Raw genomic sequence first — 125,878 nt, forward strand, 5'->3', positions numbered from 1 at the left:
TATAAAGCTTAAAAAAGTCATGCTAACCAAACGAGATATCATGCTTAAAAAAAAAACATTAGAAGCAACACAGTACTAAATATAAGTATATTAGACTCAAAATACATCAAATTGCAAGATTATGAAAACTCCACTTGCAATGTTTACAACATGACATACAATAAACATAAGACATATTTACTACTTTAGACAATCTCAAGAGATTGCAATTTATTCACAACAACTCCACAAAAGAAAACTTAAAACATTACAGCTAATAAGCTTAACACATTACTAAACATATCCATCAAACAAAACACACTGTCCTCAAACTTTGAAATTAAAAAACATTCTTCTTTGATGCTTGATGACCTTCATGTTTGGCACGATCAATTGAGTGAGACTCTGACCCAATATTCTTCCTTGACTCATCTACTACTTCATCATCCTCACCAACAACAATGACTTTAGTTGTATGTGCAATTTCAGCTATGGTTTCACCAATAGCATCCAAAACACCGCCACCACCTTGTCCCTCTTGAGTAAGATTAACTTTACTATTATCTGTTGCTTTAACCATGTTATTTCCAATATCACTCACAGTTTCAGTCACAGCTCCCAATACATCACTTCCTCCTAATGGTTTATCACTTCCTCCTTGTACTTGACCTGAACTTGTCATGTTTTCAAATGGTTTCTTCATTTTCTCACCAACATTTGTCATAGTCTCACCAACTTTCTCACCAACATTTCCCACAGTTTCACCAATGCTTGACATCACATTGCTTCCCCTCCCCTTCTCTTGATAATTAGTACCTTGTGCTTGAGTTATTCCTCCACTTGGCATCACATTTTGTGTATAGCTGCTCACATTATTGCCTGATGGCCTGTTTTGATAATTAGTACCTTGTGCTTGAGTTCTTCCCCCAGTTGGCATCATTTTTTGAGAATAGTTGCTCACATTTTCGCCGATACCCCCTGATGATGGCATGAACTCTTCACCTTCCTAAAATCAAACCAAAATTTTCAGTGTAATGTTAACAAGACAATTTTCAGTGTATTCAATCATTTATACCAGTTGAATCAAACTTAATTAAACATAATAAGAAGTTAACAATTTGATTAAGAAAAGTAAACATGAAGATAAGAAAGAAAGAGTCTAATAAAAATGTATAGAACAGAACCTGAAGTTGACCAGAAGCCCTTTTGGCCTCATATTCACGCCATGATTCATCTTTCTTCTTAGCAGTAAACTCCTTAGCAGTCTCACCAGCAGAAGCAGCCAAACCTTTCACAACATCCACCGACTTCGCCGCAAGCTCAGCAGCCTTAGGTACAACATATCCAGCAGCTCCTTCAACAGCATTTGCAGCAGCCTTAGTTCCATCCACAGTCAACTTCGTCGAATAATGTGCCGCAGTCCACCCTGCCACGGTAGCCTTGTCCTTCAAATCAACCGCAACTTTGCTTGCAACTTCAGCAGCAGTCTTCCCCGTCTCCACAGTAACATCCTTAGCCTGAACAGCCGCGGACTTGGCTTTCTCAGCTGCAGTGGAAGAGTAATCCGCCGCAGTTTTTGCAGCACTAGAAACCGTGTCTTTTGTTGCTTCATAACCTTGTTGTGTTTTCTCAAGAGTTGCATCTTTGGCTTGTGCTGCTTTCTCCATTGCTTGTGCTGTTTTCTCCCGTGTTGTTTGTGCTGTGTTGCTTAGTGTTTCATTTGTTGCTTGCTTTGCTTTTTCATACCTCTCTTGTGCTGCTGAGATTGCGTCCATTTCATTTTGTTGTGCTTGGTTTCTATACTTCCCTATCTCTTCCAAAGACCTTTTCTCTTCTTCTTCTCTTGCTCTCTCTCTTTGTTCAGCAGCACTTTTTCCCAACATTGCACCTTCATTTCCAGCACCCGCTCTTCCTCTTTGCTCAGCAACACTCTTTCCCAAGATTACACCTTCATTTTCAGCACCAACTTTTCTTCCCCTTGTTTCTTCTAATTTCTCTCTTGCTCTCTCTTCTTCCATCTCTCTAGCTCTTCCTTTCTGTTCATCAGCAGTTCTTCCCCACATTGAATCTACATTTCCAGCACCAAGTACTCTTCCTTCCCTTCCAAACTTTCCTTCACCTCTTGTTCCTAAATCCTCTGTTTTTCTTCCTTTCTCTGCCACAACTTGTCCTGTTCCCATTCCTCTGTTCATTTCTTTCACATGTGGTGTTCCAGAAACCACTTTGGTTCGGCTATCAAGTTTCTCTCTATCATCTGTTAAACCTTTTGATTCCATTTGAAACTTTCCCACATCACGAACACCACCAAAATCTTCTTTTTCACCTACTCTGTTTCCTTCTACATTTGCACTATCACGAACATGTGCACGATCAAGGTAACTTTGATTCTCGTTACGATCAGGGAGAGACTGAACGTTTGAACCAAGTTCACCTTGTCTGTGTCCAACTACATTCGTAGCAGCAGCACGATGATCCCTCTGACTCTGTTTCACATTTTGATCAGAGAGGGACTGAAAGTTTGAACCAAGTTCATGGCTCTCTCTTACTCTTCCTGTTCCACCAATATCTCCAAAACCTTGACCTCTTTCTTTCATGCCTTCTGCACCTTGTCTGTGTCCAATTACATTTGTAGCAGAAGCATGATGACGATCCCTCTCGCTCTGTTTCACATTTTGATCAGAGAGAGACTGAAAATTTGAACCGAGTTCATGAGTCTCTCTTGCTCTTCCTCTTCCACCAATATCTCCAATGGCTTTTCCAGCATGATCTTTGTTCATTTCACCACCTTGTAATGCTTCAATGCTACCATGTGGTGGTTCCTTGTCCATCACTGTAAGTTGTTCAAAATGGGTTGTCATCTTTGGGACTCTGTCTTTCTCAACATGAATATCTCTCTCGTTTGTGGTGTTTTCTCTGCGAGACAATTGCTCAGATGCCATTGTTGATGAATTTGTTTGTGTGTGTTTTTGGTATAAAAAAAAAGAACAAGAACAAAAGGTGTTACGTACGGTTTTTCTTTGCTTTTGATGTGTTTTTGTGTAGTTTAAAAGATAGATGTTTGTTGAAGTACTTGTGATGTTTTTTTTTTTTGTATGTGCATGGAAATGTTGAATGGATTTAAAAGGAGAAAGGTATTGGCGGTTTGAAGAGGTTTGTGGTGGATATGTTATGCATGGGGAATGACATGTGGAACAAGAAACAGTGAATAATGACACGTGTGAATGGATATTGTGACTCAGCTTATAATATATAATAATGAAAATGAAAATATAGATTAGGATGATTGGATGGATGAATTGAGGCTGGTTTTTCGTGTTTAGTGACACGTGGATGATTGAAGGAGTGCCTCGTATGGGTTTGTGCTTGGTAGATAGAGGTACAATACAGATCAATGGAAGACACCTGGTCTTAATGAGGAACAGTTTATTGGTGATTCAAGAATATTCAATTCGGTCTTCGTTTTGTTGTGGGTTATCTTTGAAGAATTATGATCATTTCGAGTGTGATTCATTCAAATCTCAAGTTTGAAACTTTTTTTTATTTGCCTTTGATTAGACTCCGATTTAACCCATCATCATCACGTTGGATTTGAGTTTCAACAATTGATAAAAATTAGTCACAACTTCTTAAAAAAAAAAATCAGTCACAAATTTATCTAGAAGTGAAATAAAAGTTTATAGGACTAACAAAAATTACTCGATGAATGAATCTTGAACTGCCCTTGAAGAATTAATGATAACTTATCCCTTGTGATGCTACATTTGTTGCTCAAATTAAATACTTACGGAAACAATATCTCAAAATATTAACAAGTATCCATAAGATATTCTTTACGTATATTAAATACTCCCTCCATCCCTATATGTATGCACCATTTTATTAGAGGTAAATGGTGCTTACATATAGGGACGGAAGGAGTAATAAGATTTTATAAAAATTTGTTTGTTCAATATATTAGAAATTAAAATTTTTGACTTTTCAAAGAATAACTTTTTAATTTGGGCAACAAGTTCACTCAAAATCAAACCAAACTGTTCCACAAACATATATGTAAGTGTAAATTAGTTATACTTTAGTTAATTTTGTATTAAGAGTATATCTTGAAGTTCGCTTTGATTCGAGCAATAGATTAAGGGTGCGTTTGTTTCAGCTTTAAAAAAAATAGACTTTGAGTTAAAAGAATCTAGAGATTTTTTTTTAGAGATTTTTAAAAAAATCCAAAGCTATTTCTGTTTGTCTAATATCATAAAAATCATTTTTTTTGAGATTTGAAACACTTACACTTGAGTTCCTTGCATTAAGAAAAAAATAGATTTTGGAAAAGCTACTTGAAATAGATTTTCATTTTGAAGCTAAAAATGATTTTTTTAGCAAAATGGATTTTTTAAAAATCTCAAACAAACACAACAAAAACTAAAAAAGTGATTTTTTACTCAAAAAAATAGATTTTTTTCAAAAAAAATCCAAAACAAACAGGCCCTAACTACTCAGTCAAATTCTTGAAGATTTAATAACAAGTTCGATTCAACTTATTTTGAACTATACTTTTCAGTTTCAGTAAATGTGGGCAAGCAGGACCGTCTTAAACATTTTAAATATCTTATTTCAATCTTATAAATTAGGATGAAAAGATTGTGTTGTTAGGTCCTATAAAATATTTCAAAATATTGTATTTTTTTACCAAATGAAGCACAATAAATTCGAAATTTGAGACCCTGTGTCGTTGGACCATTGCGCAACCCATTAGCTGGCTTTGTGGACGAGTAGGATAAGAGAGGGTTAGGAGAAGTTGGAGGAAGGGGTTTGAAATATTAAAAAAGAAAATGAAGGGAGAGAGGTGAATGAAATTAGGAGGTGTAAGTAGCCCCCGTACTTTATAGTTTATTGGAGGCCATTAGGCCCATTTCTCTAATCCGGGGTTATGAGAAAGATGCAGCAATGTTGTATGTAAATTGCTGTTTACACTCTGCAGAAGACACCATAAAATGACAAATTCAACCACAATTTTCGTTCGGTAGTTAACTACCGATGAGGTTAATTTGGTATTTTTGTGGTGTTTCCTAGCATCCTTTGATATGGGAACAACATTATTCATGTCGTATCTGTACTTCCCAAAACGCAATATTGTCAAGCGCATGTGAATGTTGTTGCTACGTAGTGTTGGCCTAAGGGCCAAGCAACCCAAACAAGCGCTTTAGGCCTCAAAATTTTGGGGGGTAAAAAGGCCTCTAAAAAATTAATTTGGTTATAAGTATATTATATGATAGATAAATTACACACATTTGCATAGCTTAACTGATTACCAAAAATGCCTCAATTACTCGAGGTCATGAATTCAAATTTTGGTCTCCACAAAATTGATTTCATATGAATATTCTGTTAAAAAAATAATAATTTTAAAGGCCACATTAAAAATTTTGCTTTAAGCCACTTAAATCTGTTGGGCCGGCCCTGCTACGTAACTTTCTGATTACTTATCAATTATGCATTTTTCCAATTCTATAGTAATCCATTCTTATGGTGTTGCTCCATATTTATTGCTCCATATTTTATTATTTCTTTAGCAATAATAAAATATAGCAATCCATTCTTATTTATTGCTCCATATTTTATTATTTCTTTATTTCAAACGCTCCAACGTAGAACCGAAAAGATTGCAATTTGATATGGACTCAAATTCTGCACAATTGAGAATACAACTTCTGCAATGGAATTGACATTATTTATATACGGTTAAATAACATGTCACAAACCCATTCTCATCCAAACCTGCTTAATATTGGTGCAATTCGTCTTTTTGATTGACTCGTAATCTTGTTGGTAAAAAATTTCTACAAGAAAATCACTTCTTGAGTAGTAACTAGCTTTCTCAAGTGAGTTGATCACTTAAAAGTTAAAAGGAGTCTAAAATCTTTAAATATTTATTTTGGTAACAATTATAATTGAAAGAAAAAAAACTGAAGACAATAAATACACACACTTTCTCCTAGGAATCTTCTAGCTGAAATAAAAAGGTTATAAGAAATTAATGATCAACAAAACATTAGGTTAAACGTTTTGTTGAAAATAGGAATCTTCTAAGCTTGAGCAGCCAATATGATAAAGCCTTGTTCGATCCTAAAGAGGATAAATGATGCTTAAATTGCTCTAGTTTGCAAAGTGGGATAATATTCTGTACTTTTTTATTCTATTATATTGCTTTCTAGAAAAGAAATTCACTGTCACAACGATCCATCACCACGTTATATTCCAAAGGAAGGTTCTTTGCATTGCAAGTACTTTTCAATATTCCAAAGAGTGTATTTGGTACAATCAAGGCAGGTTTCTGCCAAAATAATATGAAAATTTACAAAATATGTAAGCATTGTAGCATCAACCAATTTTATTATCCAATTACAATAATAACTCAAAATGCCAAGTTAAATAATTCCTATGGTAGAAAACAATGGGTTTTCCTGGACTAATTAAGAAACATATAGTTTCCACTTTCCAATTCACTACTTCAACCAAAGAGAGCTGCATGAAGAAGAACATTCCAAGTATCAGGAAGTCCTGGAAGACACCAATGACTACAATCTGTTGGCATAACACTACTATACCCTTCTGGATGTGCATCTTTTCTGTACTGTGACAATGTTGTCACATCTAGAAAATACACTGGCTTCTTTAATCTGCTCAATACTTTATTCACTATTACCCAAGCCATTGGTGTTCCTGCTGGGTACTTCAAACCAAAGAATGGTTGTGTTTCTCTCATGCATGATTTTGCTGGTTGATTCCAATCTCTCCCCCTAATTTACCAAATATCATACACCATTATAAATATAGTTGATAAAACTTAGTCTAGTAATTGGCACACAATTTAGTAACAAAAAGAATAACTTTTTTTTATCACTTTTACGAAAATTACTTTTGACATAAGCAAGTTTAGTGAATGTTTTGTACTATGGTGGTTTTGCAAAAACTACACTCTAAATTTTACAAATTCGTGGTGGCACACATAGATTTTGGCATACTGGCTGCGATACCAAACATTCTAATGATTTCTTTTGTAAAACCTCACACATACTTTGCGCAAGTTTGAAGTCATAACAAGTGTAACAAAAGTAAAGTGACCCTGATTCTACTGAAATTTAAAATCACGATAGTACACCGTAATTCTGTAAAAAAACATTGTGAATTCAAACACGCACTAAATAATAGATTAAATTGAAGTAGATAGAACAACTTACTCGTAATGCACAGGAGAAATTCCTAAAAAGAAGACCTTGGTTTGAGCTGGATTTACATTGATGTTAACCCATCTAGCCCAAGTTGTCAAACCTTTGTAGAACGCAATGAAACGGTTCATGTCTTTGTACACCTTGCCACCCTCTTGAATATAATCCCATCTGCATTCAAATGTCAAAAAAACAACAACTAATTAATCACCTCCTTAATAACAGAATTGATTATGATCATGGTGTTAAATATAGATCCTACGGTTGTGCATTTCCAGTGTGGGTCCACCAATGCCATGTGTTGAAAACCAATACATCCATTCCTCTCCATGCATTACCACTCTTTATTGAGTCCAACTTTAGAACACGCCCAATGTTCTCACGGTCAAGGTCTACCAAATATGGCGTGCGGAATAGAAATAATTGGAGACCATAATCCTGAAAATAATTCAAATAATAATTATTAAGCTTAGTTTTCATACACTACATTGTTGACACTGGCACACCACAAATCACAATCAATCGTGTTGGTCGTTTTAGAAGTGATTATGATAAAAGTCAAACTTTTATAAATCATTTGACGGTTAAAATTGATTGTTAGTGTAAAAACTCCTTACATATAATAATTGTACATAATTTTCATCTAATTTTCTATTTAAATAACTTTCTACCAAAGTACTACACTACTTGAGAAATTTCCTCACTCAACTCCTTTCAGTGATGTCTATTTTCTGCCTCTAGTTTCAATGAAAATGAAAAGTGCCATGGAATATAAATTACTAGAAGAAAGGAAAATTCCTTCTTTTATCACACAATGTGGCCCAATATTTTGTGACACTTTTGTAGTTTACTGACTTTATGTAGGAAAAGTCATGAAAGCAGAGGAGTGCATCTGAATTAGGCCACCAGTGTCATGTGGTCCATTTTGAAGGGATTATCTTTTTTGGTACAAACATTGAAAGACAGCAAATGCAAGAGATTAATGAAGAAATTACTAATTTTATGCAGTATTAATATTATTTTCAAAAAGGAATGTCATCAAGCCTATAATGAATAAATATATAGTATATACTACTGTTAGTACTACAATTTAATTCATATGGCCCACTTCAAATTTTATTTTTTGTTCTATTGAGAACAAGGAACACATTTTTTACTCCTATTTTTTTAATGTGAATAGCTTGATTGATGCTTATATCAAGGGAAAACATAATAAAGCATGTATTCAATCAGATATTTCTTGAAGTTAGAAAAACTAGATATCAAATTATTGATCATTACAGTTTAAAAAGGGGACGTGCAAAGAAGAAAAGGTTGGCTGAGTAACGTTGTGTTCATAATTTAGTTACTACTAATGATGATTGTTGGAGTGCTAGAAAACTTAGATGCCAAAACACTAATTATTGCTAATTAAGAAATTTGTTCCTAAAGTTTCTATATAAAGGGAAAAGGTATTGACAATTTGGATCATGAATATAATTTTATTGGAGCATTTCCTATGCAAAGAAAGAAAAAGGCACTATATATTAGGATCAATAGTTTTTTTTTTGTTGTGAAACCGGAATAGAGCTTAATCGCTTAAGGTGACATATAAATGACGAAACTCTCGTTCAAGACTTCAACCACTAGTTTGTATCTTTTTTTACCATACTAATATTGTATTATTCTTTTCCACTAACATATAATTTATTTACTGCATTTCAATTATCTATAATTATTTTACTAATTATAATTAATAAGAATGTTTGGTAAATGACACATATTTATCATTTAAATCAACACTATTAATCATTCTTTCTAGCGGATTGTGGGCTGATGTCAGGCTATGGTTAGGTATATTTGCGGTTTTTCCAGGTGACATTCGCCTCCATTTGCAACAGTTTACTAAAATGGCGGGTTTGCCTCGGTGCTCATATGTGTTTCTCACTATAATTTGGTTTGCTACTGTCTGGGTTCTCTGGAAGGAGAGGAACAACCGCGTGTTCCAAAATACGGTTGCTACTCCCTTTACTCTTATTGAGAAAGTTAAGCTAAATTCTTTCCTTTGGTTGAAAGCATCACGTGTTTCCTTCAGTTACAGTTATCATGATTGGTGGAAACGACCACTTTCTTGTATGGGCATTTACGTGTAATTTACCTTGCTGATTTTTGATTGTGCTTTTTTTGTGGCACTATGACTTTGTAAATATCTGCAGTTGTTTCTCCTACTGCACGCCTTGTGTGGGGTGATTCACTGCTGTTTATATATATATCATTTTGATTTTTTCAAAAAAACTATTAATCATTCTTTCAATACAAATTTCATTTTTGGTACATTCTTAATGCAAACTTAAATAGAACACCAAATATAAGACGGATGGAGCGTATGCATCTATTCCATAGTCTGAGAAACACGTGTTTTCTTTTTCGGTCTAGCTGGTTAAAGAAATTAAACTTTTAAAATATTTATTAAAAATTACATTGAAATTAAACTTTTAAAATATATCGAATATTTGTATAAAAAAAATATTTTAAAATTTATATACTTTGATAAAAGTTTGAAGAATACTAACAAGCATCTATTAAATAATCATAACAACCAAAAAAAGATAAATTAAATATGCCAGTTTTGATCAGGAAAAGAAATAATGTCTACGTTCCAAAGAAGAGGGAAAGTACAATCATATGAAAATGTTAATATATTTATATTTCCCCCCAATAAATGTATTTTTTAAATATTATTGTTTTTAAATCCTTTGTAAGAGGAAAATATGTTAATAGAAAACATGAATTACTATCTATTATTACCATGGCATTTTTTATGAAAAAACTATTACCATGGCAATGGTAAATGATAGTAATAACCATGGAAGATTCACATTTATTATTCTTTAAAAATGTCCCCGGCAAAAGGAAAAGCCTCCACCAAACCCGTTTCATACTTTATTGCTCACGCTCCATTGTTTCACACCAACATGGAAAATAATAAAAATAAATAATAATTTGACCACAAAATTCGCCGCTAGTAACTACAAAATGGATCGTAGATTTGAAGAAAAACAAAACATGGGTTCACACAAGGCAATTACTCAATAAAGTTTCCAATTAGGTGAAAGACAGAAAGGCAAAGAACACATCACTTGCATGGACACAATTACACACCAAAACATAACCAACATAATTTCACTACCATTAAATTCAAAAGTATCAAAAAATCGAAATTAAAGAAAAAAAAAACATAGAAATACAAAAACTAACCTGAAATGTTATTGTGGAGATAGCACTTTGCTTTGAGAAGGAATACCTTGTTTTTGGCACCCAAGAATGAATCATACATGCTAGTGAATTGAACTGGTTTAAGCTCAAAGAATCACCAACAAACATAATCTTTTTTCCCCTATACTTTGCTAGAAAATCCAATGCATTGAACCTAAAAAAATACCAAACACATTTTCATTTTCTAACTTACATTTATCACACTTAAAACTATTAGAAATAAATAAAAATTAGTTATACAATATAAGTAGCTAGTATAATGTTTGGTATCAGAGTAAATCTATCAGAATCACGGTGACCTACTTTGAGTTGAGTCACCTTAATTCTGGCGAATTCACTCTGATACCAAACCTACACTAAATCTAACAGAAGCTATGATAGAAATGGAGAAGGAGATATATACCTTGGTATAGAACAAGTGAAAGGTTGCCATCTATATTTCTGATACTGAGTATCAGGTCTGCCATACTTTTGACAATTGAATTGTGGATCTATGAAGGGACAAGAAGAAGGATCATAGAGAGGATACGAAGGGTCATAGACCCATTTGCCACGAAACCAGTTACATCTTCCAGCGAGTTTTCTCTCATTACTACTACTGGAAATGGTAGTTGTTGCTGTTGTGTTGGAGTTAAATTCAAGAGCTTTTGTTTGGTGTGAAGAAAACAGAAGAAGTAAAAACAGAGTCGGTAACAGAAAACCCATTTTCTTGGGTTTCGATCCTCTCTGTTGAAGGAAAAGGACCAAGAGTGCAGAAAAAGTTGTCTGAAACAAACCTTTTTATAATGTTTTTGTTGTAGCGTGTCTGTGACTAAGAGAGAGTGAAGAATGTGAAAATAGAATTACTTTTTTATTTTTCACATTTTTTATTTTTTTAATGATTTATTTATGTTAGTAAATTATGCTTGCAGTCAGAAACATGGAAACTTTGTATGGATTTCTTTTAACTGTGGCATGTGGTATGGTGTGGGGTTGGATCTGATCTTGATCCCTTGCATTCAAAATTCTTGAGATTAATATTATTTTGACTCAAGTCATGCCACATTCCAAATTGAAATTACCTTATTACTCCCTCCGTCCCATATTACTTGACTTATTTAGAATATTTGCACTATCCATGTAACATGCTTTGACTCTATTTTTCTACTAATATATAAAAACAAAATATAGCATATAAGATGTTGTTAGATTCGTCTCGATTAATATTTTCAAAATATCAAATTTTCGTAATTTTTTCTACTAGATTATTAAAGAAATTTAAGTTTAAAATTGTGCATTGGCATACGTGACAGAGTCAACTAGGTCAAGTAATATGGAACGGAGGGAGTATAACATTAAAGTCTTTTGGACATTTCTGTCTCGGTCACTTCAGAAAAGATCGATCAATTTCATTGATCAAATTAAGGTTAATTTTTAAATAATAAAAAAATCATTTAAGATGTGGTGTCCTTTTTCATGGTTATCAAAGTATTCACCAAAATTATTGCAATATATATATATATATATATATATATATATATATATATATATATATATATATATACATATCAAGTGAGAGGACCTTTTAAAATGAGAGATGAGAGGGCTAAATCTCAACCCTTGATCAAAAGATTAGCATGGTGTTTAATTATTACAACCGCAGGAGATCAATTAACTCTATTCACCTTCATCCCTTACTGTCGTCCAGTCCAGTTACATTCTAATGTTTATCTTTTATAATTTTTATTGGGATAATAGTTTTTTTTTTAACATTGTTCATCTTTTAACCATGAAATTCATCGCAAAAACAATGTAAATCAATTAAATTATCCATCCGAAAATGAAACAAATGCAGCAATAGTGAGATCTGAGTTAGTCAATTCTAATTGAAATTAAAAATTTCCAATACCCAATTTGTCATCCTCACGGTTTACGATTAACACCATTTAGAAAGGGAAAAAAACATTGTTCTCATTTTTCTCTCTAATAATATTGAGTTCCTTGCATAAAGTCAAATAACAACAGAAAGTCTCACACGACTGAGGAAAATGGAAGGTCGCACAAGCTGCAGAGTTTGCGACACACACGAAGGACGACAAAAATTTTAAAACCCATTACCATGGCGGCGATGGCCTCAGATCTACTCCTCTCTCTTTTTAATTCGTATCAACAAAATTTTGAGATTGTTAGTATATGTGAATTGAAGAGATGCATATTAATTTGTATATCTGGATGAAGGATTCATATCAAAATAGAAAATAGGGACAAAATTTTCCATATTTGAATTAAGCAGAGAGGTTATGAAAGGGAGGCACGTAAAATAAGAGAGAAGAAGTACAATTTTTTTAAATAAAATTAATCGAAACCGTTTATGCAATTGAATGGTGAAACAATTGAGTGAATCATCAACAAACTTGACACCAAACCTCATCCTGCAAAAGTAAGGGAATTAGAAGCGGTGGAAATAGGATGCTCACTTGGAGAAAGAAGAGAAGGGCACATGGTAAGTCATTTTAACAAATAAACTTCATCCGACCGTTAATATAGATCTAAGAGCTATTATTAAACCCTCTCATCTCTCATTATAAAAGCTCTCTCATTTGATACACCCTCTATATATATATCGAATATTTTTTATTTAATTTGGATTAAAACAAACTCTTCAGATCGTATTTTTTATTTAATTTGGATATATCCCTTCCAATCCTCACCCACGCGCAACCTGTCTCTTTTTCTTATTTCTTCCTTCAGTGTCATCTTCTCATCTATTTTAACATCCTCTTCTCTTCAAGAATCATCCATCAAATAATTGGTTAGGTTCTTCAAATAAAAAAATGTTAAAGGTCATTTTTTTAATATTAAAATTTGGAAAATCAGTCAGGGTGTTTTGCAGATCGGTCAAGGATGAGATGACGATGAAAGTTTCAAGTTTTTCAGAATAATTTTCCAGAATAAATTTATATTTTCCTTTTTTAGTTCTGCATAAATTGGAAGAAATAAACAAAGCGAAATACAATATCACTTCAAATCTTCAATCAAAGATTAACTGTTTTGCTAATATAATTTTCAGTTTCAATTCAAGAAATAAAATGAACACCAACCAGTCAATTGCAAGAGGTTCTAAAATTTTTTTTTTTTTTTTTTTTGAAGAAACTAAAATGAAATATATTAACACCACCAAAAAGCCTTCTTAGCACTAGGAGTGCTAAGAAGTTCTAAAATTAAAGGGAGCTTGTAAATCAAAGTCAATTTATAATAGTATTTAACTTTTTTTTGTGTGTTTTGAATTTTAATTGTTTAGTTTCAAGCATGAAAATGAATTTATAGCAAATGTTGAGATGCAAGCACGTCAAACCACGGTTACTAATTTATCTACAAAGGAGAGAACAAGTAAGAAAGGACTTACTGACTAAGAAGAAGAAAAAGGGATAAAATATGTGAGTTGAAACTATAGTCATGGTTTGCAAAGGGTCATGAGAAGAATAAAAAATGAGAAGAGAAAGGAGGAGTTACAGAGTGAGAAAGAGGAGAGAGAAGGTGGTAATCAAAATGAGAAGGGAGAAAGTAATTGCTGGAGCATACGCTAGTTACACGCGCGCGTGATTTTGGAAAAAGCGCGCGTGATTTTGGAAAAAGAGACAAAATTTGCAATTTCAAGCCAACACAAGATCTGGACCGTTAGTTTTAATCAAATGGTTAATATTTAATGCTCTCACCTCTCATTTTAAAACTCCTCTCACTTGATACACCCTCTATATATATATATATATATATAATATACACACACACTTCAAAGCTAGTATTTTGATACTAGAAATGATATTTGTATAATCATTTCGTGACAATTTTCTCTCTTATACTCACATTTTATTTTTATTTTCCCCTTCGATTGTTTTGATTTCTGTATCAATATCTATTTTTCTGTATAAATATTATAATATCATTACATTTAGTATAATCATAATTGTATATTATTAGCATCCAATTATAGACATTGACTTACTTGTATATTATGGCAAAATCATATCAATGAAAATCAAGGGATTCATTTACAAGTAAGTCAATAATAATATACAATTATGACTTATATTTGGATGCTAATAATATACAATTATGACTTATATTTGGATGTGTGAAACTCATTTGTGGTGGATCTGGAACAACTCTTGAGTTAATTCCTATGTTCCGTGGGGTGCTTTGATCCGCCATGATATTGGTGATTGAAGCGTATCATGGCGGAAATTTGGGCAACTCATCGAATTGAAGTGTTGAACTTATTGTTAGAAGAGGTTTTAATAAATGGAGAATGCTAAACGGTGCCTTTAGAGCATTGGTTTTATGGAAGTTTGATTGAATCTAATTTTATTGCACAAGTCAATTTAATTTTGATTGAGTGTAGTGCTAACTATTAATCAGTCTAGTTATGCTATGGTCTAACAAATTAGGGAGCAAGTGTGTGGTCTTTTCTTTTGTAGTTTAGGTATATGTTTGATTCTACTTTTAGAAGAGATAAAATTAATTTTAAAAGTGCAAAATTAAATTTGATATGTTTTGTTGCTCTAAATTAGAATTGTTTTTCTTTTTATAATTGATTATAACTTGAGCTAGATTGTGAAGCTTTTGAATCTATAATTCAAAATCAATTTTTAAAGGCACAAAACAAAATATAATCAAATTGCATGCAGATATGTTTTGCAAAATTTGGTCTATCTTGCTTGATTGATGTAGTTTGATTTTTTTATGTTTGTCGAGTTTTTTTCCTAATGCCGTGTTTGCCCAGATTTGAGATGTGTTTCTTTCCTAGGAGGAGATTTTAGTTTTTCCTTTTCTTTTGGGGCATGCGGCTTGCCCCTTGTTTTCCACCAAAAATAACATCACTCCATATTAAACTCTATTTTCTTTATATAATTTTTTCATCATTTAGAATTAATTAGCTCTTGCAGTATTATTACTTCATTTAGGAAAATAATCAATATCAATTCAATATAGTATTGTCTCCGGAGCTATTAGCAAAAGAATGAAGATACGTACAAAACCGCATTAGTCTAAATATATTAGTAAGTCTAGATAACAATAACAACCATTCCCTCAAAAACAAAACAAAAAACAATAACAAACATAACAATAACAACCATTCCCTCAACAACAACAAAAAACAATAACAAACATAATTCGTGTGATTAATTTTGTTCTTTTAATCGCAAAGAAATTAGAGACAACTGTCTTGATTGAGACGTAATTAGATGGGGATAGTAGAGCATGCATCTCATGCATAGATATGTATAGGTCTTTTTTTTGTTACTTAGATATGTATAGGTCTCAAACAAAAAATAATTAAAATTAAAAGGACCATGACGCTTGGCACAATTATATAATTACACATATCTCAACTTCAAGTCACAAGTGTAAATGTCACTTTTATCTTTTAGCAACATCAATTAGGGCTGGAAATGGCCCTGTCTACCGTGCGCGAGTGGAATAGGTCTCGCACCCGTGCGAGATGTTGAGAGGAGTAATTGCAGCTGTTGGATATATTGTAAATTAATCAATGGTTGTGATTGAAATGAAATGCTACCTGCTAAATTGATTTATATGTACTCTAATTTCCAATAACACTGTTATAAAGGTTACTTTTGGAACTGATGCAAAAATTTATCTAGAACCCACCACCGCCAAACCACCTCTAATCACATGAGTTTATTTACATCGTTAAATATTCATTCAATTTGTGAAGAAATGTATTGTATTAACTTCCAATTGAGGCATCTTAATGTTGGAACTTTGTTTAATTGATTTAATTAAGGACCCATTTTCATGTCTATAGAGATACAATTCATCATCATGTCATGGGTATAAAACTGAAAAACCCAGAAGCACAGCATTACTGTGTTCATCTCTTCACCGTGTTCATCAATCATCTCCATCCACCATTATTGTGTTCTGTAAATTCAGATTTTTTTTCATATCAACTTATCGTGTTCTTTATCATCATATCATCTCTAAATCATAGTTCAACATATTAATCACCACCGCCACCATCAAAACCACTAGTTGATTCCCTTTCTCTATCTCAACCTCTTAATCATTATCTATTTCTGGGTTTGTTTTCTATGGACAAATTATTGAAAAATAGATACAGCCAACACAAATTTAAAACATCATTAAAATAAAAAAATGAAGAAATTGAGCTACAGGGAAGAAATTTTTGATTTTCATGGTATTTATGATGATGGGTAGCATTAATTATTATTCTATTGTCTTTGGAGTGTTATTGAAATGAGCTCTGGTGGTGGTGGTGGTGGTGGTGGTGGGCGAGTAGTAAGCAGAAACATGGAGGGGAAGAGAGAATGATGAGTGTGAAAATAATCTAGTGTTAAAGAGAGTATTATAATACCATGGTCTTCAAAAAAATTCAATTACATCCAATGGTTAATATCTATTTTGCAACAAAAAAAGAAAAAAAAATCAAGTCTCTTACGGTAGGAGACCTAAAGAGGTCTCCCACCGTAGCCTTTGCCGCTGGAAATAGGCTAAGCTAGACTGAACTTTGTAATGTCAGAGTTTGGTGTACTTCAAAAATTATAGGGTTGAGTCTGACCTATTATCCGTTAAAGACTCGTTTTTAAAGTTTGAATCGACCATTTTAAAAGCTCGATGAAGCCTGAAAACCTGAAAACTTATAAGTCTACTACTAAATATGTCTAATCTTACGAATGCCTAAAGAACGCGAACATGTCTACTACTAAATAACGAAATCCTATGAAGGTCTAATCACACTAATATACTAAATCATACGAAGACTTGATTTTATAAAAATAACAACCATATTAATAATGAAATAGATTACCTCAAAAAATTTATAATAAAATAGATATTATACATAAAAAGCTTTAAGCTTAATATTTTTTTAAAACTTTAATCTAATCTATTTAATTAAATATGTCTTGTAAAAAGTTTGAGTCTAGCCTTATTATCAAACGAGCTAGCCTTATTATGTTCCCCCCCTTAATATCCATCATGAAATAAGAAGTCAAAGGTGGATGACTATCGATAATCATTTACAAGAATTAATTTCCCCCAAATTTTGTTCTTTTTTTTTCACTATAATAAAGACATTAAAAGTCATAATGCCGTGTTTGAAAATTCGATAATTGAAAAGGAAATGTGATAAAAAAAAAATTAACAAATTAAGAAGGGGCCTGGTTGTCAATGTCAATACCCAATGAAGCACTTATCTTGTTAAGCTGAAAGTAGTTCAACACCAAACTGAACTCAAACAAGAACTGGTAGCTAGTCATCACACGACAAAAAGTTTGCAACCCAAACAATGCGTTGTCAATCACCAATTCACCATGCATGTGCTATATTTTTCAAATCACATTTTTTCCTGATAAAAAAGAGAAAAGAAAATAAAAATTATTCGATTTCAACAGAATCAATAATTGAAGGATAAGTTAATCATTAATTAGATCCTTATAGTCGAATACATGCATTTTCTATAACTATATCCTTAATTAAAATTTATTCGATTACAACGGAATGAATAATTGAAGGATAAATGATATATATTTGCATGAAATTATATATAATATTTATGCTAATGTGTACATGCGACTAAGTGCTGATCCACTTATGTAGCAATTCCTGTCAATGAATAACAATATATATTTGGTCAAAAAAAAAAAACAATATATAATATTTTTGAGTCAATTAATAACAATATATATTATAGAATCATTATTATAACAACTTGATCCATCGTTATATCGATCACTGGTGAGGTCATGGAAGAATTTAATATTTGACGTGTTTAAAAATCATTAGTATAAAATTAGTAGTAGACAGAACTACGTAGTATACTCGTCTGATCTCACATGCAGAAGAATATAACATAATCGGTAGTGTAGGTGAGGAACCACGAACGATCCAATGATGGCGTGATTTAAACTCCAGCATATGATTAATTCATTGAATAGAAATGACTAAGAATCCGACAAAATAATAAAAATGATATAAGAAGGACAGGGCCGGCTAAGGCCATCACCTTAGACTTTTAAAAATGTAAATATTTTACCAAAAAAAATGTCTTATATTCTACTATTTTAAAACTAAGTGATTCAAAAGTGTACACGAGTCTTTTCTAGTTTAACCTTAACTAAGGTATTGAGTTCGAATTCAGTCTTGGACATGCAGCCGCGTTAAAACTCGTAAGGAGAGTTTACTGTCCATTTGGGTACCACAAGACTCGAAAGGTTAGTCTCCGGTGTTAAACACGTGGAGGATACTTGACTTAGAAAAAAAAAAAAAACTAAGTTAACTCCATAATCTCAACAATAGATTAAACGAATTGACTTATTATGTCAAATTAGGAGTACTTGGTTTTTGGCCAGGCCAAATAAAGTTTTTGGAACTTATCCAAGCTTTTTGTTGCTTTGTTTGAATTGTAAATTGTATATCGAGAAAAACTTACACGTGATTTGATTTGAATGGACAATTTAGAAAGCGCGGAATGTTAAGATCTTCCAACTAAAGAAGATTGGTGGTGTCTTAAAACTAATCTTAAGGGTTTCAAGATTGAGTTACATCATTGATGAACAAATCCTCTTTAGTGTTGAGTCTTTGGTATGAAAGTTATACTTTGGTTGTTTTATTGGTTGATTGAATATCCCTTAGTGTGAAACCATTTTGTATATGAGTGCAACTTTTTGCTTTGAAACTATTTTGTAATTATACTTTTTTTTTTCCTTGACACCCCTCGTGAGGCTCGTCTCAAACATTAGGTCAGTAAAGTCTTTGCTTTAGGCCTCAGATTTTTTTATTTTTTTAACTAATATATATGTATTTATTATTATCACTAGTAATGAGATAGTAGAATTTTTTATAATATATGTGCTGAGAAAGTCGTATTGAAAAACCTTTAAGATTTCAAACTTCACAAGCAAGAGATGTTTTATTCAAATTAGGTCAACTTAAAGATGAACCTAAAATAAAAAGTGACTAGTTTTTCCAGTGACTAGTATTTTTTTTTAAACGGATTTTTCTTGAGTGTTGTTGTTTTTTGTGGATACTTACAAATGGTTCAATTGGTAATAATTTAATTAAAGGTGATAATGCACACAAATTATTAAAATATTGCACCTGAAATTAAGAATCGAATTCTAAAAATGCTACTTTTGTTAATAATTTTTATTATTATTTCAATTGTACCTTTTTAAAAACTGAGATAAAAAAATTCCAAAATATAGCCAAATAGCAATTTTAGAATTTGATTCTTCATTAATCCTATTGCAATTTTTTAAGAAATAATAACTTATTAGTCTCTGTATAATAGATTTCTTTCCCAATGTGACCTGGATAATTATTGACTTTATTTTCCTTTAGACCAATCTTAGAATTATCAAGATTATTTCCCTTTAAAACGAAGGAATAATTTTTATTTATGTTGTTCATTTTGCATAGCCACTATCCTCCACTACCTTCTTGTAGGTCCTTCTCCTTTTCCATCTATCGTACTCTTCTTTTATGCAAAGTAGCATACAATCCAAAGCAATTTATAAGAGTTGTTGATATGGATGTAATAATCAAAAGAAACAACTACTTAATTTGCACTACTTACTTGTTCTGTTGCATACCATTAAGGCGGGAAAGAGAATGTGGACTCTATCTTGTTCAAGAAAAAGCTACTTAGGTTGAGCAATGTGGGCCGTGTCCAACAAAAGATCCTGGCCCATCATAATGGAATTCTGATACAAGTTGCTTGTTAAATGAGTAAAATTGGAGATACTTCCCTTCTTCTTTTTCCTTAACTAATATCCCGCTATGTACAACTGTATAGACTAATCTCTTGAGTCAAGTAGAATTGCAACAAATGGAAAATCTCTGCCTCAAGTTATTTGACGTTGTTGCATTTTCATGACTAAGTTCGAATTCAAAACCTTTGGTTAAAATGGAAGACATTTAATCATCTCATTTAAATGTTCTAGGGTAGAGATACTTTATATTTTAGTGAACGTGTTTTTGTTTCTATTTGTTCTTGCCCTTTCAATCAAATTGGTCAATAATGGCATGCATTATTTTCCTGGGAGAAATCAAATGTGCATTGATGAACTTGAATTTCTATTTAAAGAAAACTTGATATATCTGCTATGTATAATTGCATAGACTAATATCTTGAGTCAAGTAGAATTACAATGAATGGAAAAATCTCTACCTCAAATTATTTAACGTTGTTGCATTTTTATGATTGAGTTCGAATTCAAAACCTCTGATTAAAGTGAAAGAGATTGAATCATCTCATTTAAATGTTCTAATTCTAGTGTATAGATATTTTCCATTTTAGTGAACATGTTTTTGTTTCTATTTTTTCTTGTCCTTTCAATCAAATTGGTCAATAATGGTAGGCATTATTTTCCCCGGAGAAATCAAATGTGCATTGATGAACTTAACTTTGTATTTAAAGAAAACTTGTGTGCTTTATGGCTGGAACGTAGTATTTAAGAACTAATGGTAGGTGGTAAAGTAATCCGCACGTTACATTGGATTTTAATGCAAAGGAAGCATATATTGGCTGGCTGATTATAAAACCTCGACTTTCTTTACCTAACTACCACTTCAAGATATTCTCATTACCACTCGAGGGGTTTTTCGATTATTTATTTAACAAGAAATTAAAAGTGATACCATAGTTACGATGGCACGAAGTAATACCCCAAAAGGGATTATCTTTTTATTATGTATCAACTTTGTAATATTGTTAATGATATTATCAATGAATTTGCCAATATGATTCTCATAAAAACTACACTTAGGAATTTTAATGTAATTACAGTGTTTTTTTTTTATAGAAGATAATCAAACTCCCATTCCCTAAAAAAATTGAATCAAACTCAAACTTAAAATACATGTTCCCTCACTTCACAGTCGGTAGCCGTATGATATGATGAATCTATAAAAGTAAAAAATGTAGAACATATGTTGTTTGGTCGCAAAACACATTCCGTTCAATTCAACCCACAATTGTACAATAAATATTGCTTCGTGTGGAAGCTGATTTGGGAGTTAAAGCCGAGCTAGTGAAGAGCAGCTTCATTCATGTCTGAATTATTGTGAACAAACATATTTTGATTGGGTATACTTTCTGTTTCTAGTAATCAATGAGAGAGAGGAAGAAAAAAAAAAGGAAAGCAAAATAGAAATAAATAAATTTTTTTGCGAGGAACTTTTCGCACGGTTTAAGATCATTTCACATGGAAATAGGCTAGGCCAAGTTAGGCATTGCAAGACATAAGTATGGTCTGCCATATTTTTTTAAAGCCTAAGCCTGGTCTGCGGCCTGTCATAGGCCTACTTTTTAAGCCTGAGTCTGGCCTTCTAAAAGTCTGATACGGCCTGCTAGTCTGTTTAAATGTTTATATCTTATGAACATCTTTAAATAAGCAATGTGATCTAAGTTTAAATGGACTAGCGAACTAATAGTTCAATTAGATTAAACTCTCTTTTGATAATCAACACAAGGCTTTAGGAAATTTGACTATATATATTTATATTCTAGTTTATAATAATACATTTATATATGCAAAAAATTAATGTATACTAATAAAGCTTAAATTATTGAAAAAGTTTACAAATTTATATGTTAATTCAAAGTACAAAACATAATATAATAATAAATATTATTATTTATATTACTCCATCCGTTTCAAAATGAGTGTCACTTTAGCAATTCAAAATGAATGTCAATTTACATTTCCAATACATCTTTAATTTTGTTCTTCCAACTTTACCCTCAATAAATACCCAAACTTTTCTCTCACACAATTTTCAATGCAACTTTAAGTTTGTCTTTTTCTTATAAAGTAAAGGACAATTTAGTAAAAATGTTATATCTAATGATTATTTCATTTCATTTCTTAATATGTGTGCCAAAACCTTAAACGACGCTCATTTTGAAACAGAGGGAATACTTAAATAGGCCGGCCTAATAAGCTTAAGATGTTTTTTGAGAGGTCTGTGACCTGACCTTTTAAGTTAAACATGCTTAAAAAAAAAAGCTTAGACCTTCTTTATTTAAGAAAAAAGTATGGCCTGCCGTAGGCTAGGTCGTAGGCCCCTGTAGCTCAGCTGACATATTCCCATCCCTAATTTCACATATTCGAAATATTATACTACATTTTTTGTGCTGTTCATTGGTACTAGATATATCTTGTGGCCCGTGAACAATTAAAACAACCGCATTGGAGCAATTTTGGTTTTCATAGCGTAGCCTTGCGGTATTTATTGTTCTTCAATGGCCTTCCCTAAACCCAAAACCCAACAAAACGAGAGCGCACAGCGTCATCCTAGATTTTAATTTTGTACAAACAATGTGAGATACAACACAGAATTTTCTGAATCCCCTGCAACTAACTAAACTAATTGAGATAATTGATAACTTAGATCAATTTTGTACTATACCTTGATTTAAATTCACATAGAGATTTAGGTGTTTGACTTGCAAACATTTTCCTATCTTAGATAAAAGCAGCTACTAGTTAATTTGGCTTTGAAAACGTGGCCTACAAGCTTTCGCATCAATAGTTGTCACATAATAATTTGAACACTAGAGAAACTAAATAGGGATACAAACTTAGCTTTAAATTAAATCATTTATTTTCAATAATAATCAAAAGGAAAAAAAAAAATATCAAATCAAGGCACTTCTTATCCATGATAAAGCATTTTCAAAGATAAATATACAGACAGTATGTAAACTTAGAAATCAAACAGAAAGTACATTGTCAATTGAGAAAATGTGAGCAAGCCTTTTATAATAGGTCCAAGCTACACTAGCAACTCTATTTAGAGGTTCTAAGTTAAGTGGATTATTAAGGCTTTGTTTCCATCAACAACAAAAAAAAAATAGTAGATAGATTGTGTGGAACATTGAATGTAATAAGGCATCTCAATATCCTGCATAAGGACTAAGAAGTTAATGTAAAATCTGTACCGTTGTACAAGTTGTAACGGTGTGTCACTAATTAGAACTGTTGGATATATATTATTTAATGAACAATTTAGATTTTAATACATCCAAGGGCCATTATCTTTGGTGCACCGACACTATTTGTGCACGCTAGTCTCCACCTACAACATGATCACCGTGGTATACAGAGAAGTTCCCATTCGGGTTCAGAGACATCATCCTGCGAAGTTGGACATAAACTCTCCACGCAATCACCATTTCCATTTTCATTGTTCCCATGCAATAATGCAAGCTCTTCATACTCTTGCTTCCTTGTAGATTTCTTATACAAAGAAAAGGGTTGCAGCCACTTTTTCTTCAAACGAGAAATAAAGAAAAAATTACTTCAAGTTTAACAACGTGCATAAAAAATAGAAAAGGGGAATGAGTGTTTACCTCTCTCTTCTTTGTATTAACCGTTGCCTTGGGAACTAACTGAAGTTCGTCTCTGGTAACCATGACACAAACTTCCTCGAGCTTCAAGTCGTTGTCTTGTCTCGTGGTTTTATCATCTTGGTCTATAGAAGCATCAATATTTGCTATAACATTCCAATCAGGGTTAAAATGAATATTGTTATGTGTATTGAGACAATTTTAGGGGCATGAATAAACTAAAGTTTATATCTGCATATTATACTAAAAACAGTTTAGTTGTTTAACAAAAAAACAGATTCCACTTCGTCTAATTAAGAACATGGCAGTACAGAAAACATTTTCTCCAAATTCTAAGCAAGAACTTCTAAATGGTGAGTTATAATACTTAAATTGAGAAAGCACTTCATATTGATTTGAAAAATGTTACCTAAATTCAATTAGTACTTCAGCATGATTTGAATTAATACCTGGATGAGACACAGCGATTGTACTATGAGAACAATCTTCAGGCTGCATAGCTTTGACCATAGAAAACCCTACAAGAAAAGTTATGCAACGATTATCAGAAACAAAAAATTACCAACAATAAACCATGAGGTAATAATGAAACCATATGTCCAAGAGACACAAAGATACAAACCATGTGCATCTTCAAGTATGTCACTTGAGATAGAACTCATATTTTTCTCTTCAGCTGAATCAACCAATACGGGAATACCGCGGTTTTGTTCAGTACTTGCTTTTTCAGTTTCATTGCAACAATCTGCTACAGCTGCAAAGGTTGTTACTTCTGCAGAAGCAGTCTTTGAAACAGTAGCCTCATGATTTTCATTTACATTGGAGAGTTCACATGATTGTGATGAACCGCATCCATCTGTTTTTGATCGAGCGACTTCACTGGCTGTCTTCGGTGCAGGAATCTTCGTATTTTGTAGATTTTCATCACTGCTAATATTCAATTTAATATCTGCACTCCGAACATGTTGTTTTGCACGCCAAATAAAAGTATTCTTTTTGATAGAATTGCCAGAATCATGATTCATACTTGAGTGCTCGGTTGATCGCTTGGTATTAGCCTTTACCATTCTTTTCTTGGAACGTTGAAATGACTTCTTAGGGATAGCAGCAGCATTAGCATATTGACCTATAGGCAATACAGGGGTAGCACATGAAGATGGAGGAAGTAAATCTTCCATGACTTCTGAGTAGAACTTTCCAACACTTTCTCCGACAATCTGCATTTGATTCTCTAGATATTGAGCCGTTTCCTATCCTCGAAAAAACAAAAGAAAACGATTATAACAGAATGTTAATGTAAATCGAAAACAAGTTTATCAGTTCTAATGAGAGTTTTTACACAACTGGTTTCATAAAGGTCATACTTGTCGTAGGGGGTTGGATAGTTAAACTGATTCGAGCTAAGGCTTAAAGGAGTTAACAGACCAGGGTTCAAACTCTGGTGAATGAGGAAATACCAAAATAAATACCAAGACAAGTACAAGTGAAGAGTTGTATTTATGATTACACTCTCGTTGTAATAATACAGCAACAAGCAATACAAACAAGAGCTATAGATAGGATGCTTAGGACATATATAAGGCAATGATAAATAGTTGCAGCTCTACTATTAATAGTGAAAGAATTAACATTGTAATCTTAGGCTTTCTACGACTGTCTGACATGTTTGACATTTATAACAACTTAACCAGCATTCGAATGTTCATCATGCAATAAATGCTTAATTAGGTAGTTTAACCTTAAAGTAGTGTTATCAATCGCAGAAATTAGAGGTTTGTTCCAATTCTGCCACGATGCAGTGCTATATCACCGCTATAGTTGCTACTTGACAACACTTTGTACTAAACAACTTATCGCAGAAAAATAGCAGTTTGTTCAAATTCCGCTTTGCTATAGGCTATAGCGCTATACTGCCGCTATTTGAAAACACTACTTTAAAGAAGCATAGGATAGGATAAGTATATATAACTGAGGACAAAGACACACCTCAAACATTGTGTCGTCCACCTCCAGGATCATATTCTCAAACTTCTGGTATATATTACCAAGCCAAGGCATCATAACACACTTGCTAGAGTTTTAATTAGAGCAGTCCAGTACCTGTATGTCAGGTCGAAGGTTGTTCTAGCCGATTATCTGGAAACAAATCATGGGGGGAAAACTCAACCAATATGCATAATTAATGGTTGTTACTTCTATAGGTCTAAAAGTACATTGATCAGGCAGTGTTATAACAAAGACATAAAATAAATTGATCATGCCTGGTAGAATATTTCTACATTTATATAGAACAATCAACTAAACTGGTTTGTACCTAATAATGCCCTACTACCCTCATATAAAAATCAGGAAAACCCCATTATGATGTCTTCAAAACTAGACAACAGACTTCAAGTAATTTCTCTACAAAATCGACAAACTTATACTTCTAACTCCTAACATATTTTGTATTAAGCCTATGTTTGCTTTAGTAGTGCGTATATCAATTCCGCGGTGAAAAACCACATTGCCGCAGAAGCTTGGTTTCAGAGCTTCTGTAAATCGCAGTGAAAGCAGCCATGGACACACATTTGGCCACGGAAACACATAACCAAACAAGTATTGAGTGTATGTTTGGTTCTACGATGACTAAAATTGACTTTGGATCTATGAAGCACGAATACGGAATACGGACACAAACACTGACACGTCGACACCGCTAATAATTTGACAAAATTACATAATTCGGTGTAATTACAAGTACACGTGTCAGACACCTGGACACGCCTAATCCGAGGAGTGTCCGTGCTTCATAGCTTTGGATGAATTGATTTTGTAAAATTTATACTATCTAAAAGTGAGTTAGAATCAATTCTTGAGGAAATCAACCCCCATGGAAGACATGCAAACATATCAAAATCAATTATATACTCACCCTACCTCCTCTTCAAAGAGTGGAACAAAACATACACTAAAAGCATGCAAACTCCAAGTTTAATAAAAAACAGCATGCAAACTCCAAGTTTAATAAAAAAATTACCAAAGAAACAGCTGAAAATAAAATATAACCGAGAGAGAATCTCAATAACAAAATATAGTCACGTATAAATATATACAAAAACAAAAACAAAACCCATGTAAAACATACTGTGATATAATTCAAAGGCTAGAAACAAATCAAAACAAATAATTGCAGCACAGAAGAGAGTTAACATGTTAAAAGACAAACATGAGAGAAGAGAACACTGGTCAAGTACAAAGTGAGAGGTGATGCTTGCTTACGTTAGACATGTGGGAATCGAAGTACTAAGTTTTACCTTTTGATGTTTCAATCAATGAATGTTGTTACTGTTGTGTAGGTCCCATGATACATGCCATCAATTTTTCACCTGCTGTTGCTGTTGCCTTTTTGTACTCTTCTCTTTATTTACTTGTTAATTTAAGTTTGTTACAGATTATCCTCTCTAAAGTTTGTTACAAATTAATTGAATTGCACCGAAATTCCAGTAACAAATTATTTGGATTTGGCCGAAATTTCTGGTTTCACTTCAACTTTTTCTTTTTTAATTGATGATTCTTTTCATTTTTTTAACTAGATATCATGGACATGCATGACTAATATGTTGAGTATCCAAACATTGCGGCGGGATCTAAATAAACGGTAAACTCTTTGAAAGTTTTAACATTATTAAATATCAAAACTTGAGTTCAAACCCAAGATACTAGTTAAGTTCAAAGAAACTTATGTCGACTTATCTAAATGCTCTGGATGGTTTTTATTTTTCTTGAATAATATATTGCTTGTTGTTACCGATTGATTCTGTTTTCAAAAATGTAATTAGTTATATTTTTATTAATTAAAGTCCAAATAATTTCGTACCATGACGTATCTTTTTTTTTTGAAGGATACCATGACGTATCTAAAATAATAGTTTTTAATGAAACAAAAAAATGTACAAACTATCAAAGTAATTCTATCTCCAAATATATTACACTCCTTCGTACCTTTTTAAGTGTCGTTTTAGGGTGAATTTTTTGTTTCTATTTAACTGTCGTTTTGGTATTTTAAGGGTATGATTTGTCAAATTTACCCTTTGTCAATTACTCTTATATTTTTCAATAAAACTGATTAATGTTATATATTTGGAAAACTAAAGTTTGTTTGTTTTGTTTTAAAACAAAATTTGTTTCTTGTTATCTTCAAATTTAAACAAAATTTTGTTACCTATGGTAATAGTACCACCATTGATGCTCTCTTATGTCTCCTCTTCTAAGTTATCTTGACTCCTCAAAATCAAATATAGCTTGGTTTGTTAATGATACTTCAACATCAATATTTGGATCTGGTAAAGGAGTAATCTTAACTTTCAATTCTATGTCACACGGTGTGAATCTAACATTGGTTAAGGCCATAGTTGAAGCCTTAATTTTTATTAAAGGAGTTGGAGGAAAATTAATTTTTTCTTAGCTTTTGATTCATGTGAAGTTGGAATAATTTTGATATAGACTTGGAATAATTAAAGATATATGCACATTATTTAGAAAATTGAAAATTGTTTGTTATGAAGAAAAAAAAAAGATAAAGCGCACAAATAAATAGAAGTTTGTTGGAGAAAGAGAGTAGTAACTAACAATTGTTTGTTACATATTAAATTTATTGAAAAGATAAAGTGTGTGCAAAAAAATAGGAAATTATTAGTGAATTAAAATGAGGGTATAATAGGAAGGAAAAAAATGTGCAAAAATACACTTTGCTATTTTTGTGTTAAAATTCTAAAACGACACTTAAAAAGGAACGGAGGGAGTAGTAAGAACAAGTAGTAAAAATATTTAAATATATAAAAATTATAAGGAAAATGCTAACATGTCATATGTTAATTTAATCTCAAAAGTCGCATAGTCAATTTGTTAAAAGAACAAAAAAAAATGTTATTTTCAAAGAAAAAACTTTTGGAATTTTTATTGGTCAAAAATATAAAAATATCCCCTAAAAAAATTATAAAAATATAAAAAAAAATGTAAATACATCATTCATGAATCATATCATTATAACAATATTGGTGGAACCAAGTTGTCTAAAAATGTAGGAAGCACCTAGTAGTGGCATTAGTGCCCATTTGTTGGTATGCCATGAGGTTGACCTTCGGTAGGTATTTTTTGTTTTTATAAGGAAGTTACTTTGTTTTTTGGTGGAATAATAAGGAAGTTACTTTATTTCATTCAAAATAAAAAAAAATGGAAAATAACGATAATTCACGACACAAGTCAACTATGAGCAACCCTGTTTTTTATCTCCTAAAAAACCTTACACAAAATTAGGTTATAAAATCTTTTGTTATTAATTAATTAACTCATTGCCGACTTAGTCTTTCAAAAACTAAACTTATAACCAACTTATCGGTTGATCCACTTAATAGGAAATCAATTCAAATACCACTAGGATTTAAGTTTAAATCATATTGTGGATGTGAAGATCTTGTTAGTGGAAATATGTAAAAAAATAACTGATATGTTACATTTTTTTTTTGTTGAAAGGAACTGATATGTTACATATCCACTTCTCTTTGTTAAATAGAGTCTTCAATTTCTTTGTAGCTCAAGGAATTGGTCACTAGAACACTTCGAGTCACCCAATAACAAAATAGAATGGCAGAGAAAATGGGAGAACAAAAAACCTCCTTTCAATTGTACAAAAATACAAAGTTAATTTCTGTATTAGCAACCACTATCCTTTCCTTTAACAACAACCATCATCTTTATTTTAATTCCTTTATGTTTGTTATTTTGTTTGAAAAATTTGCGGATTGAAAGGCCTTCAGCAAATCCTGAACCAAGAGTCTGAACCCTCTTGCATCAGATTTCACTCATCAGCTCGAATCCTCTACAGTTGATGAAAAACTCAACAGCCTCTAGAACCGCTGGATCTCGGGAGTGAAACTTTCTCTCTAGATTTAACAATTCTAGAGGCTGCTACACCGTGCTACTGTCTAATGAGGATCCAATTTGAACCATAAATGGGAACAAATAAACAAAGTACATAACCACTGAATCTGGTTCATTGAGCATAACAGAATTCATGTTATCAACAAAGCTATGACCCCTTGATCAGCACCAAATGACTATTGAGATGCGCCAAGAAATGAAAACAAAGCATAAAACTAAAATAAAGTGACTCAAGAGAGAGGAAAAGTTCTCTCACGCTACTAGCCCGCAACTAAGATAACCACCAACCAATTAACAAACAGATATGTTGATTCTAAATAATATTTTGTTGGCTATGGACATAATTAAATCTCCAAACTGAACACCAGATGAACAAGGTATCCACAATCATTCATAATAGATGGGTAGTAGTTACCCAGCTGCTTGAAAATCGCCAAAATCATCATCTACTACATCCTGTGTGCTTTGATTTTCAGGAGATTTTTCATGTTCTGTTTCTTTAACAATTTTAGAGGTCTCAACTTCAGCGCTTTTCTCAAGGCTTAATTTTGTAGGTGAGTCTGTTGGAGACTTCTGCGGGGTAACAGGTGAACCTGGTGATGGGGGAGGTGGTGGTAACTTAATACATGGTAAAGATTCTTTTCTCTCACTCTTTTCTTCCAAGGAGTTGTTTGCACCCTGCTCAAAAAACTTGGACTTCACATTGCCGCCGCTTCTCTGCATACAATAAATAGGATAGGATAGAGATCGTGATGCGGGGAAAAAGAAAAGAAAAAGTCTCATGCACAACAGAAAATGCAGATTTGCATACATTGTTCTTGATTTGCAGCACAAGAGTCTCCCCTTCTTTCAAACTGTAATCAACTGAGGAGCTTTGCTGGTAATGTTGTTCCATCTCTTCTGCAGTTTTCTTTTTGTCCAGGTATCTTCAAAACAATTTAGGAAAAACATGATTTCCGTTTGGAAAAAATAAAAAGAAACAGTATAATGAGATAGATAGTAAAAAATTTGTAAATCCAAAATATGCTAGATGGATGCGTACTTCATATGATCGTGCAAGGCAGCTTGGAAGTCATAAGCCTCTGTTCTTTCTCGGAATCCTATGCCAATAAAAGCGTGTCGAAGGCGACCACCTGCATCATTATCCAGCAACAAAGACCAAACTTCATAATTAATAAGAAATAGAGTGCAGAAAAATGACAAATATTACTATTTAATATGGGATCAAAATTCAACAATCTTTCCAACTTAAAATGTCCAAACTTCCTCATGCTAAAAATAGGTAACGCTGATGCTGCATGATAGCAAAACTAAAGCCACACTCGGCATTAAAGCAACAACGAATCAATTTACCATGTACCAATGTAGATTACCCTAATATGATATTTGGTTCCATAAAGTGTAAACTCAGTGGTAAGAGGTTGACATTGTAACCTCAAGGGACGAAGTTCAAATCCCCTCGGAGACAGTTGCAAAATGGTATTTTGGGTCACTTTAATTAATTAATTAATTAACAATTATTTCCTCTTTCCCCGATTTTTTTTTTAATTTTGGATCACTTTAATTAATTAATTAATATTTCCTCTTTCCCCGATTTTTTTTTTAAAATATCGGCATGATCATATTCCATCAGTGTTCATTGCTATTTTGACACAATTTGCTCAAAAACATAAAGATCATGATGTTATTAATTTCTATGTTTGTTAAAGATCACAATTTGTCTCAAGTCTCGATCAAAGAATGATTTTGATATTAGATGTGTCCTGAAATTTTTGTTCATGTTTATTCACACATTCAGAATGTGACTAAAACACAGGATTTCCTATATCGATCTCAAACAAATAATCATTTTGATAATGTGTCCTTCTAGTATTTTTGTTCTCATCTAGTGTTAGTTTCAAAAATTCAAGGATTACTAAAATATGAAATATCACATAAATCAGATATATGATTGAAAGTGGGATTCTAAAGCATTTACACACAAGCTAAATTATTGATGATGACCATAATAAACACTCAATGCATTTTGTAGAGGCTTCAAACCGGCTAAATTCCATTATATTTTGTTCAAGGTGGAACGGAAACTAATTTAAGAAAAATGCTCACGGCATTGTGGGGGATTTTTGGAACTAAACCAAACAGGTTGTAGTTGTTTTATCACATCCCTTAGACCCTTACCCTGCTAACTTATACATGGGTATTGAGTAATAAGATGATCAAGAGAAAAAGAGAACTAGTATGAATAATGTAGATAAAACATCTCACCTATGTTTTCTTCTATGCGAAGAACAAAATATCTGCAGAATACAAGTAAAATTATTTAAGCATCCTAAGTACAAAAAGGAATAATAACAACTAAAATCTACCAACAGTTATGGAAAATAACCTGCTGCTGTCAATAACAGCTTCCACGGGATGTGGCTCTCCATTTCTTAAAAATGCTCGAGCATATAATTCACCTAGTTAAAAATACTTCATTTAAGTAATAAAATTTAAAAAACAATTAACTGTATAATCTAATTAATGCAGATTCATTATGATTTTTACCTGTGTTCTTATCTTCTAGTTTTATGATACATTCTTCTCCCTTGCTAACAACTTTCAATATCCCTTCCCATGCCCATTTGTTGACATCCCATTCATCAGCCCTGAAATGAACTTCACATATATAAATGCTGAGCAATTACATGCATAGCAGAAACAGCAAGTAAAAAAAAACACAAGTTCATAAACTGGAAGAAGTCGAAAATCAATCCCATTACAAAGAACACAGTTCCACAAAGCTTGTGAAGAACGCAAAATAATCAAAAGTATCGAAAATGCATTAAAAGTAAAGAGGACACACACTGTCAGTGTAAACTAGTTTTACACTGAAAACCAATAAGAATTGAGCATTTAGTAGTTATTTTAAAGAAGTGGTTATAAAATAGGCATACATAGCAATATGGTGGTCTCTTATAGGATGGTGGCGTAAAACTATTTTACACCGTCAACGCATATTCATTAAAATCATGCATTGAACATAACACACTTCCATCATGAACATTAATAACATCAACACCAAGCTTAAGATGAACAAACAAGATCATAAGCTATAATTTGCATTTGATCACAAACCTGTAAGAAGCTGCACTCATTCTTGGAGGTATCTGCATAGAACAGTAGAATCCCATTAGCTTGACACCAAAAAAAAAATCAAATTCAAACCCCATCTAATCACTAACATTAAATTCAAATTTTTAATTTTTAGGTGCACAATAATTTTTGGGCAAGATTAAATTTTCATTTTGGGCACTACCATTGTCAATTGAATTAATCAAAATCAAAATTTGAATTTCCATTTTTCTATCACATACTATTGTCAAGATCAAATTTTGAAACAAACCCATGAACAAAAACTCGCAAGACTTACTATGTAGACGTAACACTCGGGAACTTGAAAAAGAACGAGTTCTATGGGTTCAGTATCTTCAATTTCGTTCCCAATTTTCTGAATGTCGGGTTTGTTATCCTCCTTCTCCATGATCCGGAAACAGAGAAAGATTTCGAATTTGATGGAAGGGAATTGAAATGAAGAACAAAAGCGATCTGGGTCTTCTGAAGATATGAATTTGGGGAAGAAATTTGACAGTGAGGAATCGAATTTCGGAGATTAGGGTTTGGTAGATTTTGGTGGAAGAGAGACGGAAGCTGCACCGAAGCGATTCTGGATCAAAACAATAACCACCGTCTGATTTGAACACCTTTGGGATCTGACGGTCTGAAATTGAAGGTTCGGTTCATAGATTGGGACAGTGAGTGGAGTGATTGCTTTGGTTTCAAGTTAGTCAAACATACCCCTACCTAAAATAACAAAACAAAGAAAAACATGATAATCTATAGTAATAGGGCTTAGATAAGAGGGAATATGCTCTATAAAATTTGGAGTTACATATTTTTTATTTTTTAACAAATAGTTTAGATGAGTCGGGTTTTGGAGATTCATAAGGATTGGGGTCAGAACAGGTTTCAATATTAAACGATCACCTTAATCATTTACATATAAATTAGGATTACTCACTAAAGAGATCATCGTACTTACAGTGAGAGTTGATCTCGTGATCTTGCAAATGAATGAACTTCATACGAATTAAGTCAACCTTCATTGGCATTTGAAGTTCCATCTTTTGGTATAATTTGAAGTTCCATATGATACAAGGAAACTCTCACCAAAAATAAAGTGATAAGTAAAATTCTGTTTGGTAAAAATATTTTGCATTTCTTAAAACTTGCTAAAAAAAGAGCATTTTTTTTTTTACAATATGCTCTTTATTATCGAGGAATATTATGTGAAAAATATTTACATCATACTTTCACTAAAATATGTTTTTCTAAACACACTATAAAAGATTTTAATGGCATGGATTACATTTATTTAAGATTGAAATAAAAGAGATTATGAAATAAAATTATTTCAAAATTATTTTCAAAAAATTATATGAAGTAAAAGTTGACTTGTATTTTTTTTATAATAGCTTCTTATTTTAATTGGGTAAAAAAAACTATTTTTATTAGGTTTTGACTAATATAGAAAGATTAAACAAACTTGGTCAAAATCATTAAAAATTCTTTTCAATAAAAAAAGTATTCAATTATCTATTAAATAATTTGTAACAAATGTCATCCATGTAATCCACTTTTTTATCTCTCATTTCCTTACATTTATCTATCTGTTTTTTCTTCTATTGTATCACCCCACGTTCCTCTCTTCCATAGAGCTCTCACACATACCTCTATTAAATTTATACCTTCTTAAAGCTTGTTAGATGGTTAAGATAATAGATACATGATATAATAAGCTCCTTTAAAAAAAAATACATGATATAATAACCTATTATATATGTTTCAATCAAGTGTTTGATAGTTCAGTAGAATATTTATCTATTATATTCAACTTCTCTGGTTCAAATCTGCAAAAATAAAAATAGAGTTCCAATGTGTCCATAAAATAAGAAAATAGGTCAATTTAAGCTTCACAATTATATTTGTCACATGCTCACTAAAGAATACATTAGGCTATTAATACTCAAGGGAATAGAAGTTATGTCAGCAGAAATTTATCTTCAAACAAAGAAAAGCATCCTAGAATGAGTTCATTCATTGTATGTTTAATCAAAAGATTGAAGCATGCTTTAGATCAGTTATCAACCTAACTATCTACAAAAGTTCCCAACAAATGTACAACCCAAGATTCACATTACATGTGAATATATAAAAATAAAAGTTTTTATAAGAAATCACCTAAAGATGAAGAACTGAATATAGAAATCCTCCTTCTCTTTCTAGTTTCTAAGATATCTTGTGAAACAGAAAATCTATCAAGTACAGATCTAAGAGCTTGATGAACCGATCCAGCAAGAAACTGTCGATACTCGGCATCTTCAAAATTCTGTTCTTTGCAGCTAATTATGACAAAGACATTCTTCATTCTACCTCCCAAAGTTGCAATCTCTGCCCTTATTATCATAAGATGAAGTGCATCAAGTGCTTTTCTTATATCAGACAATAAACCGGGTTTGTATTCACAACATAATGATGCTCTAATTGAATAAGGGTAACCATTTAATCCACCTTCTTGTGATTCAACTCTTATCTCATCACTGTCTTTTGGAATAATGAACCCTTCACTTGCTTGTGCTGCATTTGTTTTCAGCTCTTTCAAATGTGTAATAACTTCAGCTAGTAAGGATGCTTTGTCCAACTAAGTTCAAAAAGTACACAAAAACGTTAGATTCTGAAAGATTAACATATATATCATGTTTGTATGTTTGTGTAGACATGAATTTCATGATTCCAAGTATAAGCATAACTATGTTGGACAGTTAATATTAACATCTTTTTTTAATACCATCAAACTCATTGAGCTCTTGCTACTCCAAAATTAAATTATTCTATTCCCTTCTTTTAGGAAAGAAAATTGAACTTGGTCCATTGAAAACTAAAAGCTACATTATACAAAAAAGAAGAATCAAGACTTCAAAAGTAAGCAAAATGGCTTTACTCACATATATGGATCCCAAAATTTTGCCATTCACTGTCTCAATTTAACTTCAATTGTTTCAACATCCAAAAATACTCACTACATTTTGAAATGCATTCATAGCTCAAGACTTATAGTTAAAACTTAAAACTTGAGTGTAAATGCACATTCATATATAGTAAAAGCTATTATTTCATTCAAATGACCATAAAAGAGGGTCGTCCTTATATTCCCTATTAAAGTGTGAGTCTTCACAGGCACGATACTAACACTTTTATTTATATAATTTATATACAATTACTTGTACTATTTTTTTTCTTCAAATTATTACTGATGTCTAGTTTTTGTACTTCGTAGGTCAATAATAATAATCATAAGTTATTCAATACAAATTACATGTAAATTTTACATTAATTAAACATAAAAAATAATTCTTTCCCTTCAAATATTTGGAGTTAATCATTACAGAAATTGTTCTCAACATGAGCAAAACCAGTACTAACTAGTAATTCAAAATAAACAACAAAAAAAGTAAAAATAAATAAATGAATAAAATTGAACTAACCTTATTAGCACCTGGGATAACACTACGAAGTGTATCAAGATGTGAATTAATTCTTGCTCTTCTCCTCCTCTCTGCTTCACTATGATTCTTCAAAGCTTCAATACTTCTCTCGGGCGACACACCTTTGCGTTCCAATTTCACAGCTGCCTCCACAAGCTCTCCTTTTTCTCTATCCAAAACCAGTGAAGAAGATGAACCATATCCATTTCCATTTACACCTTGAAAACAACCATCATTCATTCTACTTGAAGCAAAATCATCCATTTCCATTGAAAAACAACACAGTTCCCAAGAGGGTGTTCAGAATATGGTTTTAGAGACAAGACACAAAGAAAGACAACGTTGGAAGAAGAAGAAGGATGAGGAGACAAAGACTGTTATATTTGTGTGTTTGGAATGGAACAAATCAAATTAAATAAAATTGAATGATGAAAAGAAAAAGGGTTGTTGTTAATTTGTCATGTTGTGGTTGGAGTGTATTTGGAAAGTGAAGTGTGTGTCAGATATGATGATGATAGTGAGTTTGGTGAGATCCAGAGGCAGAGGCAGAGAGAGTAGTGCTTTTGCTGTTGCTGCTTCTTCTGGTAAAGATTACTTCTTATAGTGGGGGACTACATCCACACACTTTCTTATATAGCAGACCTTCTTGTTTCCTTCTTTTTCACATTTATATTAAGCCAAGTACATTTACATTATATTACATTACATTGGTTTGAGTGGAACTCGACAATAATTTTTTAAGTAAAGTCTTGAGTTCGAATTTCTTAAGTGGAAAAGGTCGAGTTTGAGTGACTGCTTTAAAAAGATGGTCATAGTTCCCTGACATAGATTAATCATCGGTTAAATCTAATGATAGTTCACGCCAATAACATGGGACCAAAAATAAAATAAATCAAGTTTATGATATGTTGTTCAAGGTGCATCATTAATTTGAATTTAAAGAAAATTGCTTCAATATTAATATTAATGATGCCCAAAGTTTTGTACAAATTATAACTCAAGTTTGTCTGTTAAAAATTGAAAATGAATCTAAATTCTGTTTTAATATAATCTTTCTTTTTCATACTCAACCTCACAGTTTTTCTCTCTTTATTATGTATAGTACCAACCTTTGATGGATCGAAACGAAATAAAACTTTGTTTGTTTGTCAATACAAAATTTATTCTATTTAGTCAAACTTTGATTAATATTTTCATCAGTTTTAATTCATTTTTATACATTATTTTGTTGCTGAAAGTTTTAATACACGTTTTATATCTATGACTTTTTGTAAATGAAATATTCTAAGTAGAGATTTATTTTGCCATTATTCTAAGGAGAGATTTCATTGTCATATAATCAGTATAATGTCAATAAACTTTTTGTTTGTTTGTAGCTGGCCAATATATATATGATTAATATTAGCTAACTGTTTTTATTCAGATTATTATGTTGGATTAGATTGGTTGATAAAAAAATGTTGTATACATATTTTGTAAACATTATGGTTTAGACAATTTTCATATGTTTTCCCGATAATCCTTGTGCATGTTTTAGATTTGATTTACTATGTTCCAAAACTTTACCCTTCGGTAAACTAACACATGGTGAAACTATATCAAACAGAAACTAAAATCATTCTTCAATACAAATATCTTGAGTGCAGAGTGCTGAAGATTTACTGTTTAATTATTTTGTCGTAATTAATATCACCAAATCAACCTTTTTGAACTGGACAATACTTGGCCATACACATAAAAAAGAACCCTCACGAGTGGTGATTCATTTATGATGCTGAATAATGACAAGTGCATTTTTTTTGGCACATTTTGAGAGGAGCATTGCTATTTATCTAGAGAGTTTTTATCAAGAATTTATTAAGAAAATGTCTCAACCAATTAAATTTGTTATTTGGCGGAAATCAAGGGAGGTAATGGTGTGTAATTAATGAAAGGTGTTAGCAAATACTTTGTCTTGAAATTTTCTTGATAAATTTTGTCACTATATCTATCATTTCCCTTTTGAGAGAATCTTATGCATGAATCCAAAGTCTTTGAGGGATATAATTTGAGTAACTGTTTACCAATCAATGGTTTTAGGTTTACGTTAGCATTTTTTTTTTAACAAGCCAAAATGAAATTTAGTGACGGTAACTGGGATTCTTACTATTTAACTGGGATTCCGCGTCTCTAACTCATACCCCCTCCGTCCCGGAATAACTGACCCATTTTCTAAAAAAAAGTGTCCCAAAATAACTGACTCATTTCAATTTTCAATACAACTTTCATCATTCCCAATACAATATAACACTAAATAATACTACTTTTATCATTCCCAATACAATATATTCCACTTTCCCCTTTATTTATACACTTTTCTTAATCTGTGTGAAAAACCAAAGTAGGTCAATTATACCGGGACGGAGGTAGTATTAGACTTGGATTTTTTTTGTTTGGATTCATATATAGTGACTTGTGGGGGAACGTGTTTAGGTTTTTCATATCATTTTTAATGATAATAATATACTCCCTCAGTTTCAAAATGAGTGTCGCTTTAGCCAAAAAAATTTGTTTCAAAATGAGTGTCGCTTTCAGTTTCCAATGCAATAATAACTTTTTCTTTTCAATTGTACCCTTCAATTAATATTATGTTACACTACTTCCAAAGTATTACTTTTAAAACCAACCAATAGTTAATAAGGATAATTTGGTAAAATAATCATTCTGTTTCTCTTAATCATTGCATTTCTTAATATGTGTGTAAACACCTAAAACGACACTCATTTTGAAACGGAGGGAGTATTTATTTAAGTTAGGCAAAAGCCAATTTTGAGTGGCACCCTTAAGGCTAAAGAGTCACCTAATCACTTTTTTAATAAACTAAATTACCCTATGCCCAATCATTTTCCTTTGACAATAGAATAGTAATCCATTATCCACGTCAATGATGGTGACCCAAAACGCAGTTTTATTTGAATAAAAGCCACTTAGATTCACACAACACAACTTTTATTTTTTACAATAATAATAGCACGAAGGTATCCTTTTTCTTGCTTATCTTGATCCTTCTAGTGGTGGTCCTCACAACTTTCCACCAAAAGACAAAAAAGAATTTCAAGGTTGATAACTTGGTTCATTGTCCACGTTTTTTAAAATTTTCATTTCATACAATTTTGCCGGTGAATTGAATTAAATTATCATAATAATAGTATAAAATATATTTTGTTATGTGTAAAGTTTAACAAAGTAGTTTTTTTTTTTTGAAGGAAAAGTAGTTTTTTTTTTTTGAAGGAAAAGTAGTTTTTTTTTTATTCTGCTGATAACAGTAGAACTTAATTTAGCCTATATAATTGTTTGAATTTGCCATTTTTTTAATAAAAAAGATAAATATTACTTTAAGAGATAAAAGAAACCCATTAGTCTAATTCGATCGAAGAAAACTGCTTTTTAGGCACCCTATTTTGGTGTCAGCAACTCGGACCGACTATCTTACGTTCAACGGCAACTAGACCGTCGACCCGTGCTCCGCACGGGTCCTACCGACTAAAATATGTACGAATAAGTTATATCATAATAAAAAAAGAAATATGAAATATTCACATGATAAAAATGTATTACATTAATCATATCATCTTGACATTAATATAGTTTGAAAACCGTACATTTTACATTAGTTATCATACATTACGAAATACTATAAAAACGACATTTAAAGTGACATTAGTATTTTCACATTCATCACCGGTTATCATCAACCCAATTTGCAAGATAGAAGCTGACATGGTGAGCAAGAATGGAAGACCAAATATCTTTGTGTTACTTAGACATTAAAAAACTATTACGGAAATAAAAAGATAAATTAAATTCATCTTAGCAATAAAAAAAAAGGTATTGTTTTTTTTTTAAACCTTATCTTTGCAATTTATACAACTCTTATATCTTGTTTTGAATTCTTCTCCACTTCATTTACTTAGACATCTTTGAGTATATCAGACACAACCCCTAGCTTATTAGCATCCTCAACAACACTCGAAAAATATCTTCATGATCACCCAAAAATGTATTCATGAAAGAATGAAAAAAAAAATTAGTCAACAGAACCATGATAAGAATCTCTATGCTCTAATTCTCCATAAATAAAGCATAATGGGAATCTCAAAAAAAATCTACACTGCCTTATACATTTCAAAGCAATGCGTGAGTGAATGATGAGTGGAATTGTCTTAAGCTATTAAAAGTTCTTTCCAAAAACTCATCCTAATTTGTAAAGGCTAATTGCACACCTATTGATTCAGTTTACTAATATATATTCAAATAAAAATCCAACCATCATACAGAAAGAGAAAAAAATTAAAATAAAAAAACCAACCATGATATAGAAAGAGAAAAATCTTGTCAAAAAAAAAAAAACAAAGAAAGAAAAATATCGAGAACTATGATTATGCCTTTTTTTTGAAAAAAATACTATGAACCTTAATGTTAGTAACAATTCTTTCAAATTTTGATTGATACCTATATATAGGCCTTAAGTTATTTTACTGTCTATGTTATCTATTTGCAACCTTTCAAAAAATTGTTTGCACGATTTTGAATTTTCAAGTGGTTGATTGCTTTGGTACAATTAGTGTACATTGTTTAGTGTGAAAATAAATCGCATAAAATTTTCCATATCACTCTAAACGATGTTAATGTAATCTATGTATATGAATCTTTAAAAAAAATGCTTGAAAGGAAATTTTTAAGAGATACCAATTCTATACTATATATACTTGAGGATCGATCTTGGGTAATTTTTTTGCTGTAATATATGTCAACAATATAAATGGTTAAAATAGTAGCGTTGTTTCCTAAAATAAAAAAAAATAGTAGTGTTGTTTGTTTCAATCTAGTATTGCAAGCATAGCCCTTCTGAAAATGCAGTATATTTCTTATTGCATTTATGGCTGATTTGATTATCAGGCAAACAACAATTACAGTATTAACATGACAGCAAATAGGGTAATAATAGGAAGTCAACCATAGGATCAAGCGTGCAAAGTAAAAATTTAACTTAGTTTAAATTTTGTATTTGCCAAACCGGTTTTTTGAGATTCACACTTCATTTTTATTCATTTACATGTATGGTTAAAGAGAATTGATAGGGCTTAATTCTAAGTAATTAGGTTGTATGCCACGCTTAATTTTTTATGTTGACTAATTACCATTTCTTTTTTGGCAAGTTACACATTGATTTGTATTTAATACCAATGTAAATGCACCTATCTGTTGTTATTTAGTAACTATAGGGGAGCCAATTCATTTATGGCTGATTCGAGTATCAAGCAAAAGATTAGGGGGGTGCAAAATAGCATTATCTGCTAGCTTACTCATTATGCATGTGTGCCAGCATAATGGAAGTACCAAATGCTCAAATATAAACCAAGAGACAACTCTTAACACGCAGTTATCAAGATATTGATCCATATCAACCTAAAAATCTGAATGTGTGGTCTAGAGTGCATACATATGTTGCTTGTGTTATATTTTAAATTAAATTGAAGGACCAATAAATACAGTTACGACCATAAACCGTAAATAAGATATCATCTAACAAATACACAATACATAAAATAGGTGAAGAAACTACAATAGTTTTGTAGTAGCAGTAAAAGAAACAAAAGGAAATAAGACGGAGAACAAAAGAAGCCAGCCAAACGAAAACAAACCAAACCCAACAATCCTAAAGGGCCAACCACACCCACCTAAACTGAAAAAACAGAATGTGTGCTATTCCAAAGCACTTGCAGACCAAAGCAAAGAGCAGAATGAAACCCACTATGATGCACACGAATAGTATAAATGCGTCTATGTTGCCACTGCAGCAGTCCATAGGCCAAACACCCGAGAAAACACAGCAGATTTTTTATTTTTTTTTAAAAAAACAGCTCCGAATTATGTAGAAAATTACCTCGTCATGCAGTTGAAATGTCCAATCATAACGTATTTGAAGCAAATCTTCCAAGAAAACATCATTACACTAACATTCTCTACAACATACTCAGTAGAAAGAACATTATTATGAAATCTCCAATTTGAAAAATCCAAAAATCAGAAATTGAAAAAGAAACAATTTCAAGGCCTATTCAAACTTGAATGGTTATGTGTAGACAATATCTATGAACGAAATTTGACCTTTTCTTTAACCTATGAAAAGTTCCAAGAAACACTATAGCAACACTAAACTGAAAATGGTGTTATAAAAAAACTGAGATAAGCAACACTAAAATTGCTCATTGACAAAAAAACAAAACAAACCAAACCTTAATTTGTTATAGAAATCTAAAAACAACAATTCAAGAATGCATATCATTGTGAAATTGAAAGTGTGAACAAAATTCAGAAATCAAAAGCTCATGACATAACGTCGTAAATGTGAACATATAACATTCTTTCAAAAATCTTTTCTTAATGGACAACAAAAATCAATAGCAGCAAAATAATCACTGAGATTTTACAGATAATTTTATAAACCCTAAAAACACAATGATATATTTTTATCATTCCTTATAAACATTAGAACTCAAAGGGAATTTCAAAAACAGATGAAAATCTAAAAGAAGGTGTTAAAGAAACAATTAGGTTAGCTGATATAGAATGTAACAAAAAAAAATTGAAAATCCATAAACACTACGCGAAAATGGAAAAGCATCATAGAATTTCAATTAAGAAAAAAAACGCGAAAATGGAAAAGCATCATAGAATTTCAATTAGGAAAAAAAATTGTGAAATATAAAAAATATCAAAACTCTAGATGTCAAACTATTAGAATCGGAAGGTCCGCATATGAAGGTTCCAGAATATAACCATCTCTTGTCATCTGAATACATACCAAAATTGAACAAATTAATGGAAAAAATTGAAGAAAATTTAAAAGAAAGAGCAGAAAAATAAGACAATTCTTCTTTCAATTTGATAACCTAAATCAGAAATAAGGAAATATATATTTGAGATGAAGAAACCAATTAATGATATTATAAGTTACATGTAGAAGAACCAAAGTGGAAGAGGTTGTGAAGGGAAAGTGAGTGAGAGGCTGGGTTGGAGACATAGGCAACATCTATAACTTTAATGATCGTGATATATTAATTTTAGCGATCAAGAGCAGTTTGAGATGCAGATTGTCCATGGAATTGAGAAGAAAGGTAAAAATGATGAATTGAATTTGAATCAACAGATGAAAGGGTGTAGACTAAAGAGATTTAAGTGAGGAAATGAAAGAGAAGGTACTCGCTAAATTTGTTTCTTTGGAAAATGAAGAAAAATTTGAGCATGTGAGACAAAGTCATAAAGTCTGCAGAATTTGTCTACCAGAAATAGGCGTGAGTTAGTTTGATTGTGGGGTCCCATGTGGAGTTAATTGAGGAGTTTGGAGAAATTAGTGGAGTAGTGATAGGGTTGAGTAGTTAAACCGCATTAATTATGGCAATTTGGGAAATGACAATTCAAATTTTTGCAAGAGATTAGCTTCTTGTGTAAGCTTGGATAGATAGCTAAGGAGGGAAAACTCATAAGCAATTAGGGTTTAACATTTGCATGACCTAATTAGCTTTTAGAATAAGTATGATTAATTGTCATTTCAGACATCATATATCAGGCATGGTTCATTTGTACTGCAGTGAATACTCACCAATCACCACCCTTCTACCACATCATACTTATTTCTAATATGAATAATATTGCTAACAATTTGTGCCAACCCTAATTCCCAATGATTTTGGCTCCAATGTATGGTGGCCTTTGATTTCAATCTATGTTAATCTCAACCGTTAATTTGGGGCGCCAAACCTTTTGTATTATCTTGGTTCATTTCATTGGATTCACCTCATTATTGCACGCACAAGTCACAACACATAGCTGCAGATTCAAATACAATATAATCAAATTTGAAATCAGATAGTAGAAATTAAATTTCAAAGGAAGAGATAGAAATTTATTGGGAATACACGTAGAGTACAATTTTGAAGGGCTCAAGGGAGAATTTAATTTTTGTTCAATTTCCTATAAACGCTTCAATCTCACTCTCTTTCTCAAAGGCCTTTCAATCTCTAACAAACACAATCTGACGAAAATTAAACTTCATCTTTTTTCTCAACAAAAACCCTCAAAACTCATATCCTCACTTCCACCTTGATCTATCGAATCCAACCATTTCTTTAGAAAAGGTGTTTGGCTTCATCCCAAACTCATTGACGGACACCACCGCAATGGCGTCGAAGCTTCCGTTGTTGGAAATCGCAGCTAACCAAAAGGTTAAGATCATGTGAGTTAATATTGATTCTCCTCCTTTTCCTTCCTTCCTATTTGGTACTACTCTCTCTTTCACTAAATCAACAAGAGATTTATTTTGCAAGGTCTTCGAAAAAGAGGAACTTGCTGTTTATTTGCAATGTTTCAGATTTGTTAGATTGTCGGGATGCATTACCAATCATGTGTTTTAGTGAATATTTGGAGACCATAATTATCCACACTCTTCAGCCTCTTTTGATTACAGAGAGATGTTATGGTGGATTAAAGTGGTAATTAGACCTAAAAGGTATGGATTTCACTATTTACAATTGGTTTTTGTTCATGTTTTCCTTCAACTTGATATATTATGATGGCATTTTCTGTTTCTTTCCTTTGGAATGACTCTGGCATAAGATGTTTAATCTCTAAAATAACAAAACACAAGTTTATGTTGTTGCGTTTTTCTTCATATGATTAATCCTTTATTCTGGCTGTGACTTTTGAAATTGTTGTTATAGCTCCGGAAAAATAGAAGGTTCATGTGTTCCTTTGAGAGTTTCTTTTTCTGCATTATGGTTTTTGTAATTCTTATTATGAAATAATCAAATGAAGAACCAACTTTTTGTTTTGCTTTCATGTGATTTAACATCCAAGTCTTTAATATCTTCAAATAATGTGTTACCTTCAAGTTATAAATAACTCCAATGCAGCCTTTGTGTGGATATATGGAGTTTTGGATACACAGTTTAGAAATGGCTACAACGGAGCCTCAATGGTCTTAGTATGAAGAGGTTGGGATCCCAAAAATGGTATGAAGATTGCTGTCGTGCGCAGATAAAATGGTATGAATCAATATTTTTATTGGTGAAAGCATTTTGAGTTTTGGAAAAAATCAATATATCATGAAAATTTGATTGTTTAGAATTTAAATATGAGCATATGACAATTAGTTTTCAAAGGTTTTTGGATGTTGGTTATTTTAAAAAATCAGCTGAATTTGATTGACATATCATATATTACAAAAAATTGATTGTAATTCTAATAGTTGCTTTGCTGCATTGTTCCTGAGAAATGTAATTTTCATTCATTAGTTGTTGATTAATATTAGTTGTTGATTTGCACCTTTGATTGGAAATCATGTACATCTCTATCGTTATTTTTTGAATTTCCAATTAAGAATATCATCTGCTTTGCACTCTTCTATTCATCTTTCATATGTAAGCTTGCTGTTGGTTAGTGGATGAATATTGTCTCACATGAGCCTTACATGATTTGGTTTTGATGTGTGTCATGCTGATAGAATAATTTTATGTTACTTTCACTGGATTTGTTTTCTGTCATCCAACAATATTAACACTACTTATCTTAATTTTTTTATAACATCATTTTGTGTCATTCCACGGTCAAAGTCATGGTTGTATGTTTTGCATATGAAATCTAAGAATATAAGCATTAATAAATTAAATAATAAATGTACACATTACTTGAACATGCAGGTCGGGGAATCACTAGAGCAACTTGAGGCACTTATAATTTAGCAAGACTATTTGTGTGTCTTCTACCAGGGAATAAGAGCAACGAAATATTTAGTGAGGGTAAGTATCTGAGAGAACGAAGGAAAATGAATTTTGAGAATACAATATTTTACTTCGAGGAGATGAGACTTCGAAAATAGAAGAGTATAAAATAACAGCAGCAGTTTTATAGCAAACCATGACCAACATTTTCTACAGGTTTTCATTTCCAAAATCTCAATGTCCCTTCATCTTTTGTGTTGCAGAGAGTTGTGCCTTCATTTTTTTTGTTCATTTCGATGACTCATTGCCTCCAAATATTTGATTTTATCCATTTCATTGAACCATGGTTGTTGATTGTAAGTTACTTTCAAATAAGATATTATGTACCATTGGTTGAAGTTCCTTTTTTTAAATATGTGTTGTGTTTTTATCAACATTGTTTATATGCATCTAAGCTTAGCAATTTGCAGGGAATTGAGAGGTTTTTGATTGTAAATTTTGTCCATTTGTTGTGTATATATATATTGTATGGAACTGGTGTTTATTTTATGCTATTTTTTTGTTCAGTGACATCAACTTAAAGGAGCTGAAGTAGAGCCTGAAATCCACTTGCCGTGAATACGTGATCTGATGCTCTACTTTCCTGTACGTGTATACTTGCTAGCATTTGCTACATCTTCTTTCACCAATTATCTTTTATTTGGATTGTATTGAATGATCTCCTTAATTTTTTTTCTTTCCAATCTGTTTATTTGTCTTTCAACTATAAACGAGAAGAAATGATATTGTTGTCAACTAATTATGTCATTCTACAAGTGGCTTGATGGCATAAGTACTATTCATTGAATTGCCTTTTGATTTAATCTAAAGTCAAATGTTGTATATGTGATACACGGATACTTAACTACTACCTCCGTCCCAATTTAATTGACCTACTTTGGTTTTTCACATAGATTAAGAAAAGTGTATAAATAAAGGGGAAAGTGGAATATATTGTATTGGGAATGATAAAAGTAGTATTATTTAGTGTTATATTGTATTGGGAATGATGAAAGTTGTATTGAAAATTGAAATGGGTCAGTTATTTTGGGACACTTTTTTTTAGAAAATGGGTCAGTTATTCCGGGACGGGGGGAGTACATTTTTTGGCATCTTTGTAGATTTCCTTTGTAAAAGCAAGGATGTTATATGATCAAATCAAATGAACGCAAGGAGAAAATTGTTGGACCATGGTTTGTGCTTAATAAGTTCATGCATTGTGTGGGTTGCAGATGTAAGATTCATTAGCTTCTCAAATGATTTCTCTATATGGATTTGTTATTAATTGATCAATTTTTCAAACAACTTTTATCATTTTCAACTGTTTTGGGGGGCTAAGTATGTAAATGTGACAATGAGATAGTGTTTTTCCTGGTTTATAAGTTATATGTTACTTAGTTTTTATGCTATGCTGTGACTGTTCTGTTTTGACAAGCAGTGTACTCTTTGTACATTGTATTTGAATTTTGGCTGTTCCAAAAAAATTAATTTGTAGCATCTTTTTTAACAATGAATTTCTTTTAAACACGATTAAGACTACTATTTTTTTTATAAATGAAGAAAAAAATTGTAGCAATCTTGATGTTAGTACTTGGAAAAAATGTACATAACTAATCTATTTTATGTTCCGATATCATGTTGGATAATGGCTGCCATACATGAACTATTTATTAACATGTACATATATTGTGTGTTATATTCTACTATATTTTAATCCACACTATAAATGCCCGTGCGTCAGCACGGGGAGGGGGTCTAGTTCTATCCATGCCAAATACTTAATTGGGTACAAGGGTTTGAACACTAAGTTTGAGCACACATACATAATTGAAAAATGTAGAGAGAAAATAATTAAATAATATTTATTTTTTAAATGATTAAATGAAATATACTTTTGTGTGTGGGTGCTTAAATGTTGTGTTTAAAAACATGTGTCCAAGCAAGTCTTTCTCTCTATCCAAATCCAAAAAAGTTCTTTTTTTTTTTCAAAAAATATGTATCTAGTCATCAAATAAAGATCGATACAAGGTTTCTACATCAATTGACGTTAAAAAATAGGCATTGCAACTTTTAACATGTTTACATTGTTCCATTTTTCTGTCATTTTTTTTGTATTCTAACATGACGTACAAACAGTAATTAAAAACCGGTCGTACAAACAGTAATTAACCTTCCCCCCAGGAGATAATATTGAAATCCTCTAAACAAACTCACATAAGGGATGTTTTGAAAGTCAATGGTTACCTTTGTATCCTTAGAGCATTTACAATGGTAGTTTTCTACCAAGGACTCCTTAAATGGACCTCGCGTGATACATCACTTATTTACAATTTTTTAATAAAAGTACCTATTAAGGATTCAATGACTCCAATGACAATACACTAATAAGGACTTCAATAAAAAATACTTAAATATGTCTCACTATCTTTACATATTAAACAAAAATAATTTATCTATTATTCATTTTTACAATTGGGACCAAGTAGTACACATTTTATTACTCCTTTATGCAAGTGGGACCAAGTAGTACACATTTTATTACTTTTTTAAACGTGGAACCCGTTAGTTACTCAGGAGAGAGAGGGTCCTTATATAGTTACTCGTTCCTTAACGGGAACTCATTTTTTCTTCCTCCAATGGAGGGTCCTTAACGGGGAGTGGTCCTTGTTAAGTAAGGACCCCCCATTGGAGATGCTCTTATAGTTTGGTAAAGGAACATAAATGGATACAAGGGTAACCATTGACTTTCCTAAAAATTTACCCATTTGCCCTTATATCGCATCCTTTACATTAAGAAAAGAGACGGAAATATTCAACCATATAAAGGTGACCCAATATATGTCTTGTATTCAATATAATTATAAGGGTAATTATACACATGATCATTATCACAAATATGTTTCGTCAGATCACATGACATTTTTGTCACTTAGGTAGCAACGACATATTGTTAGATGTCAATCATCGTTTATGATATTAAATACTACCTATGTTCCTAATTATAAGGCCCTTTTGAAAAATAACAAGAATTAAAAAAATTGAAAGTGGTAATAAATTTGTTTGTAATTGCTATTGTTTTTACATTTTTATCCTTTAAGAGAGAGGGTTAGTGTATGTTTTCAAAATAGTATTTAATGTTGATTAACGAAAAAGATATAAAATAAATACATGTGTGTTGGTAAAGAATTAATTAATGTACTTGAAAATACCAAAATGATCCTATAAAAAAGGACAAAAAATTTCTCTCAGAAGGGTCTTATATTTATGGATGGAGATAGTATTTTATAATTAATATTAATTAATATGTATTATATGATTTAATATTATTGTCGATGTCATGAGAACCTACATGTCCACACTCACAGGACAACTAAATGAGAGAAATAAATATGAAAGTAAGACTTATTTATAAAATAATAATCGACATTTATTCCTAACTACATTAATAAAGGACAACTAGATGAGCAAAAAAATAAAAAGTAAGACTTATTTATAAAATAATGATCGACATTTATTCCTAATTACATTAATAAGTATGATTTATTGTTTAATTTACGAATATAGAGAAACATGGTCCACCATAAGCGATTGTGTGTTTAAGTAAAACACAACACACCATAAGATATGATACACATAAACGAGTCTGTGAATAGACTAATTAAAACGTTGAACAAAATAAACACTTCGCAAGGTTCAGAAAGCCACAATCACACTCAAACCTTAGTCTCTCAAAAGCTCAGTTCAATTTGGTTAGCACCAGTCATCTGATAAATTATGTTTATGTAGATTAGTAGAGACATCGCTTATCTTCCTTTTTTGGCGATCATAAATGATTCAACACCAAAGGTTATGCACTTTCGAGAGGTAAAAAAACTATAATCAATTCATAATAATTCATATTGATCGAAAGAAGAGAAAAAAATTGAAATTTTGTTGTGTTTATCTATGTTACTCCCTCAAATCCTGTTGCAAGAGAAAGTTCATGTCTTAGATTCATTCAATAAATGATGTATCTAACTCTTAATATACAGTACATCATTTATTGAAGGCTTAATAGCAGTTTTCGCCCCCTAACTTTATCAAAGTTCCGATTTTGGCCCCCTAAGAAAAAAAAACTATAAAACCGCCCCCTAAGTTTTGCCCCTGTGGCAGTTTTGGCCCCCTAACTGAGTCAAAATTGGCCTACGGGGCCAAAACTGCCACATCGGCAAAACTTAGGGGGCGGTTTTGTAGTTTTTTTTAGGAGGCTATCGCAACTTCTTGAAACTTAGGCAGCTAAAACTGCTATCAAGCCTTTATTGAATGAATCCAAGAAGTAATTTTTATTTTTTTTTTATAATAGAGACCGAAGTAGTGTGATTCACAGGTTCCCTTTAAGATTGTGTTTCTCTTGTAACAATGTTGTGTTCAAAACTCAGAAAACACGAATGAGGTTAAGGAGACACGTGTTAGAGGAAAGGAAAAAAAGATCAAGCGCATAATGTATGAGTAACGATAATAACACATATTTTGACACACTTTTCAATACATTTTCTTTGATGAGTTAAAATTCACATGGTCCCACCAAATTTATATGTGACTGTTTACCGGTGTTTTTGGTAAACAATACGAGATGGTTTTGATTATTACGAGCATGATCAAACCAGAGATCCTAGGATATGTTATGCATTTTGTTTTTGTGCGTTCATCGAGTTCGTAGGTTGCTTAACGAACGGGACTAGACCGTGTGGCGTCTTTTGACAGGAAAAGGGTTTTAAAAGCAAAGTAAATGCATTAAGTTTAAATTGCAGAAACTTAAAGGAAATGTAAAATACAATGCATTAAAAATAAAGGTGGTCCGACAAATTCTTTACATACATTCTTTATGACTATTTTCTCTCGTGCTGGTTGTAACGTCCACTTTGATATTTAATTATTTTTATTAAGTTAGAGTATATTTATGTGATTTATTTTAAATATGTGAGGTGTTGGTATTTCATTAAGTGGCTTTATTCTATTATTTATTAGAATATGAGAATTATTAGAGAAAGTAGATTTGAGGGTTAGAATAGAAAGAAGAAAGAGTTATTGGGCCTAAACAGATTTAGGAAGAGTATTTAGTATTATAAATAAGGAAGCTTAGGTTAGAAAGAGTTTTTACGTTAAACCGCTTTTTGGAAAAGAGGAGAACAAGGAGAGAAGAGAAGAGAAGACAAATAGAAGAGAGAAGAGGTTGCATCGATTGTTAAGGTAAGGGTGAGACTAACATTCAATCTTATTATGTGTATGATTCTAACGATTAGATTTAACGAGTTGTAGGAAGAGACTTTGAGAGATCGAGAATTAGGGTTTAAGTGAAGAATTGAGAGTTAATGGTTGTTGTTGTTTGATTTTGATGATTAGAGAAATTAGGTTTCACTCAAAATTGATGAAATATAATGTTGTTGTTGATGAATTCATGGCTGCTTGTTGCTGTTATTGTTATGATATGTTTTTGTTAATGATTGATGCAATGGGTAATCATAATCATAGAACTTGAAGTGAATTTATGTTGTTCTTGAAGGTTTTCATGAAAAATGGGTCAAATGGTGATTTTTGTTGAAAGGGTGTTTTAGTTCAAGTTTTTTTATGGATTTGGGTGTCTTTTCATGTTTAGAAACGTTTAAACAAACTTTGGGACCAAATTTGGGTTTAGGGGATTCAAAATTGGGATTTTGGGATGAAAGATGGAGTTTTCCAGAGAGCTATCTATGTTTCATGTTTTTGCATCTTTTTCACACATTTAAGTTTTGACTTGGTTTTAGGTGTAAACACGAAAGTTGTAGGTATGGATGTTAGCTTTCTAATGCCATTGGTTTGACTTCAAAAGAATTTATAGAACTTGAGTTATGGTCAAATTACTGCACGTAGGTCACAGTGAATTTTTATGGACTTTCTGCACAACTTTTCCTAATTTTAAACGAAAACTGGTATTGATCGGTACAGAATTGACCTTTGCTGTACACATGAAAGTTTTAGATAATTTTGTTAGTGTTCCAGTGACTTTGGTTTGACGTGAAAATGACTTTTAGTTTCTGAGTTATGATGAAAATACTCCAAGGAGGTCTTAGCAAAATTGTACGGTGACATCATTCTCTGTTTCATGTTTTTGCGTCTGTTTCACATGTTTCTGTTCTGAATTAGTCTTTGGTATAAACATGAAAGTTGTTGATAATTGTGATATCTTTCCAGTAGCTTTGGTTTAGCATGAAAATATGTTGTTAATAATTTATTATGTTTTTACAAAGATGCATGATGAATTGTTGATATTTGATATGATGTTATATGATGTTGTTTATGATTGATGAACATGAGATTATGATGCGAAGTTGTTGTCGTTGTCGTCACCACTGTTGCCGTCAATGTCGTTAAAGTTGTAAGTTGTTTTTCGATGTCGTTAAAGTTGTAAGTTGTTTGTCGATGTCGTCGAAGTCGTTGGTCGTCAAGTATTGTTGTTGAGTCCATGCATCATCATTGTCAGAGAAGAGGGCTCATGCCCTGGAATGTTAGTCATTCACCCCTAAAGACGAGGGCTTATGCCCTGGACCTTATGCTCAATAGCGACGAGGTCTCAAGCCCTGTAGCCTTGTGCTCAATGGCGACGAGGGCTCATGCCCTAGGAGTATATTTATGCTCAATAGCGACGAGGGCTTATGCCCTAGAATGGTACCACATGCATTTGCATTGTCAAGACGTTTTAAGATGAAAGAGTTGCATAGTCGAGTCAAGATGATTTAAGACGAAAAAGTTGCATAGTCGAGTCAAGATGATTTAAGACGAAAGAGTTGCATAGTCGAGTCAAGTCGTTAAGTTGTGATGTTTGATGAAGTATCTAATGATGAATTATGATTAAGATGATATATGATGTTATGATTATGATGATATATGATGTTATGATTATGATGATATATGATGTTATGATTAAGATGATATGTGATGTTTATGATTATTATGATGATGATAGCTTATGACTAATGTTTGATGATATATAAAGATGTTCATGATTATTATGTCGATGATATGTGATGATGTTTGTGATATTATTGATGACATGTGATGATGTTTATGACTAATGTAGGGAGAGTAATGATACTAGTTAATGAAGTTTAAGATGTTAGATATAATTGTTGAATTATATGCTTAATATTATTGTTTTGTGAATCTCACCCCTTCTGCTTGAAAATGTTGCTCTTCGTATGGGTAACTTGCAATAATCAAGATTAGGCGTGGTCGTGAGTGGACTCCTCACAAGTGTGTCTTTAGATGCTCTGATACGTAACGAGATGGGAGTTTTAACATTGTTTTCTATTCCTTACGTATTGTTTTATGAGATTTTTAATGAAGTTGTTGGATTGAACTGATTACGATGTTTTAGACTATTTATGAGACTTTTATGATGAGGCTTTATGTGCCAGAGACTATTTTTGGATGTTGAATAATTTCGCTGCAAGATATTAAGTACTTTGTTGATTGAATTTTTGAAGGATAAATTATTATTTATTCATTTATGATTTTTATGAAATGTGACATTCCGTTTACGATGAATTGCTATGATTTTATTAAGAAATTTTTATGTTGGGAAAACGGGGTGTTACACTGGTACTTTGAGTGTTTTTGAATTTTGTATAGGTGATTTGCGACCCGTTTTTCCTATGGAAAACTACTATTTATACATAGAAAATAACTTGGAAAGAAACTAATCCCACGATTGTAACACCCCGTTTTCCCAACATAAAAATTTCATAAATAAATCAGAGATTCAATCATGAACGGAATGCTACACTTCTTAAAAATCGTAAAATAGAATGGATAACAATTTATCCTTCAAAATTATTCAACTAAATCTTTAAAACTACGCAGCGGAATTAGTTTAACATCATAAAAGTCTTTGGCACGCAGGCCTCATCATAAAAATCTCATAAAGTCTTTGTTTATCATTTATTTCATGAAAATTCAAGCAATACGTAAGGAACAGAAAACTGTAGCATAATTCCCATCCCGTTACGTATCAGAGCACCTAAAGACACATAGTGAGGAGTCCACTCACGACCACGCCTATTCTTGATTACCTGCAAGTTACCCATACGAAGGGCAACATTTTCAAGCAGAATGGGTGAGATTTCATAAACAATAATATTAAGCATATATTTCATCAATTACATTTAGCAACTTAAGCTTTATCAATATATCATAATAACAATTATGTAAAATCATTGCATCATAATCATTCATCAACATAAGCATATAGCATCTTATCATCACCATAGACAACTTCTTAATCGGCATCAACATCAACTTCATAAGACAACTTAACTTTTGACTCGACAAATGCAACTCGACTCGACTATGCAACTCGTATCATTTTAGATCATCTTGAATATGCAAATGCATGTGGTACCATTCAGGGCATCAAGCCCCCAACATATATGAGCGTAAATAGGCTCTTCAACAAGTGAGCAAAAGCTGCCGGGCCTCAAGCCCCCAACGTAGTTTGAGCATAAGCTGCCGGGCCTCAAGCCCCCATCTTTAATGAGTATGCAATGGACTCAATCTTCATACAACTTAGACAACATCATGAACATCTCTTATAGTTCCATTAACATGGACAACTTCTTAAATAATTACAACTTGGGCATAAAAACTTGAATGGCATAAGCAACATGACATTATACAACATACAATAATCACATATTATATTCCAACCTATTAACAACAATAGCAACATATACATCAATCAATTACTTACTTATCAAACCAAGTTAGATTCATCACAAAATAGATTAAATACTTATCAACACCTTAATTACACTCATAGTACTCAAGCTTTGAAGTTTGGAGACAATCTATAAGTTTTGGGTTGGTTTTCATAAAATTTCACTAAGACCTTCTTAGAGTATTTTTATCATATCTCAAAAACTAAGACACATTTTCACGTCAAACCAAAGCCACTAGAAAGCTAACTCAATTATCTACAACTCTCATGTTTACACCAAAAGCCAGTTCAAAACAGAAACGGGTGAAAAAGACGCAAGAACGCAAAAACATGGGATGCTGTCACTATTACATCATACTACGATGGAATGCATCGTACTACGATGGAATGTGCTGAAAAAGTCATTTTTGCTACTGGAAAAATCGTAGTACGATTTCCCAGCATCGTACTACGATGGAACGTGAACAGCTCTACGGGAACAGACCAGTTTTCACTCCAAAAACCCCAATTTCATCAACCCAAACCCCAAATTTGATAGGGAACATTGCCTATGATAAATCTAAGACCTGAACATCAATTTAACATAACTCCAATGAATTTTCTACTCTATTAACAACCAAACACATCTTCCAAACCTAATTTCTCAAACAACCAAAACTATGAACATCAACATAAGATTAACCCTAATCCCCAAAACTCGCAACCTGCAACCTTTGTCAAATTCAATTTCAGAAAACATACTTAAGATTAGAGAATATGAATCCCACCCTTACCTTATAACAGATGAACCAGAAGCCTCCAGGTCTTCTCTCTCTTAGGTTCTTCTCTTCTCTTTTCTCCAAAAGCGTTTTTTGCGTAAAAACGTTTCTAACTTACGTTGTTATATTTATTTCCCCTTATTACTCTACTCACCTCTAAACTTACTCATCTCACATCACAGCCCCACTTCTAATATTTTTATTTTATTTTCATATCTTATTTTATTTAATAATAAAATAAGTCACACCATCATTATAACCTCACAAAAATCATATACTTCACCGAAATCTTAAAATCACATAATTCATCTATAAATCATGTAAATCACTTAAATTCATAAATCATATAAATCACACATATAAATCATATAATTATATGCTAAAACTCATTAAAATAATTAAATAATTAAGACGGGCGTTACAACGATCAACACTCCTTTCATGTAGACAACCGTCTGTCTCTCACATTATCCTTTAAGGAAACCGCACTCTCTTTTGAAATTCGAGTCTTCCCACTTCAAAGGCAGTTGTTTGACTTCGACGATTTTGCTTCTTAACTCCTATCTTGTCGAACTTTAAGGCTTCGAGACTTTTTCATGCTAAGTCGAACATCTCGTCGAAACTCCTTTAACTCAAGAGAAGACTTTGATTCCTGCAAGAGTAAAAGTCAACTAATGTTGACCACATTAAATGAAGCTAGTGAAAATACCAGCTAACAGTGACCCACATGATTTAGTGTGACTCATGTGAATTTTAAACTATAAAAAGAATGTTAAAATGTGTATTGTTAGCGTAATTCATCATAATAATGTGTCGATAGATGAATCTAATAGGGAGAAATTTTGGTTTAACTTGGACCAATACTTTCGTGGGGTGCAAACTAAATGGATCCCTCTAATCAATATTGGAACTTTTGCCTTACCCATGCCCTTGGAGCATCTCCAATGGGGGATCCTTACTTATCAAGGACCAATCCCCGTTAAAACCCCCATTGGAGGAAGAAAAAATGAGTCCCTGTTAAGCAACAAACAACTATATAAAGACTTTCTCTCCTGAGCAACTAACGGGTCACACATGTAAAATAAGTAATAAAATATGTACTGGTTGGTCCCACTTGCAAAAGATTGTATAATGATGTAAAGTTAGTGGGATCTATTTAAGTATTATTTTTTTTTGGAATCCCTATTAGTGTATTGTCATTGAAGTCATTGAGTCGTTAATAAATACTTTCATTAAAAAATTATAAATAAATGATGTGAACACGTGTAGTCCATTTAAGGAGTCCCTATTAAAGAATTTCGATTGTGGATGCTCTAATCAGAGAAGCTCCGACTCCTCAATGGTTGTTCTTTACAAGCCATGCAAGTTAGTGGTTCGGTGGTTCCCCTCCACCATAGTTTTTTATTCATTTTTTTATATAACCTAAAATTTTTTGGCTAAATATTTGAAGGAAAATGCTAACCGGTGCCCCATTGACACTGGTTAAGCATAATAAAAAGAAAATTATATAGTAGTTAATACATTGAAATTGCGTAATTAATTTATAAAAAGTCAAAATCAACTTTCTTTTATGGTAATAATCTTCCTTTTTGGTATGCTTAACCAGTGTCCCGAAGGCATCGATTAACATAACCCATATTTGAATGCTATATATAATATAACAAGTTTTTTTTTTTTTTTTTTTTAAGTTCAAACTAAGTTTTTATCTTTCATTATGAATGATGTTATACAGTAAATTAGTATATTCTTTATATTGACATTTTCTAAATATAATAATTTTTCATTTTCTTATTACTTTTTTGTTTGTCATTTTCCTCGTCAAAAATCAAATTGAGATTGTTTGAAACAATTTATAGTATTTTTGGGGAAGGAAACAGTTACGTTACGTAGTGTCGAAATCCAAAAACAGAGTATAATGGTGGCCGGGGTTTCAACTCAAACCTTACATATATTATGCATTATTGAGCTAAGCTCAGGAGGACACGTAGGCCTTGTTTGTTTCAAATGAAAGATTGTGATAAGGAAAGAAAGAGGATGGAAAGAAAGACTTTCAGCTGTTTGGAACACTACAGAAAGATGAAGGAAAGAAAGAATATAGGTGGGACCCACGTTGGAAAACTTTCCCCACCCATGGGAACGGAAAGGTTGAGCAAACAAGAGAAATGCACCATCTTCATGGGAAAATGTCCAAAATAGCCTTGATGTAACATATTATTTGCATTGTGCCATTTTTCTAAACACCAAAACTTTTCAAGGATGTAATTGTCCTTTTACAAATATATACATCACTCTTTCCTTTCACTTTCTATTCCACTTTCTTTTATACCAAACAACCAAAACAATCCTCTCACTTTCTATTCTTTTTCTTTCCTCATATAATCCTTTCTCACTCTTTCTTTTCTTTCACTTTCTTTGATCATCCAAACAGACCCATAGTGTCGAAATCCAAAAACAGAGTATAGTTTCGTTCTCACCTAACCAAGCGCACGTTAGCACACTCACTCACTCTTTCATTTCCCAACAGCTACTTTCTTTCGTCTTCATCCTCCAACAATGGCGGCTAAGACGTCGTTTTCTCCATCTATCTCCTCCACTTCTCAAATTCTTCAACCCAAAACCTTCATCACCTCCAACAACCTCACACTCCAATCTTCTTCTTCTTCCAAACTCTTCAAAACCTTAACTCTTCACCGTCGCACTGGCATCGTCGCCTCATCCCTCGCCGCGCGTATGGTATCTTCGCCGCCGGCTACTAAACTCCCCGCCTCACTCGATTTTGATACGTCGCTTTTTAAAAAGGAAAAAGTCAACCTCGCCGGACACGAAGAGGTTCTCTCTCCCTCCCTCTCTCTACTTTGAAGTTTCTTTGCTGATTTTTAATGTTTGAACTTGTTTTGATTATTGTTTGGATGATAAAAAAATTGCAGTTTATAGTAAGAGGTGGCAGGGATTTGTTCCATTTGTTGCCAGATGCTTTCAAAGGAATTAAGCAGATTGGTGTTATCGGTTGGGGATCACAGGTAGGTCAATCACTGTTCTAAATGCTTAATATTTGAGTTTATAGCTTATACCAAACAAATTTAACTTTGTTATAGAAATAACTTATACATAAGCTACAAATTAAGCTGTTTATCCCAACAGGAACTGTTTTAATCTTTAAAATGCTATGACTTATTGTTGGTAAAAAATATATATCATATTTTGATATGATTGTTAAGCTGGCATTGTAATTACCAGGGACCTGCTCAAGCTCAAAATCTAAGGGACTCTCTTGCTGAAGCAAAGTCTGATATTGTAGTTAAGGTGTGTTCATTTTGGTTTTAGTTTTGTTGGTTGGTTTAGTCTCACTGTCTTTTATGTAAAAGGATTCCGGAAGTATCTGTGTCATGCGATTTTCAATCTCAATTGTCTGATTCTGTTATTGTGTAATCTGAGCTATCTGATATTAAATTAACGGTTGAGATTGTCTACCGTGTGTAAATGTGTGCGCGTTTCTATAGCAGAAATACGGAACCGTTGTTTTTAGTATACGTGTGTATATGAATGTAATTTTGTTTATTAGTGGCATGATGCTAAAACATGTTTGTCATTGTTTACAAAAATGCAGGTTGGATTGAGGAAAGGTTCTAGTTCCTTTGCTGAAGCTCGAGATGCTGGGTATTCTGAAGAAAGTGGGACTCTAGGTGACATGTGGGAAACTATCTCGGGCAGTGATCTCGTGCTGCTTTTGATTTCTGATTCTGCTCAGGTTAATCAATCATGGAATATCTGAACTTATTTTTGTTCTTATCTTGTTCAGTAAGTCTATACTTATATTTTGATTCATCTCTAGTTGTTTATGTGTTGCTACAACCTTCAACCATTAATTTGTGTGATACCAAACAATGCAATGATAATTATATGATCTTTGCATTAATAACAACAATGCAGTTTTGTGGTTATTAATATACCTATGTGCATGGTAAAATCACAAATTTTCCCAAATTTATCATTTGGTGCATATGTTCGAAAGGTTTTGGTTTAATTCCAGCAACAATAATAATATGTATCCAGATGTTGTTTGCTTGTGGAATGAAGTGTTTAGCTGTTAATATCAATGAAACCACAACCGCTTCTACAAACACTATTGCCATCATCCATCCACGACCATTTCCTCAACCCCATTGGTATCACCTGTAATACTGCCACATTGTTGTTTCTGCCGCTTCCCCTGTTGCCACAAGATTACAGCTTGCCACCACCAACATATTCCCCCCTGAGTACCATATGTAGCATTTTACCATTTTCAATTTTGTTACGGTAACTGCAAGTGCACCGTTAGAGGTTTCAAATATGTCAATAAATTATTAAAACAATTCCATGCTTTTTATTTTCTGCAGTTTAACTTGATTCTAATCAAAGGCTTTGGGTGTCATTTGACTTTTAAAAAGTTGTCAATCTGAAATGTGTTGTTGTGGTACTCATTTGCTATAACCTTCAAAGATATGCCTTGGACAAATATGATTCAAATCAATATTTTTCAATGCAAGTGACAAAATATGTCATGTTGCCAATTGTTTTGCAGCTTTCTATTATATTTTGGTCTCACTTCAGTCTCCAATATAGAAGGTTCTAATATTTTTATTTATCGTGCAGGCAGATAACTATGAAAAAATATTATCCCACATGAAGCCAAACAGCATACTAGGGCTGTCCCATGGTTTTCTTCTTGGGCATTTACAGTCTTTGGGGCATGATTTTCCAAAGAACATTAGTGTAATTGCTGTGTGCCCAAAAGGTATGGGTCCATCTGTTAGGAGGCTATATGTCCAAGGCAAAGAGATAAATGGGGCAGGAATTAATTCAAGTTTTGCAGTCCACCGAGTAATATATCATTTGCTCCCCCTCAGCCTCTGTTCATACTTTACTTCTTTTGAGGGTCACCAGCCCCTATGTTGATTGATTAACTTATTTTGCTTGATGTAACTAATTTTGCGTGCAGGATGTGGATGGAAGAGCTACTAATGTTGCTTTGGGGTGGTCTGTTGCTCTGGGTTCTCCATTCACTTTCGCCACTACCTTGGAGCAGGAATACAAGAGCGATATCTTTGGGGAGAGAGGTAAGAACTTTCTGCAATGTTTTGTTTATTGACATTGAAGACTTAATTTGTAATTCCTGCTTTTGTGATCCTTAGGGATATTACTTGGTGCTGTTCATGGAATTGTGGAATCCTTATTTAGGAGATATACTGAAAGTGGAATGGCCTAGGATTTAGCTTATAAAAACACCGTTGAGAGTATAACAGGAGTTATATCTAGAACCATCTCTACTAAGGTTGTATTTTCATGCTCATCTAGCATAATATTATTTTCTTATGGATCCCCCTGCAACAAACCCTAAAACATGTGATGCTTAAGTGATATACTTGACTTCTGACATAATCTCTTGAACTTTTTATTTGGGTAGGGCATGCTAGCTGTATACAATGCTTTGTCTGAAGATGGGAAAAAGGAATTTGAGAAAGCTTACAGTGCTTCTTTTTATCCCTGCATGGAAATTTTGTATGAGTGCTATGAGGATGTAGCCAGTGGCAGTGAGATTCGTAGTGTTGTTCTGGCTGGGCGTCGTTTTTACGTAAGCGCATGTTTATTTTCTGTGTATAGTAAATAAGTGGCTTTTACAATGAACTTTAAACTGAACTAGTGTTTTGCAGGAGAAAGAAGGTCTGCCTGCATTTCCCATGGGTAAAATTGACCAGACCCGCATGTGGAAGGTTGGTGAGCGTGTCCGGTCTACAAGACCAGCAGGTGATCAAGGCCCATTATACCCTTTTACTGCTGGTGTCTTTGTGGCACTGATGATGGCCCAGGTACCGATAGATGATTCTCTTGAAATTAGGACTTGGCTTTGCATTTCTTTTTATCACTTCAAAATTTGGGACTGACTTGATCATAAAATTGATTTTTAATTTGTGGTTACAAAATTTCCAGATTGAGATCCTAAGAAGGAAAGGACATTCCTACTCTGAAATCATTAACGAGAGTCTTATTGAGGCTGTTGATTCTTTGAATCCGTTCATGCATGCCCGTGGTGTTTCCTTCATGGTTGACAATTGTTCAACCACTGCTAGGTTGGGTTCGAGGAAATGGGCTCCACGGTTTGATTACAACCTAACCCAGCAGACCTTTGTGGCAGTGGACAATGGTGCCCCTATTAACCGGGACCTAATCAGCAACTTCATATCAGATCCAGTGCATGGCGCCATTGAAGTTTGTGCTGAACTGAGACCTACGGTAGACATTTCTGTTCCTGCTGATGCAGACTTTGTTCGCCCAGAGTTGCGCCAATCCAACAATTAGAACTTGAAACAGTTATGGCTTTTACTCGGTCAAATTATTTACAGTTTGCTCTGTAGAATAGTTGTCTTAGTCCTTTTTTCCGGTTTCGATTTTACGATGAGTGCTAGTGTGTAAGTTGTATTATCGTTTTGTAGTTGTAGTTTGTAACACTGTTATGCGAACTAGGAGTGTTACTTGATGTCCTATTTGATGAGTTAATAAAGCATGTCATGCAAATTTAAGGGACAAGGATTCTCTACCTTTAGGGAGGGAAAGTCACCTACCTTTCTATTTATCTCTCATCTTTTATTTTCTCTCTTATATTTTTCCTCCACATTTCTTCACATTTTCCGACATTCTATCTCCTTGTTTAGGCCTAAAGCCACCAAAAGATGGTCAATTGTAGAGAATCTAATTCCAAATTTATGGAGGTTGAAGGTCTATTTACAATCTTAAATTCGTAATTCTGACAGTTATGCAAACCTTTAGTTGTATCTAATGTGTGTGGCCCATTTGGTTATGAATTTCTGAAGAAGACATTGTTTTGATTTTTTAAAATAATATAAATTTTGGACTTTCCTATGAATTGTTTGATACATAAATACTGGAAAAAAAACAAATCAACCAAAACAGTAGATATTTAAATTCAACAATGCACCTGATTTAACATTATCACATGAATTAAATCCAATAACACCAAATAAAGCTATTATTTGTTTTTTTTATACCAAACGTCATATAGGCTTTGTACCAAAAAAAAAAAATCTATATAGGCTTGGTAGATTCTCATGGCATTAAATAATTCATATAATTATGATTACTGGGAAACAGCAAAAGCTTCAACAGGGAAAGTCTTGGTGATACCACCATAGCTCTTGAAATGAATTTTCCCAGTTGGTTGTTCATCAACAATAATCTCATTAATAGGAGGCCGTAACATGAGTTCTTTAACATTAACACCTTTAAGCATCTTAATATTCTTCTTTGAAATGTAACCTGTTATCTCAATATCATAGCTCACAACCTTGTTTATCATATTGAATTTATGTTCCACTTTCTTCTTCTGCAAAACCCAGAAGTAACCGGTTGCTTTCACATACCCGTATTCGATAATATCAGCAACAGGGAGAAGCCCTTCTGGAATTTCAAACTCTTTGAGTAAAGAAATTGCCATTTTTAGACATTCGCTGTGTCCTTTCTTCACAATGGCTCCTTCTTTCTCTGCCATGATAATGTTGTTGTTGACTGTTTCTTTGGGATTTGTTGGTTGGTTGCGGAGGTTTTATATTTGTGCATGTGTAAATTGCAAAGATTTGATTTGTGTTTTGTGGCTGATTTGATTTTGTTCCTCCTCAATTTCTAAGAAGTTGATTGTGTTTCTGGGTGAAAACAAACGAGCATTAGGAGGTTTTCTTAATTTTAAAAGAAAAGAAAAACCAAAATTAGTGATTAAATTTCTAACAGAAAAGAGAGAAGAATATCTCGTTTCCTTGTGTTTCGGATGTTAATTTGTTTACTGAGGAGGGTCTAAAATAAGGTTTTTCAAAATGAAGGTAATTATGAATTACAATTGAGTGACTTCGTGGAGAGAAAGTTAAGGTGACTTTCTCTATCTCTTTTCTCTTTCATCTTTCTTTCTCACAAACCACTCAAAAATACATTTAAGTAAACATACATTTTCCTTTATAAAGTCGGTGAATATTGGGGAGGGGGGGTACGGGGTACCTCAAAGGCTCAAACAATCATTAAAATGAAAAACCGTGGCCTCTAGATTAGATTAAAATCAATCCATAAAAAAGAGTGTAATTTAATCCATCGTATATATCAAGATTGAGAATCTTACATATTTGGTCTAGTGGTAAAAAGATATACTGTGGATCCGAATATTCCGGATTCAAACCTATGTAGTATCTTAAGGAGGAGGTAAATCTAAATATTTCATTAAACCCTAATGTTTTCCTTGTTTTGTACAGGGCACCATCTCTCACCCTAATTTTTTGTCATTGAAAAGTAGAAAAAAAAACTCAACCACTACGATATTCCTAAGCAACTCACTAAGGGAAAAAGGCTACTTTGTGAAGAATTTGAAGTCACTAACTTTTGATTTTCTGAAATTGAAACTGTGAAGTTTGAGATCTGAATTATCCAATCTCGATCGGACGATCAGTAATCATTAATTTCATGAATGAGTACAGTCACTAAGCGCAGCAAATCTCAGTTCATTTTAATTTTTAAGAGTATCGTAGTGTAGTGTCCTATCTTAGTTAAATTATTACATGTAATATATACATCCATATACCTTTTAACTATGATTATAGTTCTTACTTCAAAAAAAAAAAAAAAACTATGATTATAGTTCTTAAAAAAAAACTATGATTATAGTTAACCTGCAAAAGTGTGTGGTGTTATGGTGCACAAATAACACTAATAATAAAAGTAAATATTTAAATCCAAATCCCCCTTTTTTTTTTTTTTTGGTCAAGAAATCCAAATCCCTTTATTATATCATATAAAGCATGGATTAAATCCAGTTACACCAAATAAAACAGAAAAAAGCTATTATTCTTTTATTCTATACCAAACATCTATATAGGCTTGGTAGATTCACATAACATTAATATATATATATATATATATATATATATATATATATATATATATATATATATATATATATATATATATATATATTACTCTCATTTTACCAAATTTTTTTCAATTCTCTCTCAAAATCTCTCTAAAAAACCCAACCAAATCCTACCAAATTTATTCAACAAAATCACAAGTAAGTAAGTAATCATAAAGCTATTAACTTACATTTTAGTTGTTATAAATGTATTTTTTTTTTTAGTTTTTGAGTAGATTTAAATTAGTTTAGTTTTTTTCTACCAAAAAAAAAAATTAGTTTTGTTTTTGAGTCGATTTTTTTTTTTGGTGTAAGTTTTTGAGTCGATTTAATTTAGTTTAGTTTTTTGGTAGATTTACATGTTATAATTCATTTTTAGAGTAGATGTTAGTTGATTAAATTAGTTAAAATGTTTGCATGATGTTTATGTTATAGTTTAGAATTTTAGGGTTATTTTTTATTTTGGTGTTTTATATTTATTTTTTTATTTTAGTTTTTAAGTAGATTTACATGCAAGAGTATATGATTTATTTTAAGAGTAGATATAAGTTGAATAATTTTGTTATATTTCACATTATTTTTATGTTTTTTTAGGGTAAAACATTTTAGGGTTGTTTTTATGATTTTTAGGGTTTATGTATAATTTACACTCCAAGTGTTTGATGAAATGTTTGAATGAGTTTTTCATTGATTGTTTTCAATTTCTTATTGTGTAGATTTGAAACAATGGCCGGGTGGATCGACGTTCATGCACAATTCAACGGCACAGAACCTCAGAGGTTGAAGGTTCGGTGCCTTGGTGTAACGTTAAGAGGTCTCAAGGATGAACTGAATGAATTCAACCAAGGAGTCAACCCCGGAGACACAAGGAGGGTGGAATACGTTCGGTATAAACGTCCAACGCTCGAGGAGGGGAGAGTATCATTCAGTTGGGTGGAATTAAAGAACGACGAAAACTTGACGAGCATGTTTTGGGAGCACAACATGTTCCAGTGGATCGATATGCGGGTAACGTTGCTGAGATCAACTGAAGATATTATCAAGAGTCTGATTCCGCCAGAAGATCGTGATTAGGTAGGGAATGCACCTTCCAACTACAACAATTGTCTTCCTTTGAATGGGGTAATTCAAACTTGCCAAACGGCGGGACTCCGACATTCGCCCGACATTCCCATTGTTCCTTTCAAAAGATTAAATTCTTGTTAGGTTGGTTTAGATGAAGGTATTGAAGTGTCAAGGAATGGACCTCATTCTTTTGACACTAGCTTGAATACTATCATTTAAACCAAGCCTAACAATAATTTAAGCTTTTGAATGGAACAATGGGAATGCCGGACGTATGTTTGAGTCCTTTTGTTTGGCGAGTTTGAATTTACCCCATTTAAAGGTAAGACAATTGTTGTAGTTATAACTTTGCTAGAAGACACCTTCATAAAAATTAGTTGGTGTCTTTTAACAAATGCTCATAGAATAACTTTCTAAAACATACCTTCATAAAAGGTGTCTTCTAGCAAAACTATATATATATATATATATATATATATATATATATATATATATATATATATATACACACACACATACATACATACATATATATATATATATATATACACATACATACATACACAAATAGGGTCTTGTTAACCGGTGCCCCGGGGGCACTGGTTAAGGAATCCAAAAGTACAAAAATTGTCTTAGAAATATAAACTATTACTTTTAACTAACTAATTATTACACCACTCTTTAATAAAATCTTACCTCTTTTAGCTGCTTAACCAATGCCCCGGGAGCACTGGTTAACATTCTCCATATATATATATACATATAGAGAAGGGATCCATTGACTCCAAGAGTAAGTCTACACACTTACTCCAAATCTCAACCATTAGTTTTAATATTAATTAATGGTTGTGATCAATTTCTATTAATACTCATAATTAGGTTTATATACTCCTTCTTCTCAAACAGCCCGGCACCGTGAGAAGACAGTATTAACATAAGTGGTGCATGCCTGCGAGAATGATTTTTGATTCATTGTCTCAACAATAAAGATACTGGATAGTGTGCATAGCATGTAATGGCACCTACCAAGCTAAAAGAATCATCAAATACACACTTATGAATAAAAAAAATATCTCATTCAATTGACATCATTGTCTTTTAGAGGTTAGAACAAAAAATAACATTCTTCTATTGAATTCAATAGAAAAGATCCCTTCTCTTTATACGTGGATTTGGTAGTTCGCTGGTGCGGGTTTGAACAAAAATTTTGTTTCAATCTGTGTACAAAATCAAGTAATACAATTGAAACGACAAAAAAGTTCATATACTAGTCATGTCACAAAATTATTCTTACTTTTGTCTTGCCGGAATTGAATTAATATTGATGGTATCAGAAATTCGTTTCAATCCGTCGTAAGATCAATGAGGTTGGGCTGTTTAAGAAGATGGAGTATATAAAGCTAATAATGAGGACTAATTGCAATTAATCACAACCATTAATTAATATTAAAACCAATGGTTGAGATTTGGAGTAAGTGTTTAGACTTACTCTTGGAGTCAATGAATCCCTTCTTATATATATATATATATATATATATATATATATATATATATATATATATATATATATACTAGTTTTTCCACCCGTGCAACGCACGGGCTAGAAAAGATTTATTGTGGCTTAAATCAAATACTTATAGCCTATGAAGCCCGGATACGTAGTGCGATACGGGTACGATACGATACGGGTACGCGAATACGCGAAATTTTTAAAATTTAGGATACGATACGGCTAAGATACGTTAACAAAATATTTATATTAAAATTTATATGCGTGTAAAATACTTAAAAAAAACATTGATTACTCATACTATAGAATCATAAAAGTTACAATTTACAAAAAAAAAAAAAATACATATGATCAAAATAAAAAATGTAAAGTTTTTGTATAAATCATATTCTATTTTCATTCATATGTTAGGATATCAACAAATGTATCAATAAAAGAACTCAAAACAAAGTTTGTTTAATGTTGATTGATTAAATCTCCCCTCTCCCGTTACTTTCATCCACCAAAATCATAATATTTAGGGGGATGTACTGGATCAGGATTCTAAGGGATTTTAAAACACTTTTTAATTAAGAAAAAGTCTTGTGGTATTCAATCAAGACTCTTTGCAATTTTAAAAAAGTCTTGTGGTATTCAATCAAGATTCTTTGTCATTTTAAAAAAGTCTTGAGGTATTCAATCAAGACTTTTCATCACTTAAAAAAAGTCTCATGGTATTCAAAATCATTCAAATTTCAAAGGATTGTTTAATAAATTAGATTTTGATGGATTTTGTGAGATTGTCTAGTGAAATTTTAACAAAAAAAAGTCTTTCATGAAGACATAAGATTTATTGGGATTGTTTTTCTTTAAAAGTTTTTACTATCTCTTTCTTATCCCTTCTTCCTTCTCTCTTCTCCCTTCCCTCTCTCCTCTCTTTTCTCCCTCCTCTCTCTCTCTCTCTCCCTTCTCTCTTCGTCTCTCTCTCTCTCTCTCTCTCTCTCTCTCCTCTCTTTTCTCCCCTCCCTCTCCCTTATCTCTCTCTCTCCCACTTCTCTCTCTCTCTCTCTTCTCCCTCTATCTCCTCTATTTTCTCCCTTCTCTCCTTCCTCTCTTCCATTCTCTATCTCTCAAAAATAAAATAAAAAATAAGAGCATGTATTCAAAATATTATGATAGAGAGTGTGTTGTAATCATTTCTTTTCAATGAGTATTTAAAATTCATAAAATCTTTTGAAATCTTATAAATCTATAAAATCCTTTAAAATCCTTTAAAATATTATGATGTAAATCCATTGAAATCCAAATTGAAAATCCTGATTGTCTTTTAAAATCATGAAAGTCATTAAAATCCTACAAAATCTTTTAAAATCTTTGAGACTTTTTTAAGCAAAAATTGTCCTTCAAAATCTTAATCAAATACACCCCCCTTAATTTGTTAATTGAAAAGTAATTATAGTGATTCGTATCTTAAATTTTCACAACACAATCTCATTTTTATACCCTTCATTTTTTTTGGATACGTCTGTGTGAAGTATCTTATAAGTATCTGTGTGTATCCGTCGAGTATCTTTTAAGTATCCGATAAAATATATATTTTAAATTAAAATAATTAATTCCGATACTTCTGGGATACGGTATCCGGAGTATCCGCGGAGTATCGGTATCCGATACGTATCCGACACGGGTACGGCACCATTTTGGAGTATCCGGGCTTCATAGCTTATAGCCTCATGTTTTTTGAGGAATTTGAAACTGTAGACTTAATTAAATAGTAACTTAATTGAAACACATGTAACTCAATGTTTTAAAGGAATATGAAACTTTGGACATTTAATAAAAATTTAAATCAAATACTTTAGAGCCTCCCGTGATGCATAAATTGATAAGTAAAATGTGGCAAAATATTTAGTTAGTTAACCGTATACAATAACGTAAGATATGACGATAGACTCTTGTTAGTAGAGGAATTAGAAAGTTGTAGCAGTAAAGAATTAATTAACTAATAGAGATCATCTATTATTCATATATTATTTTTCATTGATGAAAGAAAGCCATATAATTCCCTAACTTCCAGTTTCTTCGCTCAGTCATCTAAAACCAAATTGAATGATTTTAAAGGAGCACTCAGCCTATGTTGTATATAATGATGGATAAAAACAAATAGGATTTCTCATGCTACTAAAGACTCGTGGCTAATTGGAAATAGTCAAGAGAGGAACCTTGATAATGCACCAAACTTAGAAACATTTTTAAAGTTTTGTAGTGATTTTTCTCATCCTTTTCAATTCTTCCCTTTTATTTTCTTTTGTTAACTTTCGTTCATCTTTGGATTTGAAACATGTTTGTGTACAATAGGTCCATATAACATTCATAAATGGTCTAAAATGATTAAGTACATAAAAATGATAATTTACCTAAAAGAAGAGGAACGAAAGTAACATCTTCCAAATTTTATAGTCCTTATTGATACATAAAGACATTGATTACATGTTGAGTATAGAGACATTGCATACGTAAATCTAAACTTAAATAACAGCATATTATCAAGCAATGGTGCACTTTGAACTTGACACTCCATAGATAAACTCCCTCCATGCACATAACTCCACATGTACATTAATTAATTAATATACAAAGCCTTCCTAGAATATCTTATTCCTGTCAAACACTTCAAAACAAAAGATCTTTAACTCTCAGGAAAATAACATACTTAAAGAAAAGCAATAAGAGCAATCATTTGCAATTCTTTTTAAGCTTTGGTTCAAAATAAAGACATTATTTCATAATATAGTTGGAGCTTAAAACAAAATGTTTTCACAATATCAAAACCATGAAACGATAGGCATGGAAAGTTGGAAACCTCCTACTTAAACATTTAATTCTTCTGCATCTTTTTGGCCTTTAACAATTTGAACTCCAAATTAAGACATCATCAACCACTGAACCTGACCAAAGATTCAGAAAAAAAAAATAAACTTTGCATATTTTAAATTAGGCACAGGCACAATGAGTCTAAAATTTGGCAAGTTTCAGTCCAATGTTTATACGACTGAATCCTAATTTCAAAATACACAAACATGATAATGATTTATAATTAAAGGAATTGTATTCTAAAAAAGAGTTTATAATCTTTTATATCTTTATGTTATTCTACAGTTTGATGGATAGTTCAAGGTGAGATGCACATTCACGATTTATCATATATCTATTTTTACCGTCGTAAATTTGAATATTCTTGAAACAGCGGGGACTATAAATCAAGAAACAAATATTCTTTTCCCCTAAAAAAACAAATATTCTTTTGCAAATCCAGAAATGAAGTTTATTCATGTAAATATTCCTTGAAGGCATAATGTCTGCCTAGAGTGAATCAAAAAATGTCCATCTCTTATTTTCTTGGATTAACTTAATGCAAATCACAAACATTCAAATTAACTTTGTTAGGCCTATAAATAATCACGAGTTTCATTTTTTTTGAGCAGAATCACGAATTTCATATAACAATTTCATATAACCAAATTCATATTTGATGGTCTTAATGAGTGAGTTACACATACATGTAAGGTTAAAACATGGGATGTAAATTGTTAATTTTTTTAGGCTTATACCTACCAATTTCACATACTAAATTTCAAATAGGTTTTATTAAGTCAGTTTCACAGTTGCTAGTAGTTGCATGAGTTAATGCAGCAAAAACAACATAATCAATTCGCAAGGTTTGGTCCTTTATTTTTTTAAAAAAACTATGTAAGGAAATATAGTTTGGCATTATTCATGTAGTGAGGTCAACTTGTTTAGGTCAAATTTAAAAACACAATACGAAATAGAGTTAACAATATCCATTATATAACTTTGAACATTTATAATGCATATTTAACATAAAGACTTCATTTTTAGAAAACTATATGCATCGGCCAGAATTAGCCACACATATATGTAAACTATATAAAATACAGAGTCCAAAAAATTGTTTAACAATAAATCTCAAGCCATGAATAAAAACCATCAGTTTGATACCTTCAGTTTGATTGCATCTTCAATGTCATTTATTTGAACTCTTTCAAACTTGATGCATAAAATCTGTCACCAAACAAAACCAGAGATTAACAATTGAATAAAATTTGTCATCATATATATTTTACTCAAAATAGCATGCCTTGCATATCCAGACAGAGAGTAATTGGAACAAAATAATAAACATCTTTAGAAACTAAGAAAGTTGATTTAAAACTCAGTTTCACATCACCGTTTCACATACTCATCAATTTTAAACAGGTTTTAGAAAGTCAGTTTCACAGTGGCTAGTAGTCCCTTGAGTTTGATAAGTCAGTTTCAAACTCAAAAGGATTTAAACTTCGATAGATATAATATACTTTAGTCATGACAGTCAACTTTAGATAACAATCAACTTTAGATAACAATTGATTAATAAGTTGAACAAACATGTAGTTAGCCTTCCTGCCTAAAGTCAAATTTTTGGTAGGTTAAGATCAATTTCTAAATGACACTAAACATAAATTGAACAGACATAAGATAACTCATACAATCGTCGAAGAAAACCAAGTAGCCTAGTATATTTCCATCATTCATTTAGCAAAATTGACCAAGCAATTTTCTTTAGACAGGGGCCTAACACAGAGTAGAGACTGAATCCTGTTAATTTAGCAGGGACTTTCCCACATCCATATTCAAAGTATAAGAGACTTAAAATATAGGGTTTCAAATTAATTGTAACATAAATTAAAATAAGAGTGCACTATCAAGCTGGACATGCTTTAATTTAAAGAGCTTACCAGTGCAGCCACAACACCATTAGCTATCTGCAATCTCGTCCTCCAATTTAAGGGAGTCTTCAAGGGGTCTGTTAGCATCCAATCATTTAAAGAGAATCAAAATATTGTAAAACTCATTAACATGGTCCTCTAAACTTTTTTTCCTTTCAAAACGTACCACTCAGATGCTCCTTTAAGCTTCCATTATCTATGTTGTCAAATATGAGCAGTCTGCAAAAATAATCCAATTTAAAAAGTTAGAAAATTGCTATATCCATCTACCCTCATGCCAAATAAACTCTAACAGTAATAAATAATAACTGTAGACAATTTGAACATTAATTTGCAGGAGAGAACGTAATAAACTGATTTCATTATATCATTAATTTTAGACTAAACTTCAATGGAAAGTAAGAAATTGAAAATCATAAATGTAAGGTAAAATACAATATGTAAAATGCAGACCACTATTTGCAACATATAAGATACACTCAAAAAAAATTTACCTTCTTTGTTAATTGTCCCAAATTTGCTAAGTTTATTCCTAAACAAAGAAAAAGTTGAAAACAATGCAAGCAGTAAATAATCACAATTAAACACAATGAACATGTGAAATTTTCAAAGTGATAATTCCAACAAATTAGCATATAACTTCAACCAAAGCATATATTGATTCCAAATCATATAAACCCTAATTTTCTATTGGAATTGCCACTAACATAATGAAGCCAAATCAACAGATTTTTTATTTTTTTAAAATAGCAATACATCACAACCATGTTGCTTGAACTCAGTCATATCATCAAAGCATCCCCTTAATCATTTATGCACAAAATTCCATCAACATCACTAAATCAATACTAACTTCATCAAATTACATCACACCAACTTAAATGAAAACCCTTTCTTTAACAAAACCCATAAACAAAACTTAATACACTTACAAAAAAATTAAAATTTGATTTAGAGATAGAGAGGGACCTGATGATGTTCTTGCCTTCTAGAGAGAGAAAGAGCGATTCCCATTGTTTGTGGTGAAATAAAAATAAAAATTTGATTTAGAGATATCTTACACTTACACCAAGTTTTCAAAAATCAAAATACGATTTGAAGTGATTGTGATGAAATAAATAAATTTAGGGGTTTCGATTTAGTTACCTTCCGATGTGTTTTGAATGATTAGACGATGATAGTTTGAGCAGTGAATCCACCGCAAGGTGAGATTTAAGCGTGAGCTCCGAGATTTCGGGTTCGGCGGTGATATCGTTTGATTACAGTAAAGTGAAGCAAATTTTGGAGGGGAGGGAGAAGGGTTGATTTGTTGTTCTCGGATTTAGGTGAGAGAGATGCAGGATCGGAAAAATGAGTATGAAGAGAGGAAGCAAGATATCCCTCAGTTTTTCGATTACTAAGAGAGAGTGAAAGGTGTGAAAGAGAAAAAAGAGAGAGTGAATTGAATTGAATGAATTTGAATTTGAAATTTGAATTGGGTGTATCAGAAAAGGGATTGGGTTGTACAGAGGTGGTGGGTAAGAAGTTTGTCTCATAGCTTGCAAAGAGGTAGTTTTTAAGCGTGATAACAGGGAAAGCTTTTCTTTTATGTATGATGTATTTAATGTTTCTGAAAAGAAACTGAAATAGTGTTGGGCTAGCCATAATTGGGCCATCTATTCAAACTTGGATTATTGTTGTTTTGCTGAAAATAGGCCCGATAGCAACATTTTTTGGAGGGAAATTTACTTATTCAAATTTTAGTATCATAAAATACATTTTGATGATTTTTAAATTGTGGAAAAATTATGATAACATGGTTTTCTGCTCCAACTTACTATAAATGATGTTAAAATGAGCTTTATAAAATGTGATGAAGACTTGTAGATGGCTTAGAATTGTGACACATTGGATTGAGTATGAAAATTTTCCTATTTGTGTCTCCATGTTTGTATACTTACTATAAATGATGTTAAAATGAGCTTTATAAAATGTGATAAGGACTTGTAGATGGCTTAAGCTTGTGCCACATTGGATTGAGTTTGAGAATTTTCCTATTTGTGTCTCCATGCTTGTATATTATTAAGATTAAGATAAGATTAAGATATATATATATATATATATATATATATATATATATATTAATTAATTCATACACCAAATAAAACAGAAAGAAAACTATTATTCTTTTATTATATATCAAACATCCATATATGCTTGGTAGAGTCTCATAACATTAATTAATTCATATAAATATATATGATGCATGATTACTGGCCAGCAGCAAAAGCTTCAACAGGGAAAGTCTTGGTGATACCAGCAAGACTCTTGAAATGAATCTTCCCAGTTGGTTGTTCATCAACAATAATCTCATTAACAGGAGGCCACAACATGAGTTCCTTAGCTTTCCCACCTTTAAGTTTCTTAATCTTCTTCTTCGAAATGTAACCTGTTATCTCAGTATCATACCTCACAAGCTTGCCTACCATATTGAATTTATGCTCCACTTTCTTCTTCTGAGTAATCCAGATGAAACCAGTTGCTTTCACATACCCGATTTCGATGATATCAGCAAGAGGGAGAAGCCCTTCTGGTAGTTCAAATTCTTGGAGAAGAGAAAGAGCAGTTTTTAGACATTCGTCGTGTCCTTTCTTCACAATGGCTCCTTCTTTTTCTGCCATGATAATGTTGTTGATGATATCTTACAAGAGAAACTCTTGTGTTTTTCTTTGGGATGTGTTAGTTGGTTGGAGAGGTTTTCTTTCTGTGTGTATATATAGATTTTAATTAAGGTGATAGAGGTAATGAATGAGGGACAATATTTGTGTTTGGTAGAGATCGAAGTAAATTTCTTTGCATGTGCCGTCCAGTTTGGTTTTGCTAGGCATGAACCATGGATCTAGCTATTGTAGATTTGTGGCATATGCCCCACTAGTTTGATTTTAACTTTTTATTTGGGTAGGGCATGCTAATGCTTTATCTGAAGATGCATGGGAAAAAGGAATTTGAGAAAGCTTACAGTTCTTCTTTTTATCCCTGCATGGAAATATTGTATGAGTGCTATGAGGATGTAGCCAGTGGCAGTGAGATTCGTAGTGTTGTTCTGGCTGGGCGTCGTTTTTATGTAAACGCATGTTTATTTTCTGTGTTATAGTAAATTATTAACTGGCTTTTACAATGAACTTTAAACTGTACTTGTGTTTTGCAGGAGAAAGAAGGTCTGCCTGCATTTCCGATGGGTAAAATTAACCAGACCCGCATGTGGTAATTTTTTTTAAATCTTTAGGCCTTTTATATTTGTGCATGTATATATTGCAAAGATTTGATTTGTGTTTTGTGGCTGATTTGATTTTATTCCTCCTCAATTTCTAAGAAATTGATTGTGTTTCTGGGTGAAAACAAATGAGCATAAGGAGGGTTTCTTAATTTTAAAAGATAAGAAAAACCAAAATTAGTGATTAAATTTCTAACGGAAAAGAGAGAAGAATATCTCGTTTCCTTGTGTTTCGGATGTCAATTTGTTTACTCAGAGAAGAGAAGGGTGTAAAATAAGGTTTTTCAAAGTGGAGGTAATTATGGATTACGATTGAGTAACTTCGTGGAGGGAAAGTCACGGTGACTTTCTCTTTGTCACTTTTATATTTTATCTTCTCTCTCACAAAACATTCAAAAATACATTAAAGTAAACATAATTTTTCCTTCATAAAGTTACTCAATGTCAATTCGGATAATTCAGATACTTAGGATAAAGCTCGTGTTCATGATTGGGGGGTGTCATGCCGTAAGAGATTTGGGTCTTACACAATCATTAAAATGAAAAATTGAGTCCTCTAGATTAGATTAAAATCAATGGATGAAAAGAGTGTAACGTATGGTGTAATTTAATCCATCGCATATATAAAATCAAGATTGAGAATCTTACATATTTGGTCTAGTGGTAAAAAGATATACCTTGAATCCGAAGATTTCACATTCAAACCCATGTAGTATCTTAGGAGGGATGTAAATGTAAATATTTCATTGTACCCTAATGTTTTCCTTTTTTGTACTGGAACACCATCTCTCATACTAATTTTTTTTATTGGAAAGAAAGGAAAAAAAACCCAGCCACTGCAATATTTCTAAGCAACTCACTAGGCCTATATTTCTGATTGTTTACCTTGATTTTCGGTAAACAACCGCTGGTTTACAAATGGTTATTTGCAAGATCAACCAGTAAATCTTAAGACATATTGTGTTTGTTATTTTTCTAGAAAATGATGAATGTTCTTGATATTGTTGTATAAAAGTATGAATATAACCATCGAAATCCAACACAGGTTGAATCAGTCGAGATTATCTTCAAGGGATTAACGTAAATTGCTTGGTAAAAACAAGTAAATTGCTAGGAATTTAAAGAAACGAACTTAAATTGCATAAATTGAATGTAAATTGGTACACAGATCCACACATTGTGACTTGTTGCTCGTTTCTCTCTGAATGCGGATATTTTGAGCGTAAGTTTTCTGTATGATTGAATTGTGACCCGTTTTTCCAATGAAAAACTACTACTTATACTAAGTAACTACCTACACAGAAACGTTCGAACGTAACTGCTAATAACTACTACAAACATATTTGAATCTTAAATAAGATCCTTCGATGGTAACCGCTGCATGACCTCTTCATTCTGGTACCAACTTCTCTTCGACATAATTCTGCTTGTCGAACCACTTCTCTTCGAATCCTGCTTGTTGGTTGAACCGCTCACCATAAAGACAGCAAATCTCTTCAAGTCCAGGAAATCGATCACATTATTGAGTCGAAACTCATCAACTCCTTTCAAACTTTAAGTCAAACTCAGTTGACTACATTTATTATAGCCTGTCGAAAATACAGGCTAACACTGACCTAAAGTCAACACAAGGGAAAAATGCTACTTTATGAGGAATTTGAACTGCAGTCATCGCAAATGATGACTGCACGCATCAGGGGCGGATACACATATGGGCAATGTGGGGCTAAAGCCCCGCATGCGTTTTCCCTTTTTTTTTAATTAAAAACAATAGATATAATACAAAAGAATAAGTCTGTAAAAGAGTAAACTATCTCTTTTAAAATGTGTTTTATGTTAGAGTTCTGCAATGTCATTTGCAACTTTTGATGCGACTGGGTTTTATCCAAATGATTTTGTAGATGTGTCGAAAGTGGTGTTACACCATCAACTTAAGAATTATATTACAAGTGTTCGATCTGACCGAAAATTTGCTAAGTTGAAAGGGGTTTTTGATCTTTGTACATAACTTGTTGAAACAAACAAATGCAACACATTAGTTATGGTTTATAAACTTTTGAAGTTGACTTTGCTCTTATCGGTAACAACGGCAAGTGTTAATGTGTTTTTTTAGTAATGAAAGTTGTTTATGCAACAAAATGGATGATCAGTGGCTAAATGACCGTCTTGTAATTTATATAGAAAGAGATGTTCTTTTAACAATCAGCAACGATGTCATTTTAGCTCATTTTTAACAAATGGATATGAGACAAGATTTTCATTGTAATGTATTGTATTAAACAATGTTATTTCTTATTTTTAATATAGTTTGAATTATTTTTTTCTTTGAAAATTTAGCCCTGCGTAAACCAAAAGTCTGGATCCGCCCCTGACACGCATTCACGTAGTTACTGACTGGGTGACTGTCCAATCTAGATTAGATGGTTTAGATTAATTTTCTAAAATTGAAACTACCAAGTTTGAGATTTGAATTATCCGATCTCGATCGGAGGTCATTAATTTCCTGAATGGGTACGGTCACTAAGTGCAGCAAATCTCGGTTCATTTTAATTTTTAGGAGTATCGTATAGTATAGTGTCTTAGTTAAATCACATAAGAATATATACATCCACTCCTTTTAACTATGAAGTTAACCTGCACAAGTGTGTGGTGTATGGTGCACATATAACACAAAATAAAAGTACGTATTTAAATCCAAATCCCTTTACTATATCATATAAAGCATGAATTTAATCCTTACATCAAATAAAACAGAAAGAAAGCTATTATTCTTTTATTCTATACCAAACATCTATATAGGCTTGGTAGATACCCATAACATTAATTAATTCATATAAATATATAATATGATGTATGATTACTGGCCAGCAGCAAAAGCTTCAACAGGGAAAGTCTTGGTGATACCAGCAAGACTCTTGAAATGAATCTTCCCAGTTGGTTGTTCATCAACAGTAATCTCATTAACAGGAGGCCATAACATGAGTTCCTTAGCTTTCACACCTTTAAGTTTCTTAATCTTCTTCTTTGAAATATAACCTGTTATCTCAGTATCATAGCTCACAAGCTTGCTAATCATATTGAATTTATGCTCCACTTTCTTCTTCTGAACAATCCAGATGAAACCAGTTGCTTTCACGTATCCGATTTCGATAATATCAGCAAGAGGGAGAAGCCCTTCTGGTAGTTCAAATTCTTGGAGAAGAGAAAGAGCCGTTTTTAGACATTCATCATGTCCTTTCTTCACAATGGCTCCTTCTCTTTCTGCCATGATAATGTTGTTGATGATATCTTAAAAGAGAAACTGTTGTGTTTTTCTTTGGGATGTGTTAGTTGGTTGAAGAGGTTTTCTTTGTGTGTTTATATATAGATTTTAGTTAAGGTGATAGAGGTAATGAGGGACAATGTTTGTGCTTGGTAGAGATCGAAGTAAATTTCTTTGTATGTGCCGTCCAGTTTGGCTTTGCTAGGCATGGACAATGGATCTAGATATTGTAGATTTGTGCCATATGCCCCACTAGTTTGATTTTAATTTTTTTGAAATAAATTTGATTTTAATAATTCAGAGAATAAAAAAAGTATGAAATGACATTGGAACGCAATGTTGGTGTCATAGTTTGATGTATAAAAATGTTTATGATACTAGATTAGACCTTTGTCGATTTATTTGGCTCAAAGATTAGTCTATGCTGTTGCGTATCGAGAATACACAATTCATACTAAAAAAAATATAGATCTTTTAAAAATATTAGTGGAAATTAGATAAGATTAGTCTATGGAGTTGTATACAAGGATATCCAATTGACCAATTCACACCAAATTCGTGTCATTTCTGATGTGTAAGAATTTTTATTTTTTTTTTGACAAATTTGATGTGTAAGAATGGTGTTTTATAATATTAGACACATGAAAAGTAAACTTTCATCAAGGGTCACAATCATGCATGATCATATTTTTGAATCAAATCTTGTCAAAAAAAATATATTTTTGAATCAAAAGTTGTGTTTGTTCACTTTTAGTCAATAGCGACAATGAAAGATCTTAATCAAATCTACGAAGAGATACAACCATGGAAACTTAGAAATATGAGAAAATCGCAACAACAAAAAAACAAATACAAGTTTCATACTGCCCAGCCTAGATTACGGGTAGCACACATAAAGGACGCCTAGTGGCCACAAACATCAGAACTAAGGCGCCTAGCGCCCACAATCTGGCGCCCAACACCCTCAAATAGGGATTGTGCGTCTACTCTCCGATGCTCGACGTTGTATATTTGATCTTGGATTTTCTAATGAATCTCATATAACTCCGTTATTTCAAAAATCACTTGCATTTTTCATCTAAATTTCAAAGCAATTTTTTTTTTTACTTTTAGGTTCCTTAAGATATGTTATTAAAATATGTTTTTAAGACGTAAGACCTTTTATATTACACAAAATTTGTAGGACGTGGATGTGACTTTCCGAAAATGCTGACCACACAATGAGATGTTTAAGACGACAAGAAAACCGAAGTGAACAACCAACGCAAACTAAGGAGAACACACCAAAGGTGGGGGTGTATCATTATCGAAAAGTTTGTTTTTGTTTGTTTATGTAATTGAACTGAAAATGGAATTGTAGTACTATTGGTTACAGAGAGTTTGGCAAAACATAAATAAGTTCTATTTTTTTTTATATAAACATAGGTTGGAGTTATTCATTAAAGTTTATCCATGACTAATATCCGTTAGAGAAAAGAGAATTTGTTGAACATACATAATGACTTTTTTCTTTCATTCATATTTTCTCCATATATAGCTCGAGACCGAACACATGACCATTTAGTTAAGGTATCCATTTAAAAATAAGTGGTTGAATTGTGCCAAAAAAAAAAAGTAGTTAAAATCAGGTGATTAATGAACTTCAACGAGTTCTATACAAATAACATATTAAAAACCTCCTCATGATATTTTTTTTCATCTTTAAAGGTGTACCAAACTTGCTTTAAATGATAAATTCTTAAATAAGTGGAAGTATAGTGATTGCAGCAGATCTTCATATGTATATATGCTAATATATTTCCACCCAATATGCAAGATGATGAACAACAATTGATTGCAAAATCATCAATTTTTTGGCAATATTTTACCAACTATTGCAGGCAATGGCATTGCCTAATAAATCATGTCATTGTCAATTGTCATGGATATCTCACTTTATACAATTAATTTCATTTTATTATGAATGAAAGGTGCAAAAAAAAAAAAATCATCATTATTCCATCTTCTTAATTGTAATTAGGCCACTTTATTGTCTCCTCCATGCAAAGCCTTTTCTATCAAAAATTGCTGAATGATGGCAAATCTAGTGAAGCTTTAGCAGTTGACTTGTATTCTTCAAGTTTATCCATTTCCATTGACCCAAGTTTCTGTTCATGCAGCTAGATTAAGTTAAAGACACAAATAAGATACTACCAATAGGTATCATTGACATTGAGTATGGACTATTTTTCAACCCACAACTTATGATCTTATTTCAGGAAAATAAAATTCATTGTTACCAACATCATTCATGTTTGTTAAATGATTTAGTTCATACTTACTATGAGTGTAAAGATTTTTTACACCATTGATCAATCATAACAGTTAGATCATTAAAAATGTTGATGTTCAACGCAATTACATCTAACGTTGCATATATGATTAGTTGTAATTTGATGACAATGTAAAACTTTTTACACAGACATTGTATCAAAATTAAACTCTTTTTGAAAATACTGTCTAATTCATCTTTACTCATCTTGTTTTTCCTAGTCACTAGTCAGATCCTTCCATCAAAATATTGTTTTTCAGTTTAAGAAAAAAAGTTTCTTACTTAGACCTTTCCATCTAAATATCACCATTACCTTGTTATCCCATGATCTTACGTAGCCAACAAGACAGATTTGCATCTTCTGCTCAGATGTAAGGTCAGTGTTTGCATCAATAAGCCAAACATCCTGCAAAATGTGTCCCCATAATGTGCATTAATCAGTTAATATTTACCATATTCAAGATTTATTATGTATGTACATATAATATCCACCATTAATTTGTTAATCACACTGGTTGACAATATTCACTTTGCACTATGTAGTGACTTGCTAACAATAGATATTATGCATCATCAAAGAATAAATGAAGGAATTGTTGAGTTATATAATTGACTAACTCACTATTTTTTTGTAGGTAACACTGGAGAAGTCCAAATTAATGCTAGACAATATCTTGAACTTCCTATCTGAATCAACTTTGGCCCAACCAAAGTAAATCCCAACAACTTGATCAGGAATAGCAAATGTTGCATTCTCTAGATTCAGAAATTCAATTTTGTTAGATTGATAGTACCATGTTAAACTTTTAAAAAATGAAATTTAAAGAGATCAAACAGTGTTTTAAAAACCAAACAGGACGGTTCAACCGGTTAAACCTTGACCTAGAGGTCTAGTTTGAACGGTTCGGTTATTTTGATGGTTCTATCGCAGTTTCCAATTTGAACGGTTTAAGGCAGCTGAACCATCATGACCTAGAGGTCTTGACAGTTGATTTTTAAAACATTGACCGAAGGTTGTGTCGGCCACTTTGAATTTGTTAAAATTAATCAATAAAGGCCTAAATTGTTTTGTTCATGTTACTAAATTTATGAATGACATGTGAAAGTTGGGAGTTTCAAAAACCTGTGGTTCCAAAGAGAGATCCAGTAGCATACAAACCACTCAGATGAATTGGCTCAATTGGCAATGTGTTACTTATCCCTGCCAATATTAATTTGAAAAAATATTAAGATAAGAGAGCACATTATTTATAGAAATTCATCAACATACTTATGAACTAATAAATAGGTTCATTACAATCATCAAAAGGCGGAAGGCCCCATATCTCAGGTTGAAACTCTAAAAGTGAATTAAGAGTAACATTTGCCAGTTTACAACAATCCGATTCGCCTCGAGACGGTACGGCAACTACCTTCGTTTTTGCAGCTGTAGCTGCCCTGACACCAACCCTGTTAATGCACATTACAGTAAATAAGTTATATGATACAAATATGATTTACATGGAAGAAATTCAAGTGGCTGCACAATAAGAAATATGGGAGACTTACAAGGAATCCTCAATCACAAGACAGTTAACTGCTTGCACACCCATTCTCTTGGCAGCTTCTTGAAATCTGTAACAATTAGACTTGGTTAGAAGCTTGTAATACTGCGGGCTGATGAGGTCAGAGACACTACCACAATCGTAATACTGCGATCGCATCACGTGACACTGTCCGCAATTTAAAACCTGCTTGGAATAGGGGAGACTTTTTCTCTACTGTAAAAAGGTTGGTAGGTTACAGATACTCATTGCCATAGATCTAAATATTGTTTCCTAAAAGATAGTATTTGGAAGGTTAAAGTTTAAAACTCCATTTATAAGTGAAATCATGGACATTACTTATAGCAGATAATCTTACAAATCTGGAGCAGGCTTCCCAAATTTAACCTGGTCGTTTCCTAGAATTACCGAGAAGCTTTCTTTCCAACCTACAAAAACCAATTTTATTAAGCATCAAATATAAAATTTTAAGTAGGAAACTACATGTCAAGTAGTTTCAGCCTATTAATCTTAAGCTGAAATTAGCCTAATCAATTAATTGGTTACAAAACATTAAGTAGAAAAACACATAACTCAAGCTTAGTTAATTTGATATTTGTGCAGCTACATATAATTTACTTTTCAGTAACGTATTCAGAGGTAATAACTAGAATAAAAAGTTGATCTGTCGTTCTCCTTGAAATAAAAAAGACATAAAACAGAAACTCGTTGATGAACATCAAATAGGTAGCCAACAGGAAAATACCTTTATGATGAGAAATTTTCGCATATATGTATTCTGTCGAGGAGTTTGAAGCAAGAGCCATTGGCACACGATTTTTTGCGAGATGTTTGATAATTCGATTAGCACCAGGCAATGCTTTGGCATCTCTCCACCTAAACCAATTGGTGAATTGAAAAGGAGAATCTTTAAGTGAAAGTGATAACAATTCAAATAAGATTTCTTGACTTTAGTTTTTTTTGCTGTTGACAGAAACTATGGTCATTTGCTTAAAAAACAGGTTCAGAAATCAAAATAAACCAACCACCTTTCTGAGTAACTACAGTTAACATATTTTTTAGCAAACTAACAATGTAGTGTTGTGTGTATTACAAAAGCAGTTTTGAACCATGTTCAATCTTCAATTACATACCTGATATGATCTCATATCAGTTTCACCTCCTAGCTTTATGTTGCAGTTATTATTATGTTGCATTCAAACCATCCATGACTATATATATTTAGGGAAATGCTAAAGAATGTCCTTAAGGCAATGGTTAAGAAAACAAAAATAGAAATATTAAGCTGGAAAGTGGTGTAAAACTACCACTTTTGATTTCCTCAACAAGTTTCTTAAGGACACTTATTAATCCTTATCTACAAAGCACGGACACTCCTCGGACTAGGCGTGTCCCAGTGTCGGACATGTGTCGTGTCCGACACCGACACTTGTAATTACACTGAATTATGTGATTTTTTCAAATTATTAGTTGTGTCGGCGTGTCAGTGTCCGTGTCGTGTCCGGTGTCCGTGTCCATATCCGTGCTTCATAGATCCTTATTAATGAGTAAAACAGGCAATGGAAAATAATGAGAAAAGAGAATAGTATACAATCGTGTGTTTTTTTTAATAAAGTTAAAAATGGAATAAAAATGTTATAATTTGTTCATAAGTCCTACCTCAATTGACAAATGTCGAAATTGTTAGGCTATGGTTCAAACCAGAGATCTCCCACTTGTGTGTATGTGAGTTTTCAAGTGGTTATTGTTATACCGTCTATCTACTAAAAAAAATGTTATAATCTATTCCATTCAGTTCACTTTCCAAATGGAATTGAAACTTTGGTCTGTTACAGAGATAGTTCTATTATTAAGGTATGAAAAAAAAAGTACGAAGTGTTACCTTTCAATATAAAGAGGATTGATTTCTTTGATAAATTGGTCAGGTGTTAATGGGAGTTGATAGTCCCTAACAATAAAAGCTGCTGATTCCTTCTGTGTCAACCCTAGCCTCTTGTTTTCTTCCCTTTCTCTATTAAGTTCCTTTCCATACTTTCCCAAAAACTCACTCAATACACCCCTTGTAGCCCTTTCTGCACACCAATCATCAACACAAATGTAATCAATATTCAGAAAAAAAAACCAAAAAACAAAATTTCACACAGACAATGATTGAAAAAAATGACATGAAATAATTAAAATACCAGTATCCAAAAGTGTGCCATCTAAGTCAAAAATGACAGCCACAATATTGGCGTCATTGTTGCAACCTTGAAGTTGAAACTCACAACAGCAGCTCATGGTAGCACCAAAGGTTTTTGATATAGTAAAAGAAATTGTTGCACTCCAATGGAACAATAACAGATTGCAATTGGTTGGTTAGAAAAATAGATGAATGGTAGTCTAAAAATCTAAAGTTTGGTGCTCTCTATGTCTATGTGATCTCTATGACATGACATCAAACATAAATTTTGTGTGATCGTTGGTTTGATATAGCGTTAGCGTCACAAAGCAGCATGTTCTTGTGAATATTCCATCCAAGACAAGCAAGAGTTTGAGGCTTTATTCTTCACGGAATTACATTCCAGTTCCACACATCAGAGTCACACCACAATAATGTTTTGTCAAAATTACATCATGCCGCTCGTGCCTTCATGTTACCCTCTCGTGACTCATATATAAATAATCATTAAGAATGTTACATAGTTACTACTGCCTCCGTCCCAATTTAATTGACACAATTTTGTTTTTCATACATATTAAGAAAAATGTATAAATAAAGGGGAAAGTGGGATATGTTGTATTGGGAATGATAAAAGTAGTATTATATAGTGTTATATTGTATTGGGAATGATGAAAGTTGTATTGAAAATTGAAATGGGTCAGTTATTTAGAGAATCCAAACCCTTTGCATAACAACATTATCATTTAATTTTTGTTTATGAAATAATCCATTTGTCCCATTTTTATATGCAAATTGTACATTTCACATATATTAGAAAATAGTGTATTGTCTTCAATGAATATTAAGAAAAGGTTTATTATCTTTTTGTAAAACCATTTTTGTATAAGATTGTATCCTCGATTTATTTATTTTAGAGGAAGAGCACTTTGACTCCTCTTGTTTAATGAAAAAAAATACAAATTTGTATAAGATATTTATTAATGCTAACAAAATAATTAACATTTTTTTTCTAATATTTGAGTGCACGTAATAACAAATCACGTGATGTCAAGTTAGAGTCCCCCGTAAGCTTAACTCAGTTAGCAAAGATATTATTTCATACATACAGCGACCAAAATTTAAACTCAAACACTCCACTTATTTAATTCTAGTCATTAGACTACTTGACGGGGAAAAAAAAAATAGTCAGTTAGAATAATTTGTTCCTTCAAAAAAATTAGAATGTGTTAATTGCCATATTTTCATTGACTTAATGACTTACAATATTTTTAAATTTAAAATGCAATGTCAATTTCAATAATGCAATTTTAAAACCTATTTTAGAAATATTCCTTTTGTGTACCCTCCAGTCTCCATGTGCTCGTAGGTAAAACAAAATGAGAACAAATTCATGTCCGTGTTAAAATAATTTCGCAAAACTTCGGCTCATACAAAGGCATCAATCACGCAACTTTGAACCATTTTTCATTCATCACTTTTATTTAAACTCATCCCGTCACTCTTCTGTCATCGAAAACAAATACGAGACAACCTCTCCTTCACTTTCAAAAACAGTGATTTGTACGTATGAATTATGGTCATGAAAATCATCTCATTCTAACTATAAAACTAGTTTGCGCGTTTATTTATTATTCAGACTTTTTTCGAAAGCTCTTTCACAATTATTATTACGTGAAGTACTCAGCATTCAGGCCACTTAATTCAGTTTTCCGCACTCAAGCGGCTTTGTTTCAGTCATAATAGAATTATAGTTGCCTGATTAATCTCCAAGATAATAGTTTCTCCATATAAAGGTGAAGCATTTCATTGGAAAAAGAAATACACCAAGAACAATCCTCATAAAATCAATCTCCCACAGACAGAAGGAGGTGCTTAGGAGTGAAACAGGCCATTTCATGACACCACACAGATAAAAACATCAACAAAATATAGCACAAATGGAGTTTTTCTTTTCCTCTATGGGGAAGTATGAGCAATTAACAAGAAACAGACATAGAGGAAACAATGGAACCCTAATTCTAACTAGTACACAAATAAGAAACCAGCCCTAATGTCTCATGCCCAAACACATACATCAAATCCTAAGGAAGTTCCCGCCAACCATTAGCCTCACTGTATTAAAAAAAATAATGAAATGAATAAATTAAAGCAATCAGACGAAAATAAATTGCAGCTACCAAGTTTGAAGAACTACTCACCTCTGCATCGTCGCCTCCACCAAGCTTGGCAGTGCCATTTGCTTTCTGGTTCTCTTCTGTAGCAGGAAGTCAGAAAAATTCGGTAAACATCCATAGAAAAAGGACAACCAAAAAGAATAACTACCACAATTTATGTTCAGCATTAAATCTCACTGTCTAGGTGACTTCATATATAGGTTAAGCATCTTACATCTCAGATTCTCAGTTTCACAAAAAATCTTTAGCTAGACACAATCTACCACACCAGCCATTAGTCATTCCAATCATTATTTGACGTGTAAAAGCATATAAAGATGAAGGTGCATTTCTATTTTGTGCTCAAATTCTTTGCACTTGCACATGTTGGATAATTTGAGGGTTATTATCTAACTGTAAATGACTGCTAGCCCTTACGATATCCTACGGAATCCCTTACTCCTGTAAAACATCTTAATAGAGCTATTGAAATATTTTGCAAGTCTCCTATTAATAATTACCTCCATCTTCTGGGATGTCAGAAGTCCAGAGAGTCAGGTTGTCCCTGAGAAGTTGCATGATCAATGTACTATCTTTGTAGGACTCCTCATTCAAGGTGTCGAGCTCTGAAATAGCTTCATCAAAAGCCTGCTTTGCAAGATGGCAGGCTCTGGAAAAAGGAAAATATGTTCTCCCCCGTCAAACACACTATCAATTTTAATCAAAAACCGGGTTACAAAATCAAATCACAAACCTTTCTGGTGAATTCAAGATCTCATAATAGAAAACTGAGAAATTCAAAGCCAGACCCAATCGAATGGGATGAGTGGGGGGTAATTCAGCCTCTGCTGCAGTGGTAGCAGACTGCAATATAGAAATCAAGAAGTTTTAAGTAGGAGATAAAAAGATAAAACAAAGTATTCTGAATAGGAAACTCCTATGACTAACAGCTCTTTCAAAATGACAATAGTTAATGTAATGCTACTAGAAGAAAATTTTGAGTAAAAAAAAATACTAGAAGAAAATTAACATGGTATAAAATAGAACAGAAGTACATAAAAATGAAAATATGGATGAAAGCTAGGAAAGGAACAATCACACGTTATATTTAGCAAGCCCAAAAAACTTAATCACATCAGATATATAACAATAGACGGAAGAACCATCAATACATGGTACAGAGGAATACTAATGAAAGAGCAATATATGCAGCATAAAATGGCTGAGGTACTGCAACAAAGTTCTCCAATTCCAGTAATCAATCCTGTTTTTAATAAAAGAAACTATAACATGCAAGGGGGCAAACAGGGGATAAAAGGGAAAAACAATGCAGCAGGACTCAATTACCAATGATTTAATTGCAAACTTCATATGCATATGAAATAAGAGTAAACACAAAGTCGTCAAATAGATTGCAAATTTGCAAGTTCCAAATAACTTGTTTTGGCTGCAGATTTCTGAAGATTACCACAAGACACCTAAAAAAATTTATATGGTATATAATTGTGAATAAACCCATTGTTGGATTCTACAATTAGTAGCAGTACAGAAATCATTTGAACAATTTTTTTCTCAATCAAAGACATGAAATTTTCAGGAAAGATGAAAAAAAGAACTCAACAAATTAAAAATAAAGAGCAGAAGAATCCTTTTACAACAATTGCTAATAGTGATCAATAATGTTTTTAACAATCTCAGAAAACAAATCACCCATGAGATCTACCCAGGTGCAAATAACATATAAACTGCAAAAACAAGATAAATATAAATCTCACCTCATATGCTTTCATTGACTGATCACCAGCCTCCTTCTTCTCATTACCAGACTTAAATTCCGCAAGGTAACGATAATAATCTCCTTTCCTGCAAGCAGAACATTCAAACATCCCACAATCAACTTGTGCAAAACAACAGAAACATAACACTAAAATCCATAGTAGAGAATAAAACATGACTGCTTACATCTTATAGTAAAACACAGTTGATTCACCAGCTGTAGCCGAAGGTATAAGATGTTCATCAATCACTCTCATAACATCATTACAGATGTTTGTCAGCTCAGTTTCAACCTTGTTTCTATACTCCTTAATCCGTTTCGCATTCACATCATTTCCTTTAGTCTCCTCCTTTTGCTCAATGGAAGACAGAATCCTCCATGAGGCTCTGCGAGCACCAATCACATTCTTATAACCAACAGACAGCAAATTCCTTTCTTCAACAGTCAGTTCCACATCTAGGTTCGCAACATTCTTCATCGAATCCACCATCTCTGTCAGCAAAAAAAAAAATTACTTTTTTAAAAATGAATCAAACTTCAAATCTGATCAGATTTCAATGAATAACAAAAATAACACTTTGATCAACAAAAATACTTGATCTTAAACATGCAGTAACAAAATTATGAAATAGCTACATGATCAAAAATAATCAGAAAATGAAGAATTAAATTAATTTCGTAACCCTAATTGAAACAGTAAACCATAAACACTAACACTAACAAAAAAAATTAAAAATAATTAATTTGAGACTTTGAAAGTGAAATCAAATAAAGTTGATGAATTTAGTCAAATTAAGTTTGAAATTCGAAATTTGATAAGCAAGTATGAAGATCAAGAATTTATGATCGAAACTCTAACCTTCATAACGTTCAGCTTGTTCAGCGAGCTTGGCGATGTAGACGAAGTTTTCACGATCCTTGGAAGAAGCCATGGTCGATCTCAGAGAAATTAGGGTTTGTGAATTTGGGAATTGCGAAATCTCTCTCTCTTTCACGAACACTGAACTCTGTCACTATCTTTCACTGCGTTTTTCTTCTTGGTCGAGGTTCTGTAGAAAAAGGGTGGGAAGTGAAAGACGGATGTGTCCTTGCGTTTTCTTTGTTTTTATGTTTTTGGTCTTTGTTGACGTAGCGGACTACGTAAGGGCATTGACTGGAATGGATTTTTAGCCAATTGTTGGTGGACACGTGTTCCGTCAAATCTTAGGTAACATCTCTTCTTACATTCAAAAGCCGATTAATAATTTTGTCAAAGCTCTGGTATGAGAAAAAAATGGCGAGAGGAAAATACAAAAAAATGTAGAAAATGAGTCCTACCATTATTTAAATTCCTCTTAATAATTCATTTTTTAAACGCCGGTTTATAATTCCTCATTTGTCAAGCTTTGTTTGACATTTATGTTTGAAGAACAAGTTCTTTGATTTTCTTTTAAAGAGTTTTTTTTTGGATTATAATGTTATTGGTATATTGTGACGCAGTTAGAAGAATTTTTACAAGTTGGTTGTATATTAAAAAAAATTAAATTTAAAAAGTACGACTTTTTAAGTTTAGTATTTACATAAATATATTCAAGTTTAGCCCATACTTTAATAAAATTTTAAAACAAATAAGTGCTTTTAGTCTACGTATTTAAACTCTGTAAAAAAAACTTATATTGAAGAATTTTTTTTAGGAATTAAACTTGAAAATATAAACAAAAAAATTAGGATCTAAAAACATATTCAACATTAAACTTATTCAATAAGAAAAAAAATCACATTAAATTTTAATCATGCAAAATGTAAACTTAAACGGTTGTAAAAAAATACATAACTTACAATATTTATGAGTATTTAGCGACTTGAGCTCGATGACGCTTGAATGAGTTCAATACATCCATAACTAACTATGTAAAAAATCATTTTTTTAACAAGTTAAAATGGATTATATTAACAAACCAAAAGTGGTCTACCTCGCACAAGGCGTGCTAGAGTAAGAAAAACAAAGTTAGATACAAACACAGAAATCCAAAACAACGGCGCCCGACGAGCGGGCCAATAAAACAAAAATTACATAGCTAAACCCATACAGAAGAGAAGGTATCGCCACCAGTCATGATAGCCAAAAGCAAAAGAAAACATGTTTGCCTTCAACCACATAAAAGCATGTGTAAATCCGTCACCGTATTTTTGGAAATCTGGTTGTTCATTTCCTTCCAAATAGTCCAAATAGAAGCAAGCCAAATCAGCCTCAAGAATGAGTGAGATGAACAAGGTAAACCAGCCAACTGGCCAAACTGAAGAAAAAGGTCTCGTAACTCAATAGGATCCACCGTGAAAATGCCTAACCACTACCAAATGAGAGACCACAAACCACCGAAGAATCTGCAACCCAAGAAAAGATGAACCGCTGCATCCGCTAAACCGCAGCCACCAACACAAACATTTGCACCATCTTGAAGAACCCGTCTCCGCACAAGATTATCTCTAGTTGGTGTAAGCAAATAAGTTATTTGCAAAATATTAAAAATGTTAAAATAAGACGGATAAATCCATCAATCAAATAATTTATTTTGTTTCTATCAATTTTTGATAAATAACTTGATTGAGGCAGCTAAAAATATTATTCGGACAGCAAAATATAAATATACCATCTTAATGCATTTGTTTTTTTATTTTTTGTGGAATCTTTGCAGAACTAAATGGCTATAATGTTGACTTGATGTTAATTGTGGTTTAGTCTTAGTTGTTGCTTAAGACAGCTACATAAAGTGTCGCTGTATCTTGGTCCACATGGCAGTCAAACTCTCGAGTTAGACCATAGAATTATGATAAGTCTTGTTATTCATTAATCATACTTGATTTTCTACTTTATTCCATTGGCATCACTGGCATTTATCATGCTGCTTAAATAAAGCATGTGTGATTTCTCACTGGTTAATTTTCTTCTTGTGTTGTGACTTGCAGGAAGAGGAGATAAACCATATGGCAATTGCAACACCGTTATCTTGTGCATCTGTTGGTGTAGTTATGTAGACTTGTTTTGACAATTTCACTCTAGTTTTTCGGTCTTTGAGGTTTCTTTTTCTTTGGTTTTTGAATGTTGTTGATACAAGTTGTGTTTACTTTTTAGTGGCATGGATGTTGTTTGGAAACCTTCTTTGTAGTCTTTGAGTTGGTGTGGGTTGGTTTTCCTTATTGGTGGTGTGTTATTTTATTACCTCGGACCCATTGTAGCTTTTTTTGGTTCTTGCTCTTGTAACCTTTTGTCAACTCTGGATTCATCTTGTGCTTGAATTGTTTTTCAATGAAGTTTTATTTGCAGTTAAAAAAAGACATCTAAGAATTTATTGTTAAATCAATCAATTAGTAGTTATATAAGTAAGAAGCTATCATTTGTATCTTAAACATCAAAATTTATTGGTAAGAAGACATTGTAGTTTGGCAATCCCTCTATCTAATTCTCCAAACTAAATTGCCAGGTTTATTCATGAAATTATGTTATATATGTCTAATAGTCAAGGTTATTTGAGATTTTTTTACTTATGTGAGTTTATTTTTAATACTTCAATGTCAGGGCTAGTTAGTAGGTCAATTTTGATGCAAGCAAACATGGAAAAATACATGTTGAAATCCTTCAAAAGTTTCACTAGCTAAGTAGCATAGCATATAAATGAAAACGGTACATCTTATGACATCCTCAATCTCCAATTTTTTATCATAAAGAAAATCATTTTAGAGTTGAATAATCATTCTCAAACTAGTTGACTTCAAAGGTATCATCAACTCCAATATACACTTCAACGTTAAATTGGGTAAGAAGAATAGAACACAGGAAAAAAAGTGTATAGTAGTCACTAAAATAAATAACCAAAATGGGACGAAAAAGCTTGCATTGTTACATACAATTTAAGTTTTAAATTAAAGCAATTCATACTTTATATTTTTTGGTGGCGGCTGGGATTCGAACCCCGGACCTTGCATATATTATGCATTCTCCATACACGAGGACAATTCATACTTTATATTAAAAAGTGCATAAAGTTTTTATTGGTTTGACCATGAAATGATCACATAATAGAACAAGCATGAGGATTATCATCACTAAAAGTTGTACCAGTTTGATGGCCAAAGATTGAAGATTGAGAAGGATAGTGATAATGGCTAGGATCACTACTATCATAACCATGCTTATAGTAGTTATAAGATGAGGAAGGTTGTGAAGCATAATGGGGAATAGGGCCATTGCAAAGATGTTGTTGATAATATTGACTTTGAGATTCTGTTGTGTGAGGAAGCTGCCATAACTCAGCCCTAAGTCCAGTTTTTCTAACCCTTTTTAGAACCTTCTTCTGATCAGCATATCCATTCACAGTCACCTTTTGTAACTTCATGTCTATTTCAATGTCATCCACACCTTTAAATACATATAAAAAAAATACACAATAGAATTAATAAAGCAAAAAATCATATGATCACTACTAAAGAAATTAGATTTCGTGACATGGACTTAAAGAAAATAAAGGTGAGATTCATCTCTAATTTGATCAATAAACTTGATTAATGAGAAAATAATTAGAATTTTTTATTTTAGAGTCATGAATAATATTAATATATTGATCTAGCTATAACAAGTGACAATTGTATTTTGAATGTGTTCTACTTATTAATTTATGATTGTACCTTGTGCTTGGAAGGGAGATGAAAATGTACAAAATAAGCAAATGAAGGTACCTTTCATTTTCTGAAGTGCAGTTTTCACTTTGTTTTCACATCCAGGGCAATCCATGTGCACCCTCATCTCTGTAATCTGAAAGAAATTAAGATAAAGAAAGAAACGTTAATTTCTTTTGTCCAAGATCATGAGTATCTCAAAGTTTTTAATCAAGAACTAATCAATGAGTGTCGAATTTATTTTTTTACACTATGAAGAATCAAGCGTAGAGAATTAGTTAAAGAAACATCGATTTTAATCCTCATCTATATGTATAATCGATAAAGTCATGGAAAAAAATTAGATGAAGAATGAAAGAAAGGGTTGCTTACAGTCATTTTGCTCTTAATTTTGGAGGTTGACTCACTTGTAAAGTGTCAATATGGCAATAATATGCGTTTATATTATTGATGGTTGAGGCTAAATGTAAATGAATATATAGAAAGTTTTGATGGTTGAGGCCTCGTCTTTAATTGCTTGTCATGGGATGTAGGGATGGGTTTATATTTTTAGGGGTAGTGAATCATATAAAATATTGATTGGGCAGGCCTAAATGCACCGACTTTAAGTTCTTATTGTCTTTTTCAGGATTTTCAGATTAGAAATTGAAGCAAAGTGGAAGTATTGCTTTATGAATGGATCAACCACCTCAATGTGACAATGTCACACTGTCACATGTATTGATTCTGCTGAAGTTAAGGCACATATATAGATCAGGTCCAATTTAATATATGAGGTTGACTTTGTGTTTACAAATTGCATCACCGATTTTCTTCTTCTATTCTTTTTTAAGAAAAAAAAAATACTTTTGTAGTTATTATAATTTTTTGTATAATACAGTGCAGTAAGAATAAAAACATGTATATTGCACAACTAAAAATGCAGTGATGAAGCTCAATTTTTTATATAAAAAAAAAAAAAAACTATAGAGAAGATTTCTACTCGACATATACTCTAATATGATTATCCTAACTCTAGCATATGATTCTCTTTGACGACCAAGTTGGCTCAGCCACAGCTCATGTTTCAGAACCCTAGACTAGATGAGGGATTAATTATCCTAACACCTCTAGCATATGATTCATATCATGTGTCACGCAATATACCAAATAAATGCAACTGTCTTTGAGCTAAAAATAGCATACTGATTAACCCATAGCCATAGCCTATGCTATTATTGATTATTAATGGAAAATATAGATCACGACACGATTTGTGATGCGATAAGAAACATTTGATTTTTTGATTTATTGTATAAATGATGTATTTGGTCTATATTCTATACTAAATACATTAATTATTCAATGAATTAAAAAATCAACTTTTTCTTATAAATAAGAACGGAGAAAGTATGCTTTTGAGGGATTTAGTGCATTGTGTTTGTGTGTCCTAGTAAGCACATTTTTTTAAGCAAAAATATGTATTTTTTTTTGAAGCAATGTATTTTTTTTTTGGAGCAGAGTATTGACATATATTTTTTTGATAGATCATTATTCACATATTTTTGGTTTTATAATTTCTACATGTTTTTTGACAGATCATTATTCACATATTTTTGGTTTTATAATTTCTACATGTTTTTTCTTGTTGAATAATATAGTGGCAATAATTTCACTTCTTATGGTGAAAAAATTGAAAATTATGAATTTGAATCCCAACATTGCATATTACAATGTTTTACGAAGTTATTGATACTCATGCAAACGTTTTTATTTATTATATACGAAGTGTTTATTAGTTTACTTAAATAGAAAAAAAAAAATGGTCTCCCCTACAAAAAATTGATATGGAATCTACTCACTCTATAATTCTTTTATAAATTTTGTATTATTTCAAAATCAGAGTTTTGTTGATATTATAAATAATATGCACTTGAGGTCTCAAACTTTATTTGAAATATGATTTAAGTTCTCCTAAATCTCATATTTTGATATGGTAATTTCACACATTGGTGGTAGAGGGTTGGATATCTCAATTGGTTTGAATTAAAAATTAAGGAGTCAGAGATCCAGAGTTTAAATCTTTATCAAGAGAAAAACAATATAACAATTAGCACACTAACATTTGCCATTAAAACAAAAGCTTCGCACATTGATACAATTTTACTTGTAATCCATATTTTTGACTAAAATTTGGTAAGGTTTGGGCAAAAAAAAGTGGTATTTTTGGCTGTAATTATATCATATCATCATCTTTTTTGATAAAAAAAAAAAAAAAAACAGTAATTATAGTACGCGAAAAGTGTCAACATTACACTACAAAAGAGAAAAATAGACGTTGTAAATCTTGTCTTAAATCTTGTCTTGTCTTGTGAATGGGAAAAAATCATTAATTTATGTCAATGGAGAATGTTAACCAATGTCTCCGGGGCATTGGTTAAGCAGTTAAAAGAGGTGTAAGATTTATTAAAAAGTGGTGTAATAATTAGTTAGTTAAAAGTAATAGTTTATATTTCCAAAATTTTTTTTATACTTTTGGATTCCTTAACTAGTGTTCCGCGGGCACCGGTTAACAAAACTATATATCAATTTGATTACTTGAACAATAACATTGATCTTCTCAACTAATTAAGCAATAATTTGCCTAATCATTACGTGCTATCTTTAAATAGTTTAAGTGAAATCTTGTGTTCTTTACTCTTGCTATCTACTCCCTCCGTCCCATATTATAAGCAAAAATAATAATTTCACACTTATTGTAATGTGCTTCTAAAGACTATTTCTAAAGTTATAGTAAGCCGTATCAGACCTTTCTTGAATGATTTTATTGGCCCTTTCCAGAGCGCTTTCATTCCTAATAGAGGTACTTCTGATAACGCCATAATTGCGCAAGAGATTGTTCACCACATGCACAAGAAAAAAGGTAAGAAAGGACTTTTATTGTTTAAAGTGGACTTTGAAAAAGTTTATGATATGGTGGATTGGAACTTCTTGAAATTAACTCTATCTGAATTTAGGTTTCCTCATTCTATTATAAATTTAATCATGAGTTGCATTACCTCTTCTTCTCTTTCCCTTAAGTGGAATGGTGAAAAACTTGATAGTTTCAAACCTAAGAGGGGATTAAGACAAGGTGATCCACTCTCACCGTACCTTTTCGTTCTTTGCATGGAAAAATTATCTTTAATGATACAACAGCAAGTTACTAACAACATTTGGAAGCCAATAAGTATTTCAAGAGAGGGTCCTAGTTTTTCCCATCTATTGTTTGCTGATGACTGTCTTCTCTTTACTGAAGCCAAGACGTCACAAGTTAAATTGGTCCGAGATGTGTTGCAAAATTTTTGTTTGGCTTCAGGATTGAAGATTAACATTCAAAAGTCAAAATTTATGACATCCTCAAATGTGCCTCGACCGAAAAAGAACAAATTTGAAGTTGTCCTTCAATTTAACCATACTTTGCAACTTGGTAAGTACCTTGGCTTTCCTATGTTGTCTGGTAGAGTTAAAAATTCTGCTTTTCATTATATCCTAGACAAGATAAATGGTAGGTTGGCAGGTTGGAAAAGAAATTTACTTAGTAGATCAGGTCGAGTCACTTTAGCCAAAAGTGTTGTGACTGTCATGCCTATTTATACTATGCAAAACCTTTGGCTTCCATCTGGTATTTGTGATAATATTGATGCCATGGTGCGTTCCTTTATATGGGGAAGAAACTATTGTCATTGGGTGAATTGGAAGAACTTGACTAAGCCCAAATCTCAAGGTGGTTTAGGCATTCGTACAGCTAGGAACACATTTGGGACATCTTACACCAACCACAAAAGCTCTGGGTTCAGATGATTAGGTACAAATACATGTCGGATACTCATATTTTGCATTCTTCTTTTAAACCTGGTGATTCTTGTATATGGCGTGCTATTGTGAAGGCAGTGGAAATATTAGGACCAGGTTATATATGTAGAGTCGGGAAAAGACATATATCTGTCTGGTATGATAAATGGATAGATAATGTCTACCTTTGCAATGTTGTGCCATATGTTGATATTAGTGACACAGACCTTCGTCTTTGTGATTTGTTTGAAAATGGGGTTTGGAACTTCAACAAACTCTATACACAACTTCCTTCTTTTTACCAAGATTGTATTCGTAGCATTACCATTGATAGTGACTTTAATGATAAACTCATTTGGAGTGGCTCCTCCAATGGTATATATTCGGCCAGTCATGGTTATAGATGGTTGGATCAACATTTAAATCAACAAGTGGAGACCAATACTACCTGGAGTTGGATTTGGCGGTTACCAAATACTGAAAATTTGCGGCATTTTTGTTGGTTAGTGATGCATGGTAGTCTTCCTACCAATTCATTTAGAGCTTCACGTCACCTCACCTCCAATACTTCTTGTCATAGATGCGGTGCTGCTGTTGAGAGCGATTTGCATACTCTACGGGATTGCCCTAAAGCAATGTCTATTTGGACGTATGTTTATCCTACCTATCCTAACAATTTTTACATGCAGGATTGTCAGCTTTGGTTTAAACATCATGCTACAATGGAGGCAGGTAATAAGTTCATAGTAGCTTGTTTTGAAATTTGGAGAAATAGAAATGAACATATTTTCCAAAATGTGCAAAAAGATACTTGGAATTCTGTCAACAACATAATATCTTATCATGCCTCTATGGTTCACGCTCTTGGTACCACTAGTAAGCATCATGTGGTCCGTCAGGTTCGTTGGAATCTCCCTCCTGAAGGTTATATTAAGATCAATGTAGACGGGCTTCAAATCGCGTGGGACCTTGGGTATCGATCTATCATCATGGAATTGGACTCTAGGACAGCTTTGGATCTTATTGTAGATACTAATCAGAATGACTTTCATCCTTATGCAAACTTACTTTCTCTCATTAGGAAGCTCTATTCTCTTCCTTGGGTGGTCTCATTTAATCATACTTTGAGAGAAGGCAATGAGTGTGCTGACTGGTTGGCCAAGTTTGGGGCTAAAAATGTTGATTCCTTAAAGACGTGGATGTCTCCTCCTCCTCAGCTAAGTCTCACTCTGCTAGCGGATACCTCCGGAGTATTTAGACAGAGATTTGCTTAGTTTTTTTTATTGTTTTCCCTTTGATCAAAAAAAAAAAAGAAAACTAAAACATTAATTTGTAACATAGTTTCTTGTGTTATCCTTGAAATAAGTTTTATAGAAAGACGTAAAAACAATTTTCATTGGTTGTTGATTATAGAGAAAATGAAAGGGAAAGCAAATTGAATGCAGATTGCATTTAATTTTTCTTTGAAAAATATGATTTTTTGAAATAACATAATTAAATATGATAAAAATTGTTTTTCTTTGCTTATAATTTGGGACAAAGAATATGAGTTTTTTCTTCTTCTTATAATTTAGGACGGAGGGAGTATTCATCTAATCTAATTTTAGGTATTTTTTTGCTCATTCACTGTTTAAGCGTTTTCTTTCTAACCTTCTTGCTTCTTCTTGAATATTTGTTCCTTTTAAAAGTCTAATTTGAGAATTTGAGAATGGCCTCATCCGTTTCATTAATCCGTAACCAAAATGAGGACAATGTTGAAGTGAACTGTCACGAGACTAGTTTCCCTATTCAAAATCACATCACCCATTCTACGGACCTGGATCCCCTGCTGTAACTGCTTCACGCAGTTTCACGCAGTGGTCGATCTCAGCCATTGAACACTGATCCAACGGTTACGATAGTTTTGTCAGTTTTCACACACTTTAATCTCAGCTACTAGAATTTGATCGGATGGCTGGCATGACTTACAGCACCTGCTGTTACAGTAGGAAATCTGCATCCCCCACGGACAGCACTTGTGTGACATTATGTCACGGTGACATTAAATCTGGACCACACAACACACATTGTCACACAACATCTGGACCACACAACACATACAACACATCTGGGCCACACAACCCAACACCTTTGTGTGGCCCAGATTTAATGTCACCGTGACATAATGTCACACAAGTCTTGTCCCATTCTACCTACCTTGCATAACCAATGTGGCTTCTAAGGCATTCTTTGTGGATTCAGTCAACTACAAACTTCCACTTGATTGTGCCCTTCACTGATGAAAAGAAGCCAAGTGAATTTATGACACAAATCCTCGTCCAACTTCTAACTACACTTCATTTGGTACAAGTTGCTAAGACACAAGATTGGAACAAGCGGGAAATATGTAAATTTATAAATTTACAAAAATTTTTTAAACAAATAAAATATAATATTAAAAATTATGTTAAATTATTTAAGTTTGAGGTTTGTAACGAATTGGTCTTTGAGTTATTTTGGTCATACAAATTGGTTTTAAGTTTGAGTTTGTAATAAATTGTTCCTTTTCGAGTTATTTTAGTCACATATAAGTCCCTTAAGTTTGAGATTTGTAACAAATTGATTATTTAAGTTATTTTGGTCACTCATAAGTCATTTTAAGTTTGTAAACATTTTTGATTTAGTCATTCTACCACATCATCGTTTTTTGGAGTATTTAGTTAACAGAATGATTAAATTGAAAATATTTACAAACTTAAATAACTTATGTATGACAAAAATAACTTAAAAAACAACCTCTTACCAACCTTAAACTTAAGGAACTCATGTGATGAAAATAAAAATTATCCTAAAAACCTTATTTATCCTAAAAATTAAAAACCTTATTTTATGGAGAATGCTAACTATGCAATGGTTAGCAAGACCCTTATTTTATTTATCTTAAAAATTATTGTCGTTAGTTCACTTCTGAACTTGAACTTGACTCTCCAAAATGCAAAACAAATTGTAGAAACAACTTCTTCTTCTTCTTCTCCTCTATCCACCTTTCATCATCTTCTATTCTACTCTCTTCCGTCTCTCGCTATACCGTAACAACATACTGTAAGCATCTCAACTTTCTTCATTCTCCTTATTTTTCATGCCTTTTTATTTTTATTTTTATTTTTTTATATTTCCTTTTCAGATTTCTATTTTTACACCTTTGTAAACAATAAATAAATCAACACCATGCAATGTTACTAGTTGAACTACAATTTTTTAACTAAAGCTTTTTTCTTTATTTATTTCGTCAGATTTCTATTTCGTCATGATTCATTTTGACCTAGAAATTATTCAATCGAACAAACTTGTTGATTATTTATTTATTTTTTTCCTTATTTTGTTTCTCAGGAAGAGTTTGTAATTGCCGAGGCTTTCCATTTTCTATATTTGAATCATGGATTTTGAGGTTTCTGATAGGAGAGAACATGTTTCTTGTCAACATTTTGAATCTGATGATGATGATGGTATTCCTTTGTCACAAATGTTTCCCAATGCTGTGGGTTTGGTAAAATGTGATGGTTCTGTTAAGAAGAGGGATTCAATGTTTGATAACCCCGATTCCTCCTTGCATGTTTCTGTTAAGAAATCAAAGCTGTCACCATATCATCATCATGCCCAAGATGAAGATGATCTTCGTCAAGTCATTGATAAGGACCGTGAAAGGAAGGAAGAGGAACTCAAGGCTCTTTCCCAAAAAATTGCCGAAATTACTGTGGAATTTATGGCCAAAGAGATAGAGCTTGATGCAGCCAATAACTTAATTGGTGAACTAGAGGAAAAGTTAGAGTCCGAAAAGAAGAAGTTACTACAGGTAATATCAATGAAGAAGCGCTTTGAAGGACGAGTGGAGGAGCTTGAATCAAAGGAGAAGCACTTGGAAGGGCGAGTAAAGGAGTTGGAATCAAGAAAGAAGCAGCTTGAAGGACATATGGAGGAGTTTGACCCAAAGGAGAAGAAAGAGTTGGTTAATGAACTGGAGTCAGAAAAGAAGCATATCGAGAGCGGACTGCAGGAGCTCGAATTTAAAGAAAAGCAATTTGAAGGACAAAAGAAGGAGTTTCACTCAAAAGAGGAGGAGTTTACAGGTCGAGTGAAGGAGTTCAAATCAGAAAAGAAGCAATTTGAAAGCCAAGTCGAGCACTTCAAATCAAAAGAAAAGCAATTTGAAAGACGGTGGAAAGAACTTGAGTTAAAAGAGAACAAGTTCATAATACAGGTGAAGGAGTTCGAATTAAAAGAGAAGCAGTTTGGAAGACAAGTCAAGGGTCTTGAGTCAAAGATGAATAAATTGGATCGACAACTAAAGAAGCCTGAGTCGACAAAGAAACAGAATGGTGCATTAACAGAGCATATTGCCAAGGAGAAAGATTTGGGTAAATGTTCTTATTCATCTAGTTTATTGATTTAATTTCATTATAATTGTTCCACTTAATGATGATGATGATATTTTTTATAACCTGACCTACATAGTTCTTTAAAAACATTCTTAATCATGTTAATGTTGTATGTCTTAGTCAATTTGAAAAGCTTTTCCTCCAATTTTCATATCACTGACACCCACACACTGTCAAACTAATTTTATTTGGATTGTATTTTTCACCCTTGGAACATTTTATGAATCTTTCAAGTGCAAAAAGCTCTTACGTTTTTATGCATGCTAAGGTTTAATTATAAGATTATGGTACTGCTAATGAATAATTTCTGTATTAATGTAGTTTCATTTTTTCAAGTATTTTGCAAAAAGTGTAGGTTCAATATTTTGACAAACAGTGAGGGGCACTTAATAATCCTATTAGTGCAACTATTTCTAGCCTTGTTGATTAATCAATGAAATCGATCACTGCCTATAGTGATCAAGTTCAGGTGCTATGTTGACATTGATTATAATTGTTATTATAATGCTTTTTCTACCACCCATATATTTCAGTTTAGGAGATGATGGCTTACATTCTTGTATAGTATATGATATTTTTTAAAATTCTTATTCACTATCATTTACTGATGCTTTTATAAATGTGAGGGAGCTTAATTATGTATTATCTAAATATGCAGTTGCTTATATGGATGATCAATTAAGTCGTACCTTTGGTGGAAAAAGTTTTCAGTTGTACACGAGTGATAAAACTGATGGAGTTGAGTACGATGGTATTTTAGTCGATCTGCTAGAATCATCAGATCCATCCAGACTTGTTTTGGACATGATACAGAATCCCATTGTTCCATTGTGTAAGAAGGGAGACAATGTTGTGATTATTGCCGATTACCAAATCCTGCTGCTAGAACAACTTATGAAAATCTCACCAAATATTGAGCCTTGTGTAAGAGACGAGGCATTGAAGCTAGCACTTGATATGAAAGCCAACATGAAAGAAAATAGTAAAAATTCTTTGGGGGTTCTTGGTTTTCTACTTCTTTTGTCAAATTATGGATTGGTTACTTATTTTGATGAAGATGAACTTTTGGAGCTTTTTGCATCTGTTGCTCAGCACAAGATTGCTGTGGAGCTGTTTGGAACCCTGGGTTTTGCCAATAAAGTTTCTGGTATGTTGATGTAGATATGCTTTAGATGTTTTATCATGATTATCAAATTAAATTTGTTCATATCTATTGTTACTTACCCTACCATCCTATCTGCAGTCAGGATGAGGTGGTTATGGCTATTTATGATGAAAACTTAAAGTTGCTAGTCTCTGAGTTAGTGCAGAACTCTAAGATAGGGCTAATTTTTACCCAGTTTCTCATTTATCGTGAATGAAGTTTGGAGAAGTTTGTGTTTTAAATTCAAATTTTATTGAAAGTGACACAGAAAAAGTAAATATTAAGATTGTTGTATGAACTGTGAAATCTAAATTTGCTGTGTTTTTTTTCCTGAGGTTTTATGGAAAATCACCTATATATTTTTCTTAACATCACAGTAGAAAAAACTAACAATTTAGAAAGAAAAAAAATTGGCATTTCAAAGAGATTTTTTTTTTTGTTGTTGCTGCTAAAACACCATTTTCAATTGGTGGAGAAAAAAAGGAACCAGTTAAAGGAAATGGGTGAAATGAATCCTTTTAAAAAATTGGACAACTCTTGTTTAAATTCAGAAAGTTGAACTAGATTATAAGTAATAACTATGGAGGATATATGCAAAGATACTAAGATTAATTTATTAGTTGTTGGTATGAAAATTGAACTTATATGTAATTGGCTTCATTTGTTTACCCAACAATTTCTCATCTGTTAAGGAAAAAATTGAAATCTTGGTTTTAATGCTTGGAAAGTGAAATAGACTTGCAATTTATGTCTCCTTTTATGTATCTCTTCTAATTTATAAATGGTTTGAATTTTTTTGAAATATTCAGTGCAATCTGCTTAGTTTTCTCTCTCTTGGTTCTAAGTTTAGAACTTATTTTATGCCTGCATTAGTAAAGTTGCGGTGAAGTGGAATTTCTTGCACCTTGCAGACTTTGTTGAGAATCTTATCAGGAGGAAGCAATTTGTTGTGGCTGTTACATTCAGTTGTGCATATAATTTGGCTGACAAGAATAAACTAGTTGATCTCTTGCAAGAACAGATCCGGAATGCCAAACTGATTTGTGAGAGCAGTTGCAAGAAAACCAACTCGATTGAAATCAAGGTTCTTTTGTTTTTCTTATTAATTCTATTCTATGAAACTTTTCATTTTCACAAGTACCCCTGCATGATAACTATAAATAACCAATAAATTATTACTATATACTTGAACTCAGGATAAGGCCAGAGATCAAGAAATTGCTAGTCTGAGAACTGTTTTACAGTGCATTTTGGATCACAACCTGCAATCTGAAGATCTTCTTGATAAGGAGATTCAATATCGCATTCTTGAGCTTAAAGCGCATAAAGGCCATTAGTCTTTGTAGTGGAACAGACCAATATGTATAGAAATGGGGTAATGCAAACCTGCTAACTTAGTACACTACCATTGTACCAAGTTATTTGGAGTACATGGCTCTCTGTTTCTTACTCTATGTAAAAGGTCTAATAGGAATGAATGAAAACTCATGATATAGTTAACATGATTATCTTTATTTATTGGCTACCTTTTCTTTCTCGGTGTTTTTATTTATTTCTGTATTTCTTAGAGGTTTAAATTCGTTTGTATGTAGAAATGTTTTTTATACAAACTAGTTATTTGGAGTACATGCCATATGTTACTAAAGTTTTGAATAAAAGCTTAATTATATCAATTTTTTTTTTAAATGTAGATCTTTATATATAAAGATCTTTGTAACGAAACTATCCTTTTCTTTTTAAGTAAAGGAGGGTCCCTAACCCTTGAACACATTTTACTCGAGTATGAGGATACATTTTATTATATTATGCGTTAAATATGTTTTTAGTCTCTATAAATATTCCAAATTTTCGTTTTAGTCCTTATAAAATTTTCAATCATCACTTTTGGTCATGAATTGACTTAAAATTCAATAATAATATAGAAATTGACCTTCATATGATTATCAAAATTCCCTTTTTCATCTCTCTCTCACACACTCATCCATAGATATGTGACTGACACACATCCATAGATATGTGATCAATCACAAGGTCTTTCTATACTCTATTGCATAGATAAGCAAATTTCTGTTTTTTCAATGATGATTTTTTGCGTTTTGGTTTGTTTTCTTCGTCTGCAAATCGTAGGTGTTATTTAAAATTCTAACTTTAGAGTTTACTTGAACTGAAATCATGTAACCTTACATAATCAAAGCTTACGGTTTACGTATGGCTTGAAACTTAGATTTTACGGAACATACATTAACTGAATGTAGGCATATGTGAAACAAGTTGATGTATGCATTGTTTTACAAATTTTGTATGTACGTAAACTGAGTTCATGCAACATCCGTAAACCAAGTTCAGATAACCCTCATAAAATTGCAGAGATTGGGTTCGAAATTGAAATGATGTGCTAGAATTTGATTACATAATCGAAATTGGATGGAACATTATAGGTCTGAGAGAAGGAGAGAAACGTTTGTGAAAAGAGAGGAGGAGAGAAACTCTTGTTACAGGGTTTTGGAATACGAAAGAAAGGGTTTTAGTCATTTCAGTGGTGTAACAAAAAAATTTAGCAGGTGTTACTTGAAAATTTTATATCCTACCTAAGCAGAATAAAAAAGTCAATGTCGCTTTTAATCAAAAGTTATGAGAAAATAAGTTTTGATTCAAAATAATTAAATGTAAGAGTTTAGCAGCAAAGTCACACCTTAAGAGATATATCGTGGACTCATTTGCTCTCCAACATATCAAACGATCGTGCAACTTTTTATCATCTTAAATGCACTTATATACAAATAATTAAATATATTTTTTTATATTTAAATTATAGTATTTAGAGAACATGAGGTGATTTCTAAAGATTCTTGATCACACCCTTCAAAATTTGAAAATATTGGCCCTATTCTTTTTTCTTGGTCAAGTAGCCTAATCACTATTCAAACAGTGGAAAAAAGTGAGATATCTAGGATTCAAAAATCCCTTATAAATAACGAGTACAACCAAGAGTCTTCCTAGTACCACAAGGGATTAACTGAACATCAAAGTATCACCCTGTGGTAGAAACAAAACAACAAGAGAACAAATCCACAATAGTTGATCACACTTGGGGAGTGAACCAGCCAATAATACATTAGCTTATTTTTGTAGACTGTACAACATAAATGCACAAATATTCATTGATCTATGTTGCTTCCCACAACTGCAACTCTACGTTGAGATTGAGATTGTGTTGCTATCAATTCCGCTTGATTTCTTCTGATCCCTGCAAAATTTGACATAAACAAAAAGGATCAAGGTTTATGCTCGGTTTTGGCCCAAAATTTGACTTTATGCTGTGAAGATAAAACGTACATACATCCAAGGAACTTGAGCAGTGCACCGGCCAGGATGAAAGAATGTCTTTTTAATTTGGATAGTCTGCAGAGGCGTCATTTTGAATTACACATCCCAACTACGTTGGCACCCTAGCAATCCAACAATCATCTACAGCACCGATTTCTGATTTAACACCTCTTGATTCCCAGATAGACATGGTGTTGTAGAATAATTTCAAGTCAACTTGTGTTGATGGCAATCAGCCCCTCTCTCCTTACATATAGAACAAATCTGACGTTTACAGCTTTGTTGGAATACATGTGTGCACAACAAATGTCATGTTCTTTTCAAACTGTTGGCGTAGTAGTATTCTTTAGATGATAGAGGATCATCATTGAGGAATACTTGGCGTGGCGGGATGTGTCAAATTGAAACTGATTCTTCTGGCAGAAGCTCAGAAGTTACTTCTATTTTCAAATAATTCATATTAAAGGATGATATCATTATGTTTAGTGTTGAAGGAGATATCATCCACAAAGACCTGAAAACGGCATAAAATTCAAAGATTATACTAATTTGCATGGAACTCTTGATGATGAGAAAATCATATGAACTTAACTTCAGGTTTAGACTGTCACCTAACTAAGTGTATGAACCTCGTCTTTAATTGAAGTGTGCGCGTCAGCGTATGGCACCTGAAATATAATGATATATGAAAGTCTGTGACAATTTATAATTGCAACTTCAATTTGCATTCTGCTCATTTTTTAAAATGATTAAGAAAATCAAATTCAGACAGTCACTGATATGCAGCAAGGAATCAAATTTCTAATAACCAATTCAAACTTTCATGACAATTAGATGAAGTTAAAAAAGAAGGTTGACATACCCACCTCCATCGCCAGAATGTCTTTGGCTTTGCCTTTGGGAGGATTGACATATCCCATGGCCTTTAAAGATCTACTTTTCACTACTTTTTTCAATGTATTTCCATACTCACCTCCACACGCTTTTTCAATGATCTCGGCTTGATCCATAGCATCAGCAGACCAACCGTCTCCATCAAAGTACCGCAGACGAGAAAACAAACGATCATACATGTTGGTTAACCAACAACTACGTTTTCTTTAGAAGGCGACATTACAAGCTTTGAGTTGTTAACAAGCTAAACACCATAAAACTTTGTTTCAGATGTCTCAGATGTCAACTAGAATCTAACAGATAACCATGTACAAAATTTTTATAAGGAGTAATATATAATAAAACCATAACATTAAAAATCAATGAAATCAGAGTTAAATTATGAACCATAGTCTTACGGCTATTCAAATAAAGTTCATAGTAGATAGAATTCATAAGTTGTTAATCGTGAAAGTCATTCGCGCGAAACAAAAATGACGTTTAATATCGTTGAATCTCTATTGATTAACTCAAATACACAATAACCTCCAAATAACAGATTATTGTCTCTTTTGAATATAAAAAATTCAAAAGACATTTTCTTTGTGTATGTTATGTCATCATATTTTTTTGGCAAAAACTTCTCACAGCTCTCTATGAGAATTTTGGGGCTTTGTAGGAAGCTTTTCATTCAAACAGTCAGCTTTAGCATACTTCGCAAAGGATGAGAGCATAAATAATTCAATATTTACTTTAAACAAAAAACAACAAGTAAAACCCTCACCACAAAATTCCCCTTTGTGATTTTCGCAATGATATGATGTCTTGTGGTGTTAAATGTTTCGCAATGATTTTGAATATGGTTAGATTCTAGTTGACATATAAAACAAAATTTTATGGTGTAGTTGTCTATTTATATGCAGAAAATTAAAAATCATAAGCAAGCAACTTACAAAATATCTTCTTAGATTGGATAAATATATCATTTGAGTTTCTAAAGAAAACGATTTGTTAAGTGGGCACAAAATCCTACTTAACAACTCAAAGCTTGTTATTTTGCCTACTCTTAAGTCGGATTCCGCATCGACCTAAAAAGTGTTATGTTTAACAAAGAGACTTTCTGCAACTACAACCTACAGTTTTGGAGTCATGAATGGCAAATCAGACAATAATGAATATTCAAATCCATATCAATTTCTTTTTAAATAACATATCAGGAAGTGACCAAAAACATCAAAAATATTAATATATAAAGACGACTGTTTATGGCAGATAACTATTTTCAATTTACTTCCATAAGAATATTAAAATGTAATCTGATGTTCATGTACATGCATGCTAATTTCTAAACCATATGGTATTTGTTAGAAACTTTAGGGATTCAGAGACAAAGTAATCTAATATCAGAATTACGAACTATTGATCCGACAAAAAGTTATATGATGGATAAAAATGGTAGTTCAATTATCTAACTAAATATTACTGACAGCAGTTACTACTGAAAAGAGTTTTAATAATAATAATAAAAATAATAGCAAACAACAACAACAATAATAATAAAAGGCACCGAAATGTAAAATAATATACCTTCGTACAATATTTAACCAATTTAAGTGTAGAGTTTTCTTAGTCTTACCTCATCAAGATTCACATTCTCTTTCGATTTTCTGCCTTTCTTCTCGACGCTCAAAAAGTTTTTTCTCTATGGTCACTAAGCGTGGTTTTCGGCAGGTCCTTGGCACCAAAAACAACAGTCTTTTGTAAGGGAACATGCATTTCCGTTTTCAATTTCTTTTAAGTGGCATAAAGGACATATTTGATGCTGCCATCATCTTTTGCATGTATTGCAGTCAACCCACTAGAAGAAACAACAATCATAAAGGGTTGGTTTAAATTTCTCTATATCAAGCTGAATTACATAGTAAAGGGAATTAAAACTTACTGGTTCATCAAGTACTTCATTATTCGTCTTTTGTTCCAGAAGCCAGTTGAATGTGATGCACTCACCTTTAGACTTCTTATAGTAGCAGTCGGAGAAAAAGCAACACTTTGGATCAAAAAATTTAGTTTGCTTTTCGCTTGATGGGTTTGCCACAACATGAGCAAAAAATCTGTACCGATGTAAAGGAAAGATCTTTCGTTGCACATAATTGGCATGTATCGTCGTCACCTGATATTAAATTCTGTTAAAAAAAGTGTCAACTTGTATATGGCTTAAAAAAACACAACTTCATAATACACACAAATTCCAATGTTAAAGCTATAAACAGTAACACACAACATTAATTAAAGCTTATACACAAAAGGCTTACACAACATGAATTATAATAAAACCAAATGCATACACATTATAATAGTGCTATTATATAACCTTAATAGTTAACATGAACAGAAAAAATCGCAAGGAAAAATTAACAAATGTATAAAGAATCTTGATGGGCCTGAACATGCACGCTCACACACAAACAAATTAAATGGAAAAAAAATAAATTTATTGAAACTAAAAACAATTCTATCAAAGAAAGAACCACAAAGTCAATTCTATCAGAAAATCAATATTGCAAAAATAAGGATTGAGACTTGGAAAGAAATCACAATCTAATTTAAACGTGCAATTATTTGCATGTTGTTGAGGAAAATAGCTTCCACCACCAGAAAAAGTTAATGTTATAAAGCACATTGGTATCAGCAAATGCGGGGATTCGGACAAAGGAGGCAGCTCATGAACAGTAGAAGGCTGAGATAGTAGCACATCCATATCAGAAAATGTGGGGATTGATTCGGGAAAAAGGAGGCATCTCATGAGATAGTCCTGCTTCAGGCACACGATAATAAGCATTAGCAAAAGAGATTGCATCATCCAGTCGAGCTTCCACACGTTGATTCAACATTCATATATGCTTCCTGCTAAATATGTAGAAAAACAATTGAGCTTAATTAACAACATATAGGTACAACTTGCATTTGATCCTATTATTGGCTGAAATTTATTAGCAAATATAATCTTGCATGCTTGGACACAATTCAAGAAACAAACCTTTGAAGCAGCAGACAAAAATAATAGCTTCCATTCCAACACAGTTGCAATTTTTTCAATATTACTTCCAAAATCGATCAAAAATATCTTCCATTCCAGCCTAGTTGCAATTTTCTCATAATTAATTTCAGATCTGATCAATTTTGAACCGAAGTAAATAAAATCATTTGTTAGTAAAGTCTAAACTCAGTTGGAGTATATGTTGAACTAAAATTACTTACATTTCATTTCTCATCCAATGGCGGTTGTATATCATTTCAGGATGATCACGCAAGTTTGTGGAGAAACCTACTTGATTTATTAGATATTGATTGCTTAATTCATCAAATGCTCTCTTCTGTGGGATGCTTGAGATACAAGGTGAAAAATCTGTTGGTAATTTGTATCCAAATATTCTCAAGATGAGAAGCCTTTGGGTGGTATCTTCTCGCTTTGTTATCTATCTTCTTCTATATATATCTTTGTAATAGAACCTTGGATTGATATTAGGCTTCCATTATGCTGATGTGGCACATCTAAAATAGCTCCATTCTTATTTAGTTGTAATAGAACCTTTGGATTGTTATTATACATACATACATACATTAACGTGGGATTTTAATTAACTCCTTTGTTTCCTTCACATTGTAACTCCCAATTAACTATTTTAGAATATGTATCATTGTCTTGGGTAAAAACAGTGAGTGTTACTCTCTATAATTAAATTGTCCTAATGAAAGGTGAAACGGTTAACATCTTTTAATGTTTTATTCTGCATACATCTGACTAGCCAGCCTTTCAATTCAACGATAATTCAAAGCAAATCCTTTCAATTCAACAATAAGAATTCAAAACGGCAGAGTGAATTATATATATACACACACACACACACAAGACCTCTCTACATATGAGCATGTGCAACTTCAACTGAGAGGGCTGTGCATATTACAGAAGAAATTTTTTCGTTTATGATCTCATTGTGTGTCTTCTTTTCTTCACATTCAACGAGGAATGTTTGCAAAGGGGATGACAGAAGAAAAGGTAAGCTGCGGGCCTGCTGTTGCTGTTGGGGGGTTTTTTCTGATTTTTATTTCCCTGTTTTGGTGTGTGTCATTGCCTACCGGTTTCTTCGGAACTGTTTAGGCCTAGGTGGGTTGTATATTTTGTGGTGTTGTTGTTCTACTGTTTGGAGTTTGTTTAGGCCACCTGTGATGGGGTAGGGACTTTTGGATTCCAAATTTGTGCTTGCCGATGGCTTTTGTAGTCCTGATTGCTACTTTGCACATTTTGTGCAATTAGCTGTTATATATATATATATACTGTTTTCAAAAAAAGATTCAACGAGTGAAACTATTTCACTTTTAGCTTATATACTTTTAATATAAATTAGAGCCAGGTTATTCATATTTTCTATGTTGATTAAGCTTTAGTTTTCAAGGAAGTGCAAATAGTGTGGTAGATCAAATCATATAAAGTGTATGAGGATCATAGTGTGTTTGAACAAAAGTCGAACTAAGCTATTTCATTTTTATAACTTTGGTAAAATGCATTATGATTATCTTCAGTTCAGTTCTCGATATGAAAAATATCATGAAAGTGTCCTTCAATATCGTGAAATATGAGCTTGATTTGGTATCTAACGCATATCATTTTTCTTCAATGGTTTCATGAAAAGGATTCCCTACGTTTGGGTGCCTTTTTTAAGTTAGAAGTCATTGAGATTTTTTGTATTCTTTTTTTTTTTGAAGGAGATTTTTCGTACTCTTAACGTATGATTTAAATACAATCAGATATAATTGTCACAAATTTGTGCTCTTAATGTATGATTTAAATACAATCAGATGTAATCGTCACAAAAATACAATAAAATGTACTGTATGATATTAATTACTATGTCTATAGTGGAGTTAAAATTAATTTGCTGTGGTTGTTAGAAATATTATAAAAAAGATTAGAAAAATATAATTAAGTTTGATACTTTTTTTTACCAAATTAAGATTGATAATTCTTTCAGGTAAAAGACTGTTTTTTTTTTTTTTATAAGAATCGAAAATTATATTAACTATTCTAGCATAAGAGGTGCAAATAATACAAAAGAAAAGTTAAAAAAATCTACAAGAGTCGCATAGAAAAAATGCTGCAAGAACTATGAACATCAAGAAAACCTTACAATCAAGACAACTAAGAGGATTTATCCACTTATAGTTCAAATTCTAACAGAAGATTTTATATTTAGCTCTTATCCACCATCAAGCATGGATTTTCACTCTGTTCGCGAAGATGATACTTTATGCCCAACAAGCAAATTGTTTTGCTCTATACACATACTTCAAGCATAAGCCAACCAAATGACTTGGAAAGATTCTCAAGACTCCTTTTTAAAAGAACGAAAAATATAAAACGTTTGCAGTGATATGCGAATTCTATTGAAAGATGTTATATGATTGCACTTTTAAGATATTTTTTAGATTCCGACCTGTAATTTGAAAAAAAAAATTTATTTTAGATCTTCATAAATTTTAACGGTTCAAAATCGATGATATGATAGAGGTAAATCAAAATTCGCTCAAATTACGGAATGTCAAAGTACCTTAGTTTTTTAAATTTTATGCCATAAAAGTACCTATAATCGTTGATAAACTAATATGGATTTCCTTACTTCTAAAAATTATTTTATTTTGATTGTATTTATTTTTGATAATTTTTTTATTATAAATTAATATAAAAAATAGTCACAATGTGATATTATACAACATGTTTAATTACTATGTTAAGATATTATAATTTTATTTGTAGAAATATTTTAGTCAAACTCGTGCAACGCACGGGTTAAATACCTAGTAAAATATTATTCCCTCATCAATGTTCATAATGTCACATAAACTCGAAAGACAAAAAACGGCATTATCAGAAAATTAAACAAACCACTAGTTAAGAGTAGATTATATAAACACAAATATTAATGGCAATCAAAAACATGTGAAAAACGTAATATAACTAAGAAGCTTTGAAACTACTGAGTCAGAAAACAAAACAAATACTCCATCCGGTCACTATTATAAGCAAAAAAAAAAAGAACTGCTTTTTATTTTATTGAACGAGGGATGTATGTGGTCATTAATATAGATCACATACATAAGTAGTTTTTTGCATATAATAGTGACCGGATGGAGTGATTAACAAACATAAGTTAAAAGAAAATTTTACCAATGTTCCTGATATAACATAAACTTGAAAAATGGAAATAGGAATTCTCATAAATTTAAACAAACTCATAATTAAGTGCATAAATATAAACTATGAAGCACTGGCACATACATTTAGAGAGAAAAATAAATTAATTAATGGATTGTATGTGTTGTCGTGACAGAATCAAAAGTGTCATGCTCCTATGCAATCAGAAAAATAAAATAAAAATAAAAAAAACATAGCTGAACAGAGACATATGGGTTCCACTTTGGTGCCATTAATGGCACCAATGGCACCATCCAATTCCATCTCCACCACACACACACACATCACACACACATCCCCACGCGGACCCACACACATCAACGGTCAGGATCTCTGCTATGGCACCAATGGCACCATTTCTAAGTCACTGAAGTATTTCCCCAAAATTTGATCATCAAAATTCAAAATAATTGATATAAAAATTCATAATCATGAGAAAATTTCGGTGGCTACTCTCTTCTATAAAGATTTTAACGAAAACAGATTTAATGTACAATCATTTCAATTTATGTACACATTAAACATTATTAGTTGACTACCACTATCTCCGAATACTAGTTTTTTTTGGTGGTCACGGTTCGAACCCGACCTTGCATATATGCATTGTACATGTCAACTGAGCTAAGCTCACGAGCTCCGAATACTAGTTAAGAAACCAAGAATATTCATAATTTCTTAATGGTGATGTAATTATTTGTTATAAATGGTGATGTAAAAATAATAAAAAGTTTATTTGCGCTAGTAAAAGAATAAAAAAAAAGTTATTTGCTCTTTCAAAAAAATTATTTGTTGTAATTAATTTTTTTAATGGCATTTGTTGTAATTAATTGTTATAAATGGTGATGTAATTTAATTTTTTTTAAGAAGCTAAATTAGACCACACAAATTAGCACGGGAGAGAATCGAACATGAAACTTTGAAGAGGATGAATAATTAATTATTATAAAGTGTACATACATATTTTAGATAAAATTATAGGGTAAGAATGGAAGAAAGACCCTGCATTGTTAGAAAAATCATTTGAGGAATGCAAAAGAAAGGTGCAAGTAGATGAGAAGAGATTGCAGCCCATAAAGGGAGATTTGCTACAAAGAGCTCAAGACAAAAGAGATAGAACGTAATCAAGTCATCAACAACATTTTGTGTAGAATTGAATTTGATCTTATAAAATTATCGAATTAAGTTGAGTTTGAAGTGTAAATTGTTCATGTTTTGAGAAGTTGATATAGAATTCATGGATTTAACTCATTTATGGATTTGACCCATAAATTATTCTTGTGTCCACAATGTCACTTAACATGACACATTATCACTTAACACTAAAAGAGGGACTAACATGATCGATACATTGATAATTGATAATATCTACAAAATAAGGAACCAAGTTGGTACGAGTTCCTAATTTGAGTGACCAAATTGAGTATTCAGATTCACTAAGACTTTGGTTTGGGTTGAGTTGAGTTGTCAACAGCTTGAAGCAAACACAACTATAATAGATAATTGACAATCAACATGAACATACCAGAGATAAATTTTTGCAAATATAGAATGGTACAAAAAGAGTGACTTGTTAGTGACAGAATCAATGCTCAGATTATCCTAATCATATTATAAAGGCCTCATCTTACACTTTCATGCAAATTATGAAATGAGAATAATTTCCTGCACTTCATAGCCCTACATTCCAACCAATTTTTTAACTCTCAATTCAGTTAAAGGAATGTTTCCAAGGAACAGTATCCTATCATTGCAGCCAATTTTTTAAATTTGTCAAAGCCATGTTTTCTTTCTTTGAGATCATTGGTTAAATGCATAGATAGCACAACAGTTTCCTACAATTTTCTTATCTCTACGCCCAACAGTATATTAGCAATCACATACTCATATGCCTATCAATGCTACTATTATTGACATTTCAAGTATCTACACACCTATTACATAATTGCTGAATATAGGATTAAAATTTCAATTCAGAAATATAGATTAACTTCTAAAAATGTATTACTCCTATCAATTTATGAAGCAAGCAGATAAATATATAAACATACTAGAAGGCTTTTATCCAAAAGAAAGAGAATCTTGAAGACTAAATGGAAATCTTTCAGGAGAGGTTGGCTTCATATATGAAACGAAAAGAAAAGCATCTAAGTCATGGTTTCAGCAGCAACAATTTTAAGAACCAATTGAGAGAACAAAAATCTAGAGAAATTTGCTTATAATGTGCTGGAATATACTCTCAAGCTCCTTCAAATGATTTTCAAGAACATCTATTTCGCCCTGCTGGGTACTGTCAAGCAAACTTGTGGCCTTTGTAATTGCAGAGTTAATCTTGTCAGTTACTTGAGAAGAGAGCTTTAATTTAACATCCTCATTCTTCAGAGCATTCCTTAACTTGTAAACACAGTCATCTAATGCATTCATTACATTGGCCTTCCTTAGAAATTTCTCATCTTTAACACGGAAACCTTCAGCTTCTCTAATCATTTCTTCAATTTCTTGAGATGACAATCTTTCTTTGTTATTAGTTATTGTAATCCCATTCATACTACCAGTGGATTTTTCATTAGCAGAAACAATTAAGATACCATTTTCATCAATAGCAAAGCATACCTCTAGACGGTGACCGCGAGGAGCAGCTGGGAGGCCAGAAAGAGTAAAAGAACCAAGCAGATTGTTGTCACTTGCTCTTGCTCTCTCACCCTCATAAACTTTAATAGGAGCAGTAGCTTGGTTATCAGTAGTTGTTGCATACCTGTGTGTTTTCTTGACAGGAATGCTAGTGTTCCTAGCAATTACCACACTCATTATATCACCTTTGGTTGAAACACCAAGAGAAAAAGGTGCAACATCTTGCAGCACAAAGTTTGGAACTTTCTTAAAGCCTTCACTCAACAAAGCAGCCTGCACAGCTGCACCAATAGCAACTGCCTCGTCAGGGTTAATGCTCTTACATAGATCCTTCCCAGCAAAAAATTCTTGCAATAGTTGTTGTACTTTTGGAATTCTAGAGGAGCCTCCAACAAGAACAACATCATGTATATCACTCTTGTCCATCTTGGCATCACTGAGGCAACTCTTGGCGGTTTTCAAACACTCATTGAAAAGATCCATATTGATTTCCTCAAACTTAGCACGAGTGATTGATGTAAAGAAATCAATGCCCTCATATAAAGAATCTACCTCAATGGTGGTGATAACAGCAAAAGATAATGTCCTTTTTGCTCTCTCGCACGCTGATCTCAACCTCCTTAAGGCTCTTGAGTTTGCAGTAATGTCCACCTTGTTCTTCTTCTTAAACTCCTCTGCGAAGTAGTCCACCATCCTATTATCAAAGTCCTCTCCCCCGAGGTGAGTGTTTCCAGCTGTGGCCTTCACTTTGAAGACCTTATCCTTTTTCTTTTTGAATAAATCAGAGACCTTATCCTTAATTGTAAGGAGAGACACATCAAAAGTCCCACCACCCAAGTCAAAGATGAAAATATTTCGTTCTCGCACAGAGTTAGTTCTTTTGTCCAGACCATATGCAATAGCTGCAGCAGTGGGTTCATTGATTATCTTCATAACATTAAGACCAGCAATGGTACCAGCATCTATGGTTGCTTTCCGCTGATAATCGTTGAAATAAGCCGGCACAGTAACAACTGCATTCTTGACAGGTAATTGCAAAAATGTCTCTGCAATCTCGCGCATCTTTGTTAGAATCATAGATGAGATTTCTTCGGCACATAGGTGCTTCTCCTGTCCCTTGTACTCAACAGAAATCATGGGTTTCTCATTCACTCCGGAAATGACCTTGAATGGCCACAACTTCATATCACTTTGAACAACAGAATCATTAAACTTCCTACCAATTAACCTCTTAGCATCTGAAAAAAAATACATAATCATTCAATTGTCCGACTAATATATCAATGCAATGAAACAATAATATTTTTTTTGAAGCAAAGAAAAGACATGAGGTGACCAAATGGGAAAGTCATATCAACTAGGTTGGCATCGACGCCACTGCCTCAAACAAAAACCACATGCTAAAATATATTAAAAATAAAATAAAAATAACAAAGTTTGTGGAACATAAACCAAACCTAAGAAAATAAAGAGAACATTAATCTAAACGGAAAAAAATCAGACCTAATGAAATCATTGAATACTATCCAACCAAGTATAACATCTGGATCCCTCAAAAAAAAAAAAAAGTATAACATCTGGAATTAACCCCAAAATCAACTAATTTATCAGCACAAGAATTAACTTCTCTATATGAGAAAGTTAAAAGCTAAAGAAAACTTCAATGCAATAATAAAATTAAATACATGAAGTAGTGGCTAATAGAAATAGAAAGGCTAAATTGCACTTTTGACTCAAACTTTCACAAACTGGCAAATTTATCCCCTAACTTTCAAAATAGTACTTTTAGACCCCTTTTGCAAAAGTGATGCCCCCGTTGATTTTGACCAGATCAACGCCGGTGTTGGCAGCCAAAATTGTCAAATTGTACAAGTTGGTGTCAAAAGTGCAATTTAGCCAAAATACAAAATAGACATGTGACATGACATTTGAGTCATTAAATTTGGTGACCACGCATGTGTTGACCTGGTCAAATCAAGGGGATATCACTTTTGCAAAGGGGTAAAATTGAGGCCAAAAGTGCTATTTTGAAAGTTTGAGGGTCAAAATTGCAAGGTTATTGAAAGTTGGTGGGCCAAAAATGCAATTGAGCCAAATAGAAATTTACAGGGTTCAAAACCAAAGAAAGAAACAAAAAGGATTAGATATGTACCAAAGACAGTGTTTTGAGGGTTGGTGGCCGTTTGATTCTTAGCAGCATCACCGATCAACCTTTCATGATGAGTAAAAGCAACAAAAGAAGGTGTTGTTTTGTTGCCTTGATCATTGTGAATAATCTCAACTCTGTTTTGTTCATCTTGCCACACAGCAACACATGAATACGTTGTTCCAAGATCTATTCCTACAGCCACATCACGTCCTTCGTATTTTGGTGCCATCATCTCTCTCAAGTAAAATCCAAACAAAGCTTCACAACAACAACAAGTCAAGATTAGGAAGTTAATTCTGTTATATTTTCTTTTTTGGTTTTTAAATCAACAAACAAGTAGAATTGATCAAAGCTTATGTGAAGGTCCAAGAAGTACAATGAATTTTAAACACACACACACACTACACAAGTTATCGCCGAAACATTGAAGTTTGAACAACCGTAACCGTAACTCGAAGAAACAGAGAAAAAAGTAACCCAAGAAACAGACCAAAGGCAAAATGTAATGAGAAAAACAACACAAAACTAAGCAACACAGAAATAGGGTTTAGTTCTAACAGTAGCAGCGATGGAATAGTATAAGCTCACGCCAAGAAATAAGGGTTTGGTTTACTTTTAATGCAAAAGAGAGACTCTTATTTTTATACGAAATCTATTTAAATCTTCTTATTACATTCTAAATTAAATAAATTAAATCGCTTTTTTATTTTTTTATGAAAGTTTTTTTTTTTTTTTAACATGTAACACTTTTATGTTTAGTGGAACCGACTTTATTCAGTAGAGTATGACTTTTATTTTTTAAAAATCAAATTAGCTCATCAATATTGGCATCAAAGAAAATCGAATCTAAAACTTTGAGATGAACATATTCTAAAGTCTCAAATCAACGTCATTAAACCAACCCAATTAAGTTAAGATTCGGTTGTTGTTACTGTACGAAACACTTTTTAAGGGTATTACCAATCTATTGTACTCACTTTGATTTTATTTATAAGACATTTGAATCAATAAAAATTGTAGTGTACTCCCTTTGATTTTATTTATAAGATTTTTGAATCAATAAAAATTGTAGTCTACTCCCTTCAGTCATTATTATAAGCAAAAGTTGATTTTTTAGGTTCATTCAATAAATGATGTATTTAATCTATATATAGACTATATACAACATTTATTGAATGAATCTAAAAAGTGAACGTTTGCTTATAATAGTGACCGGAGGGAGTATAACATACGAGTACTCCTTTTGATACTTTACATATATGTATTCTGTAACGCCCGTCTTAATTATTTAATTAATTCAATGAAGTTTAGAATATATTTATAAATATATGCTTATATGATTTATGATCTAAGTGATTTACATGATTTATATGTGTGAATTATATGATTTATGAAGTTGAGTGGTTTATATGATTTATAAATAAATTATGTGAAGTATATGATTTTGTGAAGTTATTATGTTGGTGTGACTTATTTTATTATTAAATAAAATAAGATATGAAAAATAAAATAAAAATATTAGAAGTTGGGCTGTTTGGTGAGAAGAGTAAGTTTAGAGGTGAGTAGAGTAATAAGGAGAAATAAATATAACAACATAAGTTAGAAAACGTTTTTACGTAACGCTTTTGGAGAGAAGGGAGAAAAGTCAGAAAGAGGAGAACAAGGGAGAGAGAGCTGCGATTCTGCCAATACCAGGTAAGGGTGAGACTAACTTTCAATATTATTAAGGGTATGATTCTGAAAAATGAATTTAGCACGATTAGGTTGAGGTTTGATGAGAATTGAGAATTAGGGTTATTGACCAATTTGAGAATTGAACCATGAAAAGATGTTAGATTGATGCAAAATTAGTGTACAGACCTTAGATATTACCTAGGGTGTTAATTAGATGCTAATTGGATGAAAGAACCATGAGGTTAGATGAAAAGTTGTGATTTTTAGGTTTCTGGCCGTACTGACATTCATCGCTCGCAACTGCGAGCAGAAACACTCGCAACTGCGAGCTGCAACCCATCGCTCGCCACTGCGAGCAACATCACTCGCAACTGCGAGCTAGGCCATTGAGCTCGCCACTGCGAGTAGAACCACTCGCCATTGCAAGTTGGCCTGTAGTTGCCCAGAACAGTTTTGGTTTGCGATCCCTTCGCACGTGTAGTCATGAATTAATTTTAGGAGTATGAAGGAGGGTTGTTTAGGATGATTCCAGATGTTACAGAAGTCTGTTTATAGGACTGAGATTATTTGTAATGATGTATGAGTATTATTATGATGTTCTAAGATGATTATGTTGTTGTAATTCATTTCCCAATTAATGTTGATGCATTCTAGCACTATTATATGTTGTATCTAGCTGTTGTTTAATGTTGTTGACAGTTCATGTCTTGAAGTTGCAAGAGTCGGTCTAAGTTGTAATGAGTTAAGAAGTTGTCCATTTAATGGAATTTATAAGATGTTTACGTTGTTGTCCAAGTTGTAGGAAGATTGAGTCCATTGCATACTCATTAAAGATGGGGGTTTTAGGCCCGGCAGCTTTATGCTCAAACTATGTTGGGGGCTTTAGGCCCGGCAGCTTTATGCTCAAATACGTTGGGGGCTTTAAGCCCGACAGCTTTATGATCACTTGTTGAAGAGCCTAATTACGCTCATACGTGTTGTTGAATGGTACCACATGCATTTGCATATCAAGAAGTTTCACGATGATCTGAGTTGTTAAGTTGTTAAGAGTTGCATTGTCAAGTTGAGTCGTGTTGTCAAGTCAAGTGTTAAGTTGAACATGATATATGTTGGTGATTTAAAAGATGATGAGTTGAACATGATTTAATGATAATATTTGATGATGATATTGATTATGATTGATACGACGCTAAAATGATAAATGTTTAATATGTTACTGATGTTTTATGTTGTTAAATGCATTTTGATGAATTATATGCTTAATTTATTGACTGTGAAATCTCACCCCTTCTGCTTGAAAATGTTGCCCTTCGTATGGGTAACTTGCAGGTAATAAAGACTAGAGGCGTACGTGAGTGGACTCCTCACATTGTGTCTAGGTGCTCTGATACGTAACGGGATGGGGGCTTGCTTTTACTTCTATTCCTTACGTGTCTTTATGAACTTTTTATGAATAAATGTTGAACTAAAACTATGAGATTTCTGATGAGGCCTGCGTGCCAAGACTTTTATTATGTTGAACTATTTTCCGCTGCAAAGTTTCAGATTTTATGATGTTGAATTTTGAAGGATAATGTTAATTATCCATTATATGACTTTCAAGTAGTATGTGACATTCCGTTTATGATTTAAATACTCTGATTTAATATGAAATTTTTATGTTGGGAAAACGGGGTGTTTACATATTCTATAAAAGATTAAAGGTAAAAAAGTTAAACAATTTTGTGAAAATTCAGTGAAGATGTATATAATTCAATTTTATGCATTAAAGAGTTTATTCTCGATGAACCATTAAAATTATACTTCTTATGGGTGAAGGTAACGAGAGATAGAAGATTCAATTAATCAACATTAGACATAATTTGTGTTTAGTTCGTTTAACGATGCTTATGTTGATATTCTAGCATTAGTAGCATATAAATGAAAATATTATATGATTTAAAAGAAAACTTTACATTTTTCTATTTAGATCACATGTATTATTTTTAAAAAAATTGTCAATTTTATAATAACATAACAATGAAGAGTAATCGATGTTCATTTTATTCAAACATTTTACATCCATATAAATTTTTGAATAAAAATTTTGTTAACTTATTTTAAGCGTATCATATCTTAAATTTTACATCATCAATCAACCTTTCATCATCAGTTAAAGCAACAAAAGAAAAATATCACACAAATATCAGATGAGAGAAAATGAATTGATTTTTCTTTTAAAAATAAATAATGAGTTTTAGGCTTTTAGCCTGAAAAATAACAACAAAATGAAAATATTAATGTTTTAAAAATTAAAACTCTTCTTCTCCCCTTTGAACAAAAAAAAAAAAGAAAGGGTAGTGTTAACTTGTGCCCTTAGGGCACATGTTAAGAAAATCAAAAGAAGAAATATTCTCTAAAATTGTGTGCATTCAATTCATTAAAAATTTAAAAATTAAATAAAATGCACACATTCCAATAACCTATTTCTACTTTTGATTCATTAACTTATGCCTTAAGGGCACAAGTTAACATTTCCCAAAAAGAAACTAAGCCACGCCTCATGTTTCAGAATTCCTAGACTAGATCCCAAGTCCTAAGTCTATCTATATCAACCGTCTCTAAGCTAAAATAGCATATACTAATTAGCCTATAACCTATATTAATGATGGAAAAGATGAGATGATTTCTGATGTGACATGTAACAAAGTATTTACTCCACTTCACTCCACTTGCCGCTCTCACACATTATTTTATTTTAAGGAAAAACATTACTGTTACACGCTAATTAGTGCCATTGGTTTTTATAAAATAAAAACAAACTAAATTTTGCAGTGATTAATTTTTTTTTTCATTTTTAAGTATTGACTAAACAAATTTTAAAATAATTTTAGATCCTTCAAAAAAAATTAAAAAAATTTAGTATATTTAGTTTTTTTTACGAATGCTCCAAAACACCTGTTTTTATTGACACACATTGAGATTTATTTCTAATATTTTTATTTATTGGGCAAATTACACAATTTCGTCTTTTAACTTAATTTTAGACAACACTTTCGCTATTAATCTTTTTATTTTTCCAATTTTATCAATTATATTATAATCATATAACACTTTTGTTTTTTATGTTTTTTCTTTTCTTGATTTAGTCTTTTATAATATAAAATATCAACATTGTATTATTTTTGTCCTAAATCAATTTTATAGAGTTAAAATTGTTCTTGACATTAAAAAAAAAGTTTTTAAAAGTGAAACCAAATACACTCTACTCTACTTTGATTACGCAACCAGTTATTTTTTACTTTATGCTTCATTCTTTCTCCATGGAATGGAAGAAAAATAAATTTACTTTTTACCGCGTCCATACAAGATGGAGAGTGAAACCAGACAAGAGATTTTGAAAATTGCTGTTGACACATTCCATATGGCTGTGGCACACATGTAAAATACGTTTTTGCCCCCTCGGCAGTTAACTACCGAGGAATTCAAAATACGGCTGCAGTTAACTGCCGAGGAAAACCTCGGTAGTTAACTGCCGAGGATTATGTTTCGTCAGATGAAACAGGAAACCTGCTCCCCCTACACACTATTTTCATCAACTTCCATACCATTTCATCCATTCCCCCCCAAATCCAATAATTTTTTTCCATCAAATCTTCCCCCAAATGATTCAAGCATCAAGCATAGGAGCTATCAACACACTCTCGACGTAAAAAAAACAGGTACTGAGCATTGTAATCGGTTTTTTTTTATTATTGTATGTGTATCAACGTCAGTTACGTAGAACTCTGGCATGGGAAATCTCGGTAGTATAATGCCGAGGAAAACCTCGGTATCTTCATGCCGAGGAAAACCTCGGTAGTTAACTATCGAGGAACTCTTAGGAAAAAATTTGACAACAAAAAAATGGCAGCTACTGCCATTTTTTCAAATTTTTTTTCTTTGTTTTTTTTTTGTTTTAGTTCATTATGGCATTGATGTTTATGCATTAGTAAGTTGTTAATTTATATTTTTGTGTTGTTTAATTATAGTAATGACCGAGAACGCGGAAGATGTTTCGGGAGAGACAAAACGTAATTTTGTCCAAATTTCCGGAGATGTCAAACCGCCTAAGGTTGAAGTCAAACCAAACATTGATGGAGCTTCCGTCCATGTTGAAGCTTCTAAATATGTTAGCCCCGGTGTCGTCCCACTTCAAGCCCACGAAGTTGACACGGCTAGGTTTTTTTTCTGACGACATTAAGTTTCAAGATATAGAAGAATTGCTTGGGTGGGTACGTTGTCAAGCAAATAAGGCGAGATTTACAATTGTTACACAAAGATCAAGCTTGATCCATCCAATATTGCGCCTAGTGTGTGAAAGGAGTGGAGCTCACAAAGTGCCTAAAAAAAACCGAAGCATGCGACAACGGGCTCAAGAAAATGCGGGTGCTTGTTCATGATTAGTGGATATCAAAGTACGCAAACAAAGGAATGGGGATTGAACATTCTTAATGGAGTTCACAACCATGCGATGGAGCCGGCTTTAGAAGGACACATTCTTGCCGGTAGATTAAAGGAGGATGACAAGAAGATTGTACATGACTTGACCAAGAACAAGATGCTTCCAAGAAATATTTTGATACACTTGAAGAACAAAAGACCACATTGCATGACAAATGTGAAGCAAGTGTACAATGAACGTCAAAAAATATGGAAGGTAAATAGAGGTGACAAGAAGCCGTTGCAATATCTAATCTCGAAGTTGGAGGAGCACAACTATACTTATTACTCAAGAACACATGGTGAAAGAAATACAATCGAAGATATCTTTTGGGCTCATCCAACATCCGTTAAGTTGTTTAACAATTTTCCAATGGTTTTGGTTATGGACTCCACCTACAAAACCAACTTGTATAAGATGCCAATGTTTGAGGTAGTTGGGGTAACTTCGACCGATTTGACATATTTGGTTGGGTTTGGATTCTTGATGCATGAGAAAGAGGAAAACTTTGTTTGGGTTTTAAAAATGTTGCGTAAACTTCTTACTTCAAAGATGAATATGCCTAAGGTGATTGTTACCAACAGGGATGGGTCTTTGATGAAAGCGGTTGGAATTGTTTTCCCGGAAAGTTATGCTATGAATTGTTACTTTCATGTGCAAGAAAATGTTAAACAAAGGTGCGTCTTAGATTGTAAATATCCTTTGGGAAAAAAGGATGGGAAAGAGGTGAGTAATCGCGATGTTGTCAAGAAGATCATGAGGGCATGGAAAGATATGGTTGAATCGTCCACTCAAGAGTTATATGCAAATGCATTAGTGGAGTTCCAAGATGCTTGTAGTGATTTCCCACTTTTCCTAAATTATGCCATGACCACCTTGAATGAAGTGAAGGAGAAAATAGTTAGGGTATGGACAGACCGTGTGTTGCATCTTGGTTGTAGATCCACCAATAGGGTAGAATCGGCTCATGCTTTGGTGAAGAAATATTTGGACAATAGTGTGGGTGATTTGGGTACTTGTTGGGAGAAAATACATAACATGTTGTTGCTTCAACACACTGCGATACAAACAGCCTTTGGTCAGAGCGTTATCGTGTTGGAACATAGATTCAAAGATGTCACTTTGTACTCCGGCTTAGGTGGTCATGTGTCTAGATATGCTTTGGACAACATTGCTATGGAAGAGTCACGTTGTAGGGAAACGTTGTGCATGAACAAGGAAATTTGTGGTTGTGTTCAAAGGACATCTTACGGCCTACCATGTGCATGCGAAATTGCAACTAAACTCCTTGAAGAAAAGTCAATTTTATTGGATGAGATACACCACCATTGGCAAAGGTTACGCATGGGAGAAGAAAGTAATGAACTTGGTTTTTCGGTCGATGATGAGTTGAAGGGTATTGTAGAACGTCTCAAGAAACTCCCTTTCCAAATGAAGCTTGAAGTCAAAGAGGCTTTGCGGAAATTGGCATTTCCTGAAACCACCATGATGTCTCCACCACCACAAAAAGCAACAACCAAGGGAGCCACGAAAAAAGTGGACATTGCGAGGTCTAAAGGAAGAATTACATCTACTAGTCGGATCCCTTCTTCTTGGGAGGTTGTTGATTCCCAAAATCCGGATAGTCAACTGTCACCATCACCAACAACATCATCATATAAAAGGAAAAAAGGTGCTCGTCTTGGTAAAGCACCAATTTCCCCACTTCCACCACCTTCTCGGTATCCAAAGCCTAAAGGTTATCCCGGTTATTAGGCCTATTGATTATATGCCACACTTCATGCTTCCATTTATTGATAAAGTGGTGGATGTTATTGGCGATGGACATTGTGGATTCCGGGCTATAGCCGAGTTCATGGGCTTAACCGAACAAAATCATCTCATGATTCGTACACATCTTATTCAAGAATTGAAAGATCATAGAGATGATTATGTTGAAGTATTTGCGGGTGAGGATCGTTATAACTACATTTTAAATGGCTTACATCCTCCCGCAAATACAAAAAGTTGTGCACATCTTGTTGATAAGTGGTTGACTTTTCCGGACATGGGGCACATTGTTGCTAATTATTACAAAAGGTGTGTGGTTGTGTTGACAAATCTTGAAGTTGGTAACTCGG

The 125,878-nt window shown here is 32.5% G+C and overlaps 14 protein-coding genes and 3 long non-coding RNA genes across 45 annotated transcripts; 3 read left to right on the top strand and 14 right to left on the bottom strand.

Annotated features, from left to right (window-relative positions):
* Positions 1-73: 73 nt before the first annotated feature.
* Positions 74-3,112, bottom strand: LOC146950668 (late embryogenesis abundant domain-containing protein / LEA domain-containing protein). Its single transcript, XM_085746584.1, has 2 exons — positions 1,164-3,112; positions 74-985 (listed from the first exon to the last, which is right to left on the bottom strand). Exons 1-2 carry the CDS (start codon positions 2,916-2,918, stop codon positions 320-322), a joined length of 2,421 nt encoding a protein of 806 aa, XP_085602710.1. The 5' UTR covers positions 2,919-3,112; the 3' UTR covers positions 74-319.
* A 3,109-nt stretch (positions 3,113-6,221) lies between these two features.
* TBL39 (TRICHOME BIREFRINGENCE-LIKE 39) lies at positions 6,222-11,205 on the bottom strand. Its single transcript, XM_085746585.1, has 5 exons — positions 10,858-11,205; positions 10,437-10,608; positions 7,462-7,637; positions 7,212-7,370; positions 6,222-6,770 (listed from the first exon to the last, which is right to left on the bottom strand). Exons 1-5 carry the CDS (start codon positions 11,157-11,159, stop codon positions 6,482-6,484), a joined length of 1,098 nt encoding a protein of 365 aa, XP_085602711.1. The 5' UTR covers positions 11,160-11,205; the 3' UTR covers positions 6,222-6,481.
* Positions 11,206-23,342: 12,137 nt separating this feature from the next.
* On the bottom strand, positions 23,343-27,570 carry LOC146950670 (uncharacterized). Of its 14 annotated transcripts, none has more exons than XM_085746630.1 (6): positions 27,123-27,570; positions 25,813-25,962; positions 24,449-25,076; positions 24,276-24,344; positions 23,830-23,972; positions 23,343-23,749 (listed from the first exon to the last, which is right to left on the bottom strand). In XM_085746630.1, exons 2-6 carry the CDS (start codon positions 25,885-25,887, stop codon positions 23,567-23,569), a joined length of 1,098 nt encoding a protein of 365 aa, XP_085602756.1. In that variant the 5' UTR covers positions 25,888-25,962; positions 27,123-27,570; the 3' UTR covers positions 23,343-23,566. The 14 variants fall into 14 exon arrangements, with proteins under 14 accessions (XP_085602756.1, XP_085602764.1, XP_085602757.1 ...); XM_085746638.1 differs by having other exon boundaries at positions 23,830-23,951; positions 27,123-27,288; XM_085746631.1 differs by having other exon boundaries at positions 27,088-27,183.
* A 2,269-nt stretch (positions 27,571-29,839) lies between these two features.
* Positions 29,840-33,388, bottom strand: LOC146950671 (Adaptin ear-binding coat-associated protein 1 NECAP-1). The gene is made up of 8 exons (XM_085746639.1): positions 33,161-33,388; positions 32,866-32,897; positions 32,296-32,396; positions 32,135-32,207; positions 32,014-32,045; positions 30,791-30,881; positions 30,560-30,674; positions 29,840-30,465 (listed from the first exon to the last, which is right to left on the bottom strand). Exons 1-8 carry the CDS (start codon positions 33,269-33,271, stop codon positions 30,160-30,162), a joined length of 861 nt encoding a protein of 286 aa, XP_085602765.1. The 5' UTR covers positions 33,272-33,388; the 3' UTR covers positions 29,840-30,159.
* Positions 33,389-34,867: 1,479 nt separating this feature from the next.
* Positions 34,868-36,934, bottom strand: LOC146950672 (transcription factor bHLH30-like). Its single transcript, XM_085746640.1, has 2 exons — positions 36,333-36,934; positions 34,868-35,488 (listed from the first exon to the last, which is right to left on the bottom strand). Exons 1-2 carry the CDS (start codon positions 36,600-36,602, stop codon positions 35,015-35,017), a joined length of 744 nt encoding a protein of 247 aa, XP_085602766.1. The 5' UTR covers positions 36,603-36,934; the 3' UTR covers positions 34,868-35,014.
* A 7,177-nt stretch (positions 36,935-44,111) lies between these two features.
* On the top strand, positions 44,112-47,541 carry LOC146950673 (uncharacterized). 2 transcript variants are annotated; one of them, XR_015025483.1, is made up of 6 exons: positions 44,112-44,610; positions 44,702-44,883; positions 45,287-45,418; positions 46,073-46,309; positions 46,661-46,738; positions 47,254-47,541. It is a non-coding gene; the product is annotated as an uncharacterized LOC146950673 (long non-coding RNA). The 2 variants fall into 2 exon arrangements; XR_015025482.1 differs by having other exon boundaries at positions 44,702-45,418.
* A 10,566-nt stretch (positions 47,542-58,107) lies between these two features.
* On the top strand, positions 58,108-62,188 carry LOC146950674 (ketol-acid reductoisomerase, chloroplastic-like). 2 transcript variants are annotated; one of them, XM_085746646.1, is made up of 10 exons: positions 58,108-58,450; positions 58,549-58,641; positions 58,859-58,924; positions 59,229-59,369; positions 60,257-60,484; positions 60,603-60,720; positions 60,796-60,935; positions 61,068-61,235; positions 61,315-61,470; positions 61,592-62,188. In XM_085746646.1, the coding sequence occupies exons 8-10, from the start codon at positions 61,071-61,073 to the stop codon at positions 61,958-61,960; spliced, it is 690 nt and encodes a 229-aa protein (XP_085602772.1). In that variant the 5' UTR covers positions 58,108-58,450; positions 58,549-58,641; positions 58,859-58,924; positions 59,229-59,369; positions 60,257-60,484; positions 60,603-60,720; positions 60,796-60,935; positions 61,068-61,070; the 3' UTR covers positions 61,961-62,188. The 2 variants fall into 2 exon arrangements, with proteins under 2 accessions (XP_085602772.1, XP_085602773.1); XM_085746647.1 differs by lacking the exons at positions 61,315-61,470; positions 61,592-62,188.
* Positions 62,189-62,559: 371 nt separating this feature from the next.
* Positions 62,560-63,305, bottom strand: LOC146950675 (uncharacterized). The gene has a single exon (XM_085746648.1). It carries the CDS (start codon positions 63,165-63,167, stop codon positions 62,757-62,759), a length of 411 nt encoding a protein of 136 aa, XP_085602774.1. The 5' UTR covers positions 63,168-63,305; the 3' UTR covers positions 62,560-62,756.
* A 6,210-nt stretch (positions 63,306-69,515) lies between these two features.
* On the bottom strand, positions 69,516-73,491 carry LOC146950676 (uncharacterized). Of its 9 annotated transcripts, none has more exons than XR_015027661.1 (8): positions 73,053-73,491; positions 72,876-72,894; positions 72,401-72,438; positions 72,073-72,125; positions 71,916-71,983; positions 71,140-71,202; positions 69,990-70,067; positions 69,516-69,780 (listed from the first exon to the last, which is right to left on the bottom strand). It is a non-coding gene; the product is annotated as an uncharacterized LOC146950676 (long non-coding RNA). The 9 variants fall into 9 exon arrangements; XR_015027659.1 differs by having other exon boundaries at positions 69,516-69,790; XR_015027662.1 differs by having other exon boundaries at positions 69,983-70,067.
* A 559-nt stretch (positions 73,492-74,050) lies between these two features.
* On the bottom strand, positions 74,051-74,812 carry LOC146950677 (uncharacterized). The gene has a single exon (XM_085746649.1). The coding sequence runs from the start codon at positions 74,564-74,566 to the stop codon at positions 74,156-74,158; it is 411 nt and encodes a 136-aa protein (XP_085602775.1). The 5' UTR covers positions 74,567-74,812; the 3' UTR covers positions 74,051-74,155.
* Positions 74,813-77,846: 3,034 nt separating this feature from the next.
* LOC146950679 (uncharacterized) lies at positions 77,847-78,427 on the bottom strand. Its single transcript, XM_085746659.1, has one exon. It carries the CDS (start codon positions 78,425-78,427, stop codon positions 78,017-78,019), a length of 411 nt encoding a protein of 136 aa, XP_085602785.1. The 3' UTR covers positions 77,847-78,016.
* On the bottom strand, positions 77,847-84,721 carry LOC146950678 (bifunctional riboflavin kinase/FMN phosphatase-like). Of its 3 annotated transcripts, none has more exons than XM_085746655.1 (10): positions 84,460-84,721; positions 84,159-84,348; positions 83,022-83,152; positions 82,635-82,704; positions 82,281-82,346; positions 82,030-82,181; positions 81,856-81,933; positions 81,355-81,488; positions 81,046-81,138; positions 77,847-80,568 (listed from the first exon to the last, which is right to left on the bottom strand). In XM_085746655.1, exons 1-10 carry the CDS (start codon positions 84,554-84,556, stop codon positions 80,479-80,481), a joined length of 1,101 nt encoding a protein of 366 aa, XP_085602781.1. In that variant the 5' UTR covers positions 84,557-84,721; the 3' UTR covers positions 77,847-80,478. The 3 variants fall into 3 exon arrangements, with proteins under 3 accessions (XP_085602781.1, XP_085602780.1, XP_085602782.1); XM_085746654.1 differs by having other exon boundaries at positions 77,847-80,580; XM_085746656.1 differs by lacking the exon at positions 82,281-82,346 and having other exon boundaries at positions 77,847-80,580.
* Positions 84,722-86,218: 1,497 nt separating this feature from the next.
* LOC146950680 (14-3-3-like protein B) lies at positions 86,219-89,397 on the bottom strand. The gene is made up of 7 exons (XM_085746657.1): positions 89,230-89,397; positions 88,556-88,862; positions 88,369-88,456; positions 87,348-87,457; positions 87,115-87,263; positions 86,639-86,694; positions 86,219-86,552 (listed from the first exon to the last, which is right to left on the bottom strand). Exons 1-7 carry the CDS (start codon positions 89,300-89,302, stop codon positions 86,550-86,552), a joined length of 786 nt encoding a protein of 261 aa, XP_085602783.1. The 5' UTR covers positions 89,303-89,397; the 3' UTR covers positions 86,219-86,549.
* Positions 89,398-92,176: 2,779 nt separating this feature from the next.
* On the bottom strand, positions 92,177-93,533 carry LOC146950681 (Heavy metal transport/detoxification superfamily protein). Its single transcript, XM_085746658.1, has 3 exons — positions 93,396-93,533; positions 93,084-93,159; positions 92,177-92,766 (listed from the first exon to the last, which is right to left on the bottom strand). Exons 1-3 carry the CDS (start codon positions 93,399-93,401, stop codon positions 92,420-92,422), a joined length of 429 nt encoding a protein of 142 aa, XP_085602784.1. The 5' UTR covers positions 93,402-93,533; the 3' UTR covers positions 92,177-92,419.
* A 6,240-nt stretch (positions 93,534-99,773) lies between these two features.
* LOC146950682 (uncharacterized) lies at positions 99,774-103,920 on the top strand. 2 transcript variants are annotated; one of them, XM_085746641.1, is made up of 5 exons: positions 99,774-99,917; positions 100,206-101,230; positions 101,910-102,398; positions 103,307-103,479; positions 103,592-103,920. In XM_085746641.1, exons 2-5 carry the CDS (start codon positions 100,252-100,254, stop codon positions 103,730-103,732), a joined length of 1,782 nt encoding a protein of 593 aa, XP_085602767.1. In that variant the 5' UTR covers positions 99,774-99,917; positions 100,206-100,251; the 3' UTR covers positions 103,733-103,920. The 2 variants fall into 2 exon arrangements, with proteins under 2 accessions (XP_085602767.1, XP_085602768.1); XM_085746642.1 differs by having other exon boundaries at positions 100,210-101,230.
* A 1,421-nt stretch (positions 103,921-105,341) lies between these two features.
* On the bottom strand, positions 105,342-110,841 carry LOC146950683 (uncharacterized). Its single transcript, XR_015025484.1, has 7 exons — positions 109,633-110,841; positions 108,538-109,499; positions 108,232-108,453; positions 106,589-106,860; positions 106,334-106,390; positions 105,736-106,236; positions 105,342-105,642 (listed from the first exon to the last, which is right to left on the bottom strand). It is a non-coding gene; the product is annotated as an uncharacterized LOC146950683 (long non-coding RNA).
* Positions 110,842-114,731: 3,890 nt separating this feature from the next.
* Positions 114,732-118,282, bottom strand: LOC146950684 (heat shock 70 kDa protein 4-like). Of its 3 annotated transcripts, none has more exons than XM_085746643.1 (3): positions 118,181-118,282; positions 117,626-117,880; positions 114,732-116,711 (listed from the first exon to the last, which is right to left on the bottom strand). In XM_085746643.1, the coding sequence occupies exons 2-3, from the start codon at positions 117,852-117,854 to the stop codon at positions 115,045-115,047; spliced, it is 1,896 nt and encodes a 631-aa protein (XP_085602769.1). In that variant the 5' UTR covers positions 117,855-117,880; positions 118,181-118,282; the 3' UTR covers positions 114,732-115,044. The 3 variants fall into 3 exon arrangements, with proteins under 3 accessions (XP_085602769.1, XP_085602770.1, XP_085602771.1); XM_085746644.1 differs by lacking the exon at positions 118,181-118,282 and adding an exon at positions 118,025-118,110; XM_085746645.1 differs by lacking the exons at positions 117,626-117,880; positions 118,181-118,282 and adding an exon at positions 116,977-117,118.
* Between the last annotated feature and the right edge of the window lie 7,596 nt (positions 118,283-125,878).

The sequence above is a fragment of the Medicago sativa genome, chromosome 2 (genome assembly GCF_051527215.1).
Source record: "Medicago sativa cultivar Bolivia chromosome 2, Bolivia_mono, whole genome shotgun sequence".
NCBI lineage: Eukaryota > Viridiplantae > Streptophyta > Magnoliopsida > Fabales > Fabaceae > Medicago > Medicago sativa.

Bases quoted from the DNA above. Each gene is read 5' to 3' on its own strand.
- LOC146950679 (XM_085746659.1), bottom strand. From the start codon at position 78,427: ATGGCAGAAAGAGAAGGAGCCATTGTGAAGAAAGGACATGATGAATGT.
- LOC146950668 (XM_085746584.1), bottom strand. From the start codon at position 2,918: ATGGCATCTGAGCAATTGTCTCGCAGAGAAAACACCACAAACGAGAGA. The intron at 986-1,163 runs GTTCTGTTCTAT...GTTTGATTTTAG, and splicing joins GGGCTTCTGGTCAACTTCAG to GAAGGTGAAGAGTTCATGCC.
- LOC146950671 (XM_085746639.1), bottom strand. From the start codon at position 33,271: ATGGAGAAGGAGGATAACAAACCCGACATTCAGAAAATTGGGAACGAA. The intron at 32,397-32,865 runs GTTTGTGATCAA...AGTTCATTTCAG, and splicing joins ATGAGTGCAGCTTCTTACAG to GGCTGATGAATGGGATGTCA. The intron at 32,046-32,134 runs GTTATTTTCCAT...TGTATTCTGCAG, and splicing joins GCTGTTATTGACAGCAGCAG to ATATTTTGTTCTTCGCATAG.
- LOC146950674 (XM_085746647.1), top strand. From the start codon at position 58,175: ATGGCGGCTAAGACGTCGTTTTCTCCATCTATCTCCTCCACTTCTCAA. The intron at 58,451-58,548 runs GTTCTCTCTCCC...AAAAAATTGCAG, and splicing joins ACCTCGCCGGACACGAAGAG to TTTATAGTAAGAGGTGGCAG. The intron at 58,642-58,858 runs GTAGGTCAATCA...TGTAATTACCAG, and splicing joins TTATCGGTTGGGGATCACAG to GGACCTGCTCAAGCTCAAAA.
- TBL39 (XM_085746585.1), bottom strand. From the start codon at position 11,159: ATGGGTTTTCTGTTACCGACTCTGTTTTTACTTCTTCTGTTTTCTTCA. The intron at 7,638-10,436 runs GTTAGTTTTTGT...AATTATTTTCAG, and splicing joins TCTCCACAATAACATTTCAG to GATTATGGTCTCCAATTATT. The intron at 6,771-7,211 runs GTAAGTTGTTCT...TTGGTAAATTAG, and splicing joins ATTTCTCCTGTGCATTACGA to GGGGAGAGATTGGAATCAAC.
- LOC146950681 (XM_085746658.1), bottom strand. The intron at 92,767-93,083 runs GTACCTTCATTT...ATGTATTTAAAG, and splicing joins TGCACTTCAGAAAATGAAAG to GTGTGGATGACATTGAAATA.
- LOC146950680 (XM_085746657.1), bottom strand. From the start codon at position 89,302: ATGGCTTCTTCCAAGGATCGTGAAAACTTCGTCTACATCGCCAAGCTC. The intron at 87,458-88,368 runs GTGAGATTTATA...TCTATATTGCAG, and splicing joins AGTCAATGAAAGCATATGAG to TCTGCTACCACTGCAGCAGA. The intron at 87,264-87,347 runs GTTTGTGATTTG...TCCTTTTTCCAG, and splicing joins ATCTTGAATTCACCAGAAAG to AGCCTGCCATCTTGCAAAGC.
- LOC146950672 (XM_085746640.1), bottom strand. From the start codon at position 36,602: ATGGAAATGGATGATTTTGCTTCAAGTAGAATGAATGATGGTTGTTTT. The intron at 35,489-36,332 runs GTTAGTTCAATT...TTTTGAACTTAG, and splicing joins TTATCCCAGGTGCTAATAAG to TTGGACAAAGCATCCTTACT.
- LOC146950670 (XM_085746630.1), bottom strand. From the start codon at position 25,887: ATGATGCCTTGGCTTGGTAATATATACCAGAAGTTTGAGAATATGATC. The intron at 25,077-25,812 runs GTGTGTCTTTGT...TTTCGAGGATAG, and splicing joins TGGACGACACAATGTTTGAG to GAAACGGCTCAATATCTAGA. The intron at 23,750-23,829 runs GTAAACACTCAT...TCTCGTTTGAAG, and splicing joins TTAATACAAAGAAGAGAGAG to AAAAAGTGGCTGCAACCCTT.
- LOC146950677 (XM_085746649.1), bottom strand. From the start codon at position 74,566: ATGGCAGAAAAAGAAGGAGCCATTGTGAAGAAAGGACACGACGAATGT.
- LOC146950682 (XM_085746641.1), top strand. From the start codon at position 100,252: ATGGATTTTGAGGTTTCTGATAGGAGAGAACATGTTTCTTGTCAACAT. The intron at 101,231-101,909 runs GTAAATGTTCTT...CTAAATATGCAG, and splicing joins TGCCAAGGAGAAAGATTTGG to TTGCTTATATGGATGATCAA. The intron at 103,480-103,591 runs GTTCTTTTGTTT...ACTTGAACTCAG, and splicing joins CCAACTCGATTGAAATCAAG to GATAAGGCCAGAGATCAAGA.
- LOC146950684 (XM_085746643.1), bottom strand. From the start codon at position 117,854: ATGATGGCACCAAAATACGAAGGACGTGATGTGGCTGTAGGAATAGAT. The intron at 116,712-117,625 runs GTACATATCTAA...ATTTTTTTTCAG, and splicing joins CCCTCAAAACACTGTCTTTG to ATGCTAAGAGGTTAATTGGT.
- LOC146950678 (XM_085746654.1), bottom strand. From the start codon at position 84,556: ATGAGCTGCTGTTGTGAGTTTCAACTTCAAGGTTGCAACAATGACGCC. The intron at 82,347-82,634 runs GTAAGATTATCT...TAATTGTTACAG, and splicing joins GGGAAGCCTGCTCCAGATTT to ATTTCAAGAAGCTGCCAAGA. The intron at 82,182-82,280 runs GTAAGTCTCCCA...GTGCATTAACAG, and splicing joins CTTGTGATTGAGGATTCCTT to GGTTGGTGTCAGGGCAGCTA.
- LOC146950675 (XM_085746648.1), bottom strand. From the start codon at position 63,167: ATGGCAGAGAAAGAAGGAGCCATTGTGAAGAAAGGACACAGCGAATGT.